The sequence below is a fragment of the Orcinus orca genome, chromosome 21, assembly GCF_937001465.1.
Source record: "Orcinus orca chromosome 21, mOrcOrc1.1, whole genome shotgun sequence".
NCBI classification, from domain to species: domain Eukaryota; kingdom Metazoa; phylum Chordata; class Mammalia; order Artiodactyla; family Delphinidae; genus Orcinus; species Orcinus orca.
Window position 1 is genome coordinate 6,232,541 of NC_064579.1, and position 143,452 is coordinate 6,375,992.

The 143,452-nt window shown below is 49.0% G+C and overlaps 1 long non-coding RNA gene across 2 annotated transcripts; it reads left to right on the plus strand.

Moving 5' to 3' along the window:
• Nucleotides 1-15,446: 15,446 nt before the first annotated feature.
• Nucleotides 15,447-95,695, plus strand: LOC117198437 (uncharacterized). Of its 2 annotated transcripts, XR_007474686.1 has the most exons (4): nucleotides 15,447-15,722; nucleotides 17,202-17,355; nucleotides 72,813-72,884; nucleotides 94,270-95,695. It is a non-coding gene; the product is annotated as an uncharacterized LOC117198437 (long non-coding RNA). The 2 variants fall into 2 exon arrangements; XR_004479607.2 differs by lacking the exon at nucleotides 17,202-17,355.
• The last annotated feature ends 47,757 nt before the right edge of the window (nucleotides 95,696-143,452 follow it).

The window sequence follows — 143,452 nt, forward strand, 5'->3', positions numbered from 1 at the left end:
TTTTTAAATTTAAGTATAGTTGATTTACAGTGTTGTGTTAATTTCTGCTGTAACAGCAAAAGTGATGCAGTGATACATATATATTCTTTTTCATATTCTTTTCCATTATGGTTCATCACAGGATATTGAATATAGTTCTCTGTGCTCTACAGTAGGACCTTGTTGTTTATCCATTCTATACATAATAGGTTGCATCTGCTAATCCCAAACTCCCACTCCACCCCTCCCCAGCCCCCTCTTCCCCCTTGGCAACCACAAGTCTGTTCTCTATGTCTGTGAGTCTGTTTCTGTTTTGTAGATAGGTTCATTTGTGTCATATTTTAAACTACACATATAAATGATATCATATGGTATTTGCCTTTCTCTTTATGACTTACTTCACTTTGTATGATAATCTCTAAGTCTATCCATGTTGCTGCAAATGACATCATTTCATTTTTTTGCTGCATAGTATTCCATTGTGTGTGTGCGTGTGTGTGTGCGTGTGTGTGTGTACATATATATATATATATATATATATATGCCACATGTTCTTTTCCCATTCATCTGTCAGTGGACATTTAGGTTGTTTCCATGTCTTGGCTATTGTGAATAGTGCTGCTGTGAACATAGGGGTGCATGTATCTTTTTGAATTATAGTTTTGTCCAGGTATATGCCTAGGAGTGGGACTGCTGGATCATACGGCATAGTGTTGCCTGTTTTTGAACTTCATGTAGATGAAATCATATAGTATGTACTCTGGCTTTTTTGCTTGTGAAATTCACCCATGTTTTTGCAGGTAACAGTAGTTCATTTATTTATTTGCATTACTATATAATTTCCATAGGGTGATTATACCCCAACGTATCCATTCTACTGTTGATGAAGATTTGGGAGGCTTCTAGTTTTTGGCACTCTTACATAATGTTATATTGCCTGCATTTCTGTTTCGCGTATGCCTAGGAGTGGAATTGCTGAGTCCTATGGTATGTCTAGGCCTCAGCTTGAATAGATATCGCCAAATAGGTTTTCAAAACGGGCATGTCAGTTTCCACTCTCACCCAGCAGCGTGTGAATTTCTATTTCTCCCCATCTTCTCCAATACTTGCTATTGGCGTTCTTTCTCATTTTGTTATTCTGATGAGGTAAAGCAATATCTCACTTTGATTTTTCATTTGCCATTTCCCCAATAGCTACTGAGGTTAAGCACATTTTTGTACATTTATAAACCATTTCAATATCCTCTTTTGCGAAGTGCTTGTTCAAATCTTTTGGTCATTTTTCTGTTGCATTTAAAAAAACTGTACAAGTTCTTATTCTATTTTAATTGCACTCTGTTATTGGATATCTTTATTGCACATATTTTCCCCTTCTCTGTGGCTCGTCTTTTCACTCTCTTCCTCTTATGTTATTATGAACAGAAGCTTTTAATTTTTTTTTTTTTTTTTGCGTTACGCGGGCCTCTCACTGTTGTGGCCTCTCCCGCTGCGGAGCGCAGGCTCCGGACGCGCAGGCTCAGCGGCCATGGCTCACGGGCCCAGCCGCTCCGCGGCATGTGGGATCTTCCTGGACCGGGGCACGAACCCGTGTCCCCTGCATTGGCAGGCGGACTCCCAAATACTGCGCCACCAGGGACGCCCCAGAAGCTTCTAATTTTACGTAGCTTAGCGTATCAACATTTCCTGTGTTGTCAGCACCTTTTCTGGTATTGTACTTGGGAAATCTTTGCTTGGGCTGTGAGGCTCAGTGTCCTTCAGTTACACCCACTGCTCCCTGTAGACCAGACAACTGTGCAGGTGACCTGGGGAAGCCTCCAGGTAGCTGCCCGCCTCTCAGGACAGCTTCAGACCAATCCCATGATGCTGGAGAGCAGCCCTGAGCTTGTGGGTGTACCTCCAGGACGCGGCTGATCTGCAAAACCTGCTGGAGGCTTTAGGTTCCTGACTAGAATCAGGGGTTTAGTCAAGGGTACACAGGGCTAATGGCTTCCAGGAACCATGTTGTTTGTTCACCCGGTTATGCAGAGCTAGCATTAGTCTTAGGCACTTTCCTAAGACTGTGTTTCCAGAACTTCTGTGGAAAGAAAATCTCTGACTCAGTTTATAGCCCTTAATCTAGGAATTAGACATGGGGCTCCTTGTTGGCCCAGACTTCCTTTCCTGGGAAACTTCTGTCCTCCCATGGCCTTGCTGGGTGAGCGGGGCCCATGTGACCCTGCTTCCCCCTCACAGATGATTGGGCCAGGAGTACCTGACGGGGGGGCTGGCCAGAGAGCTATCAATGGCTTACGTGTCCTCCTAAGTCAGTAAGGTTCCCTCCTTGGGGCATCTGAACCAGGCATCAGAAGGATTTTGCTGGCCGATGCTGGGCATGTGTGCTGAAAGTTCCCTGTAAAGTTGGGGGCAAAGGGAGCTATTTTGGGTCTACGTATTTGCTGAATGTATAAGGAACTGAAACTCAGAGAAGCTGGTCGGGAGGGAGATGGGGAGGGAGTGGGAGCCCAGAGAAGAGCAGAGAAATCACGTGTGAGTGAAGAGAGAGAGAGAGCAAATCCCTGTTTTCTGCTCTGCTTTAGGCATGATTCAATGCTTCCTGGTTTCCCTTTGGACCTCTGTGTATCCTTGCAATAACTCTAACCTTTCATTCGAGCTCCTTGGAGTGGGTTTCTGATTCTTGCAATTAAAAGAGTTTGGACTAAGATAGACCAGATCAAAGGTAAGGAAAAAAGAAAGGAAAGGATTTATAGGTTGTATTTTGTTCAATAAGCCTTATGGAATTCTAGTAAAAATTGATTTCCCTACAATTTAGATCACCTACCTTATTGACCAGAATTATGTCTGTGAGGATAACAGCGCTGCTCTTTAGCCATTAAAATGTTAATTCTGGATGTGTGAGCAAAGAGGCAGCATGCAGGCGGCTTTCTGATCTTCATCCTGTAATTAAAGCAGGACCTTAACATGGAGCTGGGTGGGTGCATGGGTGGGTGGGTGCAGAGGCACCTATGACCCATGGGCTGCAAATTCTTCACCTCTTGTCGGGAGCCATGAACTTCAGGGAGCTTCAGAGGTTGTTAGGGTTAAAAAGTGGTTACAGCTTCGATGGCCAAAGATAGGAGAATGGTTAAATAAATTAGTGGTCTCCAAATGAGGCTGTGTTTATGGAGTCATTAAAGATGATGTCATTAAAGAGGTTTTTAATGCTATGGGAAATTAATTGTATAATAATATGTAACATTAACTGGAAAACAGATGTAAAATGTTTTATACAAGTTGATCCCAAGGATGTTAAAATAAACATGAGAAAACCGGTAATAGTAGTCGTATATATTACGTAACTTGTATATACATAAATATTTGCCTTTCTGTATTTTCTATGATTAGTTTAGAAAAATTTTATTGGAGTATAGTTGATTTACAATGTTGCAAATCAGCAAAGTGAATCAATTATACATACACATATATCCACTCTTTTTTAGGTTATTTTCCCATATAGGCCATTACAGAGTATGGAGTAGAGTTCCCTGCGTTATACAGCAGGTCCTTGTTGATTATCTATTTTATGTATAGTAGTGTGTATATGTCAATCCCAATCTCCCAATTTATCCCTCCCCCATGTTCCCCCCTGGAAACCATAAGTTTGTTTTCTACATCTATGATTACTTTTATAATCAGAAAAATCGTTTAAAATCAAATGAATAAGCAGTTTACGCAGATTCTCAAAGTGTGACGTGAGTCTGTTCTGGAGTTTTCCTCCAACATTCATTCTTTTTTTTTTTTTTTTAATAAATTTATTTATTTTATTTATTTTTGGCTGAGTTGGGTCTTTGTTGCTGCGCATGGGCTTTCTCTAGTTGCAGCGAGTAGGGGCTACTCTTCGTTGTGGTGCGTGGGCTTCTCATTCCAGTGGCTTCTCTTGTTGCGGAGCACGGCTTCTAGGCACGCGGGCTTCAGTAGTTGTGGCACACGGGCTCAGTAGTTGTGGCTCGTGGGCTCTGGCGTGCAGGCTCTGTAGTTGTGGGGCACGGGCTTAGTTGCTCTGCAGCATGTGGGATCTTCCCGCACCAGGGCTGGAACCTGTGTCCCCTGCATTGGCAGGCAGATTCTTAACCACTGTGTCAGCGGGGAAGCCCTCATTCTTTCTTAAAAACATTATTTTATTGAAGTAGAGTTGAGTTACAATGTTGTGTTAATTTCTACTGTACAGCAAAGTGATTCAGTTATACATACATATATATATATATATATTCTTTTTCATATTCTTTTCCATTATGGTTTATCACAAGATTGAGTATAGTTCTCTGTGCTCTACAGTAGGACCTTGTTGTTTATCCATTCTATGCATAATACTTTGCATCTACTAATCCCAAACTCCCAACCCATCCCTCCCCCACCACCCTTCCCCTTGGCAACCACAAGTCTGTTCTCTGTGTTTGTGAGTCCAAACATTCATTTTTGGTTCTAAATCCCCAAACCCTTGCTCTCCAAAAATAAGGGGGTTTGGATCATTTGCAATGAAACACTTCCTTTTTTTTTTTTTTTTTGGCCACACCATGCAGCAGGCGGGATCTTTAGTTCCCCGACCGGGGATCAAACCCGTGCCCCCTGCAGTGGAAGTGCAGTCTTTACCACTGTGCTGCCAGAGAAGTCCCTGAAACGCTTCTTAGATGACCCTTCCCTGGCTAGCCCACGGCTGGACACAGCCTTCAGGATGTATGAAGATGACAGTGGCTCCATTTCTCCAGGGTGTGAGAGAGCATGAGACTCCAAGCTCAGCAATTACAGAGCCAAGTTGGGATCTGGTTTACGAAAAACATGGGAGAAGTGAGTGGCAACAAGCTTTATAGTGCTTTGAGATGTTAGAGAGGAAGCTTGTGCCTAGCAACCTTGGCCAGAGAGGGCGTTTCTGAGGTTTTTTTGTCCTCGAAGAACCTGGCTGGGCTTACGTGGGACTTGGGGCAGGGAAGGGATAACACGGACAGAGGTGGCAAGAGCTGGTGGGGACTTCAGAAGGCGTGTAGGTGGACACCACAGCCTTAGAGATAAGGACAATTACCACCTTGACTCGGCTTCCTATGTGCTAGGTGTGCACACAGGTGAGAGGTGCAGCCTGGCTGGAATTTTACTTAACTTTCACAACAGCCCAGTAAGGCAGGTTTAATGATCTTCATTTTTTGCCAAAGAGAAAAGTGACCCCAAACAAAGCAAGAAATGGGCTTAGAGCTGTAAAGTGATATTCACAGGTAAGTGATTGCAGGTCCAGGACTGGACACCACCCTTCCTTTTACTCTTTAACCCTGATGATAATAATCAGATAATAATCACGTATTGCTCTTTACTATGTGTCAGGCCCTGTGCTGAATGCTTTTCTTGCTTTACCTCCTTTAATGCTCACAGCAGCTCAATGGAACAGACCCCATTACTATTTCCGTTTTACTCTGAAAAACCAAGCCTTGGAAGAACTTGCTGATGGTCGCAGGGAGTAAGTGGCGGAACCAGTCTTGGAACCCAGGTCCATCTGGAGCCAGATCAGTATTCTGACTGGGACCTCCAGGACCCCCTTCCCCGCCCCGGGCGGGTGGTCTGAGGCCAGAACGGAGTGTCCAGTGGCAGGGCCCTGGGTCCCAGTGCACCACCAAAGTGCCAAGTACAGGGGAGCAACCACAGCGTGACCCTGGAGTCCATGCACTGTTGTCTCCATCCTTCCAATCAACGCATCAATCACTGAGTGTGTGCGTGTGTGCATGTGTGCGAGCGTGCGTGTGTACATGTGAGTGTGTGCATGCATGTGTGAGTGTGTGCATGTGTTCATTTGTGCGCATGTGCATACGTGTGTGTGTGTGAGAGCGTGCATGCGTGCGTGCGAGTGTGCGTGGGTGTGTCCATCCATCAGTGGGCTTAGTTTGGAGCGGGGAACTTGGAAGCTCGGTGATCTCCAGGATCTCGTTCAGCTCAGCGCTTCTGAAAGTTTACTGAGCTCTAAATGCCATGGATGAGGGATGGGGGAAACCCAAGTTTCTGCCTTAACCTTGTGCAGTTTAGGGGCAGAGTTAGGGGGCGTGTTGTGTGATCGACACACATAAAACAATGAGACAGCACTGAAGGGTAGAAAGTGTGGGACAGAGTTTAGATTCTGAGCTCAGTGGGGGTGGAGCAGCTGGGAAAGGATTCTGTACATGTGTGAGTATGTATGACTGTATGTGAGTAAGTGTGCATGTGAGTGTGTGTGAATGTGTGTATGTGAGTGAGCTGTGAGCGTGTGAGTGTGAATGGGAGTGTGTACTTGTGCATGTGCGAGTGTGTGTGAGCAGGGGTGTGTGTATGTGCGAGTGGGCATGGATGTGTGAGGGTGTGTGCCGCTACACGCACCTAAGTGACTAAGTGTAGAGGGACCTGGGCTGGAGGAGAAGACCGTGAGATCACCCCTGGTCTCCTGGGAAAGGAGGGAAGGAGGAGGGAAGAGGAACGGCTTGGGGGGAAGGTAGGGAGGGTGGGGGGCAGGGTCTCAGGGAAGCCAAAGCTCAGAGCAGCACAGGGAGCGGGAGATGGTCCCCCCTGGCTGAGATCAAAGCTGACGGAGGTCACTCTGGAGAAAACGCTGAAGGAAAGGACCCAAGTGTTTGCAGGTCTGGAGGGCATCTGTGTCACGGTCCCTTCTGACCTCATGTCCAGGATGACCTGTACCCAGTTGACTGTCAGGGAACTGGATTTGTGGGCTTGAGGGCGAAGTGCCTGTCAAACAAGTCTGAGCCTGGAGGGGGAGGGGGCTCCACCCCTGACCTGGAGGCCACCTGGGCGAAGGGGAGAGGCCACTGATAGATGGGGCAAAGGGGAGGCCCGTTCGCCCTGGGTGGAGGGACCACGTTTTCTGAGCCCCAAATGAGGGCCCTTGCTTTGATGAAAGACTTTTTTTTCTGATTTAGTCCAGATGTACAAATAAATTACATTGAGCTGTACATCTCATTAGTTGTAGAGTCAGAGATAACTGGTATAATTTCTGTTCATATGGTCATGGAACCAAGGAAATCTTTCCTGGGTCCTTTGAGGTAGATCCTTTCTGCAGTCTGGGGGTCTCTGAGGACGATCAGGGGAGGTGTCACTAGCAAGTGGCCATCAAAAGACCCTATTCACGACCTAGTCCCAGGGAATCTCTTGCAACAAAGGAATAGAATTCCAAACCACTAGAGAGTAGACTGACCTCCCAGCCAAGGGTTCCTTGACTTTAGGGGGCTGGTCGCGGATCTGTTCTGGGTTGGATCAGATGAGCACAGAAGACCTTGGGCCAGGAAATTTGGTCTCACACTTTTATCTTTTTGTAACTGAAGTATTACAATGTTGTGTTAATTTCTGCTGTACAGCAAAGTGACTCAGTTATACATATACCTACATTCTTTTTTATAGTGTTTCCCATTATGGTTTATCCTAGTACACTGAATATAGTTCCCTGTGCTGTACGTTAGGACCTTGTTGTCCATCCATTCTACATGTAATAGTTTGCATCTACTAACCCCAAACTCCCAATACGTCCCTCCCCCTCCCCCTTGGCGACCACCAGTCTGTTCACTGTGTGTGGGTCTTATACTTTCTCTATTCCCCATTCCACCCACCCACTGGGGCTGTGTCCATAACATCTGCAGTCGTTCGCAAAATACAGGTTCCCAGGCCTTTCGTCGGCACTGTTTTCTGTCCTGCACACACGCAAAGACCTTTGAGTCGGCAGCTCTGTTTTATCAGGTTGCTACTTCCTGCCCTTGCTTTATTACATCTGTTCTTTGGGGCATGGTGTTATAAACTGGGTATGTGATGATGTGTAATCACTAACTGAAAGGCCAATACATTTTCACAGTACCGGCAGCAAGACAAATAAAAGGCAAAATGAAAGGCTTGTGCTCTTTTGACAAAGGGAAAAGCACAAAACACACATATTAAAGAAAAAAAAAAACAGACTGTGAATTGAAAATGTTGTCATCTTGGGGGCTGGTTTTCTTGGAGTTCGTCTGATTGTGTTTGCCTCCTGGGAGTGGGGTGCCTGGTGGCTGGGAGGTGGGGAGCGAGGATGGAAGATGCTTTATTCCTCTTGGGAACCACATTATTATTAGTCTTTGTAAACCTCAGGCTATTGCCCTGGGCGCTTATGAGGTATGATCCTGGGCAGCCTTTGATTGAGAACAACCGGTCTGTGGTCAGAGGATACGGGGCAGAGAGAGACAGTTGGAGAGAGAAAGATACAGAAGGAGAGAGAGAACCGTACGTGTTTGTGTTTAGGTGGGTGTACACTGTAGAGTGATTTTCCCCCAGTAGAAATTCAGTAAATACCCAGGTTGATATTAATGTATGTAGGACAGTGCGATGCATACAATCAGGGCTTAGTAAGTGATGATTCTGTGTCTGTCCTGATTCTGTGCTTTCACACAGTAGGGATTGGATGGGATAAAAGTGTTTGTACAGACGTTTGAGAGCTTTTAGGAAAGATGTCCTCCCTCCTGTTCGTATTCAGTAAATCCGAATATTCATTCATATTCTTCTCCATGACCCTGCAGAAATACAGTCTGCAGACCAGGGAGTTTTATTTTGCTTTGCTTTTTTTTCTTCTCCAAGGTCTGGAGGAAAATGCAATAGAAATGGGGCTTGGGGGATAGTTTTTTGAAACTGATTAAAGCAAAAGATAATAGGAATAATGTATATTCTCAGTCTGTAAAAGGTTTCGCCAGAAAAAATAAAAGAGGAAAAAATCTTTAGGCTTGCTAGCTAATTATGTTCATGAAGGTGAATAGAGATAAGGGTCTCTCCTTTGTAAAGGGGATTCAACTGTGCGAACATTCTAGAAATGTAGACTTTTAGTAGTTCTTCCAACACACTGATATCATCATCATCATCATCATAATACCAGTTGTAATAACCGGGTTACATGACATTGATAGATTGCCTGTACACAGGGCTGAACAAAAGTAAGGACCCGGTGCACATAAGCAGGGCCCAGTGAGTTGGAGGGGCCTGGGCCCATGTTACTTATCAATACAAATCTCCCCTCTCTGGGGCCCTCCAACTTTTTTTCTGGGGCCAAGCCAGCTCTCAGCAGATTCATTTTCAAAACTCTTTCATAACTTATCTCATTTGGTTTTCTGAAGAATTTTGAGGGAGACAGGAAAGGCACTTCTGTCATTCCAGAATTATAGATGGGGAAACCGAGACTCAAACAGGGTGGCTGACTGGTCCACAGTCGCCAGTGGCAGAGCCAGGACCCGGCGAGGCCTTCCAAAGTCCACTTCCTCATGTCCAGGCCATCTTTGAGGGGCTGTGAAGGAGGTGAGACTACCTAACCAACGACACCAGCAATACCTTAGGTCACCTGCAAGCACTAAATAGTGCCGCCCCGTTTCAGTTCTGGAGCCTTTGTGCTTTGACCGCTTTGGCCTAAGGAGCCCCGGATGTGACAGCATGGTAGCTTCTGATGGGCTGGTGAGCAAGCCTGGCTCCTGTTAGGATGACCTGTCCTAGTACAAAACAGAGCAAACCTTCCCTGTCTGCGGTCGTTGAATCCTTGTACAGGGTAGACAGAGAACACTTCTCTTTGGGATGTTCTTTCATAATTGGGGATCACTTTCTAAGATGAAGATGCTGGTTTCTTTCATTATTGAACATAGACCTTCATTTCATTTCATTCAAACAGCACCATTTATGTATTAATAGACTAATTTTTATTGTCTGTCTCTGCCACTCATTCCCCAATCTGAATGTAAGATCTGTGAAGGCTGGGTTTCTGGGTCTGTTTTCCGCACTTAAGATCTCAAGTGCTCAGAACAGTGCCTGACATTTGTAAATGCTCAATGATTGTTTTTTGTTTGAATGACCGAACGGTAAAATAAAGAGAAAACAGCAGAGGCTGACAGTCTTAAATGATATGCTCATGTCCAATTAAGGTAGAAGGATATCACTGTTGGATGTGTAATCTGTAGTTCAAATAGAGAAAAGAAATAAAAGGACGGAACTGACACATGGTCCAGGGGACCACAGGCACCCAGAACCCCCTTTAGAAGGTGCATTACTCAGATCCTGCCTTTTTTTCATATCAACATTTGACCAGTGATTGAGTTGTAAATAGGCAAGAATTACATGTTCCGTTTAATTTTTTTCAAGGTTGAAATTTGGAATGAATTATTGGATTGACTGGTCCATAAAAATAATAAATCAATAGTTGAGTGAAAGTCATTGTTAAAAGGCAAAAGGCCAAATGATGACATAATAAAGATGATGGATGAAATCAGGAGTCAGCAAACTCTGGCCCTTGGGCCAAATCCTGCCCAGCACCTGTTTTCGTAAATAAAGTTTTATTGGCACACAGCCAGGTCCATCCATTAACCGTTGTCTACGGGTGATTTCATGCTGCAACGATAGAGTTAGTAGTTTGTGACAGAGCCCATATGGTCTGCAAAGCCAAAAATATTTACAATCTGGTCTTTTATAGAAAATGTTTGATGACCTCTGGATTAAATAATGGTCCATCATGTTAAAGTCCAAAGAATCGAGCTGACAGTGGAGGTGAAGCCTAGAACAATGATATCTTTCTGGTGAGCCCAGCACCAGACCTAGCTCCACAAGGCATCATTGTCCATCATAGTAAGTTAATGTTGTTAATTTGAATTTTATTGGTTTGGTAGTTTTAATTGTATTTATTCCATAAATTTGTTTTTATTTTATATGTGCATAAGAGCTAGAAGCATAGGATTTATACCTCAGTCAGTGTTTGTATATATTAAATTTATGGTAAAGTAACTTAAGTCAACCCCATGGGGATTGGTGCGATTTTTTTTTTTTTTCCCTTTAAATGTGTTCTTATCCTTTACTACTTAAGTTTGAAAATTACTGGTTTAAAGGCATCCGGTAGGAGCTTGTATCTAGGTTTTGCTAAGTTATACCATGCTCACTGTTAATTGTCCTCCTATAAACTTGTTTGGGCAGCGGAATGACATTTCTAAAATCTCTCTACTTTCTAGTTTAATTCATTAAGTGTTTACCTTGTAACTTGGAGAATTCAAGAGAGAAGAAACTTATTGGGAGGTAATTACTTGAGTTCTGTTTTTTTGTTTGTTTGTTTTTTTTTTGCGGTACGTGGGCCTCTCACTGTTGTGGCCTCTCCCGTTGCGGAGCACAGGCTCCGGACGCGCAGGCTCAGCGGCCATGGCTCACGGGCCCAGCCGCTCCACGGCATGTGGGATCTTCCCGGACCGGGGCACGAACCCTTGTCCCTTGCATTGGCAGGCGGACTCTCAACCACTGCGCCACCAGGGAAGCCCGAGTCCTGCTTTTTTGTCCTTTGATAATTTTAAGATGATTGCATTCTGATCACTGCCCCCATTACTCCTAATCTTTGAAACCGTGGGGCACGTTATCATGGTTATTGATTTAAAAGTATGTCTTTTGCTCTCAGCCAGACTCCTGGAGCCCAGCAGACTTGTTTTTAGGGGGCTTGGGGGCTAGAGAGCTTTCCTGTTATTTGTTCTCTGGAGTATGTCTGACCGTAAATTCCCACAGCTTGACTTTGAGAAGCCTTCACCATCTGACTCTTATAGAGTCTCTGTGTGTCATAGGATCATAATATTGTAAAGTCAGAGGAAAGACTGAAGTTCAAAGTCAAGGCTTTTGCCCAAGATCACAAAGCAGTAAGAGGCAGAACCGGGATTGGACCAGCTGCATTTAGAAAACAAAAGACATATCCCCAGAACCAAACAACCAAACCAGAAGAAACTCTTGAACGACATGGCTGAAGTGATCTTAGCTCTGAAGTTAGAAGTGTAAAAACAGATGGCAATACAGAGCTAAAGATGTTTATGACATTAACTCTGAAACGTCATCTATTTTTCTTTCCAGCAACACTCTTTGATTTTGTCCTGAGTTGATTTTTATAGCTTATTTTATAGAACTTGTTCTATCCAGTCTTTGTTCTTGAAGTCTGATAGCAGCCTTTGATGGTGAGCAGTATAATTCTGACCTCCAGTTGGTAGGATGCAAATACGCCTGTAAGGATACATCATGCCTTATGCCTTCTTGGGCGCCAATCTGGAAACAAGCTCAGCCTCCAGGCTGCCTAAGCTCAGCCTGGTCCTCGAATCGGCACTGGAGTGAGCTTTGGAAACACAAATCTGATCCTGTCCCAGCCTCCCCTGCTTAATCCTTGCAATGGCTTTCCATGGCTTCCTGTGGATGGAGAAAAGCTCCTTGATTTGCTGGTTCAGCCCTCCCATCCCTCTGGCCTCCTTCGACAGCTGCTTCTCTCACCTCCTCTTCCACTCCGGCTACACCTGCCTCCAGACCCTGGTCCCCACTGTGCAGTTATCCTTCTGCCTGGTTGGCACCATCCCATCCTTGGGCTCTCAGTTGCGGTCACCTCCTCAGGGAAGCCTCCTCTGCCCTTCCTGACCCAGGCAGCTCCCTTTTAAAGTGGGACAGCACCATGCATATCCTTCAAAGCACTCTTTCACTGCTTGTAATTCATTTACTTTCATTCATTTGTGTCAAGTTAGGTCCACGAGGCAGAAACAGAGTCCTATTCTCAACTGTATCCCCAACCCAGTGCCTGGTACCTATAGATACTCAATAATACTTGCTGAGCCCTGAATGAATGAATGAAATTCTGGCCCAGGGTTGGGGGTAGCATCTTAGCAGCCCAGATGCCAGCAGGACGTGGTGGGAAGAGAATCCAGTTGGGAGTCACTAAGACCTATATTCAAATCTCTGGGTAAGTTGGCCTCTCTGAGCCTCAGTTAATCCATCTGATAAAGGGAGTAAGTCATAACACCCAGCGCACAGGTAATTGTGCAGATTAAGCAGGTAAACGTGAAAAACACCAGTTCTTTTCTCCCTTCACTCAGACTCGGACAGACACAGCCAGTGAGGCTGTTTCCTAGTTCAGAGAGGAGCTCAGTTGACCTCAGACGTCCGCTGGTGCTGGGCTCACCCAGGGTTTTGGAAGCTGCTGGTGACCCACGTTGGCGGGGCCCAAGGGCAGCGCCAGGCTGCAGCATGGAATCAGGGGGCAGCTTTGCACGCCGGGGCTCAGGGAGCAGATGAGCTGGGCCTGGTGGGGCAGGGGTTAAGCTGGAGCCACTTAAGAAGGGTCCTTGCAGGGGTGAACCCTTTCATCCTGATAAGTGTCATAGTAAAATCAATTCTCTGTGTACTTTTGGGAATTACAGCTAGCATTTTGGTGTGATTTATCTGGTGTATAACACGAACACGGTCGTCTCCTTCATCATTCTGAAAGTTCATCTAAAATTGCTTTGAGTTTCTGGTTTTGGGGAGTGACATGTCCACTTGCTATCATCTTTCCTGTGAAATATGGATTGAGCGGTACATGGCTGCTGGCCTCGTTTCCTCCCCTTTACCTGCCTTAGGTGGCAGGGAAGTTTTATGGCTTTGATTTCTCTTCTCTCATTGCCCTCCCGACGCCGGGAACCTGTCTTTGGACCAGTACAGGGTTAAACCCCGAGGCTTTCCTCCCTGCCAGACCTTGGGAACCTCTCTCTTCTGGGAGGAAGGGAGCTGGTCTCAGAAGAGACCCGGGCTCTCTGTCTGCTCCTGCAGGCTTCCCTGGGGGCTCAGTCCCTCCCACCCAGCCGTAGAGCCCTGATCCTGGCCGTGCCCCAGTTATAGCAGTTAAAAACCGCCCTTGGGTCCAAATGGACAGGTGTGAGGGTTGTCCCCACCCCTTAACTGGCTGTGTGACTTTGGGCAATTCCATCAATTTCTCTGAGTTTTTTTTTTTTTTTTTTGGCAGCAGCACGCGGCATGCGGAACTTCCGGGACCAGAGATCCAACCCACGGCCCCTGCGGTGGAAGCACCGAGTCTTAACCACCGGACCGCCAGGGAAGTCCCTCCGCGTTTTTTCATCTATAAAGTGGAGATTATAATAAGGTGAGGATTGCATGAATTAATAACCTTAGCGTGTATCTAGCGCCAGGCTCCGGTAATAAATGCTACCCGTTACCATTATAGCCACCCCTGGTTTCTGCTTCGAGCTAAGCTCAGTGACTGGGGTCTCAGTTTTCCTCAACTGGAAAATGGCTTCTTGAGGTGAGTCGCAGGCCCGCAGGAAGATGGGAAATGGAAAATGTGGGGTGAGTCATAAACTTGCCCTGGTGGGAGACACAGCGTGGTCCTTAAGCTCTGGGCGGTGCTGTGTTGCCGTTTCTCCGTCTCTGTTTTGCTGATGGAAGCACTTGGTGTCTGGGCCCCTTAGCGGAGCCTTGTGGGGATCCTGGGACACAGAGAACAAGTGAGGTCAAAATCCTGCCAGCCTTTCCATCTGGCCGTCGCATCTGTGGGGAGGCCTGTGGTTTACCCCCGACATCTTTTTATAATAATACCACCACCCACCATGTATCATGTGCACTGACCTCTTAGAAATCAGCGTCGGGGGGCTTCCGGGGCTTCCCTGGTGGCGCAGTGGTTGAGAGTCCGCCTGCCGATGCAGGGGACGCGGGTTCGTGCCCCGATCTGGGAAGATTCCTCATGTCGCGGAGCGGCTGGGCCCGTGAGCCATGGCCGCTGAGCCTGTGCATCTGGAGCCTGTGCTCCGCAACGGGAGAAGCCACAACAGTGAGAGGCCCACGTACTGCAAAAAAAAAAAAAAAAAAAAAAAATCAGCGTTGGGACTTTTTTTTCCCCTGGGACACCTGTTCCATTTACTTGAAATGGAGCAGCTATCTTTGTATACATTCCTCCCGACTTTTAGGCCGACGCCTGGCCCATGCAGGGTGTGCTGTCATCGGGAACACCCTGTCAAGGCTTTCCCTCTCCCGAGCCCCTGTATTTTCACTGGAAATGTGCTGTCCCCGTCGCCTCCCCTCCAAATCTTCTCATCCCGCATTAACAACTCCCACCCCGCCCCCTCCTGTGAGCACAGAGGGAGCTCAGCTTCCCAGCAGAGGTGAGCAGGGCCGGCTTGAGACAAATGTGTCTTTCTCTGTCACCCTCTGCTCCAGGGTGAGGGAGAGAAAGTCTCTGAGTTCCTTCAATTACAGGGATGCCTGGGGAGAGTGCTAGTACAAGTCATGGAGCCCCCGGCTTGGAATGCAGGGTGGCTGGTGCCTCCCACCCTCACCTTCCCCTCAGGTACTTAAATAGGCATCATTGACCTTCAAAAGGCATGTCACTAATGCAGGTGTCCCCTTAATGCCACTCACTCGGGGCTGTCATTGGTACTCACGCCTGTGACAGGTATTCATCAGCAAACACTGGCAGGAAGGTCAGCACCTTGAAAGCTGCTGAGTTCCCCTAAAGGCAACACTTGAGGGTTGGCAAGTGGCCCGGCTGAAGTTGGCTGCAGCGGCCTCAAGGGAGGCCGGGCGGGGCAGAGCCGCTCTGGGAGTTGGGAGTGCCCATTGCTCATTGGGAGCGCTCGTTGCTTCATGCCCGACTCCTCTCCTGGTCCCCGAGAGACTTTTCCTCCTTCACCTAGGCCCCTCCTGCCCCGCCCCGCCCCGCAGAGGGTCACAGTGGTGACCTGGGCCTCCCGGCTGGGGGACAGTACTCGGACAAGCCTGGGACAGTCTGGCTGCCTGCAGTTCTGCACTTTGGAGATGGGCCTTGGGCAGGCAGGGGCTCCCCAGGGGCAGGGAGCCTGTGATTTCAGCCCCAGAGGGGACCGTGCCTCACAGGTGCCGCCCTGGGTGTGTGCCTTGCCTGCCCGGGGGCCTTGACCGGACAAGCCAGGTGGCACCGAGGATCTTCCCACAGCAGAGGACAAGTATGTGTTTAGCTTCTTTCCGTACCTTACCGGATGGGGGCCTGGGAAAGGCGTGTGGTTCTATCCACTGACACTGAGCATTAGAGAGAAAGGAGATCCTGGGGTTCATGTAATACACAAGCTCTCAAATTTTTACTATTCACTCTGTCAGAGGCAATTCTCCTAAGTTCTTTCTTTCTTTCTTTCTTTCTTTCTTTCTTTCTTTCTTTCTTTCTTTCTTTCTTTTTTCTTTCCTTTATTGGAGTATAGTTGATTTACAATGTTGTGTTAGTTTCAGGTGTACAGCAAAGTGAATCAGTTATACATAGACATATATCCAGTCTGTTTTTTTAGATGCTTTTCCCATACAGGTCATTACAGAGTATTGAGTAGAGTTCTCTGTGCTATACAGTAGGTCCTTATCAGTTATCTATTTTATATATAGTAGTGTATATATGTCAATCCCAGTCTCCCAATTTATCCCTCATGCCCCCTTACCCCCAGTAACTGTAAGTTTGTTTTCTACATCTGTAACTCTCTTTCTGTTTTGTAGATAAGTTCATTTTACCCTTTTTTTTAGATTCCACGCATAAGCGATATCGTATGATATTTGTCTCTCTCTGTCTGACTTACGCCACTCAGTATGACAATCTCTAGGTCTATCCATGTTGCTGCAAATGGCATTATTTCATTCTTTTTTATGGCTGAGTAATATTCCATTTTATATACGTACCACATCTTCTTTATCCGTTCCTCTGTTGATGGACATTTAGATTGCTTCCATGTCTTGGCTATTGTAAATAGTGCTACAATGACCATTGGGGTGCATATATCTTTTCAAATTACGGTTTCCTAAGTCATTTCTGTCCCAGCAGCTGTGGCTTGAATTCTCTGTACCTCCTTTATCCTTCATGCTAGGGATTACTAGTAACAATAATAATGGAAATGACGACAATGTCCACCACCAATGACTTTATTGCACATTTGTTTGTCACGTGCCAGGAGTTCTGCGTGCGTGACGCCCGTGAGTTGTTGTAACAGCACTGGGAAGTTACTCTTGTCACCCTTACTTTATTGCTGAAGCTCAGAGAGGACGTTCCTGTTGCTCAAGGTGGAGCCAGCGTCCAGACCCAGGTCCAAATAACCCCTGGCTCACTTAGCCTCCCCCCTTCGTGAATGCAGATCTCCCTCAGCTCATGATGCAGTTATTTCCCAATAGATCCATCAGAAGTTGAAAATATCATAAGATGAAAATACATATAGTAGACCAAACCTACCAGACAGCATATTTGTGTCTCGCCAACCTTAAATAGGCTCAGAACATTTCCGTTAGCCTACGGTTGGGCAAAATCCTCTGACACCAAGCTTATTTTATCATCAAGTGTGAATCTCTCCTGTAATTGATTGAATACTGTGCTGAAAGTGGAAAACAGCCAATGGTTGTCTGGGTGCAGAATGGTGGTAATCGCATCTGCTGTTTCCCCCACTCCCTGAGAGCAGGGCTGACGAGGAGCTGTGGCTGGGTGCCCTGCCCAGCATCACGAGAGCATCGTGCCACAGATCGCTAGCCTGGGAAAAGCTCAAAATTCAAAATTGGAAGTATGGTTTCTACCGAATGCGTATCGCCTTCACACCATCGTAAAGTTGAAAAATCGTAAGTCGAACCGTCATAAGTTGGGGACCATCTGTGCTGTTGAGAGTGCAGTTTGTCACCGCTCTGTGCTCTGGGTCAGGGAAGACGCCGAGCCCCGCAGATCAGAGAACTGAGGCCAGAGAGGTTAGCGCCCACAGCTGGCTGGTGGCTCATCTTTCCTAGCCAACTGATGACTTGGCTGTGCCCAGCCCCGTGCTGGACCCTTTAGGGGGTTCCTGAAAGAATGTGTCCAAAACTCCGTGGACATTTGCTGGAAAACTCAAACTGTATTCCTAGGTCACATTCATTGGGCTTTTGCTCTGTGTCAGGCACATGTTTTACATTTAGCTCTCATAAGTATGAGGTTTGTCCTGTCATTATCCCCCTTCGATAGCAAGGAGAATGAGGCCCAGAGACGTTAAGCAACTTATCCAGGGCCACACAGCTAGGAAGGGGGAGATGGGGCTCACTCAAAGCCATGGCTGGCTGAGCGCAGAGCCCTTGCTCTCATACTTGAAACACAGAAAACAATTCCAGAACCACATGTGCCAAGCAGTGAGGACCCGACTCTATAATGGGACATGAGAGAAACGAGAAAGGTGTGTGTGTGTGTGTGTGTGTGTGTGTGCAGCGTGGTGGTGGTGGTGGGAGTGTTGGAGGAGGGGAGCTCGGAGGAGGAGGTGGGACTTGAGCTGGGCTTTGATTTTTCATTAGAGAGAGTCTGGGGATGGTGTCCTGGGTGGAAAGAACATGCCAGGTACAGGCTGGGAAGTAAGAAGGGTAGATTGAGGGGCTGCTTGTTCTTGCTTGATGGCGGAGGGAGCCCTCCCTATTAGACTATCAGCTTCTCTGTCCTATTTGACTCTCACCTGATGGGCTGATTCCAAGTCTTCTTTTTGGCGGCTAAGAAACTTCGATTTGCCGATTAGGAGATAAGGGTGTATTTATGTCATGGGAGCTTGTGTGGCAGAGTGGAAGAGCGTACAGCTTGGAACCGGGTTTAAATCTACTGCTGTCATTTACTGTGTGTCTTTGGGAGACTCTTAGCTCAGTTTTATCATCTGTGAAAACTGGATGATAACAATTAACTTACCTACCTCTCGCCATAAGTTTTGATAATCAAATGAGATAATAAGGGTCAGGTAAAAAGCACTTTGTAATTTGCATATTGTCCTAACTTACGATCATGAATTAAATGTGACTACAAGAATGCGAGTAAACAGGCTGTGCACACACTTGTGTGTTTTAGGTGGTTATGCTTAGCTTTATGCCTTCATAAATGTGACTGTTGACACCGATGTGTACGGGTGTGTGTGTGTGTATGTGTGTGTGTGTGTGTGTGTGTGTATGTGTCCTTTGGTCACTGGAACAGCACCTGGACAGCGTTACCCTGCAACAGACTCCTACAGAGGCAGCCCTTTGCTGTGTGGATCTGTGTGTTGGGCACAGTGGCTCCCATTCCCAATCTGTGGTCTCCCAAGAGCCCCGTGAGTCCACTGCCGTCATAACCACTTTTTTCCTTCCAGTTTTACTGAGATATAATTGACGTACCGCACTGTATAAGTTTAAGACATGCCATGGTAACCATTTAACTTTTCAATTTTAAAAGTTTTGTTTAGGGCTTCCCTGGTGGTGCAGTGGTTGAGAGTCCACCTGCCAATGCAGGGGACACGGGTTCCTGCCCTGGTCCGGGAAGATCCCACATGCCACGGAGCGGCTGGGCCCGTGAGCCATGGCCGCTGGGCCTGCGCGTCCGGAGCCTGTGCTCTGCAACTGGGAGAGGCCACAACAGTGAGAGTCCCGCGTACCGCAAAAAAAAATTGTTTATTTTTATTGAAATATAGTTGTACATATTATATAAGTTACAAGTGTACAATATAGTGATTCACAATTTTTAAAGGTTACACTCCATTTATAGTTATTATAAGATATTGGCTATATTCCCCATGTTGTACAATATATCTTTGTAGGTTATTTTATACGTAGTAGTTTGTACCTCTTAATACCCTACCCCTATATTGCCCCTCCCCCTTCCCTCTCCCCACTGGTAACCACTACTTTGTTGTCTATATCTGTGAGTCTATTCATTCCTTGCTATATTCACTAGTTTGTTTTACTTTTTAGATTCCACATATAAGTGATAGCATACAGTATTTTTCTTTCTACCCTACAAGTCCATCCATGTTGCTGCAAATGGCAAAATTTCATTCTTTTTTACGGCTGAGTAATATTCCATTGTACATATATGTACCACATCTTTATCCATTCATCTGTTGATGGACACATAGTTTGCTTCCATGTCTTAGCTATTGTAAATCATGCTGCTGTGAACATTGGGGTGCTTGTATCTTTTTGAATTAGTACTTTTGTTTTCTTTGGATATATACCCAAGAGTGGAATTGCTGGGTCATATGATAGTTCTAATTTTCGTTTTTTGAGGAACCTGCATACTGTCTTCCACAGTGGCTACACCAATTTACATTCCCATCAACAGTGTACGAGAATTCCCTTTTCTCCACATCTTCACCAACATTTGTTATTTGTGTTCTTTTGATGACAGCCATTCTGACAGGTGTGAGGTAACATCTCATTGTGGTTTTGATTTGCATTTCCCTGACGATTAGTGATGTTAAACATCTTCTCATGTGCCTGTTGGCCACCTGCATTTCCTATTTGGAAAAACATCTATTCAGTTCTTCTTTCTTTTCTTTGACATTGAGTTGTATGAGCTGGTTATATATATTGGATATTAATCCCTTACTGGTCATATCATATCATTTTCAAATATTTTCTCCCATTCAGTAGGTTGACTTTTTGTTTTGTCAATGGTTTCCTTTGTTGTGCAAAAGTTTTGAAGTTTAATTAGGTCCCATTTGTTTATTTTTGCTTTTGTTTCCTTTGCTTTAGGAGACGGATGCAAAAAATATTGCTGTGACTTATGTCAAAGAGCATTCCGCCTATGTTCTCCTTAGGAGTTTTATAGTATCCAGTCTTACATTTAGGTCTTTAACATGGTAACTCTTCAAAAGTGGTAACAGAGCCTGGATGTGAACTGGGGTGTGCTGACTCCTGAAGCTGCTGTGGCTTTTTCCAGAAACTGGAAGTGGCCTGTCCAAATGCAGCAGAGGCAGCTGTGTCCTGGAGAAGCCCCTGCCAGGCAGACGGACACTTCTTCCTGGGGTCCCCCCGCCCCTATTTCCTTAGCACTTTCCTACCGGCCGGTTTCATGGGAGCTCACTTTGCTTCCCTGGGGAATAAGGAGGGTGCCTCCCGGTTGCACCCTCAGCTGAGCCCACCCAAGCTCCTGACCGCTCGGCTGGGGTTCTCCAGGCCTTTTCGAGTCTTTGCTGTAGACGCTGCCCTCTGAACCCCAATCCTGCTCTCAAGAGGACAGAGTTAGAGGAATGGCCTGTTTCTTGCTTCCCAGCCATCTTCTCCGGGACTTACCTCTGGCTACATCCAGATGGCAGGGAAGCTGGGATGTGGCCCCAGACCTGCAGAGGAAGCGCAGGGGGGTTGGCAGGACACGCAGAGCCCAGTGGGAGACCCCACTGCCACCTGCCGTGGGGACCTCGGGAGGATCTGTTCCCCATCCCGCCACTGTGAGGTTGCTTTTACTTCCCACTGGACCTGTGTTATGGGCTCCTCCGCAGGAAGCCAGGACCTCTCAGCCTGGTCTGGAATTCCTGTTGAGGACTCCACCTCCAATGTCCACGCTGAGGCTCGGAGTGGAGCTGGGCTGACCTCAGGCTGTGGGCGGCCTTGGAGGAGCACAGGGGGAGCCGCAGCTGGGAGGCTTGCAGAAGGCTGCTTGTCTCTCACCAAGCGCGTGCCACAGACAGTGCCTGGGGGCCTCTGCACGCCCAGGCAGCGCTGCCCACGGCTCCTTGCATGTCTGGAGGCCTCACAAATTTTACTTGGATTATGGAAATAATGTACACCTAGTGTAAGAAGTTTACAAAACGTGCAGGTGTGTAAAAAAGAAATACAAAAATAACTCCTCAGCCTACTACTTAAAGACGGCTACTGTTACCATCCTGTTGTATTTCTTTCCACTCTCTCTCTGCCTAATAGGCCATATGGCATATATGTCTGTGTGCGTGTACATATATAATAGCCATGCATATGTACTTAACACTCTCCTGGTTTCCCCCAAATCAGGGAGGTGCTAGCTAGGGGCCTCGGAGTTACTCTTGCCTTTTCTCTCCCCACCACTGCCCGCGGCACCCTCACCTCTCGCTAGGTCCTGCTAATCATGGCTCCTAACAATGGCTCTGAACTGGTCTGCCCACATCATGCTCTCCCCTCCCTCCACCCTTAGCCCAGCAACTAACTTCTTTGGCCCAGACTGTCTGGCTCTGCCTCTTACTGCTGTGCAACCTTAGGCAAGTTACTTCACTTCGCTGAGTCTCACTTCCCTGTCTCACAAAGCGGTACAGATTAAGTAAGTGAATCCATGCAGCGCTTAGACTGGCGCCTGCACACGGCAGGCAGTTGCCACGGTGCGGCCAGAGGCTACCCTCCTTGCAAAATACGGCAAAGGCTTCCTTCCCACTGCCCTTAGGGTGAGTGAGTGAGAGCAGTCTGGGATCCTCACCGCTGTCTGAGATCCACAAGGTTTGACCTCCCCCTCCTCCTTCTCCTCCTCCTCCTCCTTCTTCTTCTTCTCTCTCCCTCTCTCTCTCTCAGTCCTTGGAGTTGCCACAATGTCTCTGCACATGCTCTTCTCTCTGCTGGAACACTTGCCCCTCTGCATCCTCTCACCTATAATGTGATTATTATACACTTGCTTTGTGCCCCATTTTTCTCTCATAAGTAACATAAATATGTCTTTGCCCGTAAATCTTCACGCACACCTCTGATCATGTCCTCAAAATAGATCCTTAGAAGTGGAAATTTCTGGATCAAAGATTATGAACATTTTTTTAAGGCTTTTGAGGAATCTTGCCAGATCACCTTGTTTTTTAAAAAAATTTATGTTACTGAAGTATAGTTGACTTACATTGTTGGATTCATTCCTGCTGAACAGCAAAGTGATTCAGTTATACATATATATATTCTTTTTCATAGTCTTTTCCATTATGGTTTATCACAGGTTACTGAATATGTGTCCCTGTGCTCTACAGTAGGACCTTGTGGTTTATCCATCCTGTATATAATAGTTTGCATCTGCTAACCCCAAACTCTCAAGCCATGCCCTCCTCCACCCAGGCAACCACAAGTCTGTTCTCTATGTCTGTGAATCTGTTTCTGTTTCATAGATATGTTCACTTGTGTCATATTTTAGATTCCACATCTCAGTGATATCATATGACGTCATATGATATCACTTTCTAGAAAGCAAAGTCTTCCTGCCACAGGTCCCTTTCTTGGGCTTCTGCGGCATTTTGTTTTGGTCTTTCATCCAGCAATGATCGCCTCTCCTTTGTGTTGGAGTCATTTGTTTACTCTGTTTCCTTAACTAGATTCTAAACTCTTCGGGGGCAGGGGCTGTGTCTCGTTCATCTCTGTCTCTCCCTAGAGACCTAGTTCCTGGCATGTGCGCAGGGGGAACCTCTGCTGAGCTGCACCGAGTTGGACATATAAGTTGTCAGTCCCTTTCCACAGCGGGATGGAAATCAGGAATCAGTGGGTCCCAAAATGTCTAAAAAGAGGGAAAATCCAACACTTGCAGGGCCTCTTTGCCTCTTCCCAGCCTAATGGTAGAGTGAGAGAAGACCCCAGTATAAATGTGGTTTCCTGGTTCTGAGCGGGGGAGCGGTCACGTGTGAAGGAGCAGCGGCTCAGGCGGCCCTGGGCGTGGGGTGCCCAGGAGGGCTGTGTCCTTTGCGGGGGAGGAGTTCCCAGGACCTTGCTTACTTCCCCGCAGGGCAGATGTCTTCGCTTGACCCCCTGGGTCCTGTCTCTGGGTGAGAAGGCAGAGCAGATGGCCCCCTGAGCAGTTTCACTGGGGGTGTCCTGTCCTCACGCACACCCCCAGGGCCATCAGCGCGTGGGCTGCCAGGGCCCTTCAGGCATGTGGAGGCTAGGCCCTCCCGGCTCCAGCGCCTCTGCGGTGGCTTCCCAGACGTCACCTCGTTCTAGGCTGGACACTGGGCACTCAGAACCTTTAGCTCAAGCTTTCTTTCTAAAAGAGCTGGGAAGAAGTCCCTATGTCCCCCAGTGACACCTGGAGCCAGCTGGCCTCTGGGGCTCCTGCTAGAGGCGTTTCTGCCCCAGAGAGAAGCACTTAAGGCTTCATCGCGGGATGCTTGGTTTGGAGAAGCTGTGAGTCCTCATCTGGAAGCAGCCCTCCTGTTTTGAGATGGGGACTCAGAGATGTGGATTGCCCCCAGCCTGGCCCCTCCTGTACTATCAGGACTCAATGCTGCACACATATGTGTGTGGCACTCACTCACTCACTGTTCACAAAGTGACTCGTTTCATCATCCCCCAAACCCAGAGAGGTAACTGCAGTTGTCCTCATTTTACAGATGGGGAAGCTGCAGCTCAAAGAGGTCACAAGCCCCAGGGAGGCTGAGCCGGGAATGGAACCAGGGGGTCTGGTTGCAACGTCCTGGCTCCAGGGCCCTGTGCTGGGCAGCCTCTGTGAGCCTGAGGCTATGTGTGCGGGTGTGTATTTGTGTGTGTACATATGTACATATGTATATGAGTGTGTGTGTGTGACAGAGAGAGAGAGAGAGAGACTTCGTTCAACGTGATGTGGAAGCTCTCAGGGCTTGGGTGACGCTGAGGGGGTGTGGGGTCTGATCACACAGTGGAAAGTGGAAAGGGCTTAGCACAGAGCCAGACTTGAGTTTGAGCTCTGACTCAGCCGCTTATTAGCTGTGTGACTTTGGGCAGTCTGCTTGACTTCTCTGAGTCCTTATTGATGTCCTTATTTGTAAGTGGAAGGGGCGTCTACCTCATAGTGTTGTTAGAAGGATTAAATATATTCATTTAGGTCAATGGTGAAGGGCAATGCCTAGCACATGGTAGGCCCTAAAATAAATATTATTTATCTTCACCTTTTCGATCATTCCAGGCAAGCTGAGAGGTGGAGGGGGTTTGCTCTTTCCTCCATTTTCCAGAATATTCTCTCTTCCTAGGCACTTTATTCTGTCATTTACCCACCACAAATGTCAGTTTCATTTTCATCAAAGGATCACAGGCTTTATATAATAAATTTTTAACAATAAACATCAATTTTTACATTGAATAAAGGTTAAGAGGAAGAGGGCAAGGCTTAACCCCAAAGCACAAGACCTTAAAAAAAGCAAGAGTCTTCTTGGTGCCTCCCAGGTACCCCCACCTGTTTATTCTGCCTGTGTTAAGGCAGATTCTGGAAGATCTTCTCCCTTCCTTGTCTTTGGACCTGGGCTTGGAGGCTTTGCTCGGGGCCCACAATCTCGGCTGTGTCCCTGGGCACCAGCCACTGGCTCTGGACATGCCCAGCCCAGCTGAGCTGCTCTCAGAGCTGTCAGCACCGGCGTGTGTGCTGGAATGCCAGGCTGGGGGCTTTGGGGAGGGAAGGTGCGGGAAGCAGGTGAGAATGTGCCAGGCTGGTTTGCATTCACTGTCAGCGTGGAAACCGCCCGTAAATCACGGTGCACAGCTGAGGGTGCCCGGAGCAGGGGTGAGGAGGGAACGTGGGGCTGTCATGTGGGCAGAAACAGGCTTGGGGCTCAGGCCAGGAGGTGGAAGCTCCAGGGAGGCTGCTTTTAACTCAGGGTAAAAACAAAACAAAACAAAATTTACAGATATACACTACTGTATATAAAGTAGATAAACAACAAGGACCTACTGTATAGCACAGGGAACTACATTCAGCAACTTGTAATAATCTATAATGGGAAAGAATCTGAAAAATAATATATATATATAACTGAAACACTTTGCTGTATACCTGAAAGATTGTAAATCAACTATACTTCAATTAAAAAAAAAAAGGTCTAACACTGGGATAGGCTGCTGTAAGGTAGTGAGCTCCCCATCCTTAGAGGTATTCCAGAGCCTGACGCTCACCCTTGGGTGCTGTGGTTGTAAGCACTCTTGTGCTGGGCAGGAGATGTATCCTTCCAACCCTGAGATTCCCCAAGCCTGGGAATGTGATTTTCAAACTGAAGGGGATAGGCATTTACTTTCACTTAATTACATGTACGTTGTACTAACCACGTGCCAGGCTCTGTTCTAATTGCTTACGCCTATTAACTCATTTAATTACTGAGTACCATGAGGTAGGTCCTCATATTTCCATTTTATAGCTGGGGAAACTGAGGCATAGATAAGAAGCTTGCCCAAGAGTTCCCAGCTAGTCAGTCTGACTCCAGGGTCTGTTCTCCTGCCCACGCTGCTGCTGTGGTCCTGTCTCCTGGGGCGTTTCCAGGAGGCTTGGTTGCAACATCTTAGTCCAGGCACGGCTGAGGGGCATCTGGGGCAAAGTCCGACAGCAGGTCCTGGGAGGAGTCCCTTTCTGCAGGCGCATCTTATAACCCGAAGGATGCGGTGACAGACAGGGTAGTCACCCATGTAACAGAGAGAGGGGACAGACCCTCTCCCAAAGCAGGAAGCTCATAGTGACAGAGAATCTGGATGCTTGGAAGCCCAGGTAGGAAAGGGACAGAAGGATGTCTGTTCCAGAGCCTGAGGAACGGGGCGGGGGGGGGGGTGCTCTGCCAGTCCCAGGGGACTTCACCAAGAAGGGGACTCAGGCCCGGGGACAAGGTGAAGACTGGGGCATCAGAACTGGTAAGTGATGCTGGAAGCATTCAGGAAGAGGACTCCAAGTGGAGCCCCAGGGCTGGACTGGGTCGGCTGCCCCAGGAGAGGAGGGCCGGCTTCAGAATGCAGAGACTGGGGTTTAATCCCCCGACCTGCCACTTTCACTCCTTGTGTGATGAGGTCAGCATGGCCAACCACTCTGACCCTCGGTTTCCTTACCTTCAAAGGTGGGTAATGATAACTACCTTGCAGGATGGTGGGACGGGGCGGGGTGGGGGGAAGTCAAATCAGGTAATATTTACTCACATAGAGGCTTGCGAGCAAGAGGTGCTCACCAAGTGTCTTTGTGTGCCTTCCATTGCTCTTTTCTCGAGTGGGGATTGATTTTAGAGATGGAGGGAGAGTGTGTTGGGGAGCGGGCTGGAGACGGGATGAGGCAGGAGGCTACGGAGGGCAGGGCTGGGAAAGCCACGCCATTGGACAAACCCCGCCTACTCTGGTGCCAGCGACCATGTCGGGCTCATCAGGTTAGTCAAGGCTTTCCGGGACCCTCTGGGTACCAACCTCAGGATCCGCTAACTGGGGGCTATGGAAGGGGCAACTTCTAAAGAACAACTTGGGATTTCAAGTTCATGTGTTTGAAAACCATCCCCAGGGCCAGGGAGTGCACTGGCTCCCACCCCCTGGCACTGAAGGAGCAGAAAGCTTCCCCTCTGCATCCCCTCTCCCACGTTCCCTCCTGTCATTCTCTGAGTGCCCTTGGACACCCCTCCATCTTCTCACCTGGAAAATGAATGGACTGGGATGGGAAGATGTCTAAGGCTAATTACATATCTTCCCTGGTCTTAGAGACCAAACATTTTATTTTTCTGCTCATCTGAAAATTTAGAAGAATCACTTCCAATCAAGGCAGCCAGACTTAACAGAAAGGTTCACAAACTGAGAATAACAATAGTAAGTTCTAATGTTTAGATCTATTGAGTTCTAGAATTGGTGATGTTGTCCTATGTATTCGGTTTAACATTTATAATATTCTTATGTTGGAGACGAGGCTGCCAAGGACCAGAGGAGTTAAGTGACTTGCTGGAGGTCACACAGCTGGTTAGTGGTAAAGCCAGGCTCTGCACCAGGGTCTTCCAGTCCCAGCTCTGATTCAAAGTAACTGCCCATGTCTAGGTGGGCCTTAGTTTCCCCATCTGTAAAATGGGTGGATGGTTCCCTCTGGCAATCAAAGGTTATGATCTTATGATTTCTCTGTCCCTGGGGGTGCGGGGCTTTCTCTTGGTGCTGGTTGATACATTTCTGTCTCGGTCTCCACAGCATTTGGAAACCACTCTGCTTCCTACTCTGTTGTTAATGCTGACTACTGCTAAACGAAGGCTTGAAAGTAGGCCCCGAAGGGTAGTCTCAAGATGGCTCTGGATTCTCTTCTCAGTTTGTAGGGTGTGGGGAGATTTTCAAAATCACATTTCTGATTGGAAGGAGCCATCGAGGTCATCCTGTGTCCGAGGGGCCCTGACTGGTGGGTTTGGAGTCTAAGTCCTCGCCTTCAGCAGGATGGATGAGATGACCTGGCGAGGTCCCCAACCTCCTGCTTCTTTCAAGCCTCCTTAAAGAAGGCATGTCTATGGCAGGCCCTGGGTAACACATTACAGTGTTTCACAACCCTCCTCTCCAGGAAGCTGTTCTTAATGTTTAACCTTAATCCCTCCCGCTGTAACTGAAGGTCCCTTCCTCTTGTTGAGTGCAAATGCAGGACAGCTGCTCCGGCTCATGGTCTGACATCAGCTATTATTTCTCAAGATGACCCTGCGAGACAGGCCAGGGTCATTAGACCCAGTTTGGTGCTCAGCGCACACGTGTCTATTCCTGCCCGCGTGGCCGCAGACAGGCTCGCGGGGCCCGTGAATAGCTGCCTGTTTCTGGGGGTGTCTCTTAAGACACTTGTCTCCTGACGTCTGTATCACACTGTGGACCCCAGAGGGCAGAGACCACACCTGTTTGGCTGGCTTCCTAGCGACCCTTCTGTGGCTCTCCACAGCTGAGCCTGCTTTCCCAAAGCGAGCGGTTTTAGGGAAGTGGCTGAGAATGGAAATTTGAGGCAACCAATCAGAGGTAGTGTCCGGACGACACTCTTGGGCTCCTCCTTCGTCTTGGATGTGGCTCTATTTCGGGGATATCTTCGCCAATGGGCAAAGCTGAGGATGTTCCCCGAGGGTGCACGATTCCCTGCCCTCCCGAAGGGCCACGTTGAGGGCGAGGGAAAGGGCCACGGGGGTTCTGTGGCTGCTTGGACGTTGTCCTGCCTGCTGTCCTTTCTGCAAGGAGACAGGGATGAAACCTAATCCAGCGATTTGCCGCACCCATCATCGCTAAGAACAACAGTATCATCAACAAGAACAGAACCCAGGGGCCTGCTGGGTGGACGTGCCTCTCTCAGCTCCTGTCTTATCTGGCACTCTCTCTGGTCTCTGTTTAGAGTAACTCGGGCAACGTGTTTGGAAGAACAGGTGAGCAAGTGTGAGGGAATTTCAGGGGTCTGGGCCAGAGTGTCGCCTCTTCCCGGTTTAGTTTTGACGGCAACTTCCCATCCCTCTGAACAGTGTCACTGGTGGTTTGAGGTCCAGGCCCCTGTGCCCTCTCCCCAGATGGCAAGGGGGGACTTCAAGGCTCCACCTGCCCCAGGCACTCCCTCCCAGGGGCTCTCTTTCTCTAGGAGGCTGCATTCCTGTCCATAAACCTCCTTCTCCGGGGCTTAGAGCCGAGCTGTTCCTGATGTTTTTCAGAGGCCTGGATCAAAGCTGTCCAGGTCGTAAATTCTGGTGGCTGTCAGGCCCCCGGGGCAGCTGAAGAGGGTTGACAGCCCTTTGGGCCTCAAAGGAAAAAATTCGATCCACTCCGCCCACTTCCGTCTCTGCCAAGAAGCTGTCCTCTCGGAGCCCCCGCTGGGCCGTCCTTTCCTGGGAGCTGCTTCTGGAGACGGGCTTGTTTAGGGGAGAGAGAAAGCAGGGCCTGTGAGCGGGGGGCGAGCGGGAGGGGGGCGGGAGGGGACCCCCTGTGTGTGTGAGTGCACACGAGGGGCGCTGTGTGCCTTCACCTGTGTGGTTGAGAGATGCTTTGTGGGTGCCTTCACAGGTGGGCAGCTGCGGGGAGGGGGAGACAGAACCCTTAGACCCAAGCCCCTCATTTTATAGAAGAGGCCAAGGCCCAGGAGGATGAAGAGCTTGCTCTCAGCCCACAGCTCGGGCTCCTCAGGAAACCAGACCACGAAACTGGTGCCTAGCTTCCCGTCAGGAGCAGAACATCAAGGCCGCAGGAATCATCTGTCAGGATTAGAAACATCGAGAAAGGTCTAGGGAACCCCTCCTCACCCTTCTCTAGCATTCGTGGAGGCAGTGCCTGTGGGTTTCGCAGGCACCCCAGGGGCCGTGTGACTGACACCCACGAGGAACTTGAGGCTGGAGGAGAAAATGAAATGAAACTGGAGGATCTCAGAAACCGTCGGGTGGAGAGCAGCTGGTGCCCCCTCCCTGGACAGTGATGGTGGGTGTGGAACTTTCTGTCTGGATGTGTAGGAGGCCGTGACGGTCCTCTGTTTGCCTCAGGACACTGGCGGCTTTGGGGCTGAGATTTTAGCTCTCCTGGAAAGGGCACAGGACTGTTCAGGCAGAACTCACCATTTTCTTTCCTCTTCAGGGTTTCCCTAAGAATCCCAAGTGCCAGGGAAAGAAAAGGTTGTAGAAACAACTTAGCTTGAGCCTTTCATTTACCACCCACCCCCGCCACCCCCCCTGCCCTGAGGAAAATGAGGCCAGAGAAGGGAAGGGACTAGTGGCAGAAGGAAAGCCATCAGCCCAGAAACCCTGGGGTCTGGCCTGGCTTCCAGGGACTCAAGCCTGAGCCAGTTGACAAGACAAATGCACACAAATGTTGCTGTCGATAAACCATAGATGTGCTTGTATAAAACATGTAAACGTATATGGCCACGATTTTGGGAAAATGCCGCACAGATAAAAGTAACTTTAAGTCCCCTATAAAATGTTACAGGCGAGTCCTTAACTCCTAGCCGCTCGGCAGGCTCTCAAAGTTATAAAGGAGAAACTAACACACCATTGTAAAGCAATTATACCCCAATAAAGGTGTTAAAAAAAAAAAAAAAAAAAAAAAGGCGATGGTCGCAGCAGCTCCAGTGTTGACCGTTCAGCACCTGCGTGTGTAAAGAGGAGGCCGAGAAGCAAAGGGGACGGAGACAGGGGATCAGGTGTCCCAGAGACTTGGGTTCCAGGCCAGGCTGGGCTCTCGATAACTGCTGACCTTGGGCAAATCCTCTCGCAGTTTCCTGATGCACTTTCCTCATAGCTAATCGTACGGATGGAACCATATCGGTCCTCGGCGTGGCGCTGGGGACCTGGTATGTGCTCGGCAGGTGTCGCCTTTTAGAGGTGCCTTGGGATCTTGGTCCAGGTCACATTGAAAACATCTCACTCTGGGAGGCAGAGCCAAGGAGGACCTTGCCCCCTTGGATAGGACACGGGCACGCAGGGTCTGTCGAAGCCTAGGGACAAATCCCCTGCGAGGTGAAGTGGGCCATGAGAAGGCTGGGTTCTATTAACTGAGATTCCTCCTAGTTACAGATGTTGCCAGCGGCTTGGGTGGCTTTCAGGGCCTTTGTTACATCTCGGGAGCTCAACCCTTGGCTGGGCTTTAGGGAGCTGTTAAGGTCTGGATTGTGTCCCCCAAATTCATATGTTGAAGTCCTACCTCCAGTGCCTCAGAATGCAACTGTATTTAGAGATGGGGGTCTTAAGGGGCCATTAAGTTAAAATAAGGTCATTAGGGTGGGCCCTAATAAGAGGAGGACATTTGGACACAGACAGGCACACAGGGAAGACCATGGGAAGACACAGGAAGAAGACGGCCATCTACAAGCCAAGGAAGGAGACCTCAGAAACAACCCTGCTGACCCTGGGACCCTGGACTTCTAGCCCCCGGAACTGTGAGAAAATACACTTCAGTTGTTGAGGCCGCTCCGTCTGTGGTTCCAGGTTACGGCAGCCAGAGCTGACTAACTTGGTTTGCACACAGCCCTGCTCCTGAGGCCTGAGGAGCAGCAACGGCTGCCCCACCCCCCTGGCGCCCAGATTCCTGGACGGGACCAAGGGCCGGCGCTGCTTCTCAGACTTGTGTGTGTGTATTTTTTTTAAAATTGAAGCATAGTTGATTTCCAATATTATATTAGTTTCTGGTGTACAGCATAGTGATTCAATATTTTTATAGATTAAACTCTTTGAAAAGTTACTATATTGACTGTATTCCTGTCCCTTGCAAGATAGTCTTGTAGCTTATTTATTTTATACGTAGTAGTTTGTGCCTCTTACTCCCCTGCCCTTACATTGCCCCTCCCACCACCCCTCTCCTCACTGGTTTATTCTCTAGATCTGTGAGTCTGTTTCTGTTTTGTTATATTCATATGTTTATTTTATTTTGTAGGTTCCACATATAAGGGATATTATATACATATTTGCCTTTCTCTAGCTGACTTAATTCACTAAGCATAATATCCTCCAGGTCCGTCCACATGGTTGCAAATTTCATTCTTTTTTTATGGCTGAGTAGTATTCCACTGTGTATATATACCATTCATCTGGTGATGGGCACTTGGGTTGCTTCCATGTCTTGGCTATTGTAAATAGCGCTGCTATGAACATTGGGATGCATGTATCTTTTCGAATTAGTGTTTTCATTTTCTTTGGATATATACCCAGGGGTGGAATTGCTGGGTCATATGGTAGTTCTATTTTTAGCTTTTTGAGGAACCTCCCTACTGTTTTCCATAGAGGCTGCTATCATCAAAAAGACCATAAATAACAAATGTTGGTAAAGATGTGGAGAAAAGGGAACCCAAGTATGCTGTTGGTGGGAATGTAAATTGGTGCAGCCCCTACAGACTTTTGTGTGCTTGAAAATCTCCTTGAGGGGCTTGCGTGGAAGATGCAGAGTCCATGACCACTCCCCCCATTCAGAGCCTCATCCAGTTATGTCTGGGCAGGCGCCCTGGGGACGTTCCCCAGTGGCTCTGACGACAGGGTCCGTCCCTTGGAGACACTGTCTCGCCCTCAGACCCACCCAGGCTTGCCTTCCTGGGGGTTAGTGCTGAGGGGATGGTGGCAGGTGTCACTCCCCAGTCACCCAGGAGGCTGGAAGCCCTTCCCTGCACTCCACACCCCTGTCTCGCAGGTCTGGTGGCGGCTGGAGACCTGGCGGCCTGGGGCCGAGTGAGTGGAGACAGGCCGGCCTGCGGGCGCGCCAGGTGGGGAGCGTGGTGGGTTGGCTGCTGTGAGGCGTGTGGGGAAGGTCTGAACTCCTCGGCGTCTCACTCTCGTCGGCTCCCAGCGTGACAGACGCACAAAGGTACCTTTTATAGGTGGGAAAGTATAGGTGCTGCCACTTCAAAGGCCTTGGCAGCCAGAGCTCTTCTTTGATAGATGGCCGTATTATTAATGGTGATTTATTGCCGGGGCCATTCTGACAACAGAAATAACCAGTTTCCCCAGCTTCTTGGCCTCTTCCCCCGCACCTGGCTGGATTTTTTTGGCCGTAGGGGTTACCTCCCTGAACAAGGAGGCCGGGGCATCTGTTGAACGTACACAGTGAGGTATTGGCCTATTAACTTGTCATCATGTGTCATAAAGTTTAGTGAAATGCTGGCAGATTGTAATCCTAAAGAGGGCAATTGCCCTATTATTAAAGCGGCTTGCTTTCTCTCTCTCTCTCTCTCTCTCTCTCTCTCTCCCCCTCGCCTCCTCTCCTGGTCGAGTTTGTTCTTACCTCTGTTCTACTTGCTTGGTTAGTCACAAGCAGGAGTCTGCTGCTTTGCAATTTTCCCAGAGCGAGCCCGGCCTTGGCTAGGCAGAGCTCATGGGAGAGCAGATTACGGGAGCCCATCACCCTGCTGCTGGCTGCAGCCAACAGACGGGGTCTGTGGACACAGGGAGGTGTCCCAGCCCTGGCGGCTGCAGGCAGGCAGCAGAGAAGAGCAGGAGGTGTTGGGGTGGTTTCTGGCTCCAGCTAATGGGGGTTCTTTAGCATCCGTTGCTTTTGCACATTACTTGGGTTTCTCTCCGGAGTTTATCTCCCTCTGCCTTTTCCTAGCTTGCTTTTGGATCTGGAGGTAGCAGTGGGGTGGTGGGGGGATTGAAGGAGAGGAATCACTCGATCTGAGCTTAGTCCTGGCTGCCCCTCACTTGCTGCAATTCCTCAGCCGGAGACTCAGTTTCTAAACCTGTGAAATGGGGTGACAGTTCTTGCCCTGTCTACTTCACACAGCTTCAGAGAGGATCAAATCAGAAGACGGATGAAAGAGGATGGTTAATAGCAAATCACCCTGCAAATCTGCTGGATCATTGTAATCTCATATGTGCCGTCACAGAGTTTTGTTTCGTGTCTAATTGAGCCTCAGCTTCTGTTATTCCAAAGGACTGTAAGCCTATCAGGATCGGTCTTCTGTTTCTCTTTATGGTTCTTCAAGGCTGTGATGACCTTGGTTTCTAAATCGACTTGGGAGGCATTGTTTAACTCATGGTCTGAACAATGGGGATTTTCAGGCACATTCATGACAAACAGTGGCTCTGTGTACAGTGCTGGGTTAAGAATACAGAAACAAATAGGCTGAAATGATTGAATCACAGTTTGTCAGATCTTGAAAGGACCTTAGGGAATGGCTAGTTTAATTATCCCATTTTATAGATTTGTAAGGTGAGGCTCAAAGAGGTAGAACGACATTCCTGAAGTCAGCAGTGGTGGGACTAGAATTCGCGTCGCTGAGCCCCAGGCCAGTATCTTCTCACTGGGAGAAGCCTCTTAATGGCCATGATTCTGGCTGCTCCTTCTTTTCCACTAACAGGAGATTTCACCCCTCTCTTCAGGTATCCTCATCAATTCTCTCTCAGGGAAAGATCTTCTGGCAGTCATTTACACCCTAGTATGAATTTAACTCAATATTTAGCTCAGTCCGACGTGTTTGCTTTTGAAGCCTCATTCCCCATTAAACAGACAGAGCTGGGCTTTGTTCCCTGTCAGCAGAGTTTCTAGTACTGGTGAGAAGAGAGGCAATGCTTTTGGAGGCAGAGACTTGTGATTCTCACACCCTGAAATCATCTTAGTTGCTGACTCTGCAGGGCAGCCAGGGCTGGGCACTGCTTCCTCCATTACACTGCCCTGGCCTGGATCTATGTGTCCCGAGTTCAGAACATGTTTGTCAGGACCTGTCAGGGAGTGAGGTCGGGTAGATGGGTGGAGTCAGACAGGTTTGAAAATGGAAAGAAGCAAGACAGAGTGGAGGTGGTCCCTAAACACGCTGCCCCTTCATGTTGTTTCTGCTGTCTTTCCCATAGCTGGAAAACACGAGAAGCAGACGTGCTAAGAACTGTTTAAGTTCCAAGTGCCTGGTGTGGGGAGAGTTTCTAAGCCCTTACTGTGTGCCAGGCACTGTCCTGTGTGCAGAGTGGTGAGGAAAAGACATACCATCAACCACGCAGAGCTCAAGTCTAGAGTCAGGGCCACAGGCAGGGGGAGGGGGGACTCCCGGGGCAAACGTGCTGCCCTTCCTGCCTTTGCCCTTGAAGGGAGCAGCGATGCCCTTTCTGTAGGTTGCCTTGAAACTTTGGTAGAATCTGAGGAAGTCTAACATTGATAAAGTGATTGCTGTGACTTTTGGTGGTTGGAAATGCAAAGGAACGGAGAGGATTTAGAAATGATGAGAGAGAGAGAGAGAGAGGCGCAGAAGAACACCAGAGTCCCTCTCATTTTAGGCATGTAGCTTACAGGGAAGCAAGGCAGCCACGTGCAAATGTCCTTGCTGGCTTTAGAGAAGGGGCCTGGAGCCTGGGGCAAAGGCAGAGATGGCCGTGCAGGGCCTCAGCCTAGAGGAGATAGATGGTGCCTGAAGCCAGGAGAACAGATGCTATCTCTGCAGGGAGAAGGAGATTGCAACCCCGAGTCTGTGCAAGTGCAGCTTGAGCTGGGATGGCGAGTAGCATTGCACGCTGCCCTCAGTTCCTTGTTCGGTGATCATCTGAGGGTTTGCTGAGGTTGACCAGCTGCCCGGTGGGTCCTGAGCACAGAGAAGAGTGGAGGATAAAGAAGGGCCAGGGCGGGGCTACTAGCCTTCCCCCAACCCCAAGTGCACGATGAGACCTGTGGCCTTGCCGTCTGTGTGTGGTCCTGTCGGGGACAGGCTGGCTCTGACTCCCCTGGGGCTTCAGGGAGGGCCCCTCCTTCCAAGGATCCAGGTGGTGAAGGAGAATTCTCTTTTGGCAGTGGGGGGGGGGGTCTTCTGAGAGCCACCCATCTCCCCTGCAGCTGAGTGGAAGTACCTTGCCTGACCCCAGGGCCAGCCCCATGTAGCGAGGCCTCGGTGATGTCAGACCTGAAAGGCAACCCGCTGGCCCTGTAGGCTCTGGAGCTGACAGGTGTCTGACAGGTATCCCAGCCAGAGCCTGGAGGTGAGGGAGATAGGCCGGTTAAGCTCCTTTCCTCCTGGAGAGGATAATTACAGCAGTGCTGTAATTGCTCAATAAAGCCCTGGCCCCCCTGTGATAGACTGATGGCTGAAACACTTTATCTGAGCTGAGGATCCGTCATGTGCACGTACATGGGTGTGCGGAGGATAGGAAGGGAGAAAAGGCAGCTCCGAGAACATTTCCAGAGGTGCTCAGGAAATTCCTAGCCCTCCTCCCTTCCCTAAAGTATCATCTAGAAAGTCTTTCCAGAATTCATAGATCTATGGATCGCTTCCAGATATTAGCACAGCATAGACACCTCATGAAATATTTACCTGGGATGATGACAGTGATGATGAAGATGGGGGGGCCTGGAAGGGACTTTGTTTTTGCCAAGTTTAATTAATTCAATTCAGCAAATATTTAACAAGTACGCATTCTTGCCCAGGGCTAGGAAAGCTCTAATTATTATTTTGGGGGAGGAAGGAGGGAAAGGCACTGAAAATATAAATAAAGATGACACAGGCTCTTTTCTCTAGAACCCTGACCTATTTTGAGGGGCCAGGCCATGCACAAACTGGCTGGCTGGGAGTGAGTGCAGGCAGGTGGAGTTGGGACGTAACGACAGATGGTCCAGAGTGTAGCTTGAGGCACACGCACCTAGTGGGATCCTTGCTCTGCCTCTTACTGTCTGTAGGATCGTGGGTGAGTTTCTTGTTTTTCGGGTTCCTCAATTTCCTCAGCTCTAAAATGGAGACAGTGATATTCCCCAGCTCCCCAGGTTGACGTGAAGGTTACATGATTTGGTGACTTAGCACCATCCCCGATCAGCAGCTCAGTAGGAAACGTCGCCAGCACGGTTGTGATGGAGAATGGGATCCAGTGACAGAGCCAGGCTGCAGATGACCAGGAACCAAATGACTGTCACCGACTCAGGGCTCTGTGCATGCCGGCTATACCGATGGTTTCAATTTTTTTAAAAATTTAGAACCAGTGCATTTTAATTTAATTTAATTTATTTATTTTGGCTGCTCCGTGTGGCTTGCAGGACCTTAGTTCCCTGACCAGGGATCGAGCCTGTGCCCCCTGCAGTGGAAGCACGGTGTCTTACCACTGGACCGTCAGGGAATTCTCTAGAACCAGTTCATTTTAATAGGTAATATACATCCAAGTGGTTTAAAAGTTAAAAAGAACTGTGCATTGAAAAGGAAAATAGCTGCCTTCCCTGTCCCCTAAGCAGTCTTTTCCCTCTTCCCCGAGGCAACTTCTGTCACCAATTTCTGGGGTGTCAGCATATATTGATGATGGTGATGATGAACATAGCTAATACTCCTTAGGCTTACCATGTGCCCAGCATTATTTTAAGTGCTTATATTAATACTTTTAATTCATATGCACATTCATATTTATACATTCATATTCATATACATAACATATTGATTCATTTAATCATTACAGGAATGATTTATAAGGTAGGTACCGTTGTTATCACTAGTTGTCGGAACATATAACATATAATTAAATATTTTTACTCTATTTTTTTCCATTTGAGACATTTACTTATATCTTTCCAATCTCAATATATAAGAAAAATTCCCTAAACAACAGTGATAATTAGGGAAGCGGATGGGCCATGGTCATTGGAGAGACTTCATAAAGGAACAGGGCTGGGGAGGATGGTGAGAAAGATAGGTCGTGCTGTCAAACATCTACAGAAAACTTCACAAGAGTCTTGCAGCTCTTACTCCATTTTCCCCAAAACACGGCAGGGTGAGGTAGGGATGACCATCTCCATTTTCACAGATGAGAAGAGAAATCAGAGGAGCTAAGTGACTTGCCCCAAACCTTGCAACTGATCCCAAGCTGGCAATTAGCCCTCTCTGGCCTCCTGGTCCTTAGCCTCACATTTTGCCATGGCAACATGGTGGGATGGGGGGATCAAGCATGAGTAGAGGTCGGGGAGTGAGAGAGCACTGCACGCCTTGTGGAGGCCAGACTGTTGAGTAGGAGTTCATGGGCAGGGAGAGTGGGAGAGAGATGGAGGTGAGACAGCGGGGGCTCCAGGGGGCTTCTCTTGAGCTTTAACCTTCTAGTAAGGAGAAGGTCTAAGTAGAGATGCCATCCTCTGGCCTCTTGTCCTTGGGGGTCCCTACCATCCAGACCCAACAGGGACCCAAGCGGGGTGGGAGTGGAGCTTCTCGACACACTTCTCAGATGGGCCTTGAAAGATTTTGGACTTCTTTTGTGGGATAGAGAAATGGTCCCCCCGCCTCACCCCACCGCCAGGTTTGTAAAGGCTACAGAGGAAAGGGCACACCAGGGTTAAAAATTGGAGAACTGCCTGCTTAGATCTGGCGAGCCAACCCCTGTGACACATGGGGTGACCCAAGATGTGTGCATAGAGATTTCACAGCAAAGTCTTCATTTCTGTAGCTATTTATTAAAGCCTGCTTCTCAAATTTCCTTCCCTTCTGTGGGTTTCGGTTTCCTCATCCGTGGCATAGAGATAATAACGCTTGCCCGACTCACCTCCCAGGCTGGGGTGTAGGTTTAATGAGAAATCGTGTAAGTGCTTTGCCCTTGTTAGGGGTGGTGACGAAGGTGATGGCTGTTTCTCTCCCCACTCGGTTTGTTGGTACCCATCCCTGGTCTCACTCTGTCTTCAGGAGGAACGAAGGCTCTCCTGGAAACATGGGGGCAGCCGTCATGTGTGGCATCTGGGTCTCGTGCAGAGACCCTGAGTAGAGGCCAGATTTCTCCTATGAGTCTGATTCTCCTCATTAAGGAGAAAGCTCCAAAGCTCCAGCATCCCTTGGGCAGACAGTAAAGCATTTGTGCATCTGTGTCAATTTCCCCGCCGAGTCTTAATTTTTCTAAATTACAAACACAATAGTGCGTTTCATGGAAAAATTAGAAAATACAGACAAAACAAAAGAATTAAAAACTGTATTATTTCTACCATGGTCAACACCAAATGTATAGGTACTCTCAGTTTCTTTTCTTTGTGGGTAGGTGTGTGTATTTTTGCAAAATGAAACCCTGTTGTACATAATGTTTTGTAACCTATTTTTAAGATGCACAACATACCACAAACATCTTTCCATGTTGACCCAAATTCATCTCCATCACGCTGTTTAAGTTAAGACTTTGTTCTCATGGGCAGTTCCAGAGACCCCTGGATGTGTGAGAAAAAGGGTTGGCGGAGAATTGACTTCTCCCCAATGGCCAATGTTTATTCTCAGGTGTGTAGACACCTGGGTCTCCCTGGAGGCAGGTAAGGTTTGGAAAACACTGAACTTGGGGTCAGATAGGCCAGGAGTCCAGCTGCAGCTCTGCCATTTACAAGCTGTAATTGGGAAAGGAAAGGACCCTGGGTGACTAACTTACCATTTCCAGGCCTCCATAAAGGAGTAATGGCAGAATGTAAGTAAAAGAGCTTTGTAAACTGGCAGCAGCTATTAACAAAGTTATGGATGAACAAAGCCTACTTTGTTGCTTCTGCAGGAGAAATTCCAATGTTTTGAGGATCATAAAACACCAGGAACAAATGAGTCTCGCCTGTAGGAAGGAGGAGAGCTTGAGAGAGAAAAATCATATTTTAGTTTTGAGAAATGATTTGGACTTTGAAAACAGACTTCTTGGTAAGTAAAGAGATGGGGAAGGAGAGAGGAAAAAGATGAATTTTTAGGAAGCCAGAAACAAGGGTTCCTAATAAACAGTAATAGGGATGATGACAATGATGGTGATGATAATGATTATGGTGATGATGATGATGATAATGATTGTGATGATGATGATGGTGGTGATAATGAAGGTGATGATGATGCTTATGGTGATGATGGTGATGATGACGATGGCCATGATGGTGATGATTATGCTTAGGGTGATGATGGTGATGGTGATGATGATGGTGGTGATGATCATAATGATGGTGATGATGGTGATGGTGATGATGATGGTGGTGATGATGATAATGATGGTGATGATGATGATTGTGGTGATGATGATGGTGATGATGATGATGACCATGATGGTGATGTTTATGGTGATGATGATGGTGGCAGCTAACACAGAGCATGTACTCTGTGTCACTTTACAGAGACAAACTCAGCTGATCCCCTGAACATCCCTATGCGATAAGTATAATTATTGTCCCCATTTTACAGGTGAGGGCAACGAGGCACAGAAAGAAAGATGAACTAACTTAACCAGGTCACATAGCTGGTAAGCGAGAGATCCAGGATCTGAGCCCAAGGTCACAGGTTTCTGTAGACTCAACATACCTGGGACCAGACACGATGGGAAGGGCTGCAGAGCCGGCTCTAGATAGATGGACTTTGAAGACAAATGCTGTATCTATGAGTCATTGTCTATTTGGAGACAACTTGCAGTGAGTGAGTAGTTTCACTTACAGTCAAGGGGACCAGCTGGAAAGCATTTTAGTCTGTGACAACTTGGGAAGTGGAGGGGTGGGGAAGGAAGGGGGAGGAGCCTGTGTTCATTATTTGTCCAGAGCCCTTGGGAGGTGACCAGTGAGAGGGAGTATCCGCTAGGATGCTGAGCCATGACATTCTTTTTTTTCCTGCTCCCTCCCCCCATGACATTCTTGATTGTCGGCCTCCGCCAGGAGGAACTGAGGTTGGTGAGAACTTCCCCTGTGCTTTTAGATGGACTCTGGTTCTCCTGGGGGTCTGCCCGTGGCTGGCGTCTCTTGGTTCACCCGGAGGCACAGGCTTCCCTTTCCCCTCCTCTCCTGCCCACCCGCTCTCTCTCCCAAGCACGGCTTGGTGGGGGCAGCCATGGGATGGAGAGAGCGACCTCTCTGTGGGGTGCTTGGAGGACCCCGAGAGCTGTCCTGAAGCCCTGGAGAAGTTTGGAGGAAGTTCTGTGTTCCTTCCGTGGCATCGTCGACGTGGGGAGGAAAATGCAGCAGCCATCGTCAGGGGGCTATTCGTCCGATTCTGCTGCACTCGGAACCTGTCCGGAGGGGCTGACAAGTAAAGGACCCATTGGCTGATGGCGGGCAGGCTGGGCTGTCTGTCAGAGTCACGTGTGCGTACTTGGCAAAAATGGGTCCTGAAACCCTCCCAAGCCTCTGAGAAAGCTTAGTAGAGATGCTGGTCTCCTGTGGGTGGCTGGGCCTGAGGGGCTGCATTTCAGGGAAAGCCGCTGCAGGACAGAAGGTGCTGGAAGCGGGAGGGAGGCCTCAGCAGAGTAGCGGTGAGCAGTGCAATCGACGACGTGCTACGTGCTGTGCTGGATGCCTGGGACTGAGGTCCCCACCACACACTGCAGCCCATCCCTCCGAGGGCTGCAGGAGCCGGCAGGTAAATGATGAACTATCATCCCGAATGCTAAGTGTGAGCTGGGCACACGTGGAGAAAGTGGGATGGGCTCTGGGTGGAAGATTCTTCACCGCCGGGGAACCCCTGTGCAGAGAGCTCTGCCCTGTCCACTGATGATCCCTTTTCAGGAAACGGGCCCTTCCCTGGATGCTTGATAATCCATTTAAAAAACCAATAGTGTATCACAGACACCTTTTCATGTTGATCCAAATTCATCCGCATCCCCATTTTTTGGTTAAGACTCTGTTTCAATGCACAGTTCTGGGGATCCCTAAACATGTGAGATGGGAAGGGTTCACTGGGAAATTACTTCTCCTCTCTGCATGTGGGCGCGTGTGGGCATGCGTGCACACACACACACATACTTCATGTGCACACTCACACACACATACTCCTAAAACTTATTTACTTTATGGCTCAATGCATTTTGTTTAGAGAAATTTAGTTTAGAAAATTTCAAATATACACAAGGTTAGAGAGAAGAGCATGGTGAGTCCCCGTGTACTCATCTCCCAGCATCTGCAGTTATCAAAATTTTGCCAATGTTGTTTCCTCCATCTCCCCAGTGCATTATAAAAATAGTCACAATTCCCTGCATTCCATCAATGCTTCAGAATGCATCACCTCATGCCATCCTTATGACAGTCCTACTGAGTTAAGCAGAGTGGTTATTACTATCTTCATTTAAAAAAATATTTATTTATTTTTGGCTGTGTTGGGTCTTTGTTGCTGCGCGCGGGCTTCTCATTGTCGTGGCTTCTCTTGTTGCGGAGCATGGGCCCTAGGCGCACAGACTTCAGTATTTGTGGCACGTGGGCTCAGTAGTCGTAGCTTGAGGGCTCTAGAGCTCAGGCTCAGTAGTTGTGGCGCACGGGCTTAGTTGCTCCGTGGCATGTGGGATCTTCCTGGGCCAGGGCTCGAAACTGCATTGGCAGGCAGATTCTTAACCACTGCGCCACCAGGGAAGCCCCTATCTTCATTTTATAAAGAGAAAACCAAAGCTCAGAGAGGTTAAGGAACTTTTCCAAGGTCACACAGCTAGACAGCCCAGGACTTCTGATGCCTAATCAGGTTCCATCTCATTGGATTATTCCAACTGCATTTTAGGATGCAGGCAGGGCAAGCAGGGGCGTAGCTTAGCTGGTGGAAGGTCTCTGAGAGTCTCAGCCTACAGGGTTGCCCAGTCTAAGGCCTTCCTTTTAACCCCTTTGCTAGACCTGCCCCACTGCTTGGAGCAGCTAGAGCAGGGGAGGGCAAATTAAGCTCTCCCAGGTTTTTCACCGGTGGCTTCCTTGGATCGTGGCTGCAGGATGTTTATAATACTCGGAATCAATTTGAGGCGCAGAGATTTTCAATCAGGGAGGCAGGTTGCGCTGATAGGGTCAAAAGGCCTGTCGCCAGCGAGGATCACAGCATCTGACATATTAATTTGAGCTGTCAGAACCAATATGTGTAACGGAGGCGTGGAGACACAGGCCCCGTTTCGGAGAAAGAGTGGGAAAGGAACAAACGGCAGAAAGTACGACCCTGTGACAGACTAACGTTTCACAGACTCCTGTAGACCCAGTCCCGCCGCGGGTAGCCAGCGGGCCGCCCATTCCTGGGGAGGCATACGTGGACGGGAGGACAGGACTTCTCCGCGGGATGCTGGCCACATCACAGCGGCCAATTGGCCCTGTAATTAAATTCTCCCCGGCTTTTCCCCGACGCCCACTCGTTGTCTCTTTCCTAGCCTCCACATCAGTTGAGCTCCAAAGCTCTGAGCCTCAGTGGGAAGTACATTTGTTACTGAGAACCCTTTGACACCTGCAGCTGGAGTCGGCTCCCGGCAAAAAATCACCGTGAGCCCTGCTTCTCCCGAGACTCTCACTCAGCCTGCCTCACGACTGGTACCCTGCCTCTCTCTCCTGCCCTCCCTGTTCCCGTTCTCCTTGTTGTCCCTCTCCATCTCATTCTCCCCACCCCCAGTTCCTTTGGGCAACCCTGCCATCCCCTCAAGACCCCATACCTTTCCCGAGACCTGGGAGCTGATGCTCTCAAATGAACCCTCGTGAACACACAACAGCGCAGGTCTGCACGGGTCCCGGGCGTGCAGGGTACACACTGTGTTCCCGGGGACCCCATCTTATTGGGTTGCACATGTAAACACGGTGGACGCAGAAAAGCCCAGTAGTCTCCATGCTTCTTATACCAAATGATCAGGAAAGAATGGGAGCATATAATGTCATGGCCAAGACATCGTAAACTCCATTCCTGGAAGCCCCTGGGCCACGACTGGGGGGGTGGTCTATGTCAAGCAAAGGAAGAGTGATTCCCCATCCAGTGGGAGCAATGAACACAGGCAGACCTCATTTTACTGCACTTTATTGTGTTTCGCAGTTACTGTGTTTTTTACAAACTGGAGGTTTGCGGTAACCCTGTATCGAACGAGCCTATCAGTGCCACTTTTCCAACGGCATGGGCTCATGTCGTGTCTCGATGTCACATTTTGGTAATTCTCACAATATTTCAAACTTTATTATTATAGTTGTCATGGGGATCTGTGATCAGTGATCTTTGATGTTACTACTACGACTCACTGAAGGCTCAGAGGATAGGTGGCATTTTTTAGCAATAAAGTAATTTTTAATTAAGGTATGTGCATTTTTCCCCACCAAAACCATGCATTTACATTTATTCTTGTAACTCGATATATGTTTCAAGCCATGAGTTCCCATGGTTATCTCCAGTTCCAATGCAACAACACAGGATTTATCCCAGCTTTTCCCCTTTTGATATTTCGACCTCCTCCTCTGATGAGAAAGCCCCACTGTCTCTATCTTCCTGTACAGACAGTGTTCTCCTTCTTGTGCATTGTTTTTTTAGACAGAATGCTATTGCACCTTAATAGACTACAGTATAGTGTAAACATAACTTTTATGTGCACTGGGGAGCTAAAAAATTTGGGTGACTCGCTTTATTTGATACTCGCTTAATGGTGAGGGTCTGGAACCGAACCCATGATGTCTCTGAGCTCTGCCTGCACTTATGACGTTAGGCACCGTGGAGAGGTGAGCCTGAGAGGTGGACAGCAGCCCTATGTTAACACACAAGCGAATCCCACACGTCTGTCTGAGATTCCAAAGCTCACGGCCTCCCGGGCATCTCCTCATTGCTGGGCCTCCAGTGATGGAAGACGTCAGGTCTTTTCCTAGGCAGCGGTGCTGAAGGGGCTCCCTCGGGGACACAGGAGTTGACCCTCCAGCTCCCTTCCCAGACCGGATCACTTCTTCCCCCAACACACCCTCTGCCCCATCCTAAAACCCGTGTAGCACCTGGTGTGAAATATTCAGGAGCTTTTTTCTTCTCAAGACGTTTTGTGCAAAGGGAACAGCTCTTTGAAGAAACTAGCTCCTGAAAAAAAATCTTAGAGTTGTGTGGAAGAACACAGATGTCCTTGCTCCGAGGGGAGACCCCAATCTTGAAGAGAAAGTAAATGAGGTACAATGGTTATCAAAAAGATGGGTGAGATTTATAGGAAGAGCTGCATTTCTTCTCCTGATCTGTCTTTCCCTCCACCTGTAATGTACAAGTCAAACCAATAAATGGTAGGGGGAGAGAGAGAGAGAGAAAGTACACTTGTCAGAATCCTTTTTAGGGCGATAGCTAAAGGATATGGAGTTTCTTCTCGAGATGATGAAAATGTTCTAAAATTGACTGTGTAATGGTGGCACATATCTGAATATATTAAAAACCATTGAATTTTATACTTTAAACGGGTGACTGTATGGTATGTGAATTACATCTCAAAAAAGCTGTTAAAAAGAAAAAACAAAGGACACACTTCCTACTGGGGCCTGGCCTTGGACGTTAACTTGGAAGGGCACGGGTGTTCAATCCCCACCAGCGTGGGTCCCAGGAGTGGGGTCACCCACAGAGTCCAGGAGGCAGTGGAAAGGCTGGAAAAGGGCCTCCGTCTCTAAACCCAGCCACGTCACAGGTCCAGTTAGAGACTTGTGGCAATCGGTTTGTAGGATGTCACTGCTGGTAGGAATGTTAGAGGCCACGAGGTTCAATTCCCGTTTCTCAGATGCAGAAACCGACGCCCAGGAAGGGGAGGGACTTGTCCACAGAACACAGCTCGTTAGAGTCAAATCTGGGACGTGAGCCTCGTCTTCTGATGCTTATTCTAACGTCTTTCCTTTTTCCTTCCACAAAGAACGACTGATATATGTGCTGGGATCTATGTGTTCACAGTCAGCCTTAGAGAGTATAGAGGGGGCTGGCGGTGTGGGGTAAACAGGCCACTACACCACAGTCTGAGGCACTCTGATGGGGGGAGTAGAGGAGGCTATAGGTAGATCTAGAGAGAGACGACAACCGTGTGAGCGTGCGCGTTGCTCAGGGATGGTTTCCTAAAGAAGTTACTTTCCATCTGAGATCGAACTGATGAGTAGGAATCAGGTACAGCTTGGGGACGGGGGGAAGAGGGGGAGTGGGGGTGAGCTGGGGCATCTATGTTATTCAGGAGACATTCAGTCCGATACGGAAGACTGACTGGGGAGTGAGCAGAGAATGTGGAGAATGAGACTGAAGAGGTTCTAGATTCTCTGGGACCTTCTATAACTACCTATGGTGTTTGGGCTTTACCTCGAGGTTAACAAGAGCCCTTGATGAGTTCGCTGCACGTTGCTCTGGCGTCCACATCGTGCTCAGGGAGCTCTCCTCTGGTCCAACACCCCTCGCCGCCAACCCCAGGCTCTTGGGTCAGCTGCATAACAACCCTCTTTTACTGAGCACGTACTGCATGGCTGGCTCGGGACTCAAGTGGGTATTTAACGCTGAGGAACTCATTTAATCTCCATAACAACCCAATAAATTATTTACCACAATGATTCACATTTTACAGATGCTAGTAGCTGACACTTATTTAGATTAACTATGTGCCGGGCATTTTCTAAGGACTTTACATACATCAACTAACTTATTCCTCATGGAAACCCCGTATGGTAGGTACCAGGATTACCTGCATATGATAAACTAGGAGACTGAAGCCCGAGGAAGATAAATAACTTGCTCGACTAGCCGCTCACAGAGAGTCAGCCCCTGCTTGCCTCCGTTTCTCTAGACCCCCCAACAGAAGAAAACTAAAAAAAAAAGATGTAAAATTTAGAGAAAAATAAAGCATTTCCCCCTTATTGTTAAATTCCTGGCCCTCCTTCAAACAAACAAAGAAACAAACAACCCTCCCAAACTCAAGGTGGGAATCTTCTTGTCCAGGAAAGAGGGGAGGGGTGATAGGCAAAGGGCTAGGACATCACATAGGAAGGGCAGACCACACATCTTGTGGGAGGGGGTGCAGGCAGAATTCCAAAATCACCTATGGCCTTCACCCCCTGGGGTTACCCCCATGACTATGTTATGGGATGCGGCAAAAGGCGTTTTGCAGGTGTAATTAAGGTTACTAATCAGATGACCTTAGAATTGGTAGATTATCCAGGGGGACCTAACCCAAACATGTCAGCCCTTTAAGAGCAGAGAATTTTCTCCAGAAAAGGTAGAAAAGGGCATCACAGAGACTGAAGTGTGAGAGGGCTCTGATGCCAGGGAAGTTCTCTGTTGGTGATTTTTACATTTTATCATTCCTTCTGCACCTATTCATTGGAATCCTTCTGAGAAGGATTCTTTTCCTCATCAACTATGTGGTTGGCTTGATAAAGGGTTCATACAGGAAAGGCAGTGTAAACGTTTGATTTTTTTCCCCCCTTATTTAATCAATTTTCAAAAAAGTTTTTAAAATGCCATTATGCCAATCAAAGGGCTGAAGTCCAGAGAATGGACAGGTTGCAGAGTGCTAGAGCCCAGATTTGAATTGAAGTTTTCCCAGGGTCCAACTTGTGGGCTTAACCACTGCACCTCACTGCCTCCCAGAAGGAGGAAAATGGTCATGAGATAATGTCAAATTAAGCAGGCAGAATATGAATCTAGTGAGATATTTATAGATGCATAGAAAAGATGGAGGGAAATACGCCAGAATTTTTACAGTGGTTATCCCTGAAAAGTTGAAAAACAGAAAGCACCCAGAACACTTGGGTTCCTCTGTTTCTGGTCCTTTCTCAAAGGCTGCTGAGAACCTATAGAGGGTATTAAGTTCTTTTTGTGCAATGAGCAGGGCACTTTTCTTGTTTATAAAGGTCCCTGTCATTGTCCTTGAATGCTGGCGAGTGTCCCATGGGAGAGCTTGGCAGTGTCTTTCTCTAAGGAGAGAGGGGCTGTATCACTTCAAGGATTCCTAGGCACTTTCTGTGGCTACTGTTGGTGTGGTTTAGTGGGGGAGAGGCTGATCTGGAGTCAGATCATTTAGGCTCACGCTTTGGCTTAGCCACTTCCTAGCTCTGTGACCTTGGGCAAGTTAACCTCTATGTTCCTCAGTTTACTCAACTCTGAAGTGGAGAGGGTCACAGTGCGGACCTCCTAGAGTTTGGGAGGGTTACATGAGTTAATGCAAGTAAGATGCAGCCCTTAAAAAGTACTCAAGGAGCGCTAGTTATTCTTATGCAGGAGAGCCTGGAAAAATCATTGGCTCCAGATAGTTTTGCTGTTACGAGAATGGAAGGGAGGACCACTTCCCCAGGTGCCAGAAGGATTGCAGCGAAGCCCAGGCTCTGCTTCTGTGACACACATTTTCCCTATCCAATTTACCTTGGCACAAAAGGATAATTCATTGGTATGTCCACATCCTGGTCCTTGACATACATCTTCCCTGCTCGTGCATGTGGTGACAGCTCCCCAGGTCCCCTGGACTTTCTTCTCTGAGTTTCCCATTAATGTTGTCTACACGAAGGAAGTCCTGGTGTTTGCCTTTCCCCAAAGCCATCCTTCTTTGGAGAACAGAGGGTAGGGTGAAGGGTGGGGGCCCTGAAGAGGAGGGAGGTGGGAGAAAGACCATCCCAAGACGTCAATGTGACCTTGAGATCCAGCAGCATGGCTTAGAAATACACAGGCCAGCTACCTCCCAGCAAGGCTTGCCGGCGCCAGCCCTGCCCTTCCTGGCAGCCAGGAGAAGGCACGTCTGGAATGAAACTGGGCCTGCCCTGGGGAAGGGGTGAATGGTTACTTGTGAAGCTAGTTCTTGGGTTTGATTTTCTCCTCAAGTACCTCAATTTCTTCCTCTTCACCAGACAAGTGCATGCAGCTTGGCGATTTCCAACCATTCCCAGCCCTAATAATTGACCCGATGGGCTGCTGTAAGTGACTGGGGTCCTGCCGAGGCCTGGATTCTCAGTTGGGATCCCCAGGAGTGAGGACAATCATTCTATTCCTTTCCCAAGTGTTTGGACTTTGGGTCAGAAGCCGCCATGGAAAGGAAAAAAGAGAAAACACTTCTCGATGAAATGTTCTTCCTTTTGGACACGACTCCAGGCGTGTTAGGAATGGAAGTGACGTTTTCTCATTCATTCGTCTCATTCACTTATTTATTCATTCATTGGAGAAATATGTATTGGTTCTTTTAGAGAGTGCTTTTCAGACTTTTGCTTTTAGCAGCAGAACCCCTATTTAATAAAATCTTCATGAAACCCAATATATGAGAGACTGAACTGAAGTTCAGAGAGATTCAGGGACTTGCCCAAGGCATCCACACTCTTTAATGGCGGTGTTGGGTGGCATCCAGATATGCTCATTTCTAACCCTTCAGTCAGATATGCCCTTGTTATTTGGAGCATTTATAGACAAGTACAGGCAGTCCTAAACTTACAAGTGAGTTCTGTTCCAAAAGTTCATCAGGACGTCCGCTACCTGGACTTGGAATATATTTCCCTATAGAGACAGAGGTACGGATGGTGGTGAGGTGCCCAGACCGGCCCACAAAAGCAAGTTTAATCCACAATGTGTTGGAATTCTAGAACTAACAGTTCTTCTTTAGCTTTGTGCTTCTAAGAGCCCTGAGGAACTTGTGTACTTGGACAGTAAGACATCCTTTGTGGGGAACATGGCTGTGAGTTCCCACCCATGTGGACACAGTAAGGGACTAGGCAGTGAGCAAAAATGGCCTTTGCATGTTTCGAAAGATGCCACCGTTTTCTTTGGTCCCAATAGAATGTCAAGCTCCCAAAGGAAGGGATTTTTGCTTATTTTGTTTCCTACCGTATTCCCAACATATAAGTGCCCATAAGAAGTGCTTGATAAATGATTGTTGAATGAATAAATGCACTAAAGTTTCATAGATTTCTTGAACACACATCTCCAGGAGGCTTGGTTATTTGTTTCCAAGAAACAAATATATTCTAAATATATTATATTTAGAAACAACAAAGTAAAGGCTGATATAGACAGATCACACCAACAGCAGGGAGAGGTGACCAGCATTCAGGCAGGAGAAAAAAAAAAAAAACGTAAAAAGCTGATACAGGATCTCCAAAAGCACAACAGCCTGGGATCATTCAGGTCAGGAAACTTGGGAGTCATTACTGTAAAGTACACATTAATTAATGCTTATAATTTATCACCCTTGTTTAAGGATGGAGGAAAGGTTGTATGGAAATTGTCGAAATCATAATAAAAAGTTATGTTTCTTAAAGAAACAAGTTCTTCTTTTATCTGGAAAAACATTCTAGGATTCCTCAAGTTCCAAGTGCCTAGGTGTTCTAGTCTGTAATATGAGAAAAACGTTGGATGTTACACTTTACAGTAGGGACTATTTGGGGCTCTCAGCCTTTTTGGACTGCAAATATAATTGGGTAACAAATGAGAAACTTTGCTTTTAAAGCAAAAACGAAACTGAAAGAGGCATCTTAGCCTGCTGCAGACAGCAGTTAATCGCAGGTGGCCCAGGGTGGCCTTCCAGGAGCCCAGGCAGGAGTAGCATTTCTGCAGAGTGTGCATCCTTGGGGGAATTTTGCTTGAAGACAGAGCGTGGGCTTCAGACTAAGACAGAACTTCACTCAGTGTAGGCGCTTCCACTTACCAGCTGTGTTACCTTGGACAGCTCATTAACCACTCTGAGCCTTGGTTTTTTTTCTACCTCCAGAAGGTAATGTCTTCCTTATAGAGTTGTGAGGTTTAACTGAAATAGCATATTTAAAGGGCCAGGTATGGTGCTGTTACATGAAAGATACTCAACAAATGCAACTTCTTCTCTTACTATTTCCAGGAGATACCCTCCTCTACTTGCTATGATTGAATTTGAGTGAAGGGTGGTGTGTGTGTGTGTGTGTGTGTGTGTGTGTGTGTGTGTCTGCAAGTGGCTTGTTCACTCAACAAGTCTTCCCTCCAGCAGTTCTCCTCCTTTCTTGCCCTGCTCCGTGTCTGGATGGGCTGTTGGGCCAATGACCATAGTCTAAGAACACTTTGCAAAGTTTTGGTAAATATTTGACCCCTCTAGTTTAGGCAATGATTTGAGTTTGAGAACCAGTGACAGAGCATCATTTCCATGAACAGCTGTGCTTACAATGGAAAGATGAAAACAAAACACACCCTTCCATCCCCCCACCTCCTTTCCTAAGACCACCGTATCCATGAGGGCAATGGCCTGCATGAGTCAAGATAGTCTGAACACACCTCTCCTTCCTCAAGCGTCAAACCCTGTTGCTTGGGAGTAGAGACCAAGAGTTTTATACAAAGGGTTCATAAACTTTCCTAATTTTGGGAGCGTGGGGTTGTAGTTAAATGTGAGCTGCCCCGATTCCCCCCTGGGGACAAAGGCACTGATTTCTCCAGCTGCGGGAAGTGTTGCTGCTCGTGTCACTTTGCTTGTCTCCCTCTGGGCATTGCCCCCAACTGAAGGGAGCTCCCTCACCTGAGCTGTGTCCCCTCTCCAGGGGCAGCCCATGTCCAAGGACTGGGCAATGTGGTATGGAAAGATCTGGTCCTCTTGTCTCAATGTGGGACATCTCTGAAGGCCTGCCCAGCCACAGAGCTCTCCATGGGATTGGCTAAGGTCTCTGCTACAGCTGCATTGCCACTGAACTTCAGCTTCTGCCCCATCCTGCTTCCTTCACACACTCTCAAGGACACTTCCCAATAAATCACCTGCAGGCAGATCTCCATCTCAAGGCCTGTTTCTGGGGGAGAGGGACCTACAGCACTTGGTGTAAGAAGAGGTGCAAGGAAGTATGTGTTAAAATGGGGTCTGGTGGACTTCAGACTATACTACAAAGCTACAGTAATCAAGACAGTATGGTACTGGCACAAAAACAGAAATTAGATGAATGGAACAGGATAGAATGCCCAGAGATAAACCCATGCACATATGGTCAACTTATTTTTGATAAAGGAGGCAAGAATATACAATGGAGAAAAGATAGCTTCTTCAATAAGTGGTGTTGGGAAAACTGGACAGCTACAGGCAAAAGAATGAAATTAGAACACTCCCTAATACCATACACAAAAATAAACTCAAAATGGATTAAAGACCTAAACATAAGGCCAGACACTATAAAAGTCTTAGAGGAAAACATAGGCAGAACCCTCTATGACATAAATCACAGCAAGATCCTTTTTGACCCACCTCCTAGAGAAATGGAAGTAAAAACACAAATAAACAAATGGGACCTAATGAAACTTAAAATCTTCTGCACAGCAAAGGAAACCATAAACAAGACAAAAAGACAACTCTCAGAATGGGAGAAAATATTTGCAAATGAAGAAACTGACAAAGGATTAATCTCCAATATTTACAAGCAGCTCATGCAGCTCAATATCAATAAAACAAACAACCCAACCCTAAAATGAGCAGAAGAGTTAAATAGACATTTCTCCAAAGAAGATATACAGATTGCCAACAAACACATGAAAGGATGCTCAACATCACTAATCATTAGAGAAATGCAAGTCAAAACTACAATGAGGTATCACCTCACACCAGTCAGAATGGCCATCATCAAAAAATCTACAAACGATAAATGCTGGAGAGGGTGTGGAGAAAAGGGAACCCTCCTGCACTGCTGGTGGGAATGTGAATTGGTACAGCCACTATGGAGAACAGTATGGAGGTTCCTTAAAAATCTAAAAATAGAACTACCATATGACCCAGCAATCCCACTACTGGGCATATGCCCTGAGAAAACCATAATTCAAAAAGAGTCATGTACCACAATGTTCATTGCAGCTCTATTTACAATAGCCAGGACATGAAGGCAACCTAAGTGTCCATCGACAGATAAATGGATAAAGAAGATGTGGCACATATATGCAATGGAATATTACTCAGCTATAAAAAGAAATGAAATTGAGTTATTTGTAGTGAGGTGGATGGACCTAGAGTCTGTCATACAGAGTGAAGTAAGTCAGAAAGAGAAAAACAAATATCGTATACTAACACATGTATATGGAATCTAAAAAAAAAAAAGCGTTCTGAAGAACCCTAGGGGCAGGACAGGAATAAAGACACAGACATAGAGAATGGACTTGAGGACATGGGAAGGGGGAAGGGTAAGCTGGGACGAAGTGAGAGAGTGGCATGGACATATATACACGACCAAACGTAAGGTAGATAGCTAGTGGGAAGCAGCTGCATAGCACAGGGAGATCAGCTCCGTGCTTTGTGACCACATAGAGGGGTGGGATAGGGAGGGTGGGAGGGAGACGCAAGAGGGAGGGGATATGGGGATATATGTATATGTATAACTGATTCACTGTGTTATAAAGCAGAAACTAACACACCATTGTAAAGCAATTATACTCCAATAAAGATGTTAAAAAAAAAAATGGGGCCTGGGAGCTGGAGGATCCACCAGCCAACTGGCTATGAGGCCCTGTGTCTGGTGGTAGGTGATGTTTTCATGGAACCTGGCCTGCGGTAGCAGCTCCAGTGTCAAACCTTCACTGGCAGGCAGATGAGATTGGACATGGATGGAAGGAAATGTCCTGGCAGTATAATGTCTCACGTGTCTGAGAGGTTGGGGGCAGCAATGATTATACGGACTGAGGGAACATAGCTGTTCCTGGGAGCTACTGATGCATTGGGGAGAGACCATGAAGGTTGGGGATAATTAATCACCAAGTTCACACCAAGGACCTCCATATAAAGAGAATCTTATCGCCTGAAGCTAGTGGGGGGATAGTGGGGATTAGGCCTAGAACTAAAGGCAGCAGAGCTCCAGAGCAAGGCTCGATCCTCTACCCCAGCCAGGCTGCCCTGCCAAAATCAGGGTCCTGAGACTTGCGACGGAGACACCTGGGTTGGTACACTAAGACATTGAATCCCCAGATTCCTCCGACCCCTCTGGGTCAGCAGAAGCAGCCCACTCCTTCCTGTTAAAGCCTAACTGCCCCCTTCCCCCTCCGTGGCTTGAAGACAGTGGAGGGGGCTCTGCCTTTCAAGACCCCAGGTGTCCCCTCAGGACTCAGCCATTCCTCCCTTCCTGCCACCAGCCTAATAACCGGGGATAAGTCATGACATAATGGTCAGAAAAAGGCTGGGCCTGCTAAGGGAAGAAAGGGCCTGCACCCCAAAGGGGGTGCAGATGTATCCAGCAGGTACCTCCCAGACCTGGGAGAGCGTGTGTGAAGCTGCTTTCTCAAGGTGTGGGATTCAGTGGCAAAACATAAGGGAATCAACCGGACGCGCAGGCTCAGCGGCCATGGCTCATGGGCCCAGCTGCTCCGCGGCATGTGGGATCCTCCCGGACCAGGGCACGAACCCGTGTCCCCTGCATCGGCAGGCAGACTCTCAACCACCGTGCCACCAGGGAAGCCCAAACAGGGTTTTATATTATATTTGCTTGTTTTTATTTGTCTGCTAGGGGAGCACTCTCCTCTTATTGAGGATTGAACCACACGACGAGGACCCTGGAAGTTAGTGCTAGCACGTGCCGCTAGGGAGACTCTTGGAAACATGGAGAAAGTGCAGGCCCGGACTTAGTGAAGTAGAAATTCCAGAACTGTCGTGGTGGACAGTGGAAGAATCGGTGGATAGGCTTAAAGAAGTGGCCACGTTAGAGTTGATTTAGTAAGGCTGGAAAACTCACACTGACTATTTTCTAAGGGAGCTGAAGGACTCCCCCAACCCAACCCCCATTTTTTTCAATTTTTATCAAAATATAGTTGATTTACAATATTGCGTTAGTTTCAGATGTACAGCAAAGTGATTCAGTTATACATATATGCATATTCTTTTTCAGATTCTTTTCCCTTACATGTTATTACAAGATATTGAGTAGAGTTCCGTGTGTTATACAGTAGGTCCTTGTTGATTATCTATTTTATATACAGTAGTGTGTACATGTTAATTCCAAACTGCTAATCTATCCCTCTCCCCCCTACCTTTTCCCCTTTGGTAACCATAAGTCTTTTTTCTATGTCTGTGAGTCAACTTCTGTTTTATAAATAAGTTATTTGTATCATCTTTTTAGATTCCACATATAAGCAATATCATGTGATATTTATCTTTCTCTGTCTGACTTACTTTACTAAGTATGAAAATCTCTAAGTCCATCCATATTGCTGCAAATGGCATGATTTCATTCTTTTTCATGGCTGAGTAGTATTCCATTGTATATATGTACCACATCTTCTTTATCCATTCATCTGTCAATGGACACTTAGCCAACCCCCATTTATGAAAGTAATGAAGACTATTTCCTTCACCAGTGTTGTTGAGAAACTCAGTGGTGGCTGTCCTCTGTAGGCTAGGGCTGACCATCGGAGATTCTGTGACAGAAATTCACTCCTTTATAGCAATGGGGATGATAGGGTCGCCAAATAAGAGGGGCCAGCTGGTGTTACGGTCGTCAGAAGCAAGGTAGGCACAGTTAACGGGGGAGCAGGGACAGAGTGGTGGTTGGGGGGCCTGACCTGCAGAGAACCATGAACCTAGTTAATAGAATATCACCCCTCAGGGCAAGCAGATGGGCAGCTAACATGGGAATCACTCACGCTATACAACCGAGAGAAATTGATGGTCAGGAAGCTGAGGGTGGCTACCCCCAGTAAACAGGTGTGATTCCTTGCCTAGTTTCTGGACCTGAGCCAGTGTTTAGACCTGGGACCTATCAACTAAGGGAGAGATCAGGTCTCCAGAGGAGAGGACCCTGTAATGCCACAGCCAATATATAATGATTTCTTTAGTCCTTCCCCAAATGTACAAGTGGCCATTTACTTGGGTAACCATTCCCTGGGGAAGAGGGAAGATGCAGACTTATCAAGGACTTTTGGACACAGGATCTGTGTTGACTCCCAGGAAACTGAAGCTTCAGTATGGTCGCTCTGGCTAAGTCTGACTCACAGTGGGTCCATTCGGTCCTCTGATCCACCCAGTGGTCACTTCCCCGATCCCTGAATGTATAACTGGAATAGACTTCGTAGTTGGCAGGACCACATTGGCTCCTTAGCATGTGGGGTAAGAGATATTGGAATAGGAGTGGCTTCTGAATCTTCCCCCACCTCCTGGCCAAAATAGTAAATAAAAACCAATATGGCATCCTGACAGGAGGAAATGTCATAAATCAGTGCCGTTCTTAAATAACTAAAGGATGCCCAGATGACTGCCCAGATCATATTCTCATTTAACCCACTAATTTAGACTCTACAAAAACCAGATGATCTTGGGGGATGACAGTGAACTAGCACAAACTCAGCCAGGTGGGAGCCCTGATTGCAGTTGTTTTGTCAGTTGTAGTATCTGTGCTAGACAGATTGGTGTGGCCTCAGGTACAGGCCACTGATGTGGTGAGTGCATTTTTTCCATACCTATCAGGGAGATCAAAGCACTTCACATTCATAGGAGATGGACAACAGTATACCTTTATGTCTTGGCCTAGGGCTACATTCACTCTTCTGCCCTCTGTCATAACAAAGCCTGAAGGGACCTAGGCCTTCTAGACATTCCACAGAATGACATAGCGGTACACTCTATTCATGCCATTTTGATCATCTTCCTGGGGATTAACAAGCAATGGCGAGTATGTGGAGGCATTGGTAAGACACACATGCTACAGACGGTGGGAAATAAATCAGTTAGCTTTGTACACAGTGCTCTGTCTCAGACTGTTTCCTTGGGAACCTGCCTTATGGTAAGGATGTCTAAATACTGAGTCTCCACCTGGAACCGGGCTACCTGTATGAGGCTGGACTAAGCAGCTGCATGGCACAGGGAGATCAGCTCGGTGCTTGGTGACCACCTAGAGGGGTGGGAAAGGGAGGGTGGGAGGGAGACGCAAGAGGGAGGGGATATGGGGACATATGTATATGTACAACGGATTCACTTTGTTATAAAGCAGAAACTAACACACCATTGTGAAGCAATGATACTCCAATAAAGATGTAAAACAAAACAAAACAAAACAAACGGTGCCAACACCTTGATGGCTTAACACAAAAACAGTGCTTTCATCACTAATGAAAAACCCGATGAGGCTGTTTCTGGTTGGTTGGTTGGTTGGTTGGTTGGTTCCTCTAAGCCCTTGAGGATGGTTGGCACCATTGTCACCACCTGGCAGCCATGGTCTCTGTGGACGGGTCTCCATCCAGGGAGCGCACGGGAGACCTAACCACCTGGGCCTGAACCTGACACAGCCCTTTGGCTCACGTTTATTGGTGAGGAGAGTCCCATGAACTGATGCAGTTGCACAGAGTGGGGAGTGAGCATGGAGTTGAAAATTGTAGACGGGGCAGCAGATCCCCAGAAATAACGCCACGCTGTGTCAAGGGGGGCATGAGCCTTGGGGGTCAGTAGTCATCTCTGCCACACCAACCTAAGCAAAACTGGGAGATAAGTGAGGTTAGTCTTTTTTTTTTTTTTAATTTATTTAATTTTGGCTGCATTGTGTCTTCATTGCTGCATGCAGGCTCTCTCTAGTTGTGGCGAGCAGGGGCTACTCTCTTCGTTGTGGTGCCTGGGCTTCTCACTGTGGTGGCTTCTCTTGTTGCAGAGCACAGTCTTCTCATTGCGGTGGCTTCTCTTGTTGCGGAGCATGGGCTCTAGGCGTGTGGGCTTCATCAGTTGTGGCACACGGGCTCAGTAGTTGTGGCTTGCAGGCTCTAGAGCGCAGACTCAGTAGCTGTGGTGCATGGGCTTAGTTGCTCCGTGGCATGTGGGATCTTCCCGGGCCAGGGCTCGAACCCGTGTCCCCTCATTTGCAGGCAGATTCTTAACCACTGCGCCACCAGGGAAGCCCCCAAGTGAGGTTAGTCTTGACTCCATCTAATGCACTCCTCCGCAGACTCCCAGTTTTGTGACTCTTTCCCCTTCCCGGCTCTGACCTCTGATTATTCTTTGTATTCTTTGAAGAATTGCTCTCAGAGCGCCGTTAAGTGACTAAGTTCCTAGCTGACAACCAGACCATCGGCTCAATACCCATCCCTTCCTAGACCTTGAAATTCTCTCCCATCTTCAGCAGGCCCTTCCAGAGCTCTCTGCCTTTGCCGGTGCAGGGACCCCTCCGGAGCACCATTATCTTCCAGCCGGAATGGATGACTTTTCTCGTTCTTCACGATCCAGCTCAGAAATAACGTCCTCGGTGTTCCCGACTCCTTGAATATACTTGGATTACAGCATTTATCACACTGGAGCATAAAGAACTGGGTGCCCATGGGTCTTCTGAACGTGGTGTGTGTCCATGTCACGAGAACAGAAGCTGCATGGGGTCAGGATTCTTTCCTACTCTGTGTTCCCCGGAGCCTAGGGCAGCAGTTGGACCAGAGTAGACACTCGTTCAGCGTGTGTTGCGTGAACAATCCTTTGTCCCTTTTCTGCCCTGGCACAGTGCCCAGCATGCAGCAGGCCCTCAGTTGCCGAAGGATGTCATGTTTGCAAGGTCAGAGTGTTTGCAGTCTCATGTCATCCTTGCTGGTGGTGGGGTTTCAGGTACTGTCTTTGAGGGATGGTTCTGATTCTGGAAAATCCTAGTTCTGGCTGAAATTATTCTACCTAGACACACACAGACATACACATGCACCCCCCCCCAACACACAGACACACAGACACATGCACACACAGCCCTTTATTCCCAGGTCCTCCCCCCAAGTCCTTTTTGAAGATGGAGGCCCAAGGAAACCAGTTCTTGTAAAACTACTTCTTGTAAAACCATTTCCTTATTTTTCTACCCTGTTGAGTCTGCGCCTCCACCCTGCCCACCCTGAGCCCCGGGCCCGTACCTCCAGGGCTGTTTCCTCATCAGACAGAATTGTTCCCACAAAGGCCCAGAACCGGAGACTTAAATTGGATTTGCCTGTGGCTTTGGGCTCCCCGCGTCCTCCCTCTTTTGTTTTTGATTTATCGTTTTAATCAGTTGTAGTCAATCATTCCCTCTCTGTCTTGCTTCACCATAAACACAACTCTTTGCCAAAAAAATTATAACTGTATTAAATGATTTTATGACAGTAAACTGCAGATTGTACAGTGTAAACACAGGTGTTTCTCATCCCCACACCCTCCAGCTCTGCCCGGACCGGCAGGGGTGCCGTGGAGGAAGGGTGCCTTTGGGGCCACGAGGAAGGAGCTGCCCCTGGGAGTCTGAGGATAGCAGGTCGTGTGGTTCAACCCTTCACTAAAGAGGTCAAGAGACAGATTTCTGGGAGGAGAAGCCATCGGGCTCAGGTCGCACAGATGCCTGACGGCAGAGCCAGGGTGTGATTGAATTCATCAGATGTCTAAGATCCCTTCCAGGACGCTTCTGCTCTCTCCTCTCCTTCCCCAGGTCCATTTTAGGCACATTTCACTGTAGTACAAGTACTCGTGGAGGGAGGGAATGGGATAATGTGAATATTGTAATTTGTCCGAGGCTGTGTGTGTATACATATATACACACCTTGGGTCTTAATGTTTTTGTCCTACAGTTTGGGTAGATGTGGAACGCAAGACCGACAGCAGGGGGGTCTTCCTGCCCCATATCATGGCAGGGAAGTGACGGAGACTTCTGATACTCTTGGGATGGCTGTATCAGGCATTGTTCTGGGGACAGGAATGGGGACACAACAGACACAACAAAGGAGGTTTTTCCCGGGGTGAGGCTCTGGGGAAGCTGACCAGCTCAGCGCCCTGAGCAGTGAGGTGAGCTTTTTCCTGTGCTGGCCTGGTTGCTCTGGAAGGCTTGGGAAGTCTGAGATTCCAAAGCAGCTCATCTGAGAGCCTGCAGGGCACGGGGTTGAGTTTCTTTTGGTTCCAGGTACAGAGGAAGAAAGAGTAAGAAACACTTTGGGGGTAATTTCACCAGGGGAATTACCCCCTATAATTTCCATCCCTAACCATGAAAAAGGCATTTTTCAAACAGGTGATTTATTAGATGGAGGAGAGGATTCCAAAGATAGGGCTATTTGGGATGACCCGTTGATGATGTCGTATCCCCGCTGGGACGTTTCATAGCCTAAGCTTTCTGGCCCTTTGGGAATCAGCACATGTGTGTGCGCAAACACACGTGCAGTATGTGTATAATATATATTCATACATGGTTTAGTCTGAACACTGGCTGTTTCCGCTCCTTCCTGTTTGTTTCTTGGTTTTGGCTCACCTGGGCCCCCGCAGGAAACACATCCAATATTTACCAAGCAGCTCCAAAGATTACATTCGCTTCCCAAAGTTTTTATTCCTCCTTTGTTTGGGTAAGTTTCAGCTCGCAAGAGAAGCTGTTTTTGCTGAGCCTGGCCTGCACAAGAGAGGCAGAAACACAGGCCCATCTGGTGAAGATTGGAACATAAATAGCCCCCTTTAAAAATAAATCTCCGCTTTTAACTCTGTAGATAAAAATATCTGAATGAAGGACAATTCTTAATCTCCACCTTCTCCCCTGCTTGACTCAAGCGTTTCTAAGTGGAGTTTTTTCCCCCTTCTCCTGTTACAGGTTCCATTTTGGCTTTGATTCTAGCGAGTTTACTGACAGATTACTTCATTTTAACTATATGGCTTTTCTGTCTAGTGGGAGGCATATTTCTAAGTATCATATTTATCAAAAGAGCTCTGCAAAACAAGGGCCAGAATTACTCTTTTGATGGTTCCCCCTCTAACTACAACCACAATAAATTTTGTAAGAAAGAATGCTCAACTGGGACCTTTTATGTTAAAGCCGAGAACCGGGGTTCAGACACTGTCACTTTCAAACCTCCATCAGTCGAGCTGTTTCTCCCCCCCTCCTCCCGCCCCCTCCCTGGGCAGAAATCTCACATCTGGTCTCACTTGCACGGCTGGTCCTGGGCTCCCAGGGGCTCCATATTTTTTCCCCTATAACTTTAAATCAGAGGAGCATTTCAGTAAATCACAGGGAACACTTATTTATTGGACATAGTTTTGGGTCTCTTAAAGCATGGAAAATAAATTTAATGGAGCATTCGGAGCATTTCTCCAATCTTTGAGGGATTACTTGGGGAATTTGTCATCTGTGCCAAGCCCAGCAGCTTGATCCAGAGAGATGGGGAGGAAATAATGGGAGAATCTTCTCCGAAGGCCTAGGTGGGTCCTAAGTCACCCCCAAGAAAGACGACTAAGAAGGGGCCCAGTCGCCAGCAAGGTGGATGGGCAACATTGCCGTTTAGTTAAAAAACTATCATTTCAGCTGGAGGGTGACTTTAATCTGAATTACATTTTGTTTTTGTCATCTACTCTTGCTGTGTAACTTATGGACGACCATGGCATGCTTCTTAATCTCAAACACCAAAGGAGGGAGGTGAAGATGGGGGCCAGGGGAAGGAACAAAGGAGGACTGTGAACTCAAAGAGGCAAGGGGGCAGCTCTGGGAGACTCAGGGGCAACCTCAAGGGGCGTGGAAGCGCAGGCCAGCGTGGGACCTGGCTGGAGAGGTGAGAGCCCCAGGCACTCATCTCTCAGACCCGGCAAGAGCCCTACCTAGTGGAGCGGCACATCCCTGGGGCGTGGTGTGTACGTTTCAGGGCTGTGGGGATCAGGTTTGGGAATGGCCCGACCTGGGCAGTTACAGCAAGTCCCTGACATACGAACCTTCAAGCTGCGAACTTTCAAAGATGCAAATGTGCAGTCGCGTGTCCAATCACGTGTTAGTTCACCTGTCCGGTGTACCTTGTCACGTGAGTGCATCCTCTATAAATGGTTGTGCTTTTGTGTATTTCACTATACAGTGCTGTATAGAGTACAGTAGTACAGTACCTTTATTTCAAGCCCAGGAGGTCCGGAAGCAAGTAAAAGCAGTGGTATATAGCCTGTTGTGTTAGGTGGGTACCTAGGCTAACTTTGCTGGACTTAACGAACGCGCTCTCGGAACTGAACTCGTTCGGATGTAGGGGACTTACTGTATTCACAATCAAAAGGCAAGGACTTGACTGTGGAGTCTGACTTTCCCAGGATGGATCAGAACTGATGAATGGGTGGAGGACGGTCTCCCCGGGAGAGGTTGTCACCGGGCTGCGTGGGCAAGTTTCACTCCTGCTGTCCTTGAGCGGGAAATGAGGGTAAATGGGGGTGATGCTTCTCCCCGGAGGGAAGACAGTCAGAGGAGCTGTTTTGGGGCTTTAGGAACACGGAGCCTTGAGTTCAGGGTAGTGGGGACGCTTCTTTAGGAGAGGAAGATGGAAGGTGGGGTGCTGAGGGAATCCCCAGGAGGATGTGCTCCCCTGCACACGGGGGCTACGGGAGGCACAAAGGACTTGTTCGCGAGGGCAGACAGGCTCTGTGTTTGGAGGCAGAGTGGCAATGACATTGTTGTGTCATTATTAGCATTAGCTGCAACGGCAACCATGCCCACAAGCGTTTTGGGTCTTTGCCTTTTGCGTTGTCCTCATCTCAGTCTCTGTTAAGAAGGAAGAAGGCTGGCACTCTTGTTTTTAGGCTCAAATGGGTAAAGTGAGGCATAAAAAGGAACAAAGGTGGGTGGAGATGCTCAGGTCACAGGGGCGGCCCCTTTCCAGCTTTCATGCCCTCAGGCTCCCCCTCCCAACACTGTGGAGAGAATTCTGTTCCAGGTTTTCTTGGCGTTACTCTGACCTCTTGGGGAGAGAGCTTTTCTCTCTAATTTCCCATCCTCAGCTAGGAGTTCTTTCTGTCCCGAGATGGGTTTCCTCTTCGTTGCCTCTTTATTCTTTGCCTTTTTAACCTCGCGGACCAGCCCTGGCCTGGGACCTAGCAGATGGGGCTGGGGGCTGGGAACTTGCACGGAAGGGGTGGCTGCAGGAACGAGGAGGGGTGATGTCCCCACCCTCCCGGCAGGACAGGCTGAGGGGCAAGTGGACCCTGCAGCAGTTGTGAGTCTGTCCAGACTCAAAGTTGAGCACCAGTTGGGATCACAGCCATCTGTGGGATACATTTAGATGGGTCATTAGGCGTGGGTATAAAGTTTAGAAAATTACTGGTCAGCTGGGGTCGAAGCCCTGACCTTCACGTGACTCCCCCTGGCGATGTGCGCACTTTCTCCCTGACTGCTTGAGATCCTCTGTGGCTTCAGCCAGCGTCCAGCCTTGACTCCCCTCCCTTCTCCCCATGTCTAAACGCTTGCCCCTCATGGTCTCGGGAACACACCAGGCTCAAGTTTACCTTTTCTCTTTGGTTTCTGTGGCCCTTCTCTTCCCGTCCATCCATCTGCTCTACACATGCTTTCAGGTCGAGATCAAGTTTTATTTTCTCCTAGTGCATGTCTCCGACCCTTTTACTTTCTCTGACCAGCATGCAGTGGCCACTGCACTCTGCAGCATGAAATTAAATAAGCAACCTAAATGTCCATCAACGGACGAATGGATAAAGAAGATGTGGGGTGGGCTTCCCTGGTGGTGCAGTTGTTGAGAGTCCGCCTGCCGATGCAGGGGACATGGGTTCGTGTCCCGGTCCGGGAAGATCCCACATGCCGTGGAGCGGCTGTGCCTGTGAGCCATGGCCGCTGAGGCTGCGCATCCGGAGCCTGTGCTCCGCAATGGGAGAGGCCACAGCAGTGAGAGGCCCGCGTACTGCAAAAAAAAAAAAAAAAAAAGGATGTGGTATATACACACACACACACACACACACACATACACACACACAGTAGAATATTACTCAGCCGTAAAAAAGAATGAAATAATGCCATTTGCAGCGACATGGATGGACCTAGAGAGTCATACTGAGTGAATTAATTCAGATGGAGAAAGACAAATATCATATGATATCACTTATATGTGGAATCTTAAAAAATGGCCCAAATGAACCTATTTACAAAACAGAAATAGAGTCACAGACGTAGAAAACAAACTTATGATTACCAAGGGGGAAAGGTGGAGGGAGGATTGACATAAACACACTACTATAAATAAAATAAACAACAAAGGCGTACTGTATAGCACAGGGAATGGTACTCAATATTCTGTAATGACCTATATGGGAAAAGAATCTAAAAAAGAGTGGATATATGTCTATGTATAACTGATTCACTTAGCTGTTCACCTGAAACTAACACAATATTGTAAATCAACTATACTCCAACAAAAATCAATTTTAAAAAACAGCTATTGCCTGGGAAATACAGTTTGCTTTTAAGAAATGTTCAAAAAAGATGCTATTTTATTTTTACCCCTGTCGATTCACCATTTCTCTGAACTGTCCCATCTCCTTACTGGAAAACGAGGGGTTTAGACGGATGATCGCTAAGGTCTTTGGCAGTTATAAAATTCTGTTTATAATTATCTTCTCATCTGGACTGTAAACTCCTCAAACACAAGGACAGTATCTTTTTCTTGCACTGACTGCCTCCATTGTCGAGCCCAGTGCTGGGCCCGGAGTGGGTATTCCCTAAGTTCTTTTGTGTCCTTTTCCTACTGGCAATGGAAGGAATGAGGCACGGCTCAGATGCCCTGGAAGCCTGGTCTTGTAGTCTGGCCCGAAGAGAAATTGTTCCATGATTTGTGGAGATGGTGAAAACTGCTGTGACGTCTTAACACTCCATGTGCTCTGTTGCAGGAAATTGACACTGAGGACTCTGCCCAGCACAGGCAGATGTCATTTTAAAGGGGGCCAGCCCCACACCTCCCCACCCCCTGCAGCCTACACGTTTTGTAGCAAAGAAGAAAAAAGTGCTCAGCTTGGTTTGGCTACTTACTACCCACAAGACAGGGGCAAAGCACGTGGCTCGTGTGAGTCTGGGTTGCTCACCCCTGCCGTGGCCACTGCCCTGTGGTGGGAATAAAAAGATGAGACATGTGAAAACATCCTGTCAATTGCGAAGCCAAGAGCGGTAGATGTGAAGTGGCCGAGGAGGCGTGGTGCTCGGTTTACTTAACATGTCATCATAGAAAGTCAAAAACTCAAACAGAAAAAAACACAACCTAAAAGGAAAGAAGCAAAGTGCTCTCTCTCTCCCGCTTTCATTCTGGGACAAAGAACCACTTCTGTTCTCTGGTTAATACTCTCTAGAGACTCCCCCTTTCCCACCCCTGCCAAAAAAAAAAAAAAGAAAAAAGAAATTAAAAGAAAGTCCAGGAGTAAGAGGGAGCAACCTGGTATATTCTGAAAGTTGACTCTGGGAAGAGAGGAAAACGTCAGCAAACAAAAGCTGTCACTCACTGGCAAGCTGCTGCCTCTGGGGAATCATCAGTAGGAAGAAAAACTAAAGCTCTGAACCTTGCCTGGAGCCGGCGCAGAGCTCGCGGCTGAGGCTGGTAGAACAGGACCCTCTGGATGGAACCTTCCTGCTCATTCTTGGGGTTTTAGCAGTTCCGAGGAGTCGCGCTGTTGGTTAAGAGTCTGCCTGCTGCCCCCCGAGTGGGCGCTGCGTCCCATTCTTCAGCATCCCGGCAGCCCTCGTGAACGGGCGTGTATGGTGGGACCAGGCCTCACCGCGGACATCAGTTGGAAACCCACCCACGCCCCTCTTAGCCTGTCTGATGCGCTCATGCCTCTCTTCCCCTTCCCCTGTCCCAACTTCCCCTCTCTTCCCACATCCATCCGCCTTGCCTGTCAATTTCCACCCAACGAATCAGAAGTCAGAGGCCCCTCCACCCCCAAGGCTGGCGACCGGGGCTCCAACCTTCTAGAAACCTGTTTGTGCGCAAACAAAGGCCTCCCCCCCCAACCCCTCTCAACACACCATCACGACTTTCCAAGACGATGATTGAGTTTTTCCCCTGTTCTGCTTGATATTTCTGCCAAAGCAAGAAAAATCCTCGTTGAAGTCTAGCAGGAAATCCAATAAAAATTCTTCAAAAGATGGGCTTGACATTGAAAAACAGCAAAATTATAAAATAGGCCTTAGAAAAGAGAGCAGAGAGTTATTATATCTGGCACCAGGCAAAAGCCCCGAGACCCCGTCCAAATGAGCCATCACAGACTGAAAGCGTTTAGCTTCCCGTTGATTAAATATGGAGAAGGACCCAGGGCTGCCAAGCCTCGGGGATCCAAAGTTTGTTTTCAGTCAGAATGTGTTTTCAGTCAATGGAAAAAATGGTCGGCCTGCGCTGGGCTGTGTAACCGAGAAGCCCCAGGTTTGGGCTGAAATATGGCTGTGAAGCAGAAAACCATGAGGGTAGTTAATCATCCCCCCCAGGCCCCTGTAATTTAACTCAGCGGCTCATTCCGCTTGGTAAGCTCCCCCAGCCTCCTTCCTTTCTTCTTCTCTCAGTTCATTTCGTTCAAGGGGGGATAGATGAGTCCTTCGGAGGCTCATTTGAGGCTATGTTTCAGTTGTGAAAACTCCTCACCCCCAAGGCACACCCCTCCCCCGTCGGGTCCCCACCGCCCACTGCTCTGAACACCCTGGGGGTATAACAACAGAGGGAGGAGACCATTCACATGGACGTCCTTCAGGGAAATCTCTTTGTCCCAGGAGCTCCCTGGAATTGGGGCCTGGAAAAATCTCTTCCTTCCCCACTGCCTTTCCAGGGAAGGCTCTTTTTCAGAGGCGTTTACTGCCATTCTTTTAACAGGGTGATCTTATTCGAGACTTATAGTTTCCTTTTTTTCCTGGGTTCTCATCTGCCGCAGTGCATTCCCTTACAATGAAGAGTACAGGATATTACTCAGCCGTAAGAAAGAGTGAAGTGATGCCATTTGCAGCAACATGGATGGACCTAGAGATGATCATACGAAGTGAAATAAATCAGACAGAGAAAGACAAATATCATATGATATCACTTATGTGTGAAATCTAAAAAAAAAAAACGATGCAGATGAACTTAGTTACGAAACAGAAACAGACTCACAGACAGAAAAGAAACTTGTGGTTACAGAAGGGGAAAGGGGAGGGAAGGGATAAATTAGGAGTTTGGGATTAGCAGATACAAACTACTATATATAAAATAGATAAGCAACAAGGTCCTACTGTATAGCACAGGGAACTCTATTCAATATCTTGTAATAACCTACAATGGAAAAGAATCTGAAAAAGAAGAGATAAATATACGTATATTTATAACTGAATCGCTTTGCTGTACACCTGAAGCTAACACAACGTTGTAAATCAACTACACTTCAATAAAAAAACAAAAAAATTTTAAAAAGTATAGGAAGTCTGCTTTTGGGTATCATTAAGGCCCCATGAATGAGGATCTGAGAGAGAGAGAGAGAGAGAGAGAGAGCGAGTCTTCAGGCTTGTGGAGCTGGACTTTGAGGTAAGCCAAACCTCCTTCCCTGTCAGATGCAAGCACCTATTCTACTTTTCCACTTCAAGTTTTACACCCGTGAGTAGCCTCAAGGGAGCTGTGATGATGGTGCATTTCTGATCCTGGTGCATTTCTTTTTCTTTTTTTGATTTTAAAAAATTTCCATCATTCCTTCTACTTTAAAAAAAAACTATTTTATTTATTTATTCATTCATTTATTTATTTTTACTGAAGTATAGTTGATTTACAATCTTATGCCAATCTCTGCTGTACAGCAAAGTGACTCAGTTATACACATACAGACATTCTTTTTTCATATCCTTTTCCATTAGGGTTTAGCACAGGATATTGAGTATAGTTCCCTTTGCTATAAAGTAGGACCTTGTGGCTTATCCATTCTAAATGTAATAGTTTGCATCTATGACGCTGGTGCATTTCTGATCCTCTTTCTCGCGCTCCCAGGGCCATCACTGGCCCTGTGGCTTTCGTCAGCTTCATCTCTCCAATAACTGCTATTCGCGGAAGCCCTCGCACTGAAATCTGTGTAAGATCGCAGGGCACGGGTCCAGCTGAGGCTTCGTTTGGTCTTCTGGTTGTTTCAAAGTGGTGGTCGACCCAGCCGCAGCCTCATCTCAAAGTCCAGCCTGTTTGATACCTTTCGGCCGGGCGCCCAAATTCAGTAACAGGAAGTCACTCCTGCCAAATATTTTTTGAGAACTAGGCAAATAAACTCAAGACAATGAATAAATAAATGGTTTGAAAATGGTGATATGGGAAATACTCAGTGGTTTAATGGAAACAGATTCTTTTGTGAGGACAGCAAGTCTCGGGTGACTCGGCTGTGGAAGACGTGAGCTCAGCCAGCAAATCCCTGGATGACCAAGGGAAGGAGCAAGGAGACAGGTCCATGGGGTTAGGTTGTCCCAGAGAGCAGCCCAAGAAGTTCTGGGTAGGGAGAAGTTTAAGTAAAAAGCCATGGATAGAATGTGGCCTGTGTGTGTGTGTGTGTGTGTGTGTGTGTGTGACCATTCCAGGGATGGAGACCAAGGAGGTTGGTTATATTGTAAGAAGAAGGAGGACAGAACAGAGTCACATTTGTCCTCGTGTCCAGTCCCCTACTTTCACATTCATATAATTCTCCTCCTCTCCAAGGTCATCACTTACTGAGTAATTACAACAGGCCAGCCTTGGGCCAAAAGCCTTATATGTTATCTCAGGCTGTCCTTCCACCAGCTCCCTGGGCTATGTCTTATCTTCACAATAAGGGATCTGAGATTCGGACCCTGGGAGAGCAAAAAGCATGAAAGTGGCAGAGTCGGGATTTGAACCCAGGTCTGTCTAGCTTCTCGCCCTGACCCTGCAAAGGCAGTCTACAGGGCAGGCTGTTGGAGATGGTGATTTGGGGGGCCCAGGCGTTTCGACAGAACCCAGTGAGGTCCACTTCAAAGATTCCACTTCACAAGGGGAAGAAAACCAGCAGACCGGTCAGGTCTGCATTTCAAAAGCCATGCAGGCTGCAGAGGGCCTCATGGGCGGCAGCAAGCCCAGGTTGGAAGGGTCAGTGGCAGGTCACTGTCACCATCAATCACCCGCAAGCCTTTTGTCTGTAGAGGTGAGCGGGAAGCAGAGTGGGTGAGCCAAGAGAATTTAAGGAACTCTGCTGGTGGCAGGAGACAGGAAGTGGCATTTAGAATTTTAAGGGGAATCTTCATGGTTTGGGGGAGAAAATCTGTTCTGGGTTCTGGAGCCGTGCCGATAAAGGGCATTCCAAGAACAAGTGAGCTCATCCTGATGTTGAGTCAGCTGCAAGTCTAGCCATCCATTTACAGACCTACCCATCCATTTCCGAAAGCCTCCTTGACCCACGTCGCCACAGTTCTAGAAGTTACCAAGAAGCCCAGTATTATACTTGCATTCAGAGAAACTTACAGCTGGGAAAAATATCTACATGAAACATACTATATATTACGCAGCTATACGTAGTAAATATATACACAGAGGCCGACCTCATTTGGTTGCACTTCATTTTATTGTGCTTTGCAGATACTGTTTTTTTTTACAGTTTGAAGGTTTGTGGCAACCCTGCATCAGGCGAGTCTATTGGTGCCACTTTTCCAATGGCCTCACTTTGTGTCTTGGTGTCACATTTTGGTAATTCTTGCCATATTTCAAACTTTTTCATCATCATTACGTTTGAGTGATCTTTGATGTTGCCACTGTGACTCACTAAAGGCTCAGAGGATGGGTAGTGTTTTTTAGGAATCAAGTATTTTAAAATTAAGGGATGTGCCTTGTTTTCTTAGACATAATGCTATTGACACTTAACAGACTACAGTATAGCGTAATCACGGCTTTTATATGCACTGGGACACCAAAAATTTGTGACTCAGTTTATTGGGATATTTGCTTTATTGCGCTGGAATGGAACCCGCGGAATCCCCGAGGTCTGTCTGTGTATGTATGCAGGCATGGTTTTAAGTATGTGCATGTGTTAGAGGGCATCCTAACCGTGGCTGGCTGAGGTCGGAGCTCCTGTTACACCCACTTTTCATAAGAGACCGAGGCACAGGAAGTCAAGTAGCTTGCCCACGTGGCCAGTGAGAGGTGGGCCAGGATGCAACCCCAGGCTGCCAGGATCCACGGGTGGCTCCCAGACAGAGTGGTCCAGTGTCCACGGCAGGGGGCTGGTGATCCCTTCAAGGGCGGAATGAGGAGCCGTGTGAGCAGGTGTGACTCAGACACGTGGCCTGTGGGAGGTCAGGGAGGGCGGGCAGGGCCCTGTGGGCAGGAAGCTCCGGGGAGAGGGTGGACTTGGCGGGTTGTAGGATGGGGCCTTCAGGAGCAGAGGCCTGGCCAGGCCTGATCCTGGGATTTGCTGGGAAGAGGGTAAGTTGACTGAAGATCAGGGTGGTCATCAGGGGGCAGTTAAGAGTACCGGATGGTGGGCAGGCTGTGGGCAGGTGGTCTCGAATGCCCGGTAAAGACTCTGGCCTGTTTCCTCCGAGGAGGTGGTGTTCCCCAGGGGCATTTGGAGCTTTCAGCTGGCCCAGCATAAAGGACAAGGTCCAGGGAGACCTAGATTCCAGGCCTGGCTGTGCCTCTAGGGGTCTTTACTGCAGGTCACTCAGATGAGTTACCATCTGTCTGCATTCCAGCAATCTCATTTTTTAAGTAAAAGGCTTAGGCTAGATGCATCCCTCTGGCTATAGTCTGTGGTGAACCCAGATGAATCTAGCAGGGCTTTGGAAGAGGATTGGTGGCAGGGCTTGAGGGGCGGGCGGAGGGGGGAAGAAACTGGAGGCGGATGGAAAACTTGGAATCAGAAGATGCAGAATGGGGAGGTTATCTTAGAGACCTCCTCCCCGCTCTGTTTTACAAGTGGGGAAACCAAGGCACAGGAAGGTAAGTGGTTCCCAAGCCAGGCAGCTCCTTCCTGTGGAGCCGAGGAGGCCCTCCAGCCTCTGCCCCTTACTTAGTCTCCTTTCCCTTTGGGTGGGAGCTGCGGGGGACATTGGCTTGGAGCACGGGTGAGGGGGGAAGGGCAGGGAGGCTCAGCCTGGGGGTGCTGCCCCCCTTCATTCCTGGCCCATTTGGTCAGCACCGGCTGGGCAGCCATCCCCAAAGAGGTCCAGCTCAACAGAGCTCCCGAGGCCCGGGTTCCAGTCGTTGCTCCGTGTGGCAAGGCCCTGACTCTTTGGGGAAACCTTTAGACTATCATCTGTCAGATGGTCAGTTCAGGCTGTGAGCTGAGGCCATCGTGTCACGATGCAGGGGCATGTGAAGGGCCAGTGTGGAAGCCGCCCTCCCCCTGCCCTCCCCCCAGGCCTTGGCGCCCCTCTGCTGCTCTGGGCCTGGGAGCTGCTGCAGGGCGGGGGAGGGGGGGTGCTGAGGCTGTGGGAGTCTGCACTGAGCCTCTGACACTTGAGTGAACCTCCCTGCTCCATGTCAAAGGAGTCTGGTAAAAGTTAACAGGCCTCCCTGCCTCGAGCAGATCAGAGGGACTCTGGGGGTCAGGGAGAGGTCGCTGAAACTGATGGCAGTCCCTGGAGCTGACCCCTGTCTATAGGCCTATCCTGCCCCCTCCCCTAATGCAGAACCCAGGGCTCCTTCCAGGGTGGCTGGCCCAAGCCCTCATTTGTCTAAAGGCCCCTTGGAAGATGTCCTGGGCCTTCCTTATAGGGGCCTTCTCTCTGTGGCCCTGCACCTCCCCTAGCCCTGGGCCCAAGTGTGTGTGTGGAAGGGAGAAGGTATGGGGGAGGGGCAGCAGGATGGTCTGTGGATGAGATGCCAGACTGATCTGGGCCTGGGCTGGGCCTGGCCAGGTGTGACCCTGGTCCCTGACCCCTAGTGGCCCAGAGGGGGAGGAGGGAGGATTGGGGGGTGGGGAGAGGCTGTTGGCTAACATTTACCAGGACCTTTGAAGATGTAAATGCTTCCCCAGGCCCTGCTGGGATGGATGGGGTCAGAGTTCACAGGCATGGTCGCCTGCTTCTCCAAGTGAGCTGGAAATCTTGCAGACAGATGGGTTAGGGTCCCATGTGAAGGGACCTTCCCCAGGGCATTTGCTCCTTCTGGGGCTCTCTTGGACCTGGCCCAGGGACTTGGAGGCCTCGGGAGGGGCTGATGGGAGCTGTCTTTTTCAAATACTCACATTTCTCTTGGGTATGTTTTCTGGGTATATTTGGCTCCACTGAGATCAATCACTGGAAGATCTGGGAGAGAGAGCCTCATCTCCTGCCTCTTCCTGTCCTTTTTATTCTGCGAATACTAGATTGCTTGGCGTTTCCTGTTCACACCATGCTCTTTCACGCCTGGTAGCCCCCTGTGCTAGCTGCTCTGCAGGCATTCCCTTCCCCACCTTCCTTCTCAGGATGGCTAACTCCTATTCACCATTCTGTATCGCCTCCTCCAGGGAGGCTTCCTGGAGTGGAATCTGCCCCTCTGCTTGGTTCTCCTGTAGCACTGAATCAACTAATATTTATGCAATATGTACCGGGTCCTGTTCTATCGGGAATGCATCAATGCGTAAAACAGACCCAAATCCTTCCCTCAGGGAACTTACATTCTTGAGGGTAATAACAGGGAAAAACGACATTACCCTTTTTTTTTTTTTTTTTTTTTTTTTTTGCGGTACGCGGGCCTCTCACTGTTGTGGTCTCTCCCGTCGCGGAGCACAGGCTCCGGACGCGCAGGCTCAGTGGCCATGGCTCACGGGTCTAGCCGCTCTGCAGCATGTGGGATCTTCCCGGACCGGGGCACGAACCCGTGTCCCCTGCATCGGCAGGCAGACTCTCAACTACTGCGCCACCAGGGAAGCCCCGACCTTACCCTATTTTAAACGCTTTACAGGTACTAACAGATTTAACCCTCAGAACATCCCTATGAGTTAGGTCAATTATCCACATTTTACATGTGAGATTACACAACTGATAAGGGGCATATTTAAATTAAATTTAATTTAATTTAATCCTGACAACAGCCCTATGAGATAGATGTGATTTTCTTCATTTGCCAGATGAGGAAACCAAGACTTAGAGGGGTTAAGTACTTGGTCCAGGGTCATTTTACCAGTAAGTAGCGTCCCAAGCAGGATGAGTCTAAGCCTGGGAAGGACCATATTGCCTCCCTATCACAACAGGACCCTGTTTCTGTATTGAAGCCATTTCTCTTTGGATTAAATGGTCTGCTCATCTTCTCCATCATCCTGGGAACTCCCCCAAGGCAGCAACCTCGGCTCATTATCTGTCTCCTTTGAACTCGCATTGTGTTGGGTGCTTAATTGGCTTCTAACAAATACTTATCTATGGGTTGACAGCTGTATGTGGGCAGAGATGAGCATAAAGCAGCTAGTATTTACTGCACATACTCTGTGTTGGGCTGTGCGATGATCTTTGCTAAGCATGAGCTCTCCTGGTCCTTACAGAGTTCTAGGAATTATGTCATTACTCACAGGCTGGTAGCTAGGAGTGCTCAAGGTGGGACTTGAGTCACAGGTTTCTCTGACTTCAAAACTCCTTGTCCTTTCCTCAATGCCACGGGAGGCTGATCAAAGGAAAGGTGGCTCAAGCCTCCTGGCTCTTGCGTTTCTGTCCCCACCTGGCTGGGAGGCCTTAGGGATGGAATTGGGGTGGGCCTTCAATGCTAAGGGTAGCATCCTCCCTAGGCTGCAAGGCAGCTGGAGAAGTTGAGGCTTCGGTTCCAAGATTATTCTCACCTGATAAGATGTTTGAAGTTGTTGAAGGGAGTGACTGGGCACATTGAAGGTGTTCAGTGAATTCTTACTGATCGTTGTGGGTTCGTTCCCCGTTCCAGAGAGACAGCCGGATTCAGACTGAAACAGCGGACACTTTGGGCATTTTGACTTGGGAAGAGGAGGATTATAGCAGAATAGACTTCAGGCCTTAGGTCTGGAGCAGAAACGGGAGCGTTCCTGCTGTATGTATGTTTTGTTCCTTTGTTCTGACATCTGTTTTTGTTTTTTTATTTTTTGCTTTCCCAGTTAGGAGGGGAGAACAGCACCGAATCTTCTGATTCATCTGCCCACAGGGCTCAGCAGACTGGCCGACTGGAGGTATGTACGGGGAGAGGAGGTCACAAGAGATGGATTTGGGGTCACAACAGCTGAGCAGGGGACCAGCGCCTGCGTCTCGGGACCCCCAGGTTTTCACTCTTGCCGTCAGGTCTCATTTGCCTCTACAACCCCCCTCTCCCACCGTCGATGGGCTTGTTGGATCCGTACCCCTCCCCCCTTTGGCTAATGCCCTATTTTGCTTGACTAACAGTCAAAATGCAGGACTGCACCCAAACGAACTAAGCTCACTTAAATCACTGGCAGGTAATTTGATAGATGTTGGCCGGCGCCCGCTTTGGGAATTAAGTAAAGCCTGAGCCGCGGAGACAGTGGGAAACAACCTTGTGTAACTGGTAAGCAGGCGGCCTCATTTCACCCGGAGACAGCCCAGGCCCCAGCTCCACAGCTCAGACTGGAAGGCTGGAGTGGGCCAGGTGGACGGTTGACGTTTCTCTCTCAGCCTCTTCCTCCCTCGGTCCTGGCTCTGACTCCCCTGGGGTTGGGAACCTGACTCTTGAGGATATGCAACGTTGTCCCCACCAGCCGAGGTCTCATTTCCTGGAGCTCACCTGGGGAAGACCCAGCAAATGATGTCGTTGGCTAAGCTCACTTGTTTGCTGAGCTAACTCAGACGGGACAAGGGTTTTTCCGCAGATGGGCGTGGTGTTGTACAGATGGGTGTTTTATGGACCGAGCTCAGAAACTGACAGCTTGTGGAAGGCAGCTCCCATCTGCAAAGAGGCCAGTTGCAAGGGAGAAACTTCTAGGTCCTTTCATCACGGTGAGGATCGTTCGTTCGTGCGCTAACTTCAGATAAGCAGAACAAACAAGCCTCGGCCCAAGTGGGAACTGGTTCTGCCCCCTCTCTTTGCTTTTCTAAGTCATCAAAGCCAAGTTCCTAAAGCCTGACTGTCTCACGGTCCTTTCTGATGGTTTCATTGTTTTGTTTATTGTGCTTATGACAAGTGCTAACAGACCGCTTTCAAAGTGTGTTGATATTTCGGTTGTTTTTGAATGGCCCTTCTGTTTTCCTGCATCTGGACAGCATTAGAGCCTGGCCCCAGGGAGCCACTGGGTTCCTATAAAAGTGTACCAGGTCCCCTTTTGCAGAAAACACCAGCCATGGCAAGATCAGACTCCCCATCTGGGCAGGAACAAACACCAAAACCTAGAGCAGAATTAGGAGACAATATTCAGCAGCTGCGGAAGACAGGCCCGGGCTGGGAAGGGGCCAGCAGGCATTGCTAGCTGGATTGTGGGTGTTCCTTCTGCCCGTGGACATACTGTGATCTTCCCATGGGAGGACGTTCCCTAGCAGAGGGCCTGGCACTGGGCGATGCCGCTAAACGCTGGTCATCAACAGGTTCACTCTCTGTCTTCTTCTCCAGGCTGCCTGGTCAACACCAGCAGCGGGTCCAAATAAGGGGGTTCCCGGAGATGGGACAAAGAGCAAGAGCTGGAAGATGAAGAAGATCATGGGGTCTGGGAGGACCAGAAGAGGCAGGGCAGCGTGCCCTGCAGCTCCGACCCTCTTCCCTCTACAGCTTTCTTCGGGGATCTTCGGTTTTCACGCCCTTTCCCTTCCTACTTCTCCTGCTCCGTCCCCATCCCCAGGCCCTGCCACATGCTACACTACAGCTAGCTTCCTCCAGTGTGAGAGAATCTCGGTGCACAGACCAGGCTCAGAGGAAGGGAGTGACGTGCACAGTCTCGCTTTATAAATTCGGCACAAACTGGATTTTGTTTCTTCAAGGCCGTCTGTGTTTTCCTCCTTTCCAGCGGGCTGAGGTTTTCTTTAGCCCACATGCTTTATCGGCTTGTACACGGTTCTCTCTTGTTTGGTTTCAAGAGTGGCAGAGTCCCTTTCTGACTGCGCCCCAGGTAGCTGTGTGGCTTGGTTTGCGAAGTCCCTGGAACTTGAGTTCAGAGTCAAATGGATTAAGATTGAGTGGGTGACAGGGAGCTTTGGTTCCTCGGAGCTGCAGTTAGAGGGGACCCAGGCAGGCCAGATGGGGGAAAACGTGTGCTCTACCGTTGGTTCTCTGACGGAACCACGTGAGGCTCATAGACCTACAGTCAGTGTGTTCATGCATATGGACACGTTGGGTGGGTGGATGGGGGCTGCATGATGACTGGTCTCCATCCACCAGGCCTCAAAGTTCTTGACATCTTTATGGCCACACTCCATGGCATTTCCTTCTAGACACACACTGTCTTGTCAAAAATTCCCATTTAAGCTGCCTCTCCTGTCCTGGATCTTTTTCCTTAAATTTTTAACCTCCGGAGAAATGTATATGTCACTGCACTTACTTTAGCTGATCTGGGATGCCCGATGGAGCGCTCAGTGGTACCATTTTGTTTCTCTAGGACCGGAATTGCATTGGCTCTTGGATCTGACAAGGAGACAAAGAGAGGCTCTGGGTCCAGGGCCCAGCACGTGGTGACGGGCTGGGCCGATTGGCCTCTGAGAAGCTGAACACGCCTGCCACAAAGGCATGAACATTCTATAAGAGGGATACTTCCTGTTTTCCCTCTTATAGAAAACAGTGGGGTTTTCTGGGTAGGCTTGGTAGAGAGCAGTGGTCTTCTGTCTAACACCTCGTGTGTGTGAGTGTGAGTGTGTGAATACTTGTCATATTGAAAAATGTCAAACTTTACATAGCAGTTTCTTTTCTCACCAGGGTCTCTGCTTGTGTGAAACTTTCATTTTATAGCTTTGGCTGTTAATTCGTCACAGGCACCACCATCAATAAATATTTATTGGGCTTTCATTGGGCTCAGCGTGTTGAAATAAGAACTATATATTTGACTCAAGAGGAGTCAATAGCAGATGGGGCTAGATTTGGGGAGGGGGGCCGGGAGAAACAATCATTGCCGTCACTTCCAGCCCTGAGATTTGGTGACTTTATAACTAAAGTGATGGGGTCCACTTGACACCCATTAGGCTGTCAGCTACGAGACGCACGGGCCATCATGAAGTCACTGTCAGAAAAACCACCCAATGCTGGCGATACACATCTTCAAGCCTCATGTCCATTTTGGGATTCAGGGCTGCAAAGGGATGAAATGAGTCTTCTTGGCTTTTCCCATAGTGCCCGTAAAAACAAATATAGTTACCCTTGGACAACTCCTAGTTTAGGTCACTGACCCTCCGCACAGTCGAAAATCCACGTATATCTTATAGTCAGCCTGCCGTGTCCGTGGTACCTTCATTTTCGCAGTTCCGTATCTGCAGATTCAACCAAGCACAGGTCATGTGGCACTGTAGTATTTACTACTGAAAAAAATACGTGTGTAGGTGGACCCACACAGTACAAACCCCTGTTGTTGAAGGGTCCACTGTATTTGCTGATGGAGTGATGGTTGCCGTTTGATTTTGGAGTTTAAGAGGTGCATTGACCTCAGGGAAGATTGTAGCCTGTTGATGCTTTGGCAGGAGAGGAGCCAGTCTACTTTTTTGCAAGTGTATCTGTGGCAGCCTGAGGGGGTCGGTCCCCACTTGGTGGGAATCCCGGAGCGGTGTGGGCTGGGAGGCAGGGCTGGGTGCCTCTCCTGGAGCCCTAGTTAATCAGACAGGAAACAGCTGGCCTGCCACGGCAGTGACTCAGGCCTCCTGGGGGGGTTTCTTCAACATTACGGAGATGAACATGGCTCTGTGAATTCCCTTTGGACCTGGGCCTCCTGCTAACTGCCTCCATATTTATGGGAAGATGGGCAGACCATGGAGCGAGGCCCTGGAGTGGAGTCTGTGCTCAGGAGAGTGGCCCTGGCCCTAGTGGGAGTTGTGAAAAGGTAGAGCTGAGCCCTACGGGGTCAAGACATTCTTGCTGTGAGGTGGGCAACCTATTATTACTATTACTACTACAGTTTCTGAGTCCAAGCTTGTACTGCTCACCACATGACAGGCCAATAAATCGATAGACAAGTTGTTGGGCAAGAAATAGTGACTTTATTTGGAAAGCCAGCAGACTGGGAAGATGGGGACTGGTCTCCCAAAGAACCATCTCACATGAGTTAGAATTCAGGTTTCTTTTATACTAAAAGGGAAGGGGTCCCATTTGTTTATTTTTGTTTTATTTTCATTACTCTAGGAGGTGGGTCAAAAAAGATCTTGCTGTGGTTTATGTCAAAGAGTGTTTTTCCTGTGTTTTCCTCTAAGAGTCTTATAGTGTCCGGTCTTACATTTAGGTCTTCAATCCATTTTGAATTTATTTTTGTGTATGGTGTCAGGGAGTGTTCTAATTTCATTCTTTTACATGTAGCTGTCCAGTTTTCCCAGCAGCACTTATTGAAGAGGCTGTCTTTTCTCCATTGTATGTTCTTGCCTCCTTTGTCATAAACTAGGTGACCATAGGTGCATGGGTTTATCTCTGGGGTTTCTATCCTGTACCATTGATCTGTATTTCTGTTTTTGTGCCAGTACCATACTCTCTTGATTGCTATAGCTTTGTAGTATAGTTTGAAGATGGGGAGCCTGATTCCTCCAGCTCCATTTTTCTTTCTCAAGATTGCCTTGGCTATTCAGGGTCTTGTGTTTCCATACAAATTGTAAAATTTTTTGTTCTAATTCTGTGAAGAATGCCATTGGTAGTTTGATGGGGACTGCATTGAATCTGTAGATTGCTTTGGGTAGTACAGCAGAAACTAACACAGCATTGTAAAGCAATTATACTCCAATAAAAAAAATAAAAGGGAAGGGGGTGTGGCTGGTTGTTACAAACTTTTTGGTGTAGGAATCGTTTGTTCTTGCAGCTGTCCACGTAGGTCTGGTCACAGTGTTCCTGTAAACCTCCAACAAGACAAAGGTTATTGTCTGGCCCGCAACTTTTAATCTCTATATGAATGGAAAAGTGTTATACTGTACCTTTAAAGGTCAGGGCCTTGAGAATGGGCTACCCTGTATATTTCATGCTATAGGCAACATTCTTTTATAAAACGTGCAGAGTCAGCATGACTCAGCACAGGCAAGGGAGCACAAGGGTTAGAGCTAAAGGAATAGATCCAATATGGAGTCAGGCTTGTTCTTCTGTTACATTACTATTCCCTTGGTCCAAAAGAGAAGCTGAAACAGAAACCCGGAGTGGTTTTGTGCCCAAGGTATCACTATCAGAACAGGATCCTAGAGTCAGGGTAAACAGGAGACGAGGAGTCCAGATTGGCTGTCTTTCGGTTCAGATTCTCCACTGCCCCGGGCGGTGGGGTGGGCAGCGGGTGGGCAGTCGAGCAGAGCTGAACATTGTAAAAGATGGTGTTCAGTGTCTCACAAGCTGCTTTTCCCTTGAGGTTAAATTGGTGGTATTAGGGCTAAAGACAGCTGATAGAGAAGCAAGGAACTGGGGAGTGTTGTCTGGCTCCACATTTACTGCTAGGTTAACTGTGGAGTTACCTTACCTCTCCAAGCCTCAGTTTCCCTATCTGTGAAGTGAACGTATTGGTACCTACCTCATAGGGTTGTGGGCAGCAGCAAATGAAAGAATACATATGAGATTTGCATCATGCCTGAAAGACAAGTTAGCGATTCATAATTCTTAGGTGCCATTATAGGAAGGCAGTCTAGTGGTTAAGGGTGCAGGCTCGGAGACTGACTGCCTGAGCCCAGAGAGGTGAAGTGACTGTCCAGGTCACACAGCGGGTAAGGACAGTCATGGTGAATTCCCCAGTTGAGTACTCTTTCCAGATCTCTGACCCTTTGAGCAGGGGACCAGGATGGGGTTCTCCAGGCACCAGCGCTGGTCACAGGGGTTGCCTATCTCGGGAGCTGGGGTGATGTGACTTCCCGGTCTCCCCGGACAGCAACCGGGGGAGGGGCAAAGCCCTGGCGGGAGTCCAGGGGACTCCTTGTCTCCGTCCCGAGGCGGCTCGGGGCTAGCCTGAGCAGCTGCCTGTCTACCGACAATCCCGGGGGGCAGCTGCTTCCCGGTAGAGTGGAAGCCACGGGGCCCAGGCAGGGTGCAGGTGCCCCCGGCGCCCCGGGGATCCTGGCGTGGCTTTCTGTCAAGCCTCTGTTGTTGCCTGGTTCCTCCATAAAGCCATTATGTACTGGGAGAATTAATCATGCCGTTAGGTAAGCATTGTGGTACTTTTATGGCAGCTTTGAAGCTAATCTGTCACTAATGCCTGCTGGATTATCATGATTTCTTGCAGTTATGATTCATTAACTCGAGGCCTAATAGTAATTCTATTAAACATCTTCCATCACCGTTTGCCCCAACATGTCCCCACTCTCCATTCTATTGTGCTGCTGCAGTGGCACCATTGGCAACCTGTGTGGTCTCCAGAGAGGGGCCCTGAGGAGATGGTCAGGTCCCCCAGGCAGCTAGCAACTGCCTGACGGTGTGTCCGTCCCCGGCCCGAGCCCAGAGTACGTCTTCTCCTCCCCATCCAGCTGGACTTTTCAGTTGATGCTCGCTCTTCTCCCAGAGGAGGCCTCAGTGCCTTTCCTGAAACGCCCATCACTCAGGCCAGACTGCGTGGAGGTGAAGGTGGGGCTGTGGAAACCGATGAGGCTCAGATGACACAGGCATCCCACACGTCCACAGGTGACTCAGACCAGCGGCTCCACCTGCGGCAGAAGTGGGTTTGGGGCCAAGAGAGAGAGAAATAGGAGAGGCTCAGGCGATCTGGTCACACCCGGCCCTTTCTGTCTGGCTCAAAGCTAATGAAACTCAGGGGCGCGGAGGCAGGCGGCGGTGACAGGAAGCGGTGGTGGCACACGGTGACTGCTGGCCTGCCAGCATTAATAAAATTCCTTGGTGAGGTTTTTCAGCGAGAAATGGTTCTCTGAGGCTAGCTGTTCTCTGTCAAAGGTCAGCTTCGGGGCACGGCTTGACTGATGGGCTGTGAGCAGGCAGGAGGAAGCAAGTTGGGGAAGAGGGGCCGCTGTGGGGTGGGCTGGGAGGAAGCTGGGAGGACCGCAGCGCAGGCTGGGCCCCAGTGCCAGCATCTTGCCCCTCGTTCTGCACCATCAATCAAGGCCGGCCCTGATATCTCAACAATTTGTAATGCCTCTGCCCCGCTCCGAGCTGCCCAAGTGGGCAAGCCCTGACCCCTCTCGCCCTCATTCAGGCCTCCGCTGCCGCCCGGGTGACGGATGGCCTCTCCTCCCCTGGGCTCGCCTCACCACAGCTGGGGAAACACGGGCAGGTAGAGGGGTCACGCCCGGGGCAGCCACAGCGACCCATTCACCGAGGCCAAGGGCCCCTGCGTTCCCAGCCGCAGCAGGTGATGCAGGGCTAGAGGAACAGAACCGGGAGAGGAAGCGAGGAGAACATTCCAAGTCTATAAGGAGGAAAGGGAAAAAAAACCACCCAAACCAAAAAAAAACCCCTCTGCATCCTGAGGTCTTCCAAGACTTCTAAAAATCTCCAGCGCGGTGCGAAGCCTCCCGCGCACGGCTCCGACAGGCCCTGCTCCGATCCATCTGTGTTTTCTCACGCCTGTGCGCTTGAAGAACCACTGAAATGGAAAACAAGTTAAAAAATACATAGATGTATGTAGCGAGATGGAGAAAAGAGAGGACAGTGCTCTGCAGCCTGGATTCGCTTTTTTTTTTGTCAGTGTTTGTTGTAGGAAAAAGTGTATAAAAACAAACCTCAGACAACTGGAGTGAATATTCTCAACACATCAGCCGGGGAGAAGTCAGGATTCAAAATTTCCCCATTCTGGGCAGAGCTGGGAGGAAAACGAAGGCCTGCTGCCTGTGTTCCAACTTCTAGTGGGTACTTGCTGCTTCCTGTTCAGGGGTGAGACGGTCGAGAACCGTGCTAAGGTGGGGACTGGCCAGCTGGGATGTGTGGGGATGCGTACGTGTGTAGGTATGTATGTGTGTACGTATGCGTGCATGTGTGTATGCGCATGTGTTTGTGTGTGTCTGTGTATGAGTATGTATATGCGTATGTGTGTATGTGTGAGTATGTATGTCTGTGTATGTCTGTGTGTGTAGGTGTCTGTATGTGTGTGTGTCAGTTTCTCTGTGTCTGTAAGTGTGTATACATGTCTGTGTGTGTCTATATGTGTGTACGTGTGTGTGAGTATGTATGTGTCTGTGTGTGTGTCTGTGTGTGCATGTGTATCTGTATGTGTCTCTGTGTGTGTCTGTCTCTCTGTGTGTGTGTATGTGTGTGAGTATGTATATGTATGTATGTGTGTATGTATCTGCATGTGTCTCTGTGTATGTATGTGTCTGTGTGTGTGAGTGCGTATGTGTATGCATGTGTGTGTGTCGGTTTCTCTGTGTCTGTAAGTGTGTATACATGTCTGTGTGTGTCTGTATGTGTGTATGTGTGTGTGAGTATGTATGTGTCTGTGTGTGTGTCTGTGTGTGCATGTGTATCTGTATGTGTCTCTGTGTGTGTCTGTCTGTGTGTGTATGTCTCTCTGTGTGTCTGTATGTGTGTGTATGTATGTGTATGTATGTGTGCATGTATGTGTATCTGTATGTGTCTTTGTGTGTGTCTGTCTGTATGTGTGTGTACGTGTATCTGTGTGTGTGTGTGTCTGTGCTTGTGGTACTGGACAGGCCTGTGTCTGCTGCAAAGAGGGGCAGGTGAGAATTCAATTCCGCATGGATGAACTCATCCTTGGCCTTGAGAGCAGGGGAAACCCGCTCTCCGATCCCCCAGCAGACGCCCCTGATGACTTCCTCTTGGAACTTTTAGGGGCCGAGCAGGAGGGTCCAGGAGAGAGTGTCCAGGCGAGGGAGTCTGGGGACTGTGGATTTTTGAAGGAATCGGACCAAGAGAACAGAGCAGTTGGGGTGTCGGGGAGCTGGGGAGGCAGGGGGGTGGGGACGGAGGAGATCAGAAACTGTTAGGTCAGTGGAAGGAGGGAGGAGGGAGAGGAAACAGGCGCTGAGAGGAAGATCCGAGGGAGAGAGAGAGAGAGAGAGAGAGAGATGGTCACGGGGCAGAGTCAGCAGGGAGAGAGGGAGAGGAAATTTAATGAGGGCAACTTGAAGGCCAGCTTTAACCAACAGCTGGCAGGGGGCCGGGTTTGATCTCCTTGTGAGTCAGGAGTTTGATTAATCGTGGCCTGTGAACGAGGCTGGACACCTGGTCTGCTGCTGAGCCTTTGATCTCCGGGGTTTCTCCGGGCCCGTGGGAGGGGAGCTGCAGGAACGAGAGTCTCCCAGGGCCTTGGACGGCCTCTCTGGGGCCTCCCCGGGAAGAGAGGGCCGCCCTGGGAGTGGGGCTGAGGCCCGGGGAGGCTGGGAGGAAATATAGAGGGACGCCTGGGGCTGTGCAGCCTTGTGAGTGGAGCCCCTGAGAGGGGGGCGATGGAGGAGACCTTTGAAGGGGAAGGTCCCCCATAATGTCGGGGGTGATTTTGTGGTGAGGGCTCTCACACCCTCTCTCCCTGCAAGGAAATAGCTGAACCATTTGCAGGAAATTGTGTGCTCTTGCTGTGGCTCGCAGAGCCGGCCAGCTTAACCAAGGAGCCTGCTCTTCTAGGGGTGCAAGGAGAAGGGAGGTGTAGGGCTCCCTGGAATGTCTCCATTTTCTGTATGTCAGATGGAAACGGATTTGAGAAAAGAAAGCGATATATTGCCAAAAAAAAAAAAAAAAACCACCTCTCAAGAAGAAAGGAAAAAGAACTAAAACCCTAATGCCCTTAAAAAAGAAAACCCGAAAAAAAAAAAGGCATATATTATGTCTTTGGACTAAATCCATTGGTGTTCTGCCAATTTCAAATAATAGTGTCACTCGATTAAGAAACTTTGCAGGATTTGAAGTCGTTCGTTGGCTTCTCTGACTCTCTCTGACACGTCTCCGTAAGTCACTGTCTACACCAGGCTGATTTGTTCCCAGATTCCTTAATCTTCTGCAAGGTGGTGATGACGTTTATGACTTGGTCGCCATATTTGAAGTGTTCACGATTTCTTTGGCTCACGACTTCCACCCAGAATTTGGGGGCGACTAGAAACATGACTCTGAATGTGTACTACTGTTGAAAAACTGTGTGTGTGTGTGTGTGTGTGTGTGTGCGTGTGTGCACGTGCGCCTATGTGTAAACTCTTCGAGTTTTACCTGCCCCTGCTCTCCTGTTGGCTGGCAAACTCCTGCTCATAGCTGCCTTAGGTCTCAGAGAGGGGCCCACCTGGGTACCACAAACATGTCTCCCTAGAGGCCAGCTGGCACACAGAACATAGGTAGGGCCCCAGAGGCTCTGGTGGCCAGCAGCAAAGGGAATTCCAGAAGTGAAGGAGGGCAAGCTTTCTGGTGGGATTAGAGTTTTGACCAGATGACATTAGTTCACTTTGGAAGGCAGCCATGGGGCAGGGCACTGGGTACCCACCTTGCATCCCAAGGCCCGGCTCCTTGATGCAGTGACTAGCTGAGTGACCTTGGGCCTGCCCTGTCTAATATCCGAGGCTTGTTTCCTCATCTATAAAATGGGATAAGGAAAAATATTTGCCTCCCAGGCTTGTTTTGAGGCTTAAAAGCATTAGTATCTGTGAGAGCTCCCTGTACATGAGCAAGGCTTCCGTGAACAGTTGGCATTAGAGTTACCGCTTCTATTACAGAAACTCCTTTAAACACTCGTGTTGACAGCAGGGGTGTTTTAATTTCAAACAGGGTTTGTTCATGGAGGGCATTAGAAAGTGGGATCCCATGTTACCTGCTCCCCCTGGGGCACCGGCTCTCCTGTAATTATTATTTACTAATAAGCACGTTTTGTTCGCAAAGGTCCCATTAAATCGGGCTGAAATCCTTCACCAGGCTGGCCTGGCTTCTCTGAGTGCACCGAGACAGGAGCTGCTGGGGGTCCCCTCTGGGTGGGGGGGCGCTCCTGATCTGGGGGCTGCTGCACCTGCCTTCCCAGGGAGGTCACGGCCAGTGTGACCTGTGGGTCTCTGCTGCGCGGTGGCCGCGCTCTCCAATCTGCTCTCCCACCGCGGCCTGCTTGGCTTGTTTGGGAGAGGAACGATGCCTTCCTTGGGCCTGCGCTTCCTGGAACTTCACGGCTGTTCTTCCCCGCTCGTCTCTGGTCCTCAGACGTGTGGTATCACTACCATGGACAGGCTGGCTACATGGTGCTTGGAGCTGAGGCGGGGCTCAAATGGCAGCTCTGGCGTCTGTGGACCAGTAGTCTCTACCCAGGCTGTACATTGAACTTACATGGGATGGTTACAGTTCCAAAGCCTGGACCCCACCTCTAGAAATTCTGATTTAATTGGTCTACAGTTAAACCTTAGTATCAAAATCCAGGTGGTTCTAATGTGTAGCCAGGCTGAAGAAATACCAGCGCTTCTCACATTTAATGCTCATACAGATCTCCTGGGGGATCTTATTAAAACGCAGATTCGGAGTCCATCCATGCGGGGCAGGGGAGCTTGGGCATTGCTAATAGGCCTGCCAATGCCGTGCACGGATCACACTTTGGGTAGCAAGGCTCTATCCCTTCCTAATCCTGACAGCTGTGCACCTGGCCATGGCCAGGGATGGCAGATATGGGAAGCAGATGGAGGTGAACATAGGAAGAAATCTGTGAGGCAACTGCGGAGGCTTGCTTGAGGGTGTTCCTGTCAGGTACCAACCGTGGAATCTTCAGTTCTCCCCACCACACACACACACACCACACACACATACCCTTCCTTCTGAATCTGGTCTTGAATCCCCACATAAGTAGCAACCAGAAGATGTTTTCCAATATTTGACTATCTTTTCAGGTTTCTTGGTTTATTCTGTGAAGACATCCAAATGAATGAAAACGTTTGCCATGGAACGTTAAGGTTCCAGGCCATGAGTTAAATACCTCTTTGGAATACTTAACTGGAAAGTAATCCCTAACCTGGACTTGTAAGTAGTCAGCCCCAAGACTCCTACGGGGCCAAGTGAAATCCCCAGAGGTGACCACGATAACAGCAAATCCCAGCGAGGCTGCAAGTCAATAGCTGCTCATTCTGGCTCATCTCTGAGAAGGAGACAGAATTGCCCGTGGAATGAAGGCTTTTGAGTTATGGGAGAGGGTCTTCCAGACGGCATTCAGCCTGGAAGACCACACCCCTCCCAATGACAGGTGTGTTTATAAACTACTGCCTTCCCTAACACAGTTGCAGGTGTTTGGGGAGTGTGGAGGCAGGCGGTTTTGCAGAGGATATCGACAGAGTAGGTTTTCCATGGGTTAATATCATGTTTACACATTCCGTGATTTTATGAAATAATATATTTCATGTATTATGAAGACTCTCCACGAAAGAGTGAACTTAGAACAACTGAGAGTGAGTTCTTTGTAGTTAGACCGTCGGCTCAGACCCAGGGAGGGGTGAGTGTGATGTGCAAGGGCCTGGGTCTGGGTGCATCGGCATGGGGCCCCCCTGGGTGGCATGCATCATCTGACCAGCAGAGTATGAACAATTAGGACCTCCAGGGAAGAAGAAAGCCCTGAGCTGACCCGTGTTGGAAGATTTCACTAGTCGCTCAAAGAAAAGAATTTTACCAGACAGCTGAGGGATAGTGGTTGACACCAGAACCACACAGAAGCCATGTCTGTATTTTTGGTTAAATTGTTCCACTGGGCTTCAGTTAACTGTTCCACAAACAGTGTAGAGTGTTTCTCTAGTTGAAGGTTAGTGTCTCTCGCAGCCCCCTTCTATCGTCTTTCCAAAGCCAGGTGTTGTTGCAGACCTACGTCAGGACACAATGAGCCCAAGCTGCCAATCACTGCTGAGATCCTGGTGTGTCGACTGGGCAGTCAGGGAAGCAGCCCCTTTTAGTGCAAGGTTCCTGCACACAGCTTATTCTTGCCTCGAGGTGCTACCCGTTCCCCAAGATCCGAAGGATGAATCCCTTGCAGGCTTCAGTTGGTTCCTCCGAGCCCATCAGCCTCCAAGAAGCCCGGGGCCTCTTTGCATTAGAAATTGACATGTGCCATTCCAGAAATCTTATTTCTTTGCTCCTCTCACCTCAAACAGTCCCCCACCTCTGCCACCTCCTCTTTCACTCCTCTGGAATCCTCGTCCCAGATGTGACTTTCTCTGTTTCCTTTGGCTGGGAATTTGCCGTTTTCCCATAACCCAGTTGCGTTGCCTGTTAGAGAAACCAAAAAAAAAAAAAAACCCCTCCAACTTTCTGGGAAGACATGTAATTCAATTCCCAAAGAGGGACAAGGAAAGCCCCCTCTGAAACAGACAGAGAGAACCTCCTAATACATAATCATCCCAGCAGAGAAAGTGCTTGGATAAGCCTGGGGAACTGGTAACGTGGTGTTCTGTTTCTTAATGTCCTCTGCAAAGAAGCTGGCCCTGGGTTTAAAATAGCCCTCTGGTAAAAGCAGCTATTTAAAGAGTATTGGGGTCTGAGAAATGCAAAACAAAGTGTTGTTGATTAAAAACACATGGTTTGTTCTCTAGGCGAGAGTAGCCAGCAAAATCAAATGTGACAGTGTTTTGGCTTTTTCTATCCCACAAGACATGACGGGGATTTATTAGAGTGATGTCAGTTGCGGTTAAAAAAAGTTTGCTGTGTTGTCTTAATAAAAAGAGGCTTTACCTTGGAGCTGTCAAGCTCCCTCCCTCCTCTGGCTTAAGGCGGTGGCTGCTGGGCCCTTGGCCCTCCTATGGAGGGGAGGGGCTTCTCCCCAAGGGGCAAAGCCTCTGCCTTGAGGAAGTCCTTGAGACCACAGGGCACTGACTTCCTCTTGGTAGATATGCAGGATGGCCTTTGAGGGGAGCTGCAGCCCTCTCTTGGTCTGTTGAGTTTTGGAGAGTGGAGATGCCGACCCGGCTTGGAGTAGGAGCCTGGCCTGACCTGGTTGGGTGGTGGGGCCTGGTTGGAGGGGAGAGACCCTAGCCCATGGCCTTCCCCAGATCACAGTGACTTAGGCCTGGGCAGGATGGATAATCTGCTCATAAACAATGAGAAATTGGGCTGCTGGCTGAATAGGAGGAGAGTCTGTTAGTTGGAGCTCTTTGGTTTTATATGGAAGAGAAACCCCTCAGACACATTCAAGTAAACAGGATCTATTGAAGGAACACAACAGTCCATCTTTCAGACAGCTAAGAGGAGACAGGCCATCTGGGGAATGAGGTGGGCAGCAGATGGGAGTGGCTTCCTTCTTCTACCTTCCTAGGAGCCGTGCAGTCTCTGATGTGCCTCTGTTTCTGTTCCTGCCCCTCTTAGGGGTTTCCTCCAGGAATGTCTCAGTTTTTACTTCTTCATGGCTTTGACTTGTATCCGCTGTGCCCTGAGGCTACAGGAACACTTGTATCAACTTTGCCCTGTTGCTAGAGGACCATATTTTTGTCCAAGTACCATCATCTTTCTTCACTGAGTCTCATTGCCTCAGTTCCAAATTCCTGAGAGAGAAAATCCATTTGGCATACCTGGAGTCCCACTTCCATCTCTGGTCCAGTTGGCAGTAGTTCAGGGAGTTGTCAGCTTCGAGGGGAGCCCCTCCGGGTGGGTGCGGCCAGCAGGTGATGGTACAGGGTCAGCTGTGGAAGGGAGCTGTACGTTTCACCGGGGCAGTTGAAGGAAGCAATCACCTGTGTGTGTGGGTTTGTCCTAAGGATCTGGGACTTTCTGGCAGTGAGAATTTCGTCGTCACTTCTGAATGCCTCTCCCTCTTTATTCCGTAGGAAGGATAACCCTCCCGCTGGGAAGATGAAATCCCAGCAGACACCCTTAATTCTTTTCTGGAGATACACCCAGGAATTGAGAAGAAGACGTTATTATTTTTTCAATTAATCTATGGATTTTCCCCCTAATTCCAGGAGAAACACATACATGGTCATAGAAAACTTGGAAAACAGAAACCCACAACGATGGGAGGAAAAAGCAGCCTTAATCCGAGACAACTGCTGTTAACATACTGGTGTGTTTCCTTCTATTCTTTTTTCTTGAAGTAGTAGCCGGAGGCTCTGTGAAGGATCTGGGCTGAAGATCTATCTTTGCACTCTAATTACATGTCTTCAGACTCTAAGACTTGAGGATTGCTTTAAATGTGTTCTCATAATTTTCCTCGAGCTCACAGGGTTGTTTTCCTCTTGCTCTTTGACCTTTTCCTGGAGGTGGCAGCTCAAACAGAATCAACATTGGCTAGTCCCTCTGTGCTGCCACCGCACTTTTGTGCAGATCACCACTGTACCCCCTTCCCGCCTGACCCCCGAAATAGCTTTTTAACTGCTCCTCTCTTGAGTCCTTTCTGCTTCCTTCTCTGGGGATGATCTTTTTAAAGCCCCAAATCTGACCTTACCAGTCTTCGCTGAAGATCCTTTCCTGATGATTCCCTGCACTTAGGATAAGATAGACAAAATCTGTAACATGGACCTCTGGCCCACTCCATCACTGTTTTTTCCACTCACCCTTATGGCAACTCTTGGACTCTCTCAGTCACGTTCCTGCCTCCTAAACGCTGTTCCTACTGTTCTGAAGAGCTTGACTCTACTCTTCAGCCTGAAGGCTGAGTTCCATGTCGCTTCCTCAGAGAAGCCTTTTCTGACAGTGGCCCCTCAGAGGCCCTTAACTTTTCCTTCACAACGAAGATCGCAGTTTGCACTTACGCATTTATTTGTTTGGCTATTACGGAACGTCTGTCTCCTGGATAGAAGTGAATACTCCCTGAGGCAGGGCAAATTTTGGTGGATGCTGTGTCCTACCCTAGCTGTCGTCCCCTCCTCAGCCACCACTCCCACCTCCCCACCCTGTGACAGTGCCTGTTACGGATTAGGGGCTCCGACAATGCTTGTCGAATGAATGAGTGAATTGGTGCTTGTCTGGTGCCCATCCGCGAGTGAAGGGTCACCACACGGTAGCGTACAGGATCGGGAGGTCTAGGGAGAGCATACGGTTTTCCATAAACCCTTGGCGTGAGCGGCTTTCACGTTTGCTGTCATGTGTGAGTGCCCCAGATGTGCACGCACACGGTGATAGGGGATGTGGCGCTGAGCTTGAACCGTGCGTGCTGAGATGCTGTGTGTAGGGCTGGTTCCGGGGCTGCTGAGCGAGGTGGGTGTTCAGGGAAGTATCTGCCCCTTGGTGTGGCTCTGCCACTCTCTACTTCCCACAGTCTGTGGGGAGACTTCATTCGAGAGCATGAATTCTAGAGAGTTCGCTCTACCAGCCGCCAAGGCTCCTGGGATTGGACGCCTCCACACAGCGGGGGTCCCTGCCTCTGAATCGGCCTGGTAACCCTCTCTGCCTGCACTGTGGATGTTGCCTAAGTTAAAGGCAGATTTAGCTTTCCTAGAACTTTTAACTGTTGATTGCCTTCTGGAGATGTTTCTTCTCTGGAGAAACATCAGTTCATGCGATGGACATTTGTCGAACCCTGGTGGGGCGTCAGCAGGTGGGGATGCAGGCACTGGGGGTAGACGTTACCGAGTCTAAGCTCATACAGCTCGCTGCACGACAGGCCAATAAATTGAGAGATGAGTCGTTAGGGCAAGGAATGCTGACTTTATTTGGAAAGCCAGCAGACCAAGATGATGGACTACTGTCCCAAAGAACCATCTTACCAGAGATAGAATTCAGGCTTCTTTTATGCTAAAAGGGGAGGGGAGTGGTTGGTTGTCACAAAATTCTTGGCATCAGAATCCTTTGTCCTTGCAGCCGTCCACATAGGTCAGGTAACTGATGTTTCTGTAAAACCTCCAACAAGACAAATGTTATTCTCTGTTCTGCAACTTTTTGTCTCTCTGTGAATGGAAGTGTTATACCTTTAAAGGTCAGAGCCTTGAGAATGAGCTATCCTGTATATTTCAGGCAATAGGCAACATTCTTGTAGCAAAAGCAGTAGAACACAAAGGTTAAAGTAAAAGAAACAGATCCAATATGGAGTCCGATTTGTTCTTCCCTGTTACATAGAGAGCCGAATAAGACACGAAGGAGAGCTCAGCTCTGGAATGCCTGTTGCAGCTCACCATGTACTCTACATAATTATTTTAATTCCTCACATCAGCCTTATGATGTGCCTGTTATTAGCCCACTTTACAGTTGAGCAAATGGAGGCTCAGAGTTTCCATGACTTGCCTGAAGTCCCAGTTTGCATGGGCAGCAGCTATGGCTCATTCTCCAGTCGTCTGACTCCTACTCAGAGTTCATTTTTACTACCTTAACCTGAAAATATGAATGTGCCTCTGCTGCATGCCCCTCCTAGTACATTTGTGGGGTGCTAATGTACTCCCCGGGTTATCTCGTCTCCTGGGAAATCTTGATCCCCCAAAGTGTGATGACACCCAGGGGCTCTTCCTTGGGCTCAATCACTTGGCAATATCCTTGCAAGTTGCAGAAGGTCCTGGCTACTGTACAACGCACTTCCATCTGCAAACATGAGGGTCTGATTCGTGAAAACTAGATTCTGCAGAGGAATCCAGCGTGGTTATTCTGCCTGGACAATGAAGCCAGTTGCTAAGCCCGGGACTTTTCTGGGGCAATTCAGGAGGTGTTTCCCAGTAAGCACTGCACCATGAAAGATGATAGACGCACAGATTTCCAGGGCGATGTCTGACACTTGGGGAATCTTTAAATGAAATCCCTTTTAGGGAACCATCTGACTTAAACAGTTCATGATACAGGACACTCATGGCCACCTGAGACATTTCATTCCACCTACAGGCACATGCATTCAATTTTGGGCTCAACATACAAGGAAAACAATTCTGTGTCCTTGCAGCTTCCACCTGCTGGTCTTCCTGAGGCCGGGAGGCACCAGCACAGTGCCTCTCCCACATGGCAGGCTGGCCCTTGGGGAGCCTGCAGGGAGTTGCAGCCTGAGCCCAGGCTGGTCAGGCATGTCTGAGCAGGCCTGGTGAACTGCGGGGTGGATCTGTTCAAAGTCTATTTGCGAGAGAGACTGTGGAACCTCCTGGGAAGGAGCTCGTTTTGGAGGAAGAAGGAACTGAGCACAGACAGTGGCCTGGTAACCGAGCTTTATTGCAGCAGGGCAGGAGGAATTCTGAGCACGGCCTGGCGTGCTGCTCACACCGACTCTGGGTGCAACTCAGCTCCCACAGGACTTCTTTCAGCTACTTATGGAGAGCATATAGAGATGGAAAGAGCTGCTTTAAACTAATACGTGGTGGTCACCTGGGAACTAGCTTTGGGACTGGTTTTGAGAGTAAAACCCACGATGGGGGAGAACGGCTCTCTCCTCCACCACGTGGCGGAGCCCCGCACGCGCTTGGCTCGGGGGCCTCCAGCACCTCCGCTGTGGCAGGGACAGCAGTGCCCAGCAAGAGACGGCGGGGTCAGTGTCCTGGCAGAGGGCTTGGAGTGGGCCAAGGGGAACCACGTGGTGGGTGACAAGGAAACTGACTGTGCGTGTCTTGGGCATGCATGAGGCACCCCTAGGGATTCTAGAAACACTGGGGGTTAATTACAGAGGGGCAGACATCCTGAGTGACCCAGTGGAAGTTAAGTCATTGTTACTAATGTGATTGGATGCGAAGGGGCCGTCGGCCTGGGAGGACTGTCGTGGCCCCACCCCCAGCTTCTCTTTTCCTGGTTGAACATCCCCAGCGTCCTCTGTTGTTCTTCAGAACCCCCCGTTCTGAGTTCCCTGATGCTCTCCTTACTCCCTTTGGGAGCCAGTCCAGGCTGCCGGTGCCAAAACCATTTGCTGAAAGAATTTTAAGAAGTACTAGGATTAATATGGCCTAACATTCTTTTTTTCTTGACCGGGTGAAATGAGGGCTTCCAGAGCTGGAAGTGAGTTGCCCGAACCATATGTACACAGTCAGGGGAAGAGTCAGGGCTCCCCCCGAGTCACCTGGCTCAGAGCCGGGCAGCAGGCTCTTGGCCGTCACTGTTCTCCATGAGGCATGGTGATGGGGATGAAGTGACCCTCAGTTTGCATGAGGTGAACACTAGATGACCCAGGACGCATATCTCTTTGATATTCTATGATTTTAAGGACCCAGAAATGATGGTGGAGAAACAAACAATAACTGGGTGTCTTCCAAATACCAAGCATTTAGTTACATGGTGGCATCTGTTCTCACAACAGCTGTGTTAGGTAGTCAGGTCAGGCGAGACCCTATTTTACAGATGGGGACATAGAGGCTCAGAGAGGTGAAGTCATTTCCTAAGCCACCCAGCTAGTAAGTGGAGGAACCACCAAACACATCTTGATGTCAGAAGCCCACGCTTTTCCCATGACATCATTTTGTTGAGCGTTACTTGCTGCAACTTACCTTACAAAAGCAATGATTATTATTTAAAACATTTTGAAGTAGATCGTAAAGCATGTTTTGCAAACTGCACATTCCTCTCTTCCGCCGTCCCCTTTCTGGGTGAGATGCTCTTCCTTCCCTCCTGCCTTTTTGCCCACAGTTGAGAATTCCTCCATCGATGGTTTAGAATCTTGCTCTGGGTGTGAAACGATTGGAGTCTAAGGATATATTTGTTCAGGAAGAGAGGAGACAGGACAGCCTTTCTGCGTTGCCCATCTCTCTTCCTGGAGCCTCCCCCCTCACCCATTTTCTTCTGCCTGGAGCAGTTATCTCTGGGTCCCCCTTAGTCTGCCCCCTGACGCTGCCCGTCTCCGAAGCAGCAGGCGGGCGGCCCCCGTGTCTGAGCCGGCCATCTCTCAGCGCGATTGCGAGCGCCGTTATCTTTCATTTCTGGCATGTGCTGTAACACAAGAGTGATCTCGACTTCAGAGATTATCACCTCTCATCTTTCATTCTCCCTTTTCTTCTCTCCTTTTTCTTCCTGCAAGATGATGAAATTACCAGACAAACCCTCCCCTCCTCCAGCCTAGTCAGAGCTCAGAGATATTTACTTCTCGGGTAAACAGCTGTAATCGCCCTCACCAGACTTTATCTCACAGTTAAGTAAGTTAAATTCTTCTGGTCTAATCCCCCATGTGCTGTGGTTTTTGGAGTATAAAGCATTCGCAGTCTTTTGATATAACATGACAACACTGGACCACTGGATGTGATTAGGCAGCCGGCAAAGAGGTTTCAATGTAACCAAACTGGAAAAGAAGGGCTCCCTTGGCAAAACAGCTTCGGGCAGGAAAAAAAAGAGAAAAATGCACGGAAAAGTTCATTTGCTCACGAGAGGAACGGAAGAGGGGCATATGGGTGTTTGCTGGGCCTGGACGGTCCCCAGTTATGCAAATGCTTGGTGGACCGTGAAAATTGAGCCCACCCTTGCGTTTGTGTGATTCCATGCTGTCCCTCATCACGTGACGGCCACCGCGGCCGGGAAAAGACAGGAGAGGCGGATGTCACTGAGCCTGTGCTTGGAGGTCATGTCGTTCCTAGCGAGAGAAACAAGACCTGCTCGCACCTCTAGGAAACAATAGGAGGGCATTTTAAGAACAAAGGCTTAATCAGACTTGGGTCAAATCCTTGAAAGTTCTGGGGCGTGGGAGATGGTTAGGTGATAGGATGGTCAGACAGAAAGGTGTCTGAATGTGGATGGAGACCAAAGCCATCCTGGGAGACTGGACAGGTCTTGTGTGTGTGGTTGGTGGTGCCGTGGCGGGGACAGAGGGTAGCGGAGCATCTCCGAATGTCGGCATCAGCAGAAGCCAAGGTTGGGAGACGGAAGGCGCCTGGCGTGCGTGTGTCCGGCGGGCAGGTCTTTGACGGCGGGCCAGGGCTTCACGCCCAGGGGCGACCGTGGCTGCCGTGAAGATGCTCGGCAGCGCTTCCCGTTTCTATGCATAGATGCCATGCGTTGGCTTTCCTTTCCTGTCGACCTTCCAGTCAGTCCTAAATTCGGTTCCCGTTCTCTGCGTCCCCCTGCCTGCCAGTGCCACCGTGCTCTCCGCCAAGATGTGACACTTCCCCAAGCACCGCCTGTGCATTTTTAAAGCCTGAGCCACAATGTGGGGTTCAGCTGCTCCTGCCACCCTCCCTTTGTGTACGTGCGTGTGAGAGAGAGAGTGTATTTTTGGCCTTAAAGCCCCATTAAAAAGAAGAAGAAAGGAGACTGCCAGGGCCCAGGTCTGAGAGGCAATTTGCGGAGCTTAAGAAGCTGCCCTATTGTCCCCACAGCAGGTGACACTTGGCTGGAGGCAGATCCATCAGTCTGTTAGCTCCCCTCCGAGAGCAGCTCCAACTCTTGGGTCAGGGTGCGGCGGGGGGCTAAGGTGTCTCCCACCCTGTCCCCTGCTTGGGAGAAGACAGGACCCCAGGCCACCTCTCCAGGGTCCCCTCTCCCTTCCCTTTGGGTGGCCTCGCCCTGCAGAGCCTTGGGAAGTGTGGTCCTCGTGTTTTCCTCTTCCTGCGCTGTCCCCCTCCTGGCAGCCAGACCTGCTGGGGTCACCGCTGGATGGGGATCACGAACGGATGCCCAGGCCAAGCTGAACCTGGGACTTACCCCCAAGGGTCCACGTGTCCCGAATATGCTCCTTGTAGCCCCTCTGCTACCTGCCCCAGCTCTTCACTCCTAGAGACTTTGGTCCTAAAATAAATCTCCTTCTCCCTGTGCAGAAGTCCCTCGCTGCATTTTGTCAGACTATGGGTGTGTACGTATGTACGTACGTAAGTATAAATGAAAGAATGAAAAAAGAAAGAAAGGAAAGAAAGAAGGAAGAAAGAAAGAGAGAAAAGGAAGGAAGAAAGGCAGAAAGAAAGAAAGAAGGAAAGAAAGGAAGGAAGAAAGAAAGAAGAGAAAGGAAGGAAGAAAGGAAGAAAAGAGAGAATCAAATAGAATCAAAGGTAAGGTGTTTGCTTTCAATACCTACCACCAAAATACCAACCCCTCTGCCCCTGCCAACAAAAACACTCATCTCTTCACCTCTTTTTCCCATTGGTCACTTGTGGGGAGCAGGGGGTAGGGCTGTGCCCTACCTCCTGAGTGTTTAATAAGCCATCAGGCATCAATACTCACTGGGGATTGTCATAGTCTCGGGGCAGCCGGTGGGAGCTGAGTCTGATGAGGCTGTGGGAGGAGAAGAGGAGGAAACTGGGGAGACTTGATGGGGAGGCCATGAGCTGTCAAGGGGCCCTGGACACTGGCCTTCCAAGTGACAGAAGGGAAAGCAGGAGGACACGGGAGGACTCAGAGGAGGAGATGGGTCATTCAAGTCCAGTGCGGCCAAGCTTCCAACTCTGGACCTGCTTCCCTGCCTCTTTCCACACTTGTTCTCACGCAGCAGGCTTGGGCTGGGGCCCGTGGGGCCCGTGGGGCAAGAGGGCAGAGTTTTGGGCAGGGCCCTGATCCTGCTGGGACCAGCCGAGCTGTCAGCAGGGCAAGTCCCATATCCCCATGTTGGGAGGATAAGGTGGCTCGTCTTCCCAAGGCAAGGCTGAGCATGTCTTACTCTGTGCTGTGGTTGCCTGACCTCCTGCTGGAATTTCTGACCCTGGTTTGGAGCTGCCCTGTCTGCAGCGCATCGTGACAGGATCCCTCACCCTGTACACTGGCTTGAAATGTGGTGAAATAAATGTCATAATTTTAAGACTCTAAGTGTCAACAGTCCCCAAAAGACGAGGGTTCGATTTATGATTTTTGGACTTTATGATGGTACCTAGTGATACATATTTAGTAGAAACCATACTTCAAATTTTGATCTTTTCCCTGCCTAACAATACCCTGCATCTTTTCTTGCGATACTGGGCTATGACAGCCACACCATCTCGGGGGTAAACAGCCAACACACATACAAGCATTCTGCACCCAGATGACCAGGATGTTTCTCACTTTCAGTACGATAGTCAATCCATGACATGAGATATCCAACACTTTATTCTACAATAGGCTTTGTGTTAGATGCTTTTGTCCAGGCTAATGGAAGTTTAAGGTAGGCTAGGCTAACTCATGATGTTTGGTAGGCTAGGTGGATTAAATACATTTTCAATTTATGGTATTTTCAACTGACAATGGGTTGACTGGGATGTAACCCCATCGTAAGTCGAGGAAGGTCTGTAGTGAACACCGAAATGTCGTATCTAGCCATTGAAACGATCCAGAATCAAGTGAAAGAATATTCATGGAGCGTTGGACATGGTGATGCCCGTCATGGGACTATGAATGGGGATAACAGTGGTAATACTGATAGATATTGTTCATTGAGTGCCTTTTAAGTGCCTGGCACGCTCTTGTATAATCCTGACAATAACCCTTTATCGCCAACTGACAGTTAAGGAAATAGACTTAGAGGTTGAGTAGCTTGCCCAGGGCTATATAACTTGTGAAGAGGCAAAGCTGGGGTTCAGACTCAGCTCCAGGGCCAGGCTCCAAAGCCAGGAAATATGTGAGCATAGGAACGAAGTCAGTAGAGAAAGGTGCAGAATCAGATGATCAGACCTGTGGTCCCGCCTACACATCAATAGCAGGTGGTAAGGAAAGAAGGTCCATGAAAGCTCCAGGGGTGACCGAAGTTTCTGGAAGGAGTTGAGAGCTGATCTGGATTTAGGTAAGTAGAGGATTAAGGTGTGTGAGTGAGCATGGGGTGTGTGAGAGTCAGTGAGGAGAACAGGAAAGGAGGATGGGGGTTGGTTTAGGAAGACACCAGGAGCCGAGGCAGCACATTAATGTGGTTAAATGCTAGCGTCCCCACCCTTTCTCTGCATGAATTCGGGAAAATCAATAAACCCCTCTAAGCCCGGTTGCTCATCAGTAAAGCAGGGATAACGATGGTAAGGACTGTGAGATAATTCATGCAAAGTATTCAACGTCTGGCCCAGGCTAAATGCTTCATAAACGTCATCTGTAGTTGAAAATGTTCTTCGTCACTTGATCAACTCCTGGGTTTTTGTGTTATCTTAACTCTTCCCCATTCTTTAGGGTCCTCCGGCCACAGAGTCATCAAGTCCAGTTGATTCTCTCTTCATAATATTTGTTCTTTCTTTTCTTTTCTCATGGCCATTACCCTATTCTAGGTCACTGTCATGACATGTCCAACATACGGCAACAGATTCCTGCTGGCTTCCTACCTTCAGCCTTTCTCCACACCAGTCGACTTGGTACATTAATACCAGATTGTTCCCCCAAACCACTGCTCTCTCTGGCTTCCTTTCCGGCTCAGAACCCTCCAGTGACTCACTCTCGCCTTTTGCTATTCAATCCAGACTTCTTAGCTGAATCACCTACTTTTCCATTTATTTGCCTGTTTCTCAATATGGTTGCTCTTATTGTCTCATAAGCATGCTAGGCTTTTTCTTGTCAATGAGCCTTCATTCCTGTTTCCTCCTCTGGGCATATAGCAAGTTCCCTACATATGAAATTTTAAGTTGCAAAATTTCAAAGATGTGAACATGTGTTTGCATATTCAATCACGTAAGTTAGTTCATGTGTCTGGAGTACATTGTCACGTGCATGCATCTTCTACAAGTGGTTGTGCTTTTGTGTACTTTACTGCACAGCACTGTATAGAGTACAGTACGCAGTATCTTTATTTTAAGCCCAGGATGTCCTAAAGCAACAGTAAAAGCATCGGTATATAGCCGATTGTGTGAGTTGGGTGCCTAGGCTAACTTTGCTGGACTTACGAACAAATTGGACTTAGGAACACACTCTTGGAGCTGAACTCGTTCGTATGTAGGGGACTTACTGTATCCCTCTTCCTCTCCTCCTAGCCAAGCGCTCGTCTTCCAACCTGGCTCCTTTGAAGGCCAGCTCCTGACCAGTCGAGCGCATGAGATCTCTTTGGTGGACACCTTTTGTACTCTCCCAGTGCTTTGCTTATTTGGCCAGAAGCTCATAATACACACTCATGAGAAATGGACAGTTTCCCCGGATGGGCTGTAAATCCTCCAGGGAAGGCCATTTCCCTTCCTCTTCTATCCCCTGTGGCTCCCAGCACAGGCCAGGGCTGAGCCTAGAGAAGGCACTCCAGACATTTAAAAATTAATCTTGTTGAAGAAAGGCAGTAGTGAGAACGCTGATAATGAAGAATAGAAGGTAGGAGAGAAAAGCCTCTTTTCTTGTAAAGTCGGGTGATTTTTGTGATGCAGCAGGAGCTGTGGCTTAGAGTGGCCGGTCACTCATACCCCTGGAAACCAGCCGTTTCTTTCTCTTGTGTGTCGCCCTGGACCATCCTTATTTTTTTCCAGCTTTGCTTTCTGCCCTGGAAGCTGCTCTCTGCCCACATCTCCTCTCCTGGGATTCCTGGTAGAGCTCAAAGCCTTCGCAGAAGGCAAGCTGGGATGGGATTGGCGCTTAGATGTAAGTCCTCTATCGCATACCCCACCCAGGGCCCCACCGGTGGTTCACCATTGGTTGGGAGTGTTTGTTTAATGTCTGAGCAGATGAGTCTAGAGTGTATGAATGAAGAATTGCACATATTGGAATACAGTGCAAACCCTTTCACAATAATATGTGGCCATTTGCTGTATCCTGAATGACAATAACAGCAATAATGGGGATAATCTGATGGGAAAAGCAGAGCGGGATGGATGATGGGTGGGACACCAGGGAACCTATTCTCCGCCCAGGGACTTGGGGTTCAAGCCAGGCTTTCCATTTTTCTGGGTTTGTGCTCCGTACCCAGCTGGCAAGACGCCTCCCTCTGATTCAAAGAGGGGAGAAGAATCCCTCACCCAGGGCTCTTGGGGACGTCAGACCGCTCCTTACGCAACAGCCTCCTAATGAGTTAAGTGTAAATGAATCAGAAGCAGATGGATTGGATTGTTCTGGAAATACACCCGAGGTTTAAAAATTAAGGGAAAAAGCATTTGGCAAAAGGCATTTTGGGGTTTGCCAAGACCCAGAACATTTGAAAAACAGTTCAAGATTTCTTTTGCTTTTTCTTTTCTCCTTAGTTGTGAACCCACAATGCTGCCTACAGGTGGTAGAAGGAGACGGCCCCATGCTTCAGACTGATGTTCCTCTTGCCGTGGGGGTGATGGACCCCGGACAGGAGGCAGTGGCTACCGAAGCAGGGCCTGACTGTGTCCAGGGGCAAAGCCCCGCGCCCGCCTCTGTTGGCAGGGGAAGGAGGGCCCTTGGGCTTGCAGCTCCCAGCCTGGGCCTCGCCCTCCGTCCGGGCCTGCTCCGGGCTGCTCTCTATGGCGTGCAATGTGCCTGCTGCCTTTCTAAGACTTGACTCACCTTGTCCAAACATGGGGAAGCTCATTACATAAGGGAAACGGTCTCCAATTTGCTAGGCGAGAAACTCTGGAAGTTAGCAAACGCTAATCCAATAAAATATAAAGTGAAATGTTTATTCTAGAAAAAACCCTTCAAACAATTTTTTTTTATTAGTCACATTTGGCACGGTTGAGCCTTTCCCTGGAGGGACCATCTTGCTGAGGGAAAAGGGAAACAAAGCAACGATCTCAGAGGAAAACTCAACCCAGCAGTTTCTAAATCTGCAACTGGCTGGCTGTGTGATTGCACACAAGACAGCAAATCTCTCCATGTTTTGGTTGCCCAATAACCATCTTGCAAGGGTTTCTTTGATTAAAGGCAAATATATGAATCAAATAGGTCGGGGGATGATTCATGCTGATATCCTAATGTTCCAGGAGCATTAGGTCTTTGGTGTAATCAACACACGGGAGGGACACTTAGCAAATTCTAGCAGAGTTGTCCCCCATCCCTCTTTCCCCCAGACACCTACCTGTGAAGCCTGACTCACCTGCACGCCTCTCAGAATTCTGTGCCTTGAAAGCCTGGTGACCTTGGCCCTTCCCCAGGTGGGACGGTGGGAGACACTGGGAGACAGTGGCTCTGTGACCTGGGGTCCTACCCCAAGATTTCTAATTACGTTTCGGGGTCACCCACATCCAAGAAGAGCTGTCGTCGTGTATGGGCTTCGCCACAACCCTGCCTGGAAAAAGCAATATTGGAGTTTCTCTCTGGTCTTGCTGCTGCTCTCACCCCCCGCTTCTAACTGAGGCCCGGGGCTTTGGCGTGGTGAGAGGCTGGGAGCTGCAGGTCAGGCTGTGGGTGGGTGCTGTTGGCAGAGTGCGGGCAGAGCACGACTGAATTCCGTCCTTCCTCAGAGCCCCACCCAACCTGTCTTTTCATCCGTTTGTTCATTTACCTCCTCATCAGCTGTGTGGGTGCTGGTTCGTAGCCTGACCTCCAGCAAAGATAGGTCTGTTCGCCCCCGTCCACGTTGACAATGACAATCGGCCATTGCATAAGTGGTTACCATTTACAAAGAGCTTTCACATATATAATCTTGCCTCCGCTCAAAAACCCACAGCAAATGCAGGGGCCCTCAGATCATCTGGTCACCATCTCACGACAGAGGGGACGTTCTTCCCAGGGTCCCGCAGCCACGCAGAGGCCAGGCTTGGTTTACAGCCTCTTCACTCCCCAGGCTTGTGCTTGAACTCACCTTGTTCTTGATCAGGATCTATTTTGTTCGGTGTCCTCCTGTTTACATTGCCCCACGTGGACTGTGAACTCCTTTGGGACAGGGGTCATGTTTGGTACGTCTCCATAGCTCGCATGGAGAGGGGCTGAGCAGCCTATGTGGAATCTGCTTAACAAACATCCAATGAACAGTAAAAAGTATTGAACTGGGTAGGACTAGATCACGGCGAACAGATCGGCATTGCGTTGCCTGATCTGAAAGAGCTGCTCCGGGTCTCTGGGAGCCTCCCTGACTGTCACGTGCTCTCCACCCTCACCCCCTTTAGTCCTGACACAGACTCCCTGACACCAGCTGTAGCCTTATTACCCTTATTATCACCACTCTCGCAGAGCCAGCTCCCAGCGTGGGCCAAGACATAGGAAAGAAGGTGTGAGCTTCTAGATATCGTTCCAGCCAAGGGAATATGAGGCAGAAGCCCCGGCATTGGAGGGCGGAAGCAGCCCATGTGGGGAGAGAGGGGACAGACCACGTGGTCTTTGAGCTGGAGCCTGGCCCTACCCCGAAGTGCTGGGTGACCTCAGCCCCGCTGCCTCTAGCTGAACGTGAGAACAAAGGTCCTCTCTGTCCTGCCTCCTTGCTTCTTAACTATATGAGTGAGAGGGCAAATGAGATCCCATTTTGAACTCCCGGGAGGAAAGGCAGTAGTAATAACAACGATTATGGAGAGGGTCTGGCTTGTTGAGGCTGCCTTCAAACAGAAACTAGCTCACCCCCCAGGGCAGGTGGAGGCCACCCCTAGGAGCTGGGAGCCATTCTGGCTTTGGGGGTGCGGGAGGTACGGGGAAGGGCAGAGGACACGGCAAGGGCTTCTCTTTCAGACTCATCACCGTCCTTGGAATTCCTAGGTGTGTGGGAATGCTGGTCAGGCCTCCTGCCTCCCCGGAGTTTCTTCCTCTCAGGGGAGAATTCAGGCTTCCCCATTTCTGACATGATGATTCAGAGCAAAAGTGGACTTGTCAGAGACAGGAAGGAAAGATAAGATAAAAATAAAAAGTTAGCCAGACTTATGTTTTTCTGGCCTTAGTTCCCCCTCTTCCTACCCCACAGCATTCACATTCTAGAAAATCAAAATCCCACAGCAAAGCCAGGAAAGGAGGGCAAGGCCACAGGCTCCAGGTCAAGGCCGGAGGGCAGTGGAAGAAGTGATTCAGAGCCCGGGGATGGAGGAGACCGCGGCGGCCAGGATGCAGGGCTCCGGGCGGGGCGTCAGCCTCAGTGCTGCTCGTGCACCCGCCCCCATCCACCCCAGAGGCAGGCAGCCGGGAGCCATGTGATCGATGGGCCCCAGCTTGAATGGAAAGTCCAGATTCCAGGGACACACAGCTTAAGAGGCAGGAGGAAACCCACCTCTCACATGTGCAACAAAATTAAACTAAATACATAAAATTTGTTAGTTTACAAATAGAACTGTTACTTGTTTCTCGGGGTATTAACAATCTCCTTTTTTTGATTAAAAGAATGTATTTTTAATTAAAAATTTTTTTTTCTGGTAATGCCCGTGAAAGACGTTTGTTTCAGTTGCCAGCATTTCTGCAGAACTAATGTGGGTGGATTGTGACAGATATAATTTCTCCATCCTACAGTTTCATCAGCTTGAGTTCTGTTAAACTATACCCGCTGGGCTTAGCTCCTTTTAAAGTTTCCGCTTTGACAGGTAGATTTATTAGTCTTGAAATTTGTACAAATCAGATGTCACTCGTGGCAACTTGTCAAAATGTCAGTCTGGCGAGGCGGCATGAAAGGCTTTCTGGAGAGGGAGACAGCGGTGAGGCAGGCTTTAGAGAGCTCCAGCGCGAGCTGAGGGAGGAATGGGGCCGTGGCAGCTTCTTGATCCTGAGGCTTTACTTTATTGAATATCTCGGGCTGGACAGCGGACGGGCCGTCCGATCCCGGGTCTCTGAGACATCAAGGCTGACAGCCCCTGAATCATGGCTCCTGTCTGTTGCAATGTCAAGTTTCTTTGCTTGTTATGTTCACTTAGTGGGAGAAGGCCAGGGGTGCCGGTGTGGGGAAGGAGAGTGAATCCAGGTCTTTTGGTTTCCAAGAATGCTGGCTGGGTCCGGGCTGATGGAGGGGTGTTCCGGGGTGGGCTCCCCTGGCCAGAGCTCAGCGCAGCATCCCGGCTCATCAACCAAGATTCGAGTTCCACTGGGGAGAGGATGCAGCAGGAGGGAGGGGAAGGTCTCAGGTGGGAACTACAGGAGGGGACAACCCCGGCACAGCCGCGGGGGACCCAGGGCCTCCCTTTCCCAGTCTGCTGGCTTCCCAGACTGACTTGGTCCCGATCACTTAATCAAAGATCCCACACTCTGGTCACCTCCATCATTATCTTAGTTTGACACAGAGGGAAATGTTATTAATAGTCAGAAACTTATCTGAATATTTTTCCCCTGGGGCAGTGGGCAGGAGTGCTGTAGAAAGAACTCAGCCAGGGAGTCCGGTGGACCGGACATTCAGGGCTCTGAGAAGGTGCCCTCCTGAGGTGAAGGCCAGGGGTGGGGAAGGAGAGTGAATCCAGGTCTTTTGGTTTCCAAGGATGCAGGGCTCGTGCTGCTGCAGTGGAAATATAATTCTGGTGGAGGAAGCTCTTACTGGACGATTGCACTGTTTGCCCATCTGTTGGTCCGTGTGTCTGCCCCGGGATGTCGGAAGACACCCAAGAAAGCTGCAGAGCTCAGTATTCCTACCACCTCTCTCTCCCATTCACCAAGAGGTTCAGGTGGGCTTGACACTGATGTCTTCAGAGACATAGGGCAGCTCTGAGACCCACACTGGATAACTGGGTCTTCCCTTACTCCCAAGCAGGGGGCTGGGGAACTGCCAGGCTGACGTCCTCAGCGTCACCTTCCCATCCACCCCCACCCTTTCTGGCCCCTTGTCTGCCTCTGAACTGTGCCGTCTCAGCCTCAGGCCAGGCACGACTTGATTTGAGAAGTGTGAAGTGTGCTCTCTCCCGCCCCATCCCCCGCCTTTTCATTTCTTTGCCTGTTGAATTATTGAAGGCCTTTTTCCTTTGTGAGTTCCCAGAAACTCCTGCTCCAATGCAAATGCCTCTTTGAGGGAGGAGACACCTCCTTACTGGGGATGAGGTGACAACACTGCTGAAAGCAAGGAAGTATTCTGTGGGGGCCAGGATCGGTTAAGAGGAAGCATGGAGACCCAAGGGGACCTGCCCAGCTCGTGATATTTTTGAGAGGCCGACCTGCCTGATGCATCCCTGTCCCGTTTCCAGAGCGGGGAGCCAGGCTTTTTAAAGAGAGACAGGCAGGCCAGGTAAAGGGAGGCCGGCAGGGAGGCCGAGGACCCTTCCCGGCCTCTCACCTGTCTTGCTCTCTAGTGAAGGGAAGGGGACTTCCACTTGCCCCTCTGTCCCCTCAACAGCACAGGTGTTTGTCGGTGACCGAGTCCTTCTCTGTCAGCAGCGTGGAGTCCGAGGCGTCAGGAGGGGGATTTTCCTCTCGCTGGGCCCAGGAAGGTGTCGGTATTTTTGCTGAAAAGGACAAGAATCGGGTCCACCGTTTATCTTTTCTCGTTGGCGCCTGGCATGCTGAGGAACTGAGATTATCCCAGGTGAAAAATCTCAGACGTTAAGAGGCATGACAATGATCACAGTCGTGACGATATAATAACAGGGGTAGTTATCCTAATAATCCCGTAGGATGTATAGCCTGTCTTTCAAAGCACTCAAAACACTCTCGCGTCTGTGATCTCACATCCTCACAGCCTGCTTCTGGGGGAGAGATGGAGTGGAAGAGGCTCTTGCAGCTACGTGGGGAAACCAAGGCACCTAGCTCGTGCCGTTCACTCTGGGCCCTTTACCTCAGCCACGTGACTCCTGGAAAAATGAATCTTTATGTTCGCTATCGCCCAATTATTTTGAGCTGCCATCCTGTCCCTGAGAGTGGAACACACACACACACACATCTGTGGCTTCCAACCCCCAAATGGGCCATTACTGAGAAGCGCTTCAGTTTACAGAGTTGAAAGACTTAATCGCCAGCCTCCACCCCAGCCCTCTTTTCTCCAGTGCTGTGCGCCGGTTCCCTCATCAAAAGGGAACAGGGAAGAGGCCGATCTGAGGGTTTTCACAGGGGAAAACTCTTTAAAAGAATCGCTATGTGTCATAGTGCAGGGTGGCTTCCTTTCATGTGGCAAATGCATTGTGGCAGCTCCCCGCTCCACATCAGATAGATCATTACAGTGGGGACGGGTGGGATGGGGGGAGTCTTCCCAGCCCCTCCTCCCAGGGCAGCTCGGCCCGTCACAGGGAGGTGGGCTGGGGTCACTTTCAAAGGGCGAGCGTGGGGTCCTGAGGGGCTAATGAGTGGAGAACAGAGAAAAAGCGGTGGGTGCTCGTCGCTCGCGGGAGTCCTGTGATCCTCCGTAGTCGACGTGTCTCTGCTTGGTAATTTTAGGGCAGGCAGCAGGGAGAGAGAACGCGGGCTGGGGGGAAAGATGAGAAGGCGGGGAAAGGCAGGGGAGAAGAAGGAAAAAAAAAACACCCCACCAGCCTGTCTGGCGTTAGTTCAGAAAGCTCTCCAACTCACACATCTGGTTCTTATATTTCAAAGTTAATTAGTCATATTGAGGCTGTCTGAAGATAAATTTATCATCCAGAAAAAACACAAACAGTTTGAAAAATGAAAGGAAGTGGGGTGACATGGCTTGACGTTTAAATAAATCATTTTAACATGATTAAAAAACTTGTCCTGTCTGACACCCAGCACTTGGGTACCTTGTAAAGAATTTTTGACAAAGACAAGTCCCTGTTTGGTATACGAAAGCCCTTGCCATTCAATTACTCAGAATAATCTTTGGCCAGTTACTTTTCTGAGCGACTTCTGGTGTGTGTGCCGGGCAGCCACGGCTGGGCCCTACTTTCTGGGGTGGTGGTAGGAAGCGTGGGGTAGCCAGTGGTTATTCCAGTTGAAAAAAAAAAAAACAAAACAACTCAGACGTGAAGCGGTGGGGTAACTGGAGAGCTTTTCTTTGGAGAGGAGTGAGGGTAAAGTGAAGGCTTAATCCGGGCCTCTCTGATGGCTGTCGGGTTTGAGCCGGAAATCCTTGCCCGGCCCAAAGAGGAAAGATCCTCTTCAAATGTCTAGGCAGAGACTTCCAAGAACCAGATGTGTCCTGTTTCTTACACCTCCCAGGGCTCTGCTGACGGTTTCTGTGACAATGGAATTAGGAATCGGGGCTGTCTCTGGCCTGGCTGTAGGAAGCAGCGGCCAGATGGGGGTGGTAACAGTCTAAATTGTGGTGAGTCCGCTGGTTGGTTTGTTGGAGGAGCAAGTGTAGGTGAGCTGGAGTCTGTACAAGTTGAGACACACCACCGTCCTCCTGTTCTTCCCACCCTGCCCCAGCTGTGCCAGTGAACCCTGTGTACTCAGTAAAAGTCGCTGGTTCCTGTTCTCCCAAATGACGGACAGCCCTTCCCAGCCCAGCTCAGCAGTGGGGACAGACATCTGGAGTGGTGGTGGTAGAGACCCTGGTGGCATATGTGGGTATTTCTAAATGTAATGGAAGGGGGGGTCATATCCCAGGGCCTCCCCTAAATCTGTCCAAGGTAAATTGGCTCTTGGGAGATTTCGACGCTCCTTTTCGTTTGTCCCTTGGTCGCGTGCTCCGTGCAGTTCAGGAGTGATATAATAAAACATGAACGTTCTCTCCTATTAGCAATTTGGTCTCATCAGTTTTGTTAATGGGATAACAAGAGGTGCCGGTTATGGTGCAAAAGTCTCATCATGTTGGTAATTTTCACTGTAACATGTTAGCGATCTGTCACTATTTGTTTCCAGTAATACTGGCAAGAGTCTGCTTACATCAGGGTCTCGAAGGTTCTCTCCACACTCCCAGACTGTGCTTTCTTTCTCTGGCTAGGTAGCCTCCCTCCTCTGATCTGTCTCTGTCCCTCTCACTGCGCCTTTGTTTCTGTCTTCCTGGTGCCACCTCCCTCCCCTCTGATAACCGATGACAATGTATGTTTCGGAGGGAAACGCTGTCCCAGGGCAGCCCCTGCAAGGATAGAATTCCAGACCTGGAGGCCCCAAACGATCATAATCCCCATCCTTTCATCTGTCAGATGGAGAAATCGAGGCCCAGAGAGGAGAAATAAGTTGTCCAAAATATCACCATCAGTTTATCACAGTCAGAGCAAGGCCAGGCCTAGGACCCTGGTTTCAGGATTTCAAATCATGGTGCCTTTTACTATGTGATGAACAGTGTCATACGAAAAATCAGTCAACCCCAGAAACCAACTTTCTTGCACATGGGAAACTCATTCCAGTGAAGTTAAGGTCACGGAGAGGAAAAAGTCTCCTTCACCCTCATAACGGGGCTTTTCTCATCTTGATCAGGATGGGACCTCAAACCACGTAGTTTTCTGACGTGAGTCATCCTACCAGCTGAGCCCCAGTCTCAGTGTCCCCCGCTCTAAAATCAGGAAGGGAAGGCTCTCCTTAGCGAATCCTGGCCATCAGCTGGGTAGATGAAGCTTCCGGCCCCAGCGCCGGTCACCAGTGGTCCAGCACAGAAGCCCTGGCCACAGATAGCCTTTCCTATGCCGGGTGAGATGCTCCTGCCTACCTCCGGGCCCTGCAGTCCTGCTGCAGCTCTCAGAGACCTTCACCTTGCCCTTGTGCGTCAGCTGGGGAGGGCAGGATGCACTACTGTTGGAAGCGTTCCTTTCCACAAGCTGGTGCCTCGAGGCATGGAGGCTGAGAAAAGCCAGAAGCATCACCCTGTCGTGCAAAGATGCCAGATTTCCAGTCAGACGGACTAGGGTTTGAATCATAGCTCTGCTACTTAGTAGCTGCGTGAGCATTCCAGATACAGAAACTGTGTCTCTGTTTCCTCACATGTAACATGAGGAGTCCTAATAGTCTGCCCATAGGTTTGTAGTGAGGAGTAGGGAACGTGTATGTAAAAGACCCAGAACTTTCCAAGGCACCTAGGAAGCCTGCCCCTTACTCACAGTACAGGCAGGTGGCGTGGAGACTTACCTTGACCATCTTTTGAATTTGCTCATATCAGGCTCACGGTGTCTGGATGTGTGAGGTTCAGCGGTGCTGGACCATTGAGGGACGTGTTCTATTTCCAGGGTCAAGGAGAATTTCGAAAGCAGAGGGATCTAGAGCAGCTGTTGAGAGGAGGGGAGCATGCCAACCGCTGAGTCACCAGGGGTGTCGATGTTTAGAGGAAAGAAGGAATATCCGCATTTCTGTGGCAGGGAAAGAGGAAAAAGGAAAACAGAGGCTCTTGCTTGGGTGCTAGTGAGAGCTACTGGCTTGTGCACGTTCAGAGCCTTCCCACAGATTGTCCAAAGCTTCTAAGGAAACCGCCAGCTGACTTTGAAATCTCAAAACAGTCTCATCACGCCCTGTTGAATCATAAACTCTGTCTAGGGTGGGGATGTGGCAGTGTCATGCCGGGAAGGGGGCGTGCGCTCCTCCGAGGGGCGCCTCCCAGGCCTAAAGGGTATCAGAACCCCGGCTGGGCCGCCCTTCCTCCTGCTGTCCTTGAGATGCTCTGGCTATGTGGTCTGCCTGCCTGCCTGCCTGTCTGGTGCTTCCTTAGGAGCTAACAGACTCTGTGTGTGTGTGTGTGTGCGTGTGCAGGCGTATGTGCATGAATTTGCCTTTCCTGTGATCCGGGTCTCTACTTAGAAAATGGGAGGTCAGGGGATTCACAGTGGGATCCGTTTATAAAAAGCTAGGTCTGGGGCAGCCAGGCCCTGCAGACCTGCCCCTCTCTGGGGTCTCAGTTTCTCTCCGTAGCTCTAACCCGACCAGCTCAGACTCATCGGGAAGGTCGCATCACGCCTGTCCCCTCCTTGGGGAGGTTCCCTGGAGCACAGTGGACTGTGCCTCTCAGTCCTTAGTCTGCTTTTCGTTTTCCTTCTGAGCTTTGATCAGAGTGGTAACCAGCTTGTTATTTATTTTGGGTCCTCTCTGGAGAATGTAAGCCAGCTGAGGGCAGGGCCTTTGCCAGCCTGTTGGCCTCTGTCTTCCTGGTGCTAGAACACCTGGGATCCAAGGCCACACGTGCACGGGTGTACCTGTTGCGTTAATGAGGGAACCTGCACAGCGTGGCCGTTAATGACTTCCTCTACCTGCCTCCCAGGGTTTGCGTAAGGGTCAGAGGACCGTGGCTGTGAAAGTCATTTGAAAAAGTTCAGAGAAATATGCCAAGTGTGAACGATTAACATCCGTCTCCTGCAGGAGGTGGACGACATTCCTTTGCCAAAATCTCTCAGCAGCCTTGAGGTGAGCCTGGCAGACCCTAGACACTTTCCAAGAGCCTCACTCCCACCTCCACCGGGGTCCTTGAAGCGAGACCTCAGATCACAGAACAGTCCAGCTCAGCTTTACTCGTGTTCGCCCAGTGCCTGCTGCGTGGTGACGGATGCAGGAGCTCCCCGGGGCATAATTCTGCCTCTGTCCTCCGAAAACTCACAAGCTAATGGGCGAGGCCAACCTGCAAACCAATAAATCCTCATGCAAGGACACGTGCCGCAGCACAGGCAGGTTGAGGTACCCGTGTCAACGGGCGGAAGCAGTGATTAACCTCAAGGAGATGTGGAGATGATGGCAGGATCCCTCGGAAGACGAGGCCCCGCCCTCTGGGAACTTACACCTTGAGCCCGTGTGTCTCGACTTTGACCTCTCCCTGCCCCATCTCCACCCAGTTTTTCCTGATCACCCCCAACATGAACTTTTTTTTTTTTTTTTTTGCGGTACGCGGGCCTCTCACTGTTGTGGCCTCTCCCGTTGCGGAGCACAGGCTCCGGACGCGCAGGCTCAGCGGCCACGGCTAACGCGCCCAGCCCCTCTGCGGCATGTGGGATCTTCCCGGACCGGGGCACGAACCCGTGTCCCCTGCATCGGCAGGCAGACTCTCAACCACTGCGCCATCAGGGAAGCCCAACTACATGAATTTTTAATCCCACAGATATACAGTGTATCTGTTTAGCCTTTGTAATATCTTAGATGTTTTACCCCCCAAGGATGCCTGCAGGGAATGCGTGCTCTTACCGCCTGCCTTTCTGCCCTCCCAGCCCATTCGGCTGACCCCTGTCAACCTCTCCTGCATGCCCTGACGGCGTGGCAAGTCTTCCCTTCTGTTGACAGTCACCAAATACACAGCCCTCGGACACACACAGGCCAGAGCTCAGTGCACCAGGGGCCTTCCTGGGGGCTTGGTGGCTGGTCTCTAGGTTTAAGGGTGCTCCTGGCTCCTTCACCTCCTCTCCTGTGAGGCCATTTGGGAAGCCTCACCCATCATCACCCTGCCGGCTCCCCAGCATCCTTCTGTGTGGCCCTGACATAGCAGAATACTCTCACTTCTGCCAAATCAATGTGGCCCCCACCCCGGCGTGGCATGCAGGGCTGGGACTCTGCCGTCTCCTCTTAACTGTCATCTTCCACGTGCCATCCCTCATCTTACCGTTTCGGCATCACTGGCAGCCCGAGGCCACCCAACCGGGCACTGTTTGGCCCAGGACAGACGCCAGGCTGGGCCACGTGCTTCCTGTGTGCAGCTCTGGTCTCCAGACTGTCAGCCTCCTGTGGGTGAGGACTGCTTCCCATTCTTCTCTGCTTCTCCCTCCTCCTGAAGCAGTGGTCCTGGCACACTTGTTGGTTGATGGGCCTACATTTTCCTTCTCAGTCCAACTAGGGAAAGCAGGAATTTTTCCTCTTATAAGTCTTCTCATTGAATACGGGGCACTGAGTAGGGACTTAAAGCATGTTTGTTGAATGAATTGAACTAGAGAATGTTTTTGTTTCTTCTGACACCATTTAGACAACATGGTACGCTCAGATCCTGGTCTCCTGGAGCTTGACTTTGAGTGTCGAGTAGGTCCCAAGGCTTGAATCCATCCCCGGCCTCTCAAAGTCACAATTTCTCAGGAGCTGAGCAGGGTACCAGCCAGGTGTCATTCTGTCATATGGTTGGTTTTCTCCTGGAGGAAGAGCCATCACGTTTCAGCTCCATCATGGAACCAATTGTCATAAAGCAGTGTCTTCTAGATTCTGTCTTAGGTACTCTCGACAATACTCTTCTGGGGGGCTCTTTTTTAGAGCCGCTTTTGGTTGGGTTGGGTTAGCAGAGACATTTAGACATTCTGCTTTGCAAATTCCTGGAGAAATTACATCCCTGTCGTATTTGAACACTCTCAAATAGGAAAGAATTACTTTATTGGGTGTCCCCCCCTCCCTCCTCCTAAATGTTTGAAGCTAACAAAATGTTTTCAAGCAATTTCTCGCCACTGGATTTGGTGAAACTCACTTCAAGTGTCTTTCCAGAGCCTTTCATAGAAAAGTAGTTGTGTAATTAGCTATAAATTAGTAAAAATTATGCTAATTACTTCCAGGTGTGACATATTTTGTGCTTAAAAACGAGTAAGAGAAATAAAGGAGCTGTCACTGGGGTTCCCAAGTGAAGCTTGGCCCAGGCAGCTTGGCAGGCTGATGTGCACATTTACTTAATATTATTTTTTTAATTATGTAATTTCTGAATAAGTACAAACAGACCCGAGAACAAAAGTACAACAGACAAAACCCAGGGGTGGTTGTTTTTGTGTGTGTGCTTAATTAAAAGGAGGCTCCGTAGAAGGCTTTCCAGGACTTTTCAAACTTGTAAGGGGGGACTGGAGGTGGTGGGATAGGGGGATGTCGGGGTCAAAGAGGTCTCTGGGGTTCCTGGGCTCTTGAAGCCGGAAGGGGTCTGATGGCCCCCTGGGGGTTTGCCCTCTTCACACCCCCTTCACCCTTTCAGTTCTGATTGTCAAGGTGATGTGTACCATGGCCAAGACATGGCAGCTGTGATGTACTAATGGCATTGCACATCATTTGCATACGGCTCTTTTTTTAAAAAAACGGAGGTGACATTGATTTATCACTTTATGTAAGTTTCACGTGTACAACATTCTATTTTGACTTCTGAACGCACTACACTGTGCTCACCACCAAAAGTTTAGTTTCCAGCCCTTACTGTGCAGTTGACCCCTTTCACCCATTTTGCCCTCCCCAACCCCGTTTCCCTCAAGTAACCACTGATCTGCTCTCTGTGTCTACATTTTTGCCTTTGTTTTGGTTGTTTGTTTATTTATTTATTTAATATTCCACGTATGAGTGAAATCATACAGTATTCGTCTTTCTCCGACTTATCTCACTTAGCATAATGCCCTCAAGATCTACCCATGTTGTTGCAGATGGCAGGATTTCATCTTTTTAATGGCTGAGTAGTATTCCATTGTGTGTGTGTGTGTGTGTGTGTGTGTGTGTGTGTGTGTGTGTGTGTGTGCCACATCTTCTTTATCCATTCATCTGTTGATAGGCACTTAGGTCATCATTTCCATGTCTTGGCTATTGTAATTAATGCTGCAATGAATATAGGAGTGCATATATCTTATCAAATTAGTGTTTTTATATTTGGGTAAACACCCAGTAGTGGAATAGCTGGACCATATGGTGGTTCTATTTTTAGTTTTCTGAACCACCTCAGCACTGTTTTCCATAGTGGCTGCCCCACTTTACATTCCCACCAACAGTGTGCATGCAGCTCTTTTTGTGGCGCAGTGCTTTACTGTATTGGTTTCTCTATCCTGTGAGGCATGTAGAACAGGTTTTCATAGCATACACGGAAGTCTGAAGGACCACATTCTCCCGGGATGAAGTAAAGGGAGAAAGGAGAGGGTGGGATCTCTTTCCTTCCTGTTTTTCTTCCAACCTTTTCCTCCTCTCCCTCTTCCTCTTTCTTTTTAAATTCATTCCACTACGATTGGGACCACTCTACCCTGCACCCACTAGCAACGGTGACAAGGTGTAAACCAGCCGATCAGTCCATCTGTCAGTCAGACATGCTGGGTTCTATGGTAAGTGCTGGGCATCCAGAGACCAATGTCATGTCAAAGCTCACTGTTGGAGGAGACAGACATGAGGAAACACTTTGATGGAATACGGGCAGTACTCTGATTACGGTGACCCCAGGGCTTGGGATTTCTAAGGATAAAGCCACTTTCAAATATTCCATCTCATTGTCTTTCCATGAGTACATTTGTGCTCATGATACATTGCGTCCCCAGCTTTGAGTTGAAGGACTTGGTCCCCAGGGCTGTAACAGAGGAACGTAGAAAGTGCTGTGGCTGGACGAGAATCAAATCATCCTCCAAGAGGACGGGCACGTCAGTTCGGTCTTCAAGGGTAAGCGGAAGTTTTCCAGGCAGAGAAGGAGAGAAAGGGAATTCTTTCTGTAGAGGCGATGGCTGAGAAGGACTTTGAAGGATGACTAAGAACTGGAAGAGGAGATGCTAGTTGGGGGGCTGGGTAGGGCAGGAGGGGCAAAAGCACAAAGGCATCAGACAGTGTGATGTCTTGGGGCAACTACAAGTGTTTTGGTGTCACTGGAGCATTAAGAGTGAGGAGAGGGGTAGGGAAAGGAGGCTGGGCTCGAGGAGAGCCTGGTTGGCTCTACCCTAGAGCGCGGACTTTGGAATATGGGGAAGCCACTCTAAGATAAAGTCCAGTTAGCGCGTGTGTGTGTGTGTTTGTGTGTGTGTGACACGGACAGAGGGAGATTAGCAGAGCCATGTTCTCTGGCCTTCCCCAAGGAAAGCTGGTTCATATTTTCAAGAAGACAAATTTAAAGACTGATGGGCCAGCTGGGCTTGGAGGCGAAGATTCCCCATCTCTCACTGCAGAGCAGGGACCGCCCCCAGGAGAGACCTTGAAGGGATGTCCTGAGAGAGTGGCTTTCTGACCTGGTCTGCTGGTCACCCTGTGGCCTCCACTCACCGTCACAGGCTGCAGACCGCATCACACCTCCAGCCTTCAGCCGTACGCATTTAAGGCAACAGATTCTCGAGGGGCAGCTGCTCTGGGAGCTTACCAAGGGCACCCATTTAAGAGGAAAAGGAATAAAAAGCACATGTGTTTTCTTCAACACTCTTGACGTTCTCACAACCTCCTTCTAAGTTTCTGTCTTTCTGATCTGCAGATTAAACAAAGAAACCTCACTGAAATATCTTTTTAAAACAGAAAGATATTTGGAATTATTATTATTATTTTTAACATCTTTATTGGAGTATCATTGCTTTACAATGGTGTGTTAGTTTCTGCTTTATAACAAAGTGAATCAGTTATACATATACATATGTTCCCATATCTCTTCCCTCTTGTGTCTCCCTCCCTCCCACCCTCCCTATCCCACCCCTCTATGTGGTCACAGAGCACCAAGCTGATCTCCCTGTGCTATGCGGCTGCTTCCCACTAGCTATCTATTTTACATTTGGTAGTGTGTATATGTCCATGTCACTCTCTCGCTTTGTCACAGAAAGATAGAGAAATATTAAGGAAGTGTAGGAAAAACAAAGTAAAAAAACCCAAAACAAACAAACAAACAAAAAACCCTGAAACAACAATGACAGAAACAACCACAAACAAAAAGGTGCAGGTCTGGGGGCAGGAAAGCCGGGTCACGTCCTGATTCTGGCCCTCCTCATCCATCTCATGTGACTTGAGTCACTTTCCCATCCAGGCTTCAGATTCTGCATTTTTAAAACAAGAGGATTGAGCTAATTTATCTCAAAGTTCTTCCCAGCTCAGATCTGTAACCTCTGCATTTTTAAATTTTACTTTCAGTAGCAGCGTGAGAAAACACCTTTATTTTTCCTTTTATTCTTATCATACAGATGAAGATGGTAGCAGGGCTGAGTATTATGTGGGCTGGAGAGGGACTTTCTCACAGTTAGGCTGTGGGACATTTGAAAGTGTTAACCATCAAAAATATTTCCTTTCCTACATTTTCCATTTCCCAGGGTCAAGGTGTTTTTAATGCGGAACCCTAGGTTGTTGGATCAGGAGACATGTTTTGTTTGCTTCCTACAAAAGGCAGCTTGTGTGTTGTCACTAGCCGCGCCCTTGTGTGGCCACATTTATAGCATTAATGATGACAAGGATGCTGAGGATGATGGGAACTAGTATCTGTTGAGTGCGTGCCTCTGTGGGTCAGACATTAGTCTAAGAGCTTTGTGTGTACTTCATCCTATGGGGTGGGTATCATTATTATGCCCATTTCACAGATGAGGGCATACACACCCAGGGAAGTTGTCACCAGGACTCCTGTGCTGAGCTTGAGGAAGGCACATATTCAGAATAGGATTCTTGTGGGTTCGATCCCTGCATTCCTGAGTCTCCTGTCCCTGGCCAGCCACGCAGGGCTCCTGAAGATTCAATGAGACAATCTTTGTGACAAGTACTTTGCAGACTGTGATGTACCATACGCATGCAGACAGAAACCGACGAGAACCAGCGCCAGGGCAGATGGGACTAATGTGGCCACAGTGGGCCAATCCTCCCCAGCAGGACGGCTGGAGTCCCAGAGAAAGGCAGAGACGCTGAGGCCAGGCTGGGGAGAGGATGTCTTGCAGGCGGAGCTGGGGCCTCTCTGCCTGAGGCTCCCTCCTCCTGGGGCAGGTGGCCTTCCTCCCAGGAGCTCCGTCTTGCCCTTTGATTCTTCCTGGCTTCTTTCCTTTTAGAACCAGGCATGGGGTCAATCTGCTTTCTCATTACCCAAGAGGTCAGGTCTAGCCACCTTGGCTGGCACGAAAGCCCTCCCCAGCTGGCCCTGCCCCAGGAACCTGGCCCCATTTCCTGCAGCTCACCCCCAGACACCTCCTTCTGCTCCAGTGGCCACTCTCCTTGGTGTTCCCCGGAGACTAGGCACAGTTGTCCCTTTGGTGTCTTGACTGACGCTGTCCCTTTCCTGAAGTACTGGCTTCTCCCCACTCACCCCCAATGACAGCTGAAGTTCCACCTCCTTTCAAGGCCTTTGCTTCAGGCCTTTCTGTCAAATGTGGGCTCTTAGCGCCCTTTATCTCCGTCAGTCTTACTGGCCATCTGGGTGTGGCTCTTCTGGAGGGCAAGGGACTGAAGGAGATTCAGCCTTTTGTAAAAAACACCCTTAAGCTTTGCATTTGGAATTTTGCTCATAGCGCCTTGCCTGAGCCGCTCTTTATAGGGAGAAAGAGGAACGCTGTGGACAACCTTGGCCTTCCTCTAGATCTGTTTTGTGGCCAGGCTGGTTAAGCGTTCATCTCCCAGGATGACCTGACTCTGCGGTTAGAAAGGGTTCTGTGCTTGCAGCCCCGGGGAGTGTTTGCAGTGGCACCAAAGCCCTGTTAACTCCAACTAGTGTCCCCAACTCCCTGGTCAGGGAGTCTGGCCTTGGCCAGACGAGAGATCTCTCCATACCTGCTATACAGGCCAACACCTCTTGTGATAACTCCCAGAAGAGAGAATTTCAAAGAAGTCAACTCATGCCAAAAATGCCTTTGTCAGTGTGTCTCTGTAGGGGTGGTCAAGACTGGCTGCATAGTGTAGGCGGCCCGGAGCCAACTGAAAACTGTGGCTCCTTGAATTTCAAGATGGCGATGAGCAGAGCATCAAACGTACACGGGCCTTTCTGACTCGGGAGAGGTTGGGGGTCGTGCGGACATGCAAGTTGACACCATGAACCAGCTCTGCTGGCTTCTGTGCCTGGTGTGTTGGCTGCTGTCACAGGTGCAGGCGGTGGTGGTGTTGGTGTGTGTTAATTTCTTCTTCTTTTTACTCAGCAATTTCCAAGTTAAATAATAATATTAAGCATCTACCACATGACCGGCAGTGTTTACAACACCATGAAGGGGGGATTCACAAAATCAGTAGAAGATACTGGCTCTCCCTTGATGTTTACAGTATTATCAAAGAGACAAGAGATATATGCATTCCATTCCCATTTATCTCCATCGGATGAAGAATCGCAGGCTCAGAGAGGCTAACTGGTTTGCCAAAGTCACACAGCTACTCCAGGGCCCCAGTACTTTCTGTGTAGCCTCACCCACGAAACACTTAAAGAATTGGTCCACTTGGTGCAGAGCCCTAGGAGTGTGTGAGGTCAGGGAAGCAGGGGCGACCGGTCAGGGTCATGGACTAGTCGGGGCCGACTTGGAGAGGAGGAAGGGTTTAGGTTGGGGGGAAGATGCAGTGAGGGGAGGGCGTTCTGCCATCAGGGAGGTGGGTCTGGCTCCATCGAAGGGGGCTGCGAGGTCAGGGGGCCCTCTTTGCTCACTCCTTTCCTTCCAAATGAGGTACCAGTTCTCTGGGGCCATCTCTCTCTTAATCCCAGTTCAGTGTTTTTCAAGCTTTTTGGACCACAACCCTCAGTAAGAAATTTTCAGGTGTGGCCCAGTACACACACATGTGTACGTGTGTGTGTGCATGTGCTTCCGTGTGTTTACTTACCTTTATGACTTCTGATGCAAGCGGATGTTTTCTATTATATTCTGTTATGTAATTAAAATCAGATGATGGTACACCAAACTGAGGCACTACCCCAACTGGACTTTGACGCCACGCTGCCATAATTACTAGATGGACAGTTCTTTGGCCTTCAAAGCCCGCACAGAAGGAAGGGCTATGTCTTCAGCTCTGAGAGCCTGTGGAACTCTCTCTCTCTCTCTCTCTTTGGATGCCTAAAGCTCGTCCTGCTGGCATTCTGCCCTTCCACCGCCCACCCACTGCCAGGATCTCAGACCCTCCTACCATGGGTTTAATTACATTTTCATGCAATTGCATTTTCTCTTCCCAATATGAGGAAGTACACCTTCCTCACGAGAAAACACCGTCCTAGAGGATGAGCAAGACACAGCAGGTGGTAAGGACTCCTGAGCCCATTTCCCCAGCTCCTCCGAAGCCCAGCCCTGTGCCTTTTCTATAGCAGGCGTTCAGCAAGTGTTAAGAGATTGAGAAATTGGTTGAGTATCTCAGAAGGATTTGGAGATTTTCTAAGGAGTTGAACGTGACTTTAGCATTACTGGTTTAAAAGGCCTCTTGGTGGGGCAGGCATTTGACGGTTCCCCTTGCAGGCTCGCAAGGAACGCCCCACCTTCTCAGCTGTTCTCCCTCTTATCATGTTTTTCCTCTGACTCAGCTTTGCTTTCCAGCCTCAGGTACTTCTGGGGCTCATACCCCATTGCTTTTTACTGAGAGAAGCTAAATGGGATGGTGGCGAGTTTGATGAGACCCATGCACTCTGGCTGGCCTGTTCCCTGAGCCAGACAGCAGAAGCCCCCCAGCATAACCCGCTCACCTCACCCACAGTGCGGGGAGAACACTGACCTCAGCGTCAGGAAACTTCACGTCGGAGTCCCCGTACCCAGGTGAGTGACATTGGGGCAATGGCTTAGCGTCTTGGTACTTCATTTCTCTTCCCTTGTCATCCTCTTGCTTGTTGAGATGACCGCATTACGTAACACGTGGCAACTTTACCTGTCTGGCAGTTGAATGATACCCACCTGCATTTGTAACCTTCGTTTGCATAATGGCTTCCCTGCTCATCTTTGAACTGTGTGAATTGTTTTATGACCGACCCAGTTGACTGGGGAGCTGAGGTTGGGTTATCCAAGATTACTCAGCTAATAAGCAGTGGAGTTAGAATTCAAACTCAGATTTTCTCTTTCCAAAGTCTATATTCTTATCATGATTTAATGTAATTATATCAGCCCATTAAGTTAATGCTTATTTCCTCCAGCCCAGCGGCGCTCTGAAAGGAGTGAACTTCTGTTGATGGAGGGAGGGTTGACTCGTGGTGGAGACAGAGAAGCAGTGGTCAGAGGAGGGAGAGGAAAGGAAGGCAGAGGGTGTGAGTGAAGAAACAAGTTTAGGAATCACAGGAGGCTCACGGTTGAAGGCTTCCTGGGTCGTTTCACTGCTGTTTCAGCTCCCTGGGTCCCTGGGCAGCAGCCATCAGATACGCCATCAGTGATTTTAATCAACGAACCAATGAACCGACATTTACTTGGGGATTTCGAGGCTGACGCAGAAGTCTCATTGTTGGCGAGCACTTTGCACTGAGGTCATTTTCCATGGCAGCACAGCCCTAGGCCGCCAGCCCTTGAGTTTGGAATCGGAGGGGTGGGTGATGTTCTTTGCAGAGTCCGTGAGCCCCTGGTGGTTTCCATCTCATTGTCACATCAGTGCAGAAGGGGAGCGGGTGGGGTCAGTGTTGGGATGGGGCCATCTTCTCTGACGACTCAGCCTCCTCCATGGGCCGTGTCAGTCAATGACTTCTTTTCCTTTTCTCAGTTTCCAACCTGGTCTTTAAAACGTGATATGACATTCTTTGCTCTAATGAATAAGCCTATGCGGTGGGGCGGGGGGTTGTTTTAGCCCTGCTCCCATTTTATAGATGAGGAAACTTGGGCTCAAAGAGAGACTGGGACACCCCCCCCCTCCTCTCTACAATGTCCTGAAGCCGGATTTGGATCTAAGTGTGATGATTTCAGAGTCCACCATCATTGACTTTTCCTCAGGTGCCTCAGCTCTTAGAGAAAGGACCAGGTAAGGTGGCAATGTGAGTTACCCAGGCAGTCACAGGCTCCTACAGAGGACCTCCAATCCTGAGACCCTTGGCTGCTGGAAGGCAGGTCTATGTTGAAGCTTTTGGTTTCCTGTTCTCAGTACTTCCTCTGGAGGATTTCTCTCCAACAGGTGTAACTCAGTCACCTGCATAAGTGTTATTAAAAACTCTAAGACAGGGCCTGTAAAAGCAAACCAAATAATTCAGAAGTCTCCCTTTCGCCACCCCCTCTTTACCAGTAGCTACTGTTAATAGTTCTGTGTGTGTGTCTTCCAGACGTTTTAAGCGTGGATATGCTTATATGTATGTGTGTGTTATATGTAAAATGCTTTTAAGCATAAGCAGGATCATACTATACATAGAATTCTGCAACTTGCTTTTACACTGGAGAACGTTTTATGGACATGCCTTCATGTTAGTATCCACAGTCCTGCCTCATTCTTTTTTTGTTTTTGTTTTTGTTTTTTTGCAGTACGCGGGCCTCTCACTGTTGTGGCCTCTCCCGTTGCGGAGCACAGGCTCCGGACGCGCAGGCTCAGCGGCCATGGCTCACGGGCCCAGCCGCTCCGCGGCATGTGGGATCCTCCCGGGCCGGGGCACGAACCCGTGTCCCCTGCATCGGCAGGTGGACTCTCGACCACTGCGCCAGCAGGGAAGCCCCTGCCTCATTCTTTTTAATGCATGCTTGGTGTTAATATTTCATTTTACGGATGAACCAGTTTATTTAACCTGTTACCAATGGGCGGACGCTTAGGTTGATTCCAGCTTTTTTCTATTACAAACAGTGCTTTTGTGAGCATCCTTGTGTAGTTGGAGAAATTCATATAAATGAAATTTCTGGCTGCAGGATTCGCGCATTTATGATTTTGATCGATATTGCCACATGGCTCTCTGAAGTGGTTGTCCCATTCACAACATCAATCTAAACATTGCTTTCTTTTTTTTTTTTTTTCGTGTGTTCAGTAAATACTGTGGAAATTGGTCCTGACGGTTTAGTCAATTATTATTGTGATTCAACTCTCCTCTCTGCTACTCAGGGGTGAGTCCATCCCATTCTGGGGTGTTTGATTGGAATTCCATTTCTGCTTTCACTGGCTGGGGGATTGTGGGAAGTTTGCTTGACAGGATCTGAGCCATGATTTCCTCTTGGAGATAACATGACCTCTCTTGAAGAATGGAGTTAGGGACGTCATAAGTATTTTTTTTTAAGAATTTTTTTTTTATTTTAAAGTCTTTATTGAATTTCTTTCAATATTGTTTCTGTTTTTTTATGGTTTTTGGCCGTGAGGCATGGGACATCTTCACTCCCCAACCAGGGATGGAACCCACACTCTCTGCCCTGAAAGGCAAGGTCTTAACCACTGGACTGCCAGGGAAGTCCCGCCATCATGAGGATTTGTTGAGCTTCTTGTCCGAGGTCTGGCACAGAAGAGGTGTTCAAAGCATGCTGTCATTGTCCCCCACAAGCGTGGTCAACACCTGCCATCCCGCCCTAATGAGAGAGGTGGAGTGATTTGCCAAAGGACTCAGGGGGAAACCGAGGCACGGTTGTTAATTGTCTCTCTGTAGTGGCGGCATTAACACGCTTACCTGGTAGACTGCAAGTCTCTGCAGGGCAGGGCCTTTGTTTTCTACTTCTTTGTACTCTCACAAGCCCTGAGCCCAGTGGAGTTAGACATTTGGGGTGGTGGTGAGCGACAGCTGTGACCGGGGACGACGTGTACCAGGAGGAGACCCTGTGGAGGCAGAATCCGTTTTAGAATCCACATCCATTAGGAGACCCAAATGATGCTTCCCACTTTTTCCTATTTAGTGAATTTCAGAAAGGAGCATCAGTGGGAAGTGGAGGAAGGGAAAAAAAACAAACCAAAAACCAGTCTGGGCCCAGAAAGCCCTTTTAGACATTGTTTTTGGGACATGCTTGTGAAGCTGGGAGGAACCTGGATGCTGTTTGGGAAGATGTGTCGGTAATTTGCACTCAGGAGGCCCCCAAGTGGCCTCGCTGGATGTGCAGTGGGCAGAGCCCTGCTCCCGTTGGGCTGGTACTGGGAGGGCCACTGCTTTGCTCTCCCTGTGACTTTCCACCTACTCTTTTGGACTTTGCTCTCTCTATTTTTGGAAAGGGCCTTGTGCTTTATTCCCTCCCCATACTGCCTGTCCACTCCAAAGGCATCTGGTGTCAAGAACTCTATCTGAAAAGCTTGATCTGTGGAGGGCTGTCAATCATGCCCCAGAACTGGCTGGCCCTGGTGGGGGAGGGGAGGGGGAGGAGAGGGAGCACGGCCATGCCCCGGGGTGTGGAGTCAGGTCGGGCTAGGGGGCCAGGTGACTGGAGTTGTGATCTCACTGCATCACATCTCTCCGTGCCTCAGCCTTCCCTTCTGTTAAATGCAGTTAAAGTTGCCCTTGCCTCATCGTGAGGGAGTTACAAGGGCAGCTCAGATGTTTGACACCAGAGCAAGAGAAATCACAGGGAGGAAATTCCTCTGTCAGTAATTCAGGAAAGTGGGGTTGCATTCATGTCGCTCCTGGGTCCTCGGGGATTGAGAAGACGTGCCAAACTTATAATCTTCCATGCAGAGGTTGGAGCCTCCTGCCTGCCTGTGCCTAGTTTAATCACAGAGGGCTGAGTCCTAATTCCTTCCTTGCCTCTACTAGCTGTATGGTCTTGGGCAACTTACTTCAATTCTTTGGGCCAGATTTCCTCGTATATAAAATGGACATAACATTAGCACCCCCTTAGGTTGTGAGAGGATTCGCTATTATTATCTTTGGCTGCACGTGAAAATTCCGTTTCAGGGAGATAGATACTTCTTGGCCTTCAGTCAAGTAGGCTATGGATTAGTATGCTACAGACCGTGCTATATGCTATAGTATGTTATGCTATATATGCTACAAACAATAAGCTACGCTACTGCATGCTGTGCATTGTGGAAACCCCTTTGTGGGCAGTGGGGAAGCTTCAGGAAAGGAAAGGTGTTTTTGGGTGGCAGGAGGGTTTTCCAAACTATTTTCCATCTGTCCCAGTCCATTGCGTTCCATCCTACGGCATCAATACCATTCAATGAGCTTTTGCTCAGCATTTAGTGTGCCGAGTGAGGAAATCCAGTGCCTTTCTCTGATTCAGCCTGGATCTGAGGGCAAGAGACAGTGACAGAAAGGGCAAATCAGAATCAAAGTCCTGCTGAAGAGCTTCTAAAGAAAAGAGTAATAACCTCTGAGCTCTGGCTTCTAACCCAGCCCATGTCTGGGCATGGCCCACATGCCTGGGTCCAGAGTTGAAAGAGAAGCCTGGTCTCTTAGCAACATGTTTATGTTGGTTTGGCTTTGAGATGAAAGTGAGGACATGATTTCCACTCCTGGGCAGCTGGGCCCGGAACATTGGAGAGAGATGAGGTTAATTGTTCCCTTTTTTAAATTGGCTAGGGTCCTTTTATTCCTACCTCAATTCTATTAAAAAAAGATATAGGATTATGTATGTGTTACACACACACACACACCACACACACACACACACACACACACACACACACACATACACACCGATCCAGAGAAGAACAAATTAGCAAATTTCCTAACCAGGTCCTATCTGTAGGTCTGTCGTGAAGCAGTGAAGACCCCTGTGGCTTGAATGCCAGTCTCAGCACTACCAAGTGTTGATTGAGTTTTGGTCCCAGTAGTAAAAAGCATGTGTGAAATTCAAATACAGAATTTCAAAGCCTTGAGCACTTCCTGAGAGTCTCAGTGGCTTTAATAAGGGAAGGGCATCTCTTTGGTGGCAAGTGGTTATCCTTCACAGTGCAAGCACAAATTGGATCATAATTAATGAATCTGACATATGTTCCTCCTTGCCCTGCAGAGGAGCTCGCATTTCGTTCCTATTTGTCTCCATCTCCATCACTTTATATTCCCCTCTACAAGGGGGGATGTTGCCACATTCAGATGAAAGTTTATACATTGGTAAGTTCTTCTCTAGCTTAGCGACCAGTTTGGAACAGTTTATCTCTCTCTTCTTCCTTCTCTTCCTCCCTTCCTCCTTCCTCCCTTCTAGTACCATTTGCAAATCTGGAAATATATGATGGTGTCCTAGAGCTGCTTAACACTGCTTAAATGCGAGAGTCCCTGGTATGAGGTGGAGAGGAGACTTGCCTTGTCCAAGAGTGTTCTCGCCATTCTTTATTCTTGTTCTCTCCTTCTGTAGCATCTTTCTTCTCTGTTTTCTTGTTTCCTCACAGGGTACCATAGGGGTTCTGGTAGTTGAACTGATGCCTAAAAAGGGCATTATGAATATAGACTTAGTCTTTCCAGTGCTGAGAAGCTGGGAGAGCCACTGTAGAACTTGATTCCTGTCTCTCCTTCATTTAGCAAATGTTTACTGAGTGCTCACCATGGCTGGTCACTACCCCCAACACCAGGACTAGGAAGACCAATAAGATATAGTCCTGGCCCTTTAGGGGTCTTTGCACCTAGCCTCATTTATCATTCTGTATCCTTACCGCATCCTTCGCCAGTGGGGTCCGCTTTCTCTCCTCCATACCTCACATTGACTTTGAGGCATCCCAACTGATTTGCTCATTTGTGGGATGGGCACAGTGCTCCTCTCAGCCTCCTTTGGATGTGGCCAAAGCCACAAATCTGTGCCAGGGAGAGTAGGCTTCTCTCTAAACAGATGCCTCTGGACCAAATGTTTGTGTCCCCTCAAAATTCATGTGTTGAAATCTTAACCCCCAGGATGATGAGATTAGGAGGTGGGGTCTTTGGGAGGTGATTAGGACGTGAGGGCAGAACCCTCATGATTAAGATTAGTGCCCTTCTAAAAGACATCCCTCCTGGGGACTGGTTTGCTATACTATGTATCCTAGGAGCTTTTTCTCTTTGGGAACTTGAGTTAGAATGAAAAAAATCTCAAAATCTAAACTTAAAAAAACAACAACGCATCTTTTGGGAACTAAATAAATTTGAGGTTTATCTTTTATTTTTCCGAGTTTCCATATGAAACTAAGATGACATATAGTAAGAATTTTTGCCTCATCCCATGAGAGCCTAAAAGAGAGCATTAAATACAGTTGACAGACTGATTCTAGGGCTGGGGCAGGGAAACTACAAGATAAGCCTGCAGCACCTTGTAGCAGAAGTAAGGAAATGCTCAAAAAATAAAAAGATGAGACTGAGGAGCCATGACGACTGTATGCCATGTGGACATTAATGGAAAAACTGATGAATAATATCTGGGCTTCGTTAACAGTAATGTACCAACATCAGTTTCTTCATTTTGACAAATGTAGCATGGTGAGGTAGGAGGTTAACAGTAGGGGAAACTGGGTACAGACACTATCCGTACTATCTTTCAACTTTTCTGTAAATCCAAAATGATTCAAAAATAAAATGTTTGGGGGCTTCCCTGGTGGCACAGTGGTTGAGAGTCCACCTGCCAATGCAGGGGACACGGGTTCGAGCCCTGGTCTGGGAGGATCCCACATGCCGCGGAGCAACTAGGCCCGTGAGCCACAACTACTGAGCCTGCGCGTCTGGAGCCTGTGCTCCGCAACAAGAGAGGCCGCGACAGTGAGAGGCCCGCGCACCGCGATGAGGAGTGGCCCCTGCTCACCGCAACTAGAGAAAGCCCTCGCACAGAAACGAAGACCCAACACAGCCAAAAACAAATAAATAAATAAATAAAAATTTAAAAAAATAATTAAAAAATTAAAATGTTTATTTACAAAAAGAAAAAAAAAAAGAGACCCCTTCTGCCATGTGAGGATACAGCGAGATGACAGTGGTCTATGAACCAGGAAGCGGGCCCTCACCAGACACCGAATCTGCCAGCACCTTGACCTTGGACTTCCCAGACTCCAATACGGTGCGAAGTTTCTGTTACAGAGTACCACCCAGTCTGTGGTACTCTGTCATAGCTGCCTGAAAGGACTAAGACACACAAGTAAGGAGAAGATAAAGGGCAGAGATGGCTCCTGCGGGTACCAAGTCAACAGTGGCCACGCAGGAGTACTGACTTCCTTCCCCGGGCGTGTGGGGGGCAGGGAAGAGGCAGGGCCGCCACGCTGCCCCACTCCAGGGCCACGATTCACATCACTGTCTGTGCAGAAGGCACCCTTGCTTTAGGAAGGACATGGATGGGTGAGTTTCCTCCACCCATGGGAGGTCTGAAAGCCAGCACCACTCAGCTGTTCAGGCAGGTAAAGTTAAGCTCAGAGGGGCTGGGCGTTCGCCAGGGTAACTGACCAGTGCAAGGGTTTCTAACTCAGATCATGGGACAGGTAGTAGTTATGAAGATGCTCTCAGTCCCAGAGGGCTTGGGTGTCTGCAGGTGGCCTGGCCATGCGAGTTTGGTGCCTGTGCCTGAGTGAGGCCAAGCCAGCAGGAGGAGGTCCGGGGCCTTACCTGCGGGAGCTGAAGCCAGACATCTCCTTATCGGGGATCGCTTGGGGCAGGGGCTGAAACTGTGAGGCACGCCTGGAATGTCAGCCTAGAGCTCTTTTCACAGAGGCAAAGGCGAGGCCGTGGGTGTGTAGTTGGTCGGGCCAGGGAACTCAGTGGTGGTTTGGCTCAGAGAGGCTGGTCAGTCTTCACTGTGCCCATTTCCTATGATTCCCAAATGACTGACACTCAGGTGTCTCCTGGGCCAACTTGGGGTGGGGGGGTCCCTCCGTTACTAATCCCTTCTGGGCATCACTGATGTAGGTGATCAGGGATGAGGAAGGTAGACTCATGGTCACCTCTGGCCCCAGGCTACCCCTGTGGCGGGATGCAGGGGGGCTGCGCTCTCGCTGGGCTGCGGGCACTGCTCACCTCCCAGCTCCCGGGGTGTGTGACAGCCTGTCTGGCGGCTGTGACAGGCCGGGTACCTGCCTGCCGGCCTCCTCCCGCGCCCGATGGGCTGCCTGTTAATTGGGGAGGCACGAGGGAAACCAGGCTGAGAGTCCCTGGCTGGGCTCTGAGCTCACACCCTTCATCAGAGTCAGGCTGTGGCCGGCCGCCTGCCACCTCCTCCGACAAGCAGGGGCCTGGCTGTGGGCTTCATGTTTGGACTTTTTATTTCAAAATTTTTCCCCCAAGAAAGGAAGGGCAGAGGAAGGCAGCCCGTAATTGAGCTTGGGAAAGTGATGCTTGTCAGAGGAGGGGGTGGTGGAGGCCTGGGGGAGAAGCAGCCGTTAGCACAAGTGTGTTCCACGGAGCGAGGAAAGGGGCTTTCATCCTTTCCCAGGGCCCTCCCTGGGCAGGGGGACAGCTCCCAGGGATGGAGTGTGTGGGTGCAGCCTGGAGGCTCTGGCTCTGCCTGGGGTGGGGGGCAATCAGGCCCCGGCAGAGGCTACTCTCTGGTCCAGATGGTAGACTCTAGAAAAAGCAGGAGGGGTGAGCGAAAGCAAGCATGTACTGAGGTCTGGGATAGAATGTGTCTTCCCCACTTACTCCCCGCCCCCGCCACATGAGTGTCAGAATCATCGTACGGCAGGGTCAAGGGGTCCCAGGTTCACCCACCACAGCTCTCCAGGGCAACTGGACCAGAGGAGGAAGGGACTTGCTGAGGGTCACACCTCTAGTTAGAAGCAGGACCTCAGATCTTAATCTCAGGCTCAGGATGATGGCGGGGGTGCTGACGGTGCTTTTGGACTTCTTTCTTTCCCAGCCAATACTGTTTCCAGCCCACAGATGTGACTAAAATCACATCCTTAGAGATTTATTCATTTAGACTCAAGCTTAGCTCACAATTATACAGCAGATTCTCCAGGGAGGGCTTATATATTAAGCTCCGTCAGTAATTTCTCCCTTAGCAAGAATGATAAGGGTGATAAAGATACTGGATACCGGGGGGCTAGTGTGTGTGTGTGTGTGTGTGTGTGTGTGTGTGTGTGTGTGTGTGTGTGTGTGTACGCGAGCTCTGGGGGCAGCTTGGAGGGGAAAAAGACTGATGAGATGAAGAAGAGGGGGCACATCACCGAGGAGCCAAGCGGCCCCTCCACCTAATTTTATCTCCTGTGGGCAGGTGAGGCGTCCACTGCCGGCCACATCCCCACCAAGGCAGCCCAGCCCTCCCGGCGGCTGCTGTCTTCTGGAGTCTGTGTGACAGGATGGGACCCGTGGGGAAAGCAGCTATGGCAGCACCCAGCCCGTTTTGTACTCCGGCAGCTAATTAAAGCCAGGAAGGTAATTTATTGCTGAGGGAGAATGTGTGGGAGGTTTGGCTTAGTTGAAATGGCCCCCAAAGAGTTATGGAAAGCTAAAGTGGGTTTTCAGAAGCAAAAGTTAATTGCTCTTCACTTAGCATTTCAGTGTCATGTGTCTCTGAGTTACACACATGCTGAATGGAAGCCGTTACCTACACAGGGGGCCTGGGGGGAGGACACTGGGGGCAGGGATTTCAGGTGGCTGGAGGTCCCCTGGCCGTGGAGCAAGGAGGCCACCCCTCTCCCCACCAGGGATAATGCTTCACCTGCTCTGGAATCTCAGCCCCAGGTTGGGGCGCGATGAGTAGACGGGAGAACGGCACTCCCTGAGCCTCAGAAGATGGGGTGAGGGGGTGGGGTCCCCGTCCTTTCCCGACAGCTCTGTGACTTGGCCGAGTGCCTTCCCTGTCTCTGGGTCTCAGTCTGTGCCTTCGGTTTAACCATCACCAGCGTACATGTTTACCTTTGGCATTCGGTCATTTCTTTGATTTCTTCCCTGGCTCTCATCGTGGAGGCCATTCCTGCCATGTGAGCCATTTGGCAGAGGGGAAGACTGAGGGATAGACAGTCCCAACAGAGGATAATGGAGGATGTGGGAGTGACTTGCCTTTTGTCTGAAAACTGATAGATTTGCCACCTAGAAATCAAAGCTTCTGGAGCCCTGAAATGTCTCCTGGACCTATGGGTGATGGCATTTGGGAGAGAGGGTTAAAAAGCATGAATCTGGATCACTTCAGTCAGAAGGGGTGAAAAATTCTTTCGGCGAGAAAGGGGCCAGACAGCAATGTTGCAAAGCTGCCTTGCAGAGAGAGTGTTTGTATCTCAAGGCTGTAATTATCCGATCTGCAGGTATAACTGTGGATTAGATGATAAATATTTTAAATGACTTCTACTGCTTCTGTTTCAGAAGATGAGTTGAGAGGCCCCCACGTGATTTTCTTAGCTCCATTTTGGAGGGGAGGGTATCGGGCAGTGGTGGGGAAGGAGGGGTCCCACACTTAGGTTTTCAGTCCGAGGTGGTTTATAAATAGCAATGAAATACAGAGATATGATGGGGTCATGTCTCAGGTGGGTGTCGAATTCTCAAGTCAGTGGGCGTGGTGAGTCCAGGAAAGTCCAAATTGTTTCTTTCTTTCTTTCTTTTTTTAAAAAAAATATTTATTTATTAGGTTGCACTGGGTCTTAGTTGTGGCAGCCGGCTCCTTGTGGCATGTGAACTCTTAGTTGTGGCATGCGTGTGGGATCTAGTTCCCTGAGCAGGGATAGAACCTGGACCCCCTGCATTGGGAGTGCGGGGTCTTAACCACTGCACCACCAGGGAAGTCCCCAAAATTGTTTCTGAAAATTTCTATATGGCGGGTACCTCTCCTGGAAACTCAGAGGTAAAGAATTCTTCTTTTGTTTTTCTTGGCATCCCTACTCCGTCATCCTTTTCCTGGGAGTAAGTAGAGGGTCTAGTCTGGGTGGGAGAATGCAGATAGTGATGGAGTGATTAGAGGAACTCCCCTCTTCTCCGGTATATTCCATTAAAGTCGTGTAGAGTAAACATGTATGTTTCACGGTTCACTCTGCTGTCGGTCACCAGGACCTATAAAACCAGAGAGGAAAGTCTTTGGCCAAAGTGTCTGCAGGTGACATGAGCTCAGTGAGAATTGTTTTGAATAAATGAGTGAACAATAGTTCTTTAAAAAATTTTGTCTCGTGCTCTCACTCCATGTTGTGGACAATGGCGTTGTGTAGACACATCCTTTGTGGATGTGGTTGAGTACTGTGGTGCCCCTGGCTCAAGAACCAATTGAAAACGATTAACTCCCTGGAGACAAGCTGTGACACCCAACAGGAACGCTTTAGCACCTCCCACATGTAATATTAGGTCTCAGGAAGAAGTTATAGCAGCGTTAATCTGAGAGCATTGGAAATGAGGTTGAATTCCCCTCACACAATCTATCTAAAATCCCCATATTACTGAGTTTCTTTTAAAGGCTTCCCTCTCTTTTATTCCAAAATGTTTCTGAGTCCAGGAGTATTGGGTCAAACAGTCTTCACTTCTTTTCGGAATGAGTCGGGCAGCTCAGAATGAGGTCAGAATCCCAGTAAAGCTGGGAATGGACTGAACACCCGCCAAGGATGCTACTTAGGTCATGTTCTCATCGGCAAACCCACACTGCCTAGGGAGTCTATTGTTTAGGCGAGGGCCAAATTCCCAGTCTGGTAGAGGCCTGGATAAATGAGCTGAAGTGGCCTTGGATTTGGTGGATGTGTTTTTAGACCACAGACCGCATTTGGGAAAGTACCAAGTGCTAAGGAAACACAAGGTCTTCACTTTCATGCTGAATGATTGTAAGTGGGAGAAGCACTTGCAAAACATGGTTGTCACTCACTCTGCCTGGCTGGGGGATGGGAGAATTCTCTTTTTTTTGGATCAGGTCCCAAAGCTATGCTTCTGGGTGAAACTAGAAGCTGGTGTGGCCAGTGATTCCCCATCTCTCCTGCTCCATGACATACCTAGACCCGTGGGATTTACCAGTAAGGGACACGGGGCGTAGAGGAAGGAGCAGGGTCCTCCTTGGTGGGATGGGGGGTGGGTAGTGCCGGCACATGGATGCCTCTGAAAAGAGTTTGGTTTCTGCCATGATGGAGCTGGGGGGGAAATGACATCATATTCTTGTGGACGCAAATCCTAACACCTTGTTGGGATGGGATGAGAGTGGGAGCGAGAAGCGTTATTTAGATGAAGGGAACAGAAAAGAGGGAAGAGAATTGGAGCTACTGATGGTTGTGCTCTCTTAGTGGAAGAAAGTCTGCCATAGGGCAAGAGAAACATTATAAGTTAGCAAAGCTAAGAGTCTTTCAGAAGGAGGGATTTTTTTTTCAGTTTGTCTTAAAAAATTTTTTTGTATTGAGGTATAGTTGATTTACAATGTTGTGTTAGTTTCAGGTATACAGCAAAGTAATTGTTTTATATATATATATATATATATATATATATATATATATATATACACACACACACACACATATTCTTTTTTAGATTCTTTTCCATTATAAGTTATTACAAGATGTTGAGTTGAGTTCCCTGTGCTATACAGTAGGTCCTTGTTAGTTATCATTTTTTATGTAGTAGTGTGTATATGTTAATCCCAAACTCCTAATTTATGCCCTCCCCGCGCCCAGAAGGAGGGATTTTATTCTCCTGCAACACGGAGATTCCAGTTCAGTCATCCTAAATGATGTGTGACTCTTCTGTCCTTGAAGACTTCTGGGGAGAATGTTCTAGAACCACATCTCTATAAACAATGTCCAGACTCAAAAGATTTTAAAACTTCACTCTACAGATGACTAAATAGAATCCTTTAGCCAGAGAGCAGCCCAGCCAGGAGGGAACCCACCTCACAGTGGTGGCTCTTAAACCTTTTCACTCAGGTAAAGGCAGAGAGGGGCGGATGAGAGGCCCCAGGTATGTGATGGCCTGAAACATCCTAGGGCAAGTGTCAAGTGTTTGAATTTTTGTGTTTGAAATGTCATCCACATTTTGTATGTTATATCAAAATACACCTGTGTTTTAATATGAAAACAATGTTTTAGCTTACCATTAGGAAAAACAGAGGTACAGGCACATTTCTTAGATATTTCTTTTTTAAAAAATATTTATTTATTTTATTTTTTGACTGCATTGGGTCTTAGTTGTGGCACATGGGATCAGGATTCTCTCTAGTTGTGGTGCATGGGCTCAGTAGTTGCAGCGTGTGGGCTTAGTTGCCCTGCAGCATGTGGGATCTTAGTTCCCTGACCGGGGATCAAGCCAGCGTCCCCTGCATTGCAAGACGGATTCTTAACCACTGGACCACCAGGGTAGTCCCTCTTAGCTATTTCAATTAAAGGCAGCAACACGTCCGTGCTAAATCCTGTGTTTTGGACACTGAATTAGAAGGGTGGGTGGCGGCCTGTCACTGTCAGTGGCTAGATCATTTTGCTTTCTGAGAATCGATAAAAGTAGTTTCCAAAAAACTCAGAATTAAGGAGTCTCAGCGAGTTTCAAAATGCTATTAGCATTTTTTCCCCTATGATGCTCGTGGTTAGGGGGCTTTGAACATTCCACCCATGAAATGGCACAAGAGTAGCCGCGGCTGCTCTACCACTGCATTGACAGAGCTGAAGATGGGAATGATGGGGATCCAATCCCTGCTCGGCTCTGCAGTGGGATGCTGTCCTACCTTCATCAGGTCCCCATTGCCCCATATTCCTTGGAGCTTGGTTCACTTAATACGTGTCTTCCTAGCTCCATTGTTTCCCCTAGTCTGAGGTTTTACTCTCCCCACCCCTACTTCCCTAACCAGGGTAATCAGAGCAAATAGGGCTCAGACTCTCTACCACAAGGGAAGCCCTCTGTGAGCCGCCGCAGTGGGGGATCTGCAGAGAGTCCATGTTGGGCTCTCATCCTTGGGTGGATTTATCTTTGGAGAATGACCTTACCCAGCTTTGAGAAAGACGGCAGCCTGTTACTACCCCATTATGAAAAGACTCTAAGTGCAAGCTCGGCAGCAGCTACTGAGAGGAGCGAGGGATGAAGAGAAGAAGGAAGAAAATCACAGACGGATGCTTCGCCAGTGCCCACGCCCTTGGTACAGGGAAAGAGCTGGCGATGGGTCTAGAAATACAGGCCCATTGTATCTCCCTAACCCAGGGCTCCGGCACACAGTGCAGATGGCTTCTTCTTTTCTTCTATTTTTCTTCTTTCTCCTCCTCCCCTCCCTCCCCTCCCCTCCCCTCCCTCCCCTCCCCTCCCCTCCCCTCCCTCCCCTCCCCTCCCCTCCCTCCCCTCCCCTCCCCTCCCCCTCCCCTCCCCTCCCCTCCCCTCCCCTCCCCTCCCCCTCCCCTCCCCTCCCCCTCCCCTCCCCTCCCCTCCCCCTCCCCTCCCCTCCCCTCCCCTCCCCTCCCCTCCCCCTCCCCTCCCCTCCCCTCCCCTCCCCCTCCCCTCCCCTCCCCCTCCCCTCCCCTCCCCCTCCTCCCCCTCCCCTTCCCTTCCCTTCTTCCTTCCCTTCCCTCCCTCCTCCTCCTCCTCTTCTCTTCTTCATCTTCTTTTTTTTAAAATTAATTAATTAATTTGGCTGTGTTGGGTCTTCGTTGCCGTGCGCAGGCTTTCTCTAGTTGCACGGAGCGGGGGCTACTCTTTGTTGCTGTGCGCGGGCTTCTTACTGCGGTGGCTTCTCTTGTTGCCAAGCACAGGCTCTAGGTGTGTGGGCTTCAGTAGTCGTGGCACACAGGCTCAGTAGCTGCGGCTCTTGGACTTGGTTGCTCTGCAGCATGTGGGATCTTAGTTCCCCGACCAGGGCTCGAACCCGTGTCCCCTGCATCGGCAGGCGGATTCTTAACCACTGCGTCACCAGGGAAGCCCCTCGTCTTCTTCTTCTTCATCTTCTTTTTCCTCTTCCTCTTCCTCCTCCTCCTCTCCTTCCTCTCTCTCCCTCTGTCTCATTGTCCCAAGTGGCAAAGAGCCCACAAATAACTGAGCTGTACTTTGAAAATGGATCTGATGAGCCTTGTAATAGGAGAGAATCATTATTATTTCCCAAGAGTTCACATTCCCATAATATTTTTATTAGCAGCGTCTCTTCTAAATAAAGTTCAGTGGATTGATTTTGGTTGGGTTTTCTCATTTTAAACATTCCCTTAAATTATGACCGTGGGTGTAGTCCCGTCATCACCACTGTTATTACTGTTATCAGCATCAGCGGCTCCTTTGTAATATTTATGTCACATTCAGGGAGCTCTCAAAACACTTCAGGTATATTACCTCATTTGTCCTCATAGCATCCTTGGCAGGAAGGGAGGGGACCACATGAGGGCTAACCAGTGAGCACAAACCTCTCTGTGTGGACAACCCCTCTTTGGGGTGTGGCCAGGAGGAAGTGCTCTGCCCCATCTTCTGTATACAGTTGTCCCGGTAACAACGGGGGATTTGTTCCAGGACCCTCCGCAGATAGCAAAATCCGTGGACGCTCAAGTCCCTTATGTAAAGTGGAGGAACGCGGTCGGCCCTCCATAGCCACGGTTCTGTAGATTCAACCAACCGAGGAGGGCTGACTGTGTCCCTGTGCTGCAACCTGGAGCAGAGGGAGATTGCTCCAGGACAGGTTACAGCCACCTGGTTGCAGACCTGAGAAGACCGGATAGCTCGGAGGACCCGGCTCAGGGTGGGGCAGGGGGTACTCATTGCGGGGGGCTCTGGAGGAGTGGGGGCAGGACTCTTGGGAATGGCCATGACCGCCTGGCCCTGACTTGCCTTAGCCCTCCTTTGGTGTATGGGACAGTGTCTGTGGAGGACCCCAAAAACCCCACATCCTGAGAGTGACACCGTGGAACGGTGGAAAGACACTGGTATGTTGACCAGGAGACCTGAGTTTGAATCCTGGTTCTGCCATTGATTGATAAGCTCTGCTTCTTGGGCCAATCCCTTAACTTCAGGTCCTCATTTATAAATGAAGGGGCATTAGTGTCTCCTTTCTGGATTTTTGTGAGCATTCTATAGGATAACCTATACAGATGTGCTTAGCATGATGGAGGGGGCACAGGGGTGTGAGAGATGTCGATTCCATTTCTTCATTTAATTTTCTCTCCTGGAAAAATCTAAACTGTTCAGTAGGATTTTGAGAATTAAAAGGGAAAAATAGAGAACATTTGGATAGGTTTATCATTTGAATCAGTGCCTTGTCAGATATCATGTATTTTCTTACCTACGTTGAGTAAAAGCTAGCAATCAGTAATTAGTGTATTTTGAGGCTGTGTTAGGAAAGCGCTGCGCTGGAGGGCAGCCAGCCTGGGCTTCATCCCCCTCCGCCGCTGACCGGATGGAGGCCCTTGAGCAGAGCTCTTGGCATTGCTGGGTCTCAGTGTCCTGATCTGGAAAATGAAGAGCTTGGAATAACAGGGCCATGAAGTCACTGACGAGGGTCATAATTCTAGAATTTTACAAGAAGTGATGTTTAGGGAAGGAGCCACACGATGAGTGTGAGCTTTGTCCCTTCCATCGTCTGTGTCATGGGAAGCCCCACTGGTTCGCCCCAGGGTCATTGTCAAGGAACCCGGGTGATTTGCTGTGGGCCCATAGGCCGGGAGGAAACTAACGACCTTTGGAAGGCTGGTTAGCAAGCTCGGGCTCTAAGAAGGCTGCTGCTGCCTCAGACTCAGCACTGGCTTGTTGGTAAAGGCCGGCCTCCCTCCTCCCTATCTGCCGGCTTGGTAGTCGGGGGAAGAGAGGCATGCTGGGCCAGGACTGAGGCAGCAAGCATTCCCACGCACAGAGGCCCAGCCGCTGGGAGTCCTCGGGGCTTGGGAGGGCGGCCGAGGGTGGATGCACGGCACAGCGCCCCTGCCACTCTGCTGGCCACACCTCCAGGCAGGCACTGTCCCCTGAAAGTCTGTCATTAGCTGCTGTGCTAATCCCTGCTGGTCCTGTCTCTCAGCAGAACCTTACTTAGGGGCTGCCCAAGGCTAGCGCTCCTTTGGCATCATCTGAAGAAACAGGGAAGAATCTTAGAGGAGGAACAGGTAGGGCATTTTCTCACGCAAGCTTCCCTGCACACAGGTGCACCGGGGAAGAGCGTGAAACGCACAGAAGACTTGCCCTGGAAGGATTCACCCCGTACCTTCTTTTCTTTCTTGCGTTTATAAAACAGAACGAAGCCCAGCTGCCTTTTCTGTTTAATTCAATGATACTTACACGGGCAGCTCATGACACTGGGTGCTGTGAGGCTCTCACGGTGAATATGATTCTGTCTCTACTCCCCAGAGGCTCACTGCTTGGGTGAGGGGTACACAATCTACACGATTATCGGGGATAACAAACAGCTGGCCGGAAGTGCTTTCGTAAAGTCACCAAATATCATGGAAAAAGAATTACAGCTGGGAGTGTCAAGTCTTTTGTTGGGAGGTGGGTCTCGATTTGGACCTTAAATGATGGGTTGGGTTACAGTAAAAACCCAGTAGAGGGTGGGGAAGGGCATTTAGGATAGAAGGAATAGTTCTAGGGAAGGCAGGGTGATGGGAAAGGGAATGCCAGGAGCGATTCTTTCGTTCACTTTGCAGTCCATCCTTGAGGACACACACACAGGGAGATGCTACGAAACCAGCGTCCCCGTTCGGGGGTGGGGGAAAGGAAGTGCTGCTTGGGGTATATGCTTCCACGGGGTCTAGCGCCTCTTAGAATTTTCTGTTCTTAATTCAGATGGCTTCCAACTTTATCTGGACCAGGAGCACACAGATTCCTGGATGTACCTTTAATATAGTTAGGGAAAAAAACCCAAGAAAACAAGAATGGAAAACAAGCTCTCAACTGAAGTATGAATGGAAACTTTAAATGTAAACATCACCCTTTAATCAACTTTGAATACTCTTCTTCCTCTGGCAGTAATATACTTTGAAGTGGAGCTGGAAGAAGTAGCTCTTTCTGACTTTCGATGGCAGTACCCATGCCAGACATCACTAATCAAACCCGGCACACCTTCTCCCTGGGCAGGGCTTCTCCTAAGAGTGCCCTGCTGTTCCAGGCCGCCCCTGCCAATCAGCTGGTTGTACTGCACCAGATGAATCTTATTTGCTTTTTTCTGTTTTAAAGTATTAAAACTTTACTGCTATCTTAAATACTAAGTGCATTCTTATGGAACCCAAGAACTGTCTGAAAGCAGGGAAAAATTTTTATAGCATCTAGTGTAGTAAGAATCCCAAAATATAAATGGAAGTTGCTGATGGGACTATGAGATCAGGATAAAGATATTTTCTGTCTTTTCTCCCAATCTCCCTGTAATGGTGTTAACATTAAATTCAAAGAGACAGAAAATAGGTGAGAAAGTATAATAAAATACACATAGAAAAATAACCCTTGACTGAGGTCAATGGTTCTTAACCTGGATGTACATCTGAATCTCTTGCTTATTTATAATGCAGATTCCTGGGCCTCCTTTCAGATTAAATTAGAATTTCTGGTCTTGGAGCCTAGAAATCAGCGTGTCCACAAAACACTTTAAATAATTCTTCTACAGGATGCCTGAGACCATCCCACAAAGCTATGTTTGAGAGCTGGAGACTTAAATGATAGGAATTATTGCCCTTGTCTATGTCATTAGGTGGTTGACAAAAAATACCATATTCGTTTTCCATGGCTGAGCTACCTTAAATTCCGTGGCATCCCAGGTGCTGAAAACAATAGTCATTTGGAAAATGGAAAAGAAGTCTCAGTTTCCAAAGGGGTTGGTCACTTGGATGAGCATGGGTCGTGCTTTATGGAGACCAGTTTTTGAGATATATTTGAATTATCACGCATCCATGTTATCATTCAGGCTTGGTTTTAAGAGAAATTGGGAGAGAAGAAAGCAGTTTATGTTGACCAAGAAGACAGATCATCTTGAGATTTCTAGTTAAGGGGTCAGTGTTTGATTCTACTTGACTTTCTGTTTTTGTTTTTCTTTGTTTTTGTTTTTTTGTGGTACGCGGGCCTCTCACTGTTGTGGCCTCTCCCGTTGCGGAGCACAGGCTCCAGACGCGCAGGCTCAGCGGCCATGGCTCACGGGCCCAGCCGCTCCGTGGCATGTGGGATCTTCCCGGACCGGGGCATCGACAGGCGGACTCTCAACCACTGTGCCACCAGGGAAGCCCCTCTACTTGACTTTCTGAATGTTAGCATCAAAATAACAAATATCATATATTGTCCATCTATTCTGTACTGGACTCTTCACTAGGACTATATACACATTGTTGAATGTAGTCCTTAAAATAATCCTATGAAGAAGTTATTATTGCCCCCAAAAGAGGAATCTGAGGCTCAGAAAAGTTAAACAACTTGCCTTGAGTAATGCAGGATTTGGGTGTGCGTCTTGACCCTAAGGCTGTCTAACTCCAAGTCTTTTATTCTTATTTACGACACTCTACCCGCTGTTTCCAAGAAATATCCTGTTCTGTGAGACGCTGAAACACAAACCAAGGGCCCAAACCTCAGGTCAGAGCTGAGAAGGGCCCTTCTTACTGAACCCAGTAACAGTGGTCTGTTAAACACTGGTATTCTCATTGCTTTGATCAGAAGTCATCAAGTTGAGTCCTAGTTCTTTGCTTTGCCTATTTGAGTATGAATAAAATTTGTTGAACTGTATTAGGATTGTTCTTATGCTCCAAATTCATATTTATGAAAAGTTCAAAGGCTATTCTTTACCATTGTTATTTAAAAAAAATAAAAGAACCACCAGTGGGTGCACCTCCTGTAGGGTGTGTTCTGGGAAGTGCACGTGGACAGGACACGCCCGGCGCTGAGTAGACTGACCCGTCATCCAGGGTATGGATCAGTGGTCAAGAGATTTTCTTTCCAGGTGGCTCTGTTACCTGGAGCAGGTCATTTTTTTCCCCCAGTGGTCCTCAGTTTCCATGCAAACCTGTTGGACTAAAGCCCATAAAGGTCTCTTCTCCATTTAAAATGTCATGATTCTGGAGAAAGTGTCAGCCATGTAGCTGACAAAGAGATGGATGGGGCCTTGACAGGGGTGTCATCGTGACTGTCCTCACCGGTCCAGGATGGGCAGAGGGTGGGCAATGCTGGGGACCAGTCTTTGGACTCTTCCCCTGTCCTCCCGACCTCTTTGGCCTGCTCCTTCCCGGGCCTGAAGCTGCCAGGCTCTTCTCTCCTCTTGAGACAGTCCAAGTGGGTTCCAGTGCCATGTTCTTCAATATTTCCTGTTGGGGTGAAATTTTTTTTTTTTTTTTCTGGTACGTGGGCCTCTCACTGTTGTGGCCTCTCCCGTTGCGGAGCACAGGCTCCAGACGCGCAGGCTCAGTGGCCATGGCTCACGGGCCCAGCCTCTCCACGGCATGTGGGATCTTCCCCGACGAGGGCACGAACCCGTGTACCCTGCATCGGCAGGCAGACTCTCAACCACTGCGCCACCAGGGAAGCCCCCGTTGGGGTGAATTTAAATCCCAGATCTTCCAGCAAAAACTTAAGTAGCCCCCTTCATGCGTAATTTCTTGCTCCTGAAAATACTGATCACCCATTCACATCCCGCCCCTCCAATGGGCTTAGAACCACCTTGGGTGCCTGGGTGACAGTGTGCCTATGTTATTCACAGGGATAGGAAGCTGATGAGACCCTCTTGAACTTCTAGTCCAACTCTTTTATTTCCTGGATGAGATCAAGGGCCCCAGGAGGGAAAATGACTCCACTCAAGCCCACCTAGCCAGGTAGTGAAGGGCTTGAAACCATGTTTTCGAATTTATACTGTGAGTGTCATAATAAAACTGACCCCACAGAGCTTGTGTGAAGGTGTGTAAACGAGATAACACATCCAAAGCAACTGAGCGTAGTTCTTGGCATAGAGAACCAACTGGTACAAGTCGTTTCCTCCCTTCCTAGGACTCAGATCTCCCGGTGCTCATCATTCTTACGTTCTCATAGATGTCCTGTGTGTCAGACTTTATCATTCCTTTCTTCCCCAGCACACCAGGGCGTGCAGAAGTAAGCTGAGCTGCCCGGTTTAATCGTTGCACTAATGGTGAAATCTGACTTGGCCCACGTTACATACTCAACGAATGTTTGGGATCACTGCCCGCCAGAACCCATCCCTCCTGACTCCTTATTCAGTGCTCTCTCCATGATGCCTCCCTGACGGACACGCAGGCGGGGACCAGCTAAGTTGAAATGCTATGAACACCAGCCTGGTGACAGACATGTAAGAATACATGAGACCCCAGTAGATCTGAAGTCTGCCAGGGTCATTTTTTTTATCAAGCATTTATCAAAGCTACTATGTGCCAGGGGCTCTGCTTACGGCTGAGATGAATATAAAGATGGGTAGGATACAGGCCCTGCCCTCAAGGACCATTTGATTCAATCACAGAGACAGACTTAGACATAAAGAATTCAAATATAAGGCAACTAGTAATCCATGAGTACTATGTTCTATATATACTGAAAGGAAGAACAGTGATGGGGGCCTCCCTTGTTGACATGGTGGGAGGGGGTTGACATGGTGGGAGGGCGCCAGGCTCTGATAGGGTGACCCCAAATGTCTCCATCCAGCTGCGTGCACAGGACACCTGGGCAGAGAGACTCGACCACAGCGCCATGCTGTGTGTCACGAGGAAAGTACATGGGGGTCGTCAGAGACTCCAGCCTCTGAGCTCCTTGACCCTGACTGCCGAGGGACCACAGCTGGGTCACCGTCCTGTCTAAGCCTGACTTGAGCAGTCTTGCAAAATGGGAGAATATCTCTTTTCTTGCTCTGAGCTTGATGGGGACTGGAGTGCTCGTTTGGTCTAGACCTCTGCTTCTGGAAGGGACTGCCCTCAACCGTGCAGACAGGGATCTGTGGTCCACACAGAGAACAAGAAAATGCCCTCTTTTCCTCTCCTCTCTGCTTTGGAGGGGGGAGGAGGGGGACGGGAGGTGGGGCTAGAGGTGGGGGAGGGACGGTGAGGGGACTGTTAGGTCAGTGCTTGGCGAGGGGAGCTGGGTCACCCAGGGAAAATATGGCCTTGCTTTCCACTGGCAGATTCCCAGGGAAGCTCTAGCTGCTCCCCACCTGTCCTGCGCTCCCCCTCCCCCAGCTGCTGTCCCCGTGTGCACGGAGCAGGGAGGCGATGATGAATTTCCCCCAAACGGCATTGCAGACAGTCATAAATAATGCTTTGCTCTTTGGTGACGGTACTTTCCATTAAAGCTGCCTGCGCTGGGCTGTTGTACCCCCAGTCTTCTGCCGGGGACTTGCAGTAAAACTTATCAGCGAGCTTTCTGCACCTAATAAATCTTCCCCTCCGGGAGCCATCTGGCAGATAAGGCCAGAACCCACATGCTCTGCAGAGGTAGAGTTGGAGAGAGAGCCTCTCTCGCTGGGGCCCCAGGCCCTGTGGAGGGGGACTTCCTCCCCACCAAGCCCGGGCCTGTCACTCTTCCTGGCTTTTCTCATCAGACTCAGATTGGCGGCCCTGGTTACGCTGGCTGTTGCAACTCACAGAACTGTCCCCACTCTGGGGACGGGCCCCAGAGTCACCTCCTCCCGGGGCTCTCTACCTGTCCCCCCCGACCACGTGTTCAGAAGGCCCTGGCATCTGAGCCCAGGCAAGAGCAGGGGTGCCCCAGGGCCAGGCAGGTGCTGGGATGGCCGTGACTCTGGCTTAACTGACATCTCGTTGTGATAAGAAACGCAATGTCGCTTGGGCGAAAGACACCTAGAAGCATCTCCTCCTGATTCAGGGTAAACATCCCATGGCTATCCCCAATTTCCCTGAGCAAAACTGCTGTGATATTAGTGCCTTCTTTCAAATATAGATTCCTTCCATTAATATACAATAAGGGAGTTTCTCAAGCCAGTTGACCTGGAGGTAGAGGCACAGATTAACGATCGCTGTTCTTTCCTTTAGGCGCCTACAGTCCCGTTGCAGAGACTGTTTTATAACCCATCTCAGGCACGGTGGTGGCAGGGCCTGCTCTCACTGGGAGACAGGATGTGATCCTGCAGGTGAGGAATGCGAGAGAGTTTGGCTTTCTGGTTTTGGAGTCCAGTGCCTAGCACGGTGCCTGGCACATGTGTACTGAGTGTACAAGATGGAATGTGGCAGCAGGCAAACTCCCCGACACAGCCACCAACACGAAGTAGACGATGAGAATGAAACAATACACAGCAGCGTGGAAGCAGACCTCTCATGCCCCGCCCCCAGCAGGGGGGACTCTGCTCCTTAGGGACCAAAATCCTGTTCTGGGCCTGATGTAACCTGTGTCCAGTGTCAGCTCGATCAAGGGATGCTCTTCTGAGCCTCAGTGTTCTCATTTATAAATTCGTAGGGAAAGATGAGGTAATTTTGGGGGGTGTAATTTTGAATATCGTTGCTACGAGAATATTTTCTAATTTTTCCTTTGCCTGATTTTTTGAAAGGCAGGAAGCTGAATGGTAAAACCGGTCAGAACACCTCTCTCTTCCTGCCCTACTTGACTGCTTCCCAAACAAGTAAGGCCGGTAGATGGGGGCCCCAGGCAGCTAGAGCCCAAATCCCCTGAATCCTTCCCGGGGGCTCCTTCTGCAGGAGGACACCTATCACGCTGCCTCTGAACACTGTGGACATACCCCGCGGAAACATTAAGTGGAGTGTCCCAAAGATGCTTAACTTAGCTATGCATTTAATTTGGTGGTAATTGAAGTTTGCCAACAAAGATTTGCGTGTAATCTGTGATTTCATTTTTCAATTAAAATTGTTTCCTTCCTCTGGATGGGAAGCGCTTGGCTTTTCTCCCCATCATGGCACTTTGCAAACACTAATCCCGCACTTCTCTGTGGGCTGGAGTGAGGGGAGGGGGCGGGTAGGACGAGGCCCAGAGGGGAGGTCAGGCCGGAGGGCAGGACCCTGCAGGAGAGGTGATGCTGGGGGCTGGGCTGATGGGAGACCAGGGGAGGATGCGCCTCCTGCATTCCCAGTGGGCCTGTCCAAGAAGCTCCAGGCCCGGACTTCCGGATCTCGGTTTCTAGGTGCAGACAAGCGTTAGGGGGTGGAAAGAGGTAGGAAGAGCCAACCAGTTCTCCATGGCCAGGGCGCGTGTTAAGGAGCTGGGAACAAGACTGAAGGTCCAGGTACTGGGGATCAGGGGGCTGGTTGACCTGAAGGAGATCTTCAGGCTATTTTTGTGGCCTTTGATAAAGGCAAAAAAGCAACACAGCTCACTGGAGAAGACAGCTGATAGGCACGTGTGTTTATAGGAGACACAGGCTCCCAGAGACCCCCCAAGGGGGTACGGAGCGTGCAGGCTACGGCTTCTGATGAACAGTTCGCAGGTATGGATTTTTCCTGTGCTGGCTCCGTGGCCTTGGGCTTAATTTCCTTGAGTCCCAGTTACCTCAACCTTCCAATGGGCAGATGAATACTTCCCTGAGTGGGGGCCAGAGGAGGCAGCCAGTTGGGGTGTGAGGGTCATCCCAAGGGCCCCATCTTCGAATACGCGGCGCCCTGCACCGTGCCTGACATGTGGTAAGAGGCCAGTAAACTCTGTTACAATGGAAAACCGGCCAAATGAGATGGTGCGAGCATTTTGTAAATCCCGACGCCCCGTTTTCGGTTCCCTGATGGCCTTATTATTTGTGAAGGTGGGGTTAAGTATTTGACTCCAGGCTGGACTAGTCCTGGGCTGGGCCCTGGGTGGGCAAAGTCCAAGTCCAAGTGTTCTCCACGGGATGCTTCTCTGGGAGCTTGGAGCTCTGGTGGCGATTGGCTGCTGGAGACCCAGGTCCTAAAGGTGCCCCCTGTGGGCGAAGGGCTGCTTTCCAGGCCCGGGCCCAGCCCCTCCTTGTCCGGGCCAAGAATCACCAGTCTGCCTCGGGCTGGCAATTTTGAGATGATGGGACAGGACTCGAGAGGGTTTGCCACAACGAGAGCTGGCCCGATGCTCATGAGAGAGACAGCTGGGCTCTCGTAGCCCAGCTGGAGACAGGATTAAGAACCATTTTAAGAATTAGCAGCAATTTGGGCTGCAGCAGGGCACACCGCTTTGGGCAGAATTCTTCTCTCCATCAGCGCAACTCTTTTTTTTTTTTTTGGTCTGGTTTCTTTCAAGTAGAGATAATCCCTTCTACCTGGTCAGACAGCTGAACTGTTTTCATTTTTTTTTTGAATTCCGTAATAAATCTGCCAGCCCTGCGGGGCTCCAGCCAAGGGCTCTTGCTAGCTGCATCGACACAGAGGTCTGGTAAAAATGGTGTAAAATGAAAGAGAAAAATGCATATTTCACACTTTGTCTGCTTTGGGTTACGGCTATTCTGAACTCATCCCTGTTCCAAACAACTGACCTTCCCACAGAGTTCAAGTACCTTCTGCTGGTCTGGAGAAACCATATCCCTGTCTCTCTCTCCCACTCTCCCCCCACCTGCCCCAAACAGGCACATTTGCCTGAGAGGCGGCAGGGCTGTTTGTAAGTTCACTACGCTGGTCCAGGGCTTTCCGGGAGGGAGGGGGCGTAAAAGACCCCAGTGTACATGGGTTGGAGAGCGAGCACGCACACGACTGCGTCCCCCTCTTCCCCACACAGCCATGCATCTACTCCTGCATCGCCTCACTCTCCCGAGATGCAAATTGATGTAGAAGGTATGAACACGGGTTTTCCTTCTACTGAAGCCTGCCTTGTGTCCATTACAGATCATTTTCAACCATGACCAAATCTTAAACATCAGTGTGGTTGCCACTCAATAGAAACAATCAACCTTTCCAACGTTACCGGCCTCTAGTCTCCTGTACAAACCTGCACACTGATCGGAATGGTCACTTTAGGCTCCCCAGACACGCCAAGTTTGTTCCCACCTCCTGGTCTTTACCGCACACAATTGTTCCGCATCGATTCTGCTTCTCTCTGTTCTGCCCAGCTCCGCCCTGACTGCCTTCAAAGCCCACCTCCTCCTTGAAGCCCTTCCTGGAGCACCCCAGCCGGTAGCGCTCCATCTTCATTTGGGACTTGGTCGGTACCTAAAGCTCTTATTACCCTCTCCCTTGGTCATCAGTCATATGCTGCTCCTTTTAGACATCTTTTTCTACAAAGCTATTGTCATTTTCCTGTATAACCATCATTTTCTTATTTAACATTTTTATTCTCCAATTAGATGATAACATCTTACCTATATTTCTATCTTTTCCAGAGCCAGACACATAGTAGGTGCCTGGTAAATGCTTGTCAAAAGAAAAAAAAAAAAAAAAGAATGAACCAAAGTTCTGACATGGGTTGTGGTTGTGGGATCTGATGTGATCTTTCTT